Genomic DNA, 143,235 nt, shown 5'->3' on the forward strand with positions numbered 1-143,235 from the left:
GATACTTGAAACATTTACTCCCTTAACCCATTTAGGCCTTATTGAATGCTTTAACTATTGAAAAATAGCAGATATACAAGCTCACAGCGCAGCACCGAGTGCCGCGCTGCGAGCTTGTAGATCTGCTATTTTTGGAAAAAGTCGTGAAAATGTGTGCAAATCTTTGAATATTATGCATTTTCAAAGCGAACGTTTGTAACTCAAATTTTGCTTCTAGGTGGTCCCTGGAACTAAATATTTTGAGATGGGAGTCCGTGGCCAAATACATATCATTTTGGGGGTCCTTGACATGAAAAGGTTTGAGAGCCACTGACATAGTAGTCTCTCAAGAACAGACTAACTGGGCTCCAGTTAAGTGAAAAGGACCTTTTCTTTGACGATGGCTGGCCAGATTGCTGACAGAAACATGGGTTTTTCAAAAAACCATAGAAGGATTCTTATAGAATCGGGTCAAATTCTAAATTTCACATTTAAAAAAAAAATAGCAGATCTACAAGCTCGCAGCGCGGCACTCGGTGCCGCGCTGTGAGCTTGTATATCTGCTATTTTTCAATAGTTAAAGCATAAAATAATGATACACAATAATGTGAACCCGTTCTGAATGGGTTTTAATAGCCTTCAGACTCAAGGCTTTGTGTTTAGCTGCCTAGAGAGGCCCTTTCATCAGCACACAAAAACATAATCCATCACTTGCATCGTCAATAGAGGTCAATTGCAATCAATAATAGCTAGATCAATGGCAATCAATAATAGTTATACAGGTCTGTGGTGATCAAGCAGACCTAAATGATCAATAGCAGTTGAAGGTCAGTGGTAATCAATACTAGTTAGAGTATTAGACGAGTGGTTCTTGTTCTCTTTGGCTTGCAACCCTTAAAAGGGGATGCATTGCATGCTCATGACCACTAAACATAAAGGGATGCCTTGTTTTGACCCCTGGAAACTGAGAAGCATGTATTAAATAGACGATTCATTTAAATAATGGTTTTTGGCTTTTATTTTCCAGGCTGTCATGCCTAGTTAGAGGAAGCCAATATACTTCATATTTGAATTACTTCACAAGAAAATAATGAGTCATAGTTTTACACAAAAGAAAATATTTCTATTCAAAATATTTTGTATCTCAATATTCAGATATTGGAGTGGAATAGGAGTGACTGGGACTCACAGTCCCAGTTTTAGCACTACTGAATAAAGGCAATGCATAATGTTAGCATACTCTCACTGTGTTGTTACCACGACAACTACACACGTCCCTCACATGGCATTGCAAATATGACCCAAAGAATCAGAGGGCTTTGAACGGGCACTTTGTTGAATGTGATGTTGATTTGAGATGGCCAAATCTGTTTATCGAAATCCTGTGAGGCGAGGTTGTGACCACTAAGAAGTGTTCTTCTTCACACTCTGTCAAGTATACTAGAAAACAGTAAACCACCTGATTAACACACAACCACAGTGGTTTCTCTTTATCTTCAGGGTTCACACAGGAAGAAAACTGTCACCGGTGGAGACAGTCGCAACATTTAAGAGTCATCCACACCAAGCACTACAGCTTAGTTGAATGCTTGATTCTGATTGGTCAAGTGCTGTTCAGTTCTAGAGGGTTCAAGTGGTTAAGGATTGAGTACTGGGAGAAAGTGTGAAGTGATTCAATCACCTGAAAATAGCAGATCAATGCTTGGCGAAGATATTTGGTGTAGATGGAAAGAAGAAGTACGGTTCCAACTATAGTTTACTACATCTTCAGGGTTCAAGTGGTTAAGGATTACTAGGAGAAAGTGTGGTGTGATGAAGGCAGTAAATGCAGTGCAGGACAACTAGTACAGAGGAATAAGAAGGAGGGGGTGAAAAGTGAGGAGAAGGGAGAGATTGGAAGGGTTGACATGAAGTTCTAAGCCTTCTAACAGTGGTTCCCAAAAGTTTCAGCTCGAGACCCAAAAGATAAATGTGTTCCCCAGGACCCTAACCTATGTTTATTTCATGTTGTGAGTTTGTAGATCTAGAAAATAATGTTAGGGAACATGGATATAAGGATATTTACATAAAAATGGGTCCACGGACCAAAACTGGGTCCCAACCCATTGTTTGGGAACCTCAGGGGTGGAAGGGGTGACACGAAGGTCTTAACAGAGCCTTGTGCTTCTACCAGCTCCTAGATTTATGACCGTCAGGGATTAGAGAGTGGGGAAATGGGTCATAGGTCATTGCCCTCTTGTCCATTTGCCATTGGTTCGAGCTACTGCATGGGAGGCCATGGTGGACAGATTCACATACCATCAAACCAAGTCAAAATAAAACTAAATAAACCAAACCAATTCTACAAAAAATCTAAAAAAGTGTTTCTCAAACTTTCACATTTCAAGGTCTCCCCTTAACTCTGACAGTGTACAAATGGAACCAAATGAACCCGTGAGGGTTCATTTGGTTCCATTTGTACACTGTCAGAGTTACAGACTTGTATGGGTCAATTTAGACCCCCATAAAGGAACCAGAGTGTCCCTGAAATCCACTTTGAGAACCACTGTTCTAAAACATCAGTGGGTGTAACATTTGTAACCACCTTCAACCTGTCCCTACTTTAGGCATGTTATTTAGACTACTATTCACAATGTAAGCATTTAGCAGACACTCTTAATCCAGATTGGTTTACAGTGAGCAAGGTAAGCACAAGGTAATACATAAAATGCATAGAAATAGTCATCTAGGATGTTAAGTAAACCATGTACCTACTATCAGTCAGTCTAAAAAAAAAGAATAATCTGTTGCACATTGAAACTATAGTATGCCTGGTCAACAAATGAACCTGGCATCATCTGTCTACATACTGTAACATACTATCTAAATTACATTTTAATCTTTGCATAAGCCTGCAAGGTCGTCAAGGCAAGGTCAAGTGCTACAGGCTAAGGTGGAGTCTGAAGAGGTGTCTTCAGATTACAGTGGAAGATTGGGAGTGAGTTTGCACGTTCTAACTTCTGCAGTTTGTTCCACAGTTTGGGGGCCAGAAGTAAGAAGAGTCTAGGAGGTGTGGAGCATTGTCTCGGATGTTTTAGGGAAGGTTCTGACAGCTTCCCTGTGCTAGGTGATCTAAATGAGCGGGAATTAGGGCTGGATCAGGCTTTGAAGATATAGGGGTGCCATATACTTTTGGTTTCTTTGTAGGCCAACATCTACCGGTATGTTTTGTACTCTGTGTGGGCAGTAACTGGGAGCCAGTGGAGGGAGCGGAGAAGCGGGGAGACGTGAATATTTGGCTGGTTGAAGACCGAGCGTGCTGTGGCATTCTGGATCACTTGGAAGGGCTTAAGAGAGGCCAATAAGTTAGTAAAGAAATGCTGATGAGGCCAGAGCAGTTATAGTGGCATCAATAGCATATGTTCATAGCCAGGGTTAGGGTTTGCCAGCTACCCGGAAAACAATATGTAATGCTACTAGGAATCAGTATCATGACAGTAAGGTGGCCACTAGTATCATGGCTAGTATCATTCCAGTATCATGGTCAGTATTATGGTCAGTATCATGTTAGTATCATGTTGGTATCATGTTAGTATCATGTCAGTATATATCATGGTCGGCATTGTGGTCAGTATCATTTCAGTATGATTTCAGTATCCCTAACCCTAAACCCCCCAAAAATCTAGTCGTAAATATTAAAACTTGATGTAGAACTGAGCTTTATAATAAAAACCAAATATAATTTTGGGGAAGGTGGGTCTTTAATATATCATGTAAGGTTTGGGACATAAGAGGATGAGGGAGGTCAGGGAGACACGGAGGAGGGGGCGCTCGCTGAGGAGTCTATTGTCTTGAGGTTTTCCTCTTGTTAGCACCCTTGGCCCCTCATTGTGTTGGCCACACACACACACACACACACACACACACACACACACACACACACACACACACGCACACACACACACACACACACACACACACACACACACACACACACAGTCCTCCACCCCATCTTCCTCTCATTTTCGGATCACTAAACAGGACAATTACTCTATCCATCTTTTCATTGTGGTCTATTGTGTTTCTACCCTTGGTTTAGAAAGCTTCCCTTTCAAAGAGAACCCTTTTTTCTACTTTTTTTTTAAGGGGGAGTGGGGTGGGGGTGGGGGGGCCTTCTTCTTGAGAATTACTTCATTTATGCTGCCATATTTGAAACGGTTCTGAAACAGACTTTAGAATTACAGGTTTATGGTTTTCACTATTCTCAACATGGTGTGTGTGATATTATTCATCTTCCACACCAAAAGTTAAGCTACACTAAAACCAGCTTTGGGGCTATGGGGCACTAATGCGCAGTTGGGCCGCTACTGCGCAGTTGGGCTGCTACTGCGCACAAGTACTACTTGCGTGCAAGTATTGCGCGCAAGTACTACTTGCGTTCGGCTGCATATGAAGGTAGGTAGGAAGGTACTGTAGGTAGGTAGGTACGTAGGTAGCCGTGTGTGTTTAAGCCTGTAGCCCAAACAGAGACCAGCATTTCTGGCAACGTCATCATTAACAGCCAATGAGGGACCAGCATTCCTGGTAACGCCAGTGGTGATGTCACTGGCATCGCCAGTGGTGGAGCGCAACTCATGGCGTGCTCTGCTGGCGCACAAGTAGGCCATGTACAGTATGTATGGCTTACTTGTGCACATGGCACAAGTTGGCACCTCGACAGAGTGCAGTTCTAGTTATCTTTATTTTCTCAGCAAACTAATTATCGGACCACTTACCCTGTTCATTGGTTGACAAAGGTTTATGGTGCTAAATGCCTAAATTGTGCTGTGCAGTGTAGCTCGTTCCCAATATTATCTGTGCACAACTCTTGCAGTTACACAAAACAGAAATATGGAATTACAAAAGAAGAAGAATAAAATTCATCAAACTAACTAAAACAAAGGAATGTGGAGGCCTAGATGTTCCGAACTTACAGAATTACTACAATGCAACACAAATAAATACAATAATGACATGGACAAATGACAAAGCAGAAGCAAAATGGATAGAGATTGAGAAAGAATCTATACCAATATCGATAAAGACTTTAGCCTATATGGACAAAAAAGACTACTTACAAATTAAAGGTAAAAATACATGGGTAGATAATACATTAGAAATATGGGGAAAGGTATGTAAACAGCAGAAAATAAATAAGGACCTAGTTTATTTTAGAGAAATGGCATATGACCCACAATTTGAACCAAATAAAACAGACAATATATTGCAAGAACGGGCAACCAAAGGATTAAAAACATTTTTACAAATGCTGACAAACAATACAATAAACTCATTCCAATCATTAAAATCTCAATATAATGAAAGGAATTTTTACAAATACTTTCAAGTAAGGACATATCTAGCTACATTCCTAAGAACACAAGCAAGTAAAGAAATGCACCCTTTAATAACTTTCTTGATCAAAAACCATAAGACAATATCCAAAAATACTTTGTCAAAAATGTATAAAATTCTTCAGAACAACAATAATGTGGAGGACAATATACAATTGAAATGGAACATGGAAATAGGAGATCAAACGATCGAAGTTTGGAAACAAATTTGCAGAGAAATACATAAAATAACAAATTCTAAATTTTGGAGAGAATTTGCATGGAAAATATACACTAGACTTTTTATTACACCAAATGTACTCTCAAAAATTAACAAAGCAGCCTCTCCAGAATGTTGGAGAAAATGTGGTGAGAGAACAGCAAACCACTCCCACATTGTTTTCCGCTGCCCTGTTCTAATTTCATTCTGGCAGCAAATTACGAAAGATATCATGAACATTTTTAAATTAAAAGATACACTAAGTCCTATAAATATCATTCTAGGAAAATCACCATTAGAGCTAATCCACGAAACAGATAAATACTTATATAGAATTTTACGAATTGCAGCCCTAAAACAAATCACCAGGAACTGGTTAAAACCTTTAAGCCCAACACACCCAAAATGGAAGGAAACAGTACAGGAAATATTGGAAATGGAGAGAATAACCTTTAGAATTAGAAATAAGGAGCTTGACTTTAATAGAAGATGGAATAAATGGACAAATTATCAGGCAGTATGACTAAAGGAAATGATTAAAAGAAATGACTGCTGAGACCTAGCGCTGACACCAAATTGGTGTTTCGGGCTAGGTACTCAATTTAAGTAAAAAAAAAGTGGTCTGGTCGTGAGACCAGCCACAAAAAGATACAAATAATGGTACGCAACACAGAGGACACTCCCCCCCCCCCCCCCCCATGCACATTATTATTTTTATTTTTACTATTAGCAGCATTATCAATATTAGTAATATCACATTCTTCTGAATAATGAAATGATTAGATTAAGGATTTTTTTTTTTTAACAAAATGAATTTTTATTTGAAAAATGTGACTGTGTATTGTATTTCTGTTTACCACTTGGTGTAGGTATAATTTACTTTAAAAAAAAGAAAGAAAGGAAAATGAAAACAATTGCAAATATGGATAAAATGTGAAATAAGAAATGTAAAAATGTGAAACTACTGCAATAAAAAGTATATATATAAAAAAAAAAACAGAAATGCGGACATATACCCCACAATCCCCCCCTAGCTAGGGAAGGAGAGGGTGGGAGGGCAGAACTTTGGGGGTGGTATGGGGGGCAGACTGAGTGTCTCTTTGGGAAGAAGCCCCGGCCTTTTCTCTGCTTCTGTCCCAGTGTCCAGACTTGATAGCCGTGATACGAGGGCATTCAAGGACTTCAAAGACGCTGACGCACTTGAGAGCTGCTGGGAGCGTCCCCCCAGCACCCCCCACCACACACACACACAGCCAGACATAGTACATACATACACATGCATTCTAACACACACACACTAAATGATGAGAGTGTGGGACGCTATCTGCATTGTGGTATTTCTACCTCATTAGTAACCCTGGCTGTGAACATATGCTATTGCTGCTCTGGCCTCATCAGCATTTCTTTACTCAACCTTTTTTTTTCACCCTACTATTCGTTTCTCTATCTCCAAAATAGGTCACAAGCCCTACTGGATCCCGACATGGAACATGAGAAAGGATTTTAACGAGACTGTTGTCAACATCAGCAACATGAAACAGATTTTTATTGTCTTTGCCAGACTGAGGATGTCTTAATAACTGATGGTGGACTGAAAGGCCAGATAATTTGAATTGAACGAATGTATTGAAATCAACAGCGCTTAATGATCATTGTTGCTATTTTGCGTCACAGTGAACATTTGTCAAATGTAGGGTGAAAGGTGTGTGCACATCAACTGGAATGAAATGATTTAATTAGTAAAACTTCAGTTCAAGTGAATAGACACTGCTATCTGCAGGCTAATGGCCTAGCTAGTACAATTATTGTATATGTGATAATAACATTACTTAAACTTTATTTGTCACATCACACATGTACAAACGTCAGTAAGTACACGTTTTTCAAGTGTAAAGGTTAAACTAGAAAAGTTGCAATCGGAAATTGCAAGTGTGGTTGCTGACGCTTGCCGGTGCTTTTCCCACCTGCTTGCATGCCCAATGTCAGTGTGATGTGGTCTGATAAGGGTCTATGAACCTGATCACTTTGCTAGGGTGGGATGGCTCAGGGTAGATGACAGAGTGCAACATCTTTCAATGGGCCTGGGCCCCAGGGGCGTCACAAGGGGTAGGTAAGTGGGACTGAGTTACTAGGGCCCAAGTTGGAGGGGCCCTAGTAACTTTAGCTATTGAAAAATAGCAGATATACAAGCGCGGCACGAGAGATCTGCTATTTTTGAAAAGTCGTGAAAATGTGTGCAAATCTTTGAATATATGTATTTTTTAAGAGAACATTTGTAACTAAAATTTTGCTTCTGGGGTGTCCCTGGAACTAAATATTTTTAGATGGGGGTCCGTGGCTAAATACATATAATTTTGGGGGTCCTTCACATGAAAAAGTTTGAGCATCACTGACATGGAAACATAGGTTTTTTGCACACATTTTCACATTTTTTCAAAAATAGCAGATCTACAAGCTCGCAGCGCGGCACTCGGTGCCGCGCTGTGAGCTTGTATATCTGCTATTTTTCAATAGTTAACATTCATGGGGGGCCCACAGTGAATCCTTGTACCCAGGGCCCAGAATTTGGTGTGACGCCCCTGCTGGGCCCTGATCTACAAGATACGATATACCACTAATGGTGCGTTCAAACCTGCTAGTTCGAGCAGCGCGATTACATACAAAGTGAATGCAAAGATGAGACGACGAACCATCCGGACGGGGCGGCATGAACGGTCGTTTCGGTATCTTCACTTCCCCTGACTCCACCCATCACGTTCTGACAGCCAATCAGCACTGATGTTGTCCGGAGACACGGAAATGTTTAGGCGTGTTTGGTTTTGGGACTCCCTTCTTTCCAGGTGTTTCGCCTTGATTCTGACGTGACATATTTTTGAGCGGTGGTCACACCATCTCTTAAGAGTGACCGTATTTGTGTTACTATGTCTGTCCATAGCATGGCAATACCGCTGGTGACCAAGTGGTGCTGTTGCGCATACACACACACACACGCATGAGCTGCAATACCGCTGGTGACCAAGTGGCGCTACACACACACACGCACCACCGCTCACTCCAAACTTGGTTAGATTTTTTCCAACACTGACCAGCGCGACCAAAGTGAAGTGATTGAAGCGACTAGAAACAAAGAAATAGCTTCAGGTTGGAACGCAGCAAAAGATAGATACCCATGGACCTGTCAAACTACTTCATTAACGTCAAAGACGTCCACAATCACAACACCAGAGGCAGCTCCACTCATCACATTCAACCCAGATTTAGCTCAAACAAAGGGTCAAATTCACGTAAATCCCTAACCTCCTTTAAAACCGCTCTGAAAGAACAGGGGCTTTGCATACAGATGCGTTTTTTTTCGCACAGAAAAAACTGACAATTTCATTTTTTTAAAGAAAACAATGATTCTATAACCTCATGCACACCGGCTCAGAATTTGCCATGCGGCAGGTGGTTGCGGCAGTGCGTTTTTTTCACGATCGAATCCAGTTCGATTTGTGCATCTTGTCGCACACAGCCTTGCACCCCAAATCCAATGCGTTTTAATCATGCAGCAAAAGGAAAAAACGCAACAGCCGTGTGCAAAGCCCTTTACAGATGGCTGCAACTTGAAAATGTCCCCTGTAAAGCCTCTATCAGAGTCGGTACCGCGGTGGTAAGCTATCCACCGCGGTGTAGTGCGGTGTAGTCTTTTTGAGCGTTAACGTTGTAGTTTTATGACTCAAAAAGATTACACCGCACTACACCGCGGTGGATAGCTTACCACCGCGGTACCGACTCTGATAGAGGCTTAAAAAGTCAAAGCTTAGTTAGCCTACCCATACACCAGCCGCACCCCTCACCCGGCCTGTTTACTGTACATATTCTTTTTACTTCTGATTTCTGACTGTTATAGGATGTTTTGCATAGCATTGTTGTATATTTGTCTGTCATTTGATGTACAAAAGGACTCCAAAGTAAACAAGCCATAGTGATTTCTTGGGTTTACATCCTATAGACCTTGTATTTGAACTGTACTGTCCTGTGCTTTTCCTGTGCGAACTGCTAATAAATTATTCAATCAATCAATAGAGATGTCTACTTTTGTTTACAAAGATTGTTTACTCCATAAGTGACAAACCAATGATTAACCCATTAAAACCAGGAAAGCATCTCTATCATTTTAGATTTTAACTACTTTAAGCATTATTTTATACTTTGGCCATTCAAAAATAGCAGATATACAAGCTCACATCGTGTCACTTCGTGCTGCACTGTGTGGTTGTAGATCTGATATTTTTGAAAGCGAACATCTTTAACCCAAATCTTCACTTCTGGGGGGTCCCCGGAACAAAATATTTTGAGATGGGGGGGTCTTAGGCCAAATATACATAATGTTGGGGTTCCACTGTGACATGAAAATGTTGATATAGCAACATAGGTTTTTCAGAAAAAGTAGCAATGTGGGCTCAAATTGTTATAGTTCACAAATGTGGCCAGATCGTTTGTGCGAAGGAGATTGTGGAGTTGCAAAACATTGTGAGGTTTAATTGAATTGACAGTAAGTATGTTTGGCACGGTAAGGCAGATTTCCTTTGAATAAGAAGAATGTTGACAAATACAAGAGGGACTAACATAAGAGCTGCCTGCACCCTGAAACATTTTGTCAAACTTCTGTCAAACATTTTCAGTTTTATTTTTTATTGCCCATGGTTTCGCGTTTATACAGTATGAGATAGGCTACATAAAGTGGTTCCTGTGGAAATAAGCCGTAGAGCTTTCTATGATCTCCTTTTAGTTGACCCGGTACCAGTGATTTGTGCTGTCATGAAACTAGCTATAGCTACTTTTTTCTACTGCAAACTTATAATAAATTCTTCAATCAATCAATTCACTCGAATTAGTAGTCAAATGTTGGCCATAGTGTTATTTTCATACACGCCCACTTATTTTACTCCTTAAAATTTTTCATCAGGCTTAAATAATCAATGTATTTAATCATTAAAACATAAACTCCTGTCAATACATATAGAAAGTTTGATCTTCCCATGAGCAAAGTTATAACCCAGTAGTAATAGAAGCCCACAGACAGCTCTTCCACAAGACCAGTGGGTAACTCAACAGAAGGCTAGCGAAGCCGATCACCGTGTACCACTACCACTATTGTGAGAAGGATCAATCATAATGAATCAATGGAATGCAGAGGCTTCTATTGTATGTGCTGTCCAAACTATGACCCGGCCTCACCCTGCAACCCTGAGGAACAGAGGTCAGAGGTCACTCACAGGGACTGAGAGCAGACATATCCTACACCTAGTCACCTACACACCTCACTGTAGTCTCTTCTACCAGACGTCCGTTGTGAATGTGATTGAGTGTACTGTAGTAGTGCTACAACATCCTTAAGGCCTGTCGAATGAGAGTTCGGAAATTTGCAAGTCGGAAATCGCAACTCACCGAACATTTTGGGGATACTATGGACAGCAGGCCTTTGACCACTTAAACCCTACTGAACAGTGGTTCTCAAAGTGGGGTCCAGGGGAACCATCTGGGTTCCTTGATGGGGTTCCAAACTGGTCTGTAACTGTCATAGTTCCGACCTCCCATTGTTCCCACCTGGCACTTAAACCTAACCTTATCCCTAATCTCAGTAAAAACTAACGCTGGTGAAAGCTAAACTGGTGAAATGCTAACCTGCCGACGCTGGTGAAAGCTAAACTGGTGAAATGCTAACCTCCCGATACTGGTGAATGTTAACCTGGTGAATGTTAACGGAACAATGGGAGGTCGGGACAACGGGATGTCGAACCCCCTTTGAGAAGACACCCAAATGGACCTGGTTCAATTTGTAGCCTACACTCTCAGAGTTTCCTAAAAATACCCGAGTTACAAGCTCACAAACGCGTCTTAACACCACTACACATTGTTAGCTTGTACATCAGCATTTTGGGGGATAATGTTCCCTCCCAGAATATGGATGCTGCTGGCCTGGGGGTTCAAGTGGTTAACTCCCCCTGCCCAACAACTCTATAGGCCCAACAGTCGTGCAAAGTTTCATCCCAAGCTCTCTACTCTCCCTATCTGCGAGTGGCGGTATAGCAGTCTCCAGCACCAAGACACAGCATGTGTGTCAGTGTGTGCAAGGGAGAAGGGAAGGTGGGGGAGGCTCTGAGTCTGTACCGTCTTCCGTGAACGACAGCCCCCCCCCCTTTTCTACTTTGATGTACGGGACGGAACAACAGTAACGTCATCGCCCCCCCCCCCCCTCCAGACCACAGAGGAGTAGAAGAGAACAGGGGAAGTAGAGGGGTTTTATTTGGGGGAGTCGCAGCAAGAGAGCACAGCACACACACACTGCACACAGTAAAAGCTTTCTCCTGAGAGAGAGCCTGTCGGACACAGCAGCAGCAGGCTGTACCTTTGAGCTTTCTTGGAAGTCTCCTGTGTTGCACCAAGAAAAGAGGAAACTGCGGTCATACTGAGGAAAGAACAAGAAAAGAAGAAAGAATTAACATTTGTGAAACTGCGGGTGAAAATGAGGACTCAGTAGGCTACCCACGACAACGCAGGTTGCTCTAAATACTATAGCCTTGAAATTATTTATTTTATTTTATCTTATTTATATTCCCCCCAGACAAATGTTCTGAACTTTTCTGACTCATTGTGAAAGTGAAGTTGGCACAGGGGCTGTCGACTCGGAAGCAAATGGAATAGTTGTAACGGTCGAAACGAATCTTTTTTATTTTATTTACCATAATAAAAAAATAAAAAAATAGAATAGCTGAAGGCGGACTACACACTTTGTGGAGGAGACCGTGGAGAGATGATGGAGCCCCAGTTGATCTGCTGTGAGGTGGACACCATCAGGAGAGCCTACCAGGACTGCAACCTGTTGAATGACAGAGTCCTGCAGGCTCTGCTGCAGGCAGAGGACAACTACCTGCCAGCTGCAAACTACTTCAGATGCGTGCAGAGAGATGTGGCTCCGTACATGAGGAGGATAGTCTCCACCTGGATGCTGGAGGTGTGTTGTGTTGTGTAGGACACTCACTAGTTATTATACAAGACTAGTTATAGACAGTGTATCATATGAGATAGGCCTACTGTGTGTGTGTATAGGCTAATAATGATTGACTCCTGCAGGAACTGATTGATTGATTGAAGACTTTATTAGAAGTTTGCATAGAAAAAGGTACAGTTTCATGACGGTATAGTTCACTGGTACAAGGTCAACTAAAAGGAGATCCTAGAAAAGCACTTGGCTTATTTACACAGGAAACCATTGAAGTATCTCATATAACATTTAGGATGATACTATAACTAGCCTACTTTGCATGTCATGTAGGCTATGTTGTACCAGTCCAGCACAGGTTTAGGATGCACCCTGAAACATTTGTCAAACTTCTGTCAAACATTTTCAGGTGTAAACGTTTTTTAATAGTGGTTTCACTCGAATTTAGCAATATTTTCATACACGCCCTCTTATAGAGAAACACTTTTCATTTTACGGAAGAACTTAACATTTTAGAATGTTGCATCATGTGTGTGTAAAAGGCAGCCTACATTTAGGGGTTGTATTTTATTTTTCGGAAATCTGCAGCAGTTTTCGATTTTCTTTTTTTTCTGTAGACCACGCGTTTCAAGCCTTTGTGTTCTCACATGAGGAAGATGTCTGCCTGACAACTTGGTTTTTGGCCATTCCTCTGCCTTCTAAGTTCTAGCCGATACATTTCAGCTAGAATCTAGACGCACACGTGAGACCGTGAGATATAGAAGAGTAGGCCTATTATTAAAAGTGTCCCTGTGAATGATAGGTTAATAAGCCTACTTATATTAAAGCCGCGACGCCTTATATGCTAGCCTACTAAGCCTAGGCATGCTCTATTGAGCCTTAAATTATGATATCACGAATTTGAAACTATACTGAACATATGACCCATATAAGAAGGCTACGTCTAGACTGTAATCTACCAGGTTTATCATATTGCTTGTGACTTGTGGTTTGGACTTCATGTTCTTTCATTATAATCAATATATGAATCTGTATGTCTTGTCAGTGGGCTAATGTGATGTCAACCAAAAGTCACAACTAACTGAACATATTACATCTTGTTGTTTTAATTATTATTATCTATTGGTGATGTATTTAACAGTTTATTGTCTCCACCAGCCGAAGGCTGAGGGAGAGTATGTTTTCCCCTCCGTCCGTGCGTCCGTCCGTGCGTCCTCGCAGTTTGTGAGCGCCAAATCTCAGTCGCCGTTGGCCCGGTCGCTGCCAAAGTGAGCACACACATTCCCTTGATGCCAATCTAGAACCTCTGCCCTAAATTTTTCAAATGGGCCTTTTCTAGCGCCAACTAGTGGTCGATGTTTGCTAAACACATTTCTGGGCACTACTCTTACAGATTTTGTCCAAAAATCCTACAAATCGGTAGGCAATATCTCGACAGTCATGTGATCGACACGGATCGGTCCGATTTAGCATATTCCATCCTGATTGGCTAAGATTGGCTTCCAAAGTTTGTGGGATTGAGCCGTTTTGAACAAAATGCCTCAAATCACAAACGCAAAGTGCAATTATCATGAAATCGCGCACACACGTTCCCACTAGGCCGAGGAAGAAATGCCACTTAATTATTTTTTAATCAGCCTCATGGTGGCGCTATAACAGCCCGATTTGTGGTTTTACCTATAACTCCACCGGTTTCAGTTTCAAACTTTGTAAGCGCACTCCCTAGAGGCTAAGGATAAACCTTTGCCCTGCATTTTTCACATCAGCCTTTTATAGCGCCACCTTTGGGCCGACTTATGTAAAACACATTTTTGGATATTACTCCTTGAGATTTTATCCAAAAATCATGCAAATCGGTACACAGTATCTCTATAGTCATGTGATCAAGTCCGATCCGTCTGATATTTCACATTCCATCCTGATTGGCTAATATTAGCTTCCAAAGTTTGCAGGATTGCTCCGTTTTTGAACAAAATGCCTCAAATCATCAACGCAGCCTGCGATTACCGTGACATTTGCCACACATATTCCCACTAGGTCAAGGAACAAATGCTACCTTTTTAACATTGTCCTGTTATAGCGCCACCAGCAGGTAGACTTTAGCAAAACACATTTTTGGAACACAATGCTTGAAATCATGCATGCAGCGTCCGATTGCCATGAAAGATCTAAGGTGAAGAACATATGCCACCCTTTTTACATTGGCCTATTATACAGTAGCACCACCAGGACGCACGGCCTGGTGGAGACCTGTGCTCGGAAGAGCACTGCTTCTAGTTTTAGCCTACTTTCTCTGCTGCATGGTGTCTTGACTGTCTGTCTGCATCAGTGTCACTACGCCCTCTGGTGGCTGCTTTCAGCTTGTGGTTCATTCAAAGGACATGTTGTGGTCAATATAGTTATTATAGAAAGGCCAGTGATTTAATGAACATAATACATGCAACTAACTGTGCTTGTTCTGATTCTCTTTACAGGTATGTGAGGAGCAGAAGTGTGAGGAAGACGTTTTTCCTCTGGCTATGAACTATTTGGACAGGTTCCTGTCTGTGGAACTGACCAAGAAAAGCCACCTGCAGCTGCTGGGAGCTGCCTGCATGTTCCTGGCATCCAAGATGAAGGAAACAATACCGCTCACTGCTGAGAAACTGTGCATATACACAGACAACTCTGTCACACCAACCCAGCTACTGGTGAGTTATCAATTCATTTATTATGTCCTGTACTACTGATAAACAAGTTGGTTAATTGATTTGTTAAAAGAAGGAAGCGGTCAAATATCTGCATCTGGCTGAGCTTCTAGTGGACATTTTGGGATTGAGTTCAAGAAACACAGGATAAGATGTCAATTTCCTTTGTGCAGGCACTCTCTCACACGTGAGAGAGTGTGTGTGTGTGTGTGTGTGTGTGTGTGTGTGTGTGTGTGTGGGGGGGGGGGGGGGGGGGTTACGTTTTACTTTAGGACGCATCATCAGTAGTGTTCCTCCAGGTCTTAGGGTGTTTCGGCCATTATACACTATACAAACTCGCCGGAGGCGGCCAGCTCAGGTTGATCAGTCCCCGAACTTGCGTAATTTCCAATTAGTCATGAGAGTATCGTTCATCTTATGGATGGCAGACTTCTCATGGGACTGTGCAAGGCAGGGGCATCCTTTTCCCTGAGTCAAGCCTATAGGCTGACCGCATACCTCCTGGCTCCAGTTTAGGCATTTAGCAGAGACTCCCAATCCAAAGCGACCCACAACAAGCAAAGCAATACATACATCAACCCAATAAGCAAGGCAATACAACAATCAATGTGATTAGTCATGAGAGTAGCGTACATCTTATGGATGGCTGACACTTCTCATGGGACTCAATCAACATCAATACATCAACTGCATAGAGACATCAATAGGCATTTAGCAGAAGCTCCCAATCCAAAGCGAACCACGACAAGCAAAGCAATACATACATACATCAACCCAATAAGCAAGGCATTGATCTGTCTTATACAACGATGCCTTTATCCTTACCTCCCACCCTACATGCCTCACACTTGATCTCTTCTCCTTTCATCTAATGCAGGGGTTCCCAAACTTTTTGGTCTAAAATATTTTTTAAATCCGAGGCACCCCTACATTATAATTTTCACTCCCGGCCAGCACCTTATATTTATAGCATATCGTCATTGTCGGGTGGAAACATTGTATGTCCAAAACCGTTCGTTTTGTATTTATCATCTATAAAATGTACTAAACTAGTGAAAACAGCAGATCTACAAGCACACAACATCGCGAGGCGTTGTGTGCTTGTAGATCGTCTGTTTTCACTATTTTTGTGCGTATGATGAAGCAGGGCTTGCTTTACTAAAAGACGTACACATTTGAAACTTGGAGATACGAGGTTTCTGCCCGACAGTGACGATATTTTAGTGATTATGTTGCGAGGAAAACGTTGAGATAATAACCATTTTGGTTAGAACTGACTGAAAATAACGTTGTACTTCAAGTTTAAAATGATACTAAATATTTTTTCAAGTGTCCAAATAGATTCCAAATATTATCAAATGATCTCGCGGCACCCCTGGACTGCCGTCACGGCACCCCGGGGTTCCCCGTCACCCACTTTGAAAACCCCTGATCTAATGCTTTCTATCCCTCATGTTCCGTCCCTGCTCTCTCCCTCTCTTTCACTTCACAGCAAATGGAACTGATGGTTTTGAGTAAACTGAAGTGGGACTTGGCTGCAGTGACACCCCTTGACTTCATTGACCACTTCCTGTCCCAGCTGCAAATCAGGAAAGAGCACAGACCGATCCTGAGGAAGCACGCGCAGACGTTTGTGGCGTTATGTGCTACAGGTACTTTTTTGTTTGTTTGTTGTACTAATCCTTTTTTTTTACTATGTTCTTGTTTTCACTCTCTATTAAAACAGCACTTTATTAACCATATCTCTGGTTGTTCTCCTCAGATGTTAAATTCATAGCCAACCCTCCCTCCATGGTTGCAGCAGGCAGTATGGCAGCTGCGGTAGAGGGCTTACAGCTTAGAATGGTGGGCAACACCATGACATCGCAGAAACTAACAGAGCGACTGGCACAGATCATCAGGAGTGATCCGGTAGGTAGATTTATACATCCATCCATTCTTTACTCTCAGGGGCCTTTTCCACTGGCAAAGAACTGGTCTGGGTTCTTTCTCCCGCCTATGGGATGAACCAGAGGTGAGCTTTTTCACAGAGAACCGAGTTGGTTCCAAACCGTAAAAGTTGGTTCGGAACGGGAACCACAAAATCCTTGTTTTTTTCCAGTGAACCACCATCTGAACTGGGGGACAATGGCTCTGGTTCAATCTGGTGGAAACGCCGGTTTGCAAGAACGAACCAAGGTTCCAAGAAACATCGCATAGGCTGGAGAAAGAACCCTTTGGAAAAGGCCCCTCAGTGTTTGCTGAATATTCATCAAATACATGGCAGTGTTTGAGGAATTCGGATGTGTGTGCTTTTTGCAATTGAAGCTTTTTATTCCTGTATAGTACAACTGATTGATTTGATTTGATTACATTTTTTATTACTACAGCATACATCACACAATAATAATACAAATATGTGTTACATCATATGGATCAAATACATTTCCACTCACTCTTTCACACCCCCACACCCACACACACTACTAGGCCTATCGCACCCTTAGGATGCCCATAGTGGACTATGCATGGCAGGGGCGTCCTCCTCCCTGAGCCATGCCTACTAGACCTGGCCGCATACCAAAACATATTTATTTTTTTGGCCGTGTGGCCAATATATTTCCCACATGCATGAGAACCCAACTCAGCCAAACCAAAGACCACAGCCACTTGGTATCTGAATTAAAGTGCCTGTCTGTTTGTCTCTCCATGTCTTTAGGATTGTCTCAGGGCGTGTCAGGAACAAATTGAGTCGCTGTTGGAAACTAGTCTCCGGCAAGCGCAACAACAGCCACACACTGTAACCACAGAAACCAAGAGCATCGGAGATGCGGAGGGCCTTGACCTCTCGACCACACCCACCGATGTCCGGGACGTCAATATCTGAGCAGAGACCTGGACTGTGTCTCAGAGTTGCTCTCTGAGGGTAGAGTAAGGGTAGAAGAGCTTGGACTGATTACATGGATGGTATACCTCTTTAGGCACTGTATACCTACCTACAAACACAGACATACACACAATCACGTGTTTGTACATGTGCGTTTGTGTTGTGGGACGTTCAGAGAGTTAAGGTGACGCAGAGAGCAGTCCTCTGCCTGTCTTTAATCAATCAGAGAGTGGACGAACAAAACTGGAAACGAGGAAACAGATTTGTCTGCCAATTATCTTCCATTCTTTCAGATTGGAATGACATTTTGGAGCGAGATCTAGTGAGAGAGACCGTGTGAGTAAATAAAGCGGTGGAGTGGATACAAACTTCTGACGTTCAGGAAGTTCAATAATCGTGGGACCAGTGCTGGGATACATTCTCTCATAACTTGGGACAGTTTTTGAGCATTTTAACAGAATTCTGAGCTGTTTTCTGAGGAAAGAGCTGAAACTAAAAGATGAGTTTTAACTGGGTTTTACCTGCTGTTTAGATACGGTCTACCTACCCTGCCTTTGTTGTAGGTTGTACATAGCTATGAGTGTTTGAAGACATTAGAAGACAATACAACTACCTTTTGGAGCAGACATAATGCTAGTGTGGCCCAAAAGTATGAATTCACCTTTTTAAGGTATTATCCCATTTGTTTCTGACAATGTCAAAGAATATTACTGTGTCACAATGTCTCCCTCCGCCTTGCAGCCATTTCGATCCAGCCTAGATTTGAATTCACACAACAATTATGGCGGAAGAGAAGACAAATCAATTAATTGAAGAATAATTACTGTGCCACATTTGGGAGTCTGTCGTTTGACTGAAACAAAATGTCCACCCTTTCTGGAGAGCTCGGGTGTCAACAGCATTTAGTAGAACGGGTACACATTATAGTGTATTATTATTATTTTATGCTTTAACTATTGAAAAATAGCAGATATACAAGCTCACAGCGCGGCACCGAGTGCCGCGCTGTGAGCTTGTAGATCTATTTTTGAAAAATCATGAACATTAGAATTTTGACCTGATTCTATAAGTGTCTTTTGAATCCTTCTTTATGTCAGCAATCTGGCCAGCCATCGTCAAAGAAAAGGTCTTTTTCACTTAACTTTGTTTTTGAGAGACTACTATGTCAGTGGTTCTCAAACCTTTTCATGTGAAGGACCCCATAAATGATATTTATTTGGCCACAGACCCCCATCTCAAAATATTTAGTTCCAGGGACCACCCAGAAGCAACATTTGAGTTACAAACGTTCGCTTTGAAAATACATTAAAAGATTTGCACACATTTTCACAACTTTTTCAAAAATAGCAGATCTACAAGTGCGGCTGTGAGCTTGTATGTCTGCTATTTTTCACTGGTTAAAGCATTCGATAATTCTAGGCTTCGGCTTAAGTATGGTTGAGGAAGGGGGAAATACTTGTAGTTCTGTCTTCCTAAACACAATCACCAACTTGCATCTCTCAAAAGAAATCCGTCTATATCTGATAAATCACTTTGTCAGGAATGAAGAAAAACAGCCTCATTAATCGACTGACGTCTAAGCTTCTTAGCTTTATACAATGGGCTTTGGTCAGATTTTGTAGGCCCTTGAGTTATTTAGAATCTAACTGCCTAAAGGACAATGAAACGGAAAACACCAAAAAAAAATCTTTTCTACAAAATAGCAACATTGTGCCATTGAAAAACATGGGGAAATTGATACATAGGCCTAAAGAAAACATACAAATTTGTCCTGTGATGCAATAAAAGAAAGGGCTAGCAAAACCTTAAGTTGTGCTCAGTGAAGTGGTGGGAAAGGGTCAGGAGAAGAAACAGTCTTGTAGAGGAGATGTGAGACGAGCTACAGAATCAAGTCATGGATCACTTGACTGCCACAGCCTGAAATGATAAGCTGCTTGTGAGTCCTCAGCTAATTTAAACATTATTTTTCAGTGAGAAACACAGTCATACAACAATGTATAAATTAGGCTTCAGACTGACACCGTTTCATGAAGGTATACTGTGACATCTTGAATTTTATTAGCTTTTTTCTTACTTGATTTAGCATTTTTAATATTGTGTGGATGCAATTTCTAGATGATGTGACATTTACATCAAGCAAAAAGAAGCTATCACATGCAGCCTTGACCAACGCCACGTTTCAGCGATGAGTTGGGTGCAAGAGTAAAGATAATGGGATTTTTTTTCTCCAGTTAACTTACCTGTATCTATTCCCACACATTGCATGTGTGATAAAAAAAAAGGCTATACCAAGTTGCCAATCCCTTTAAGAAAAGTCTGCTTCTTTTCTCAACGTGTTTGCTGCTATATCGTGGATGAATTTGTTTTATAAAGACACTGCCAATATAATCCCATGTTCTAGGGTTTAATTTTCTCATAGAAAATGTTAATGTTTTTTTATTGGCATTGTGATATTGTTTTTATATTATATAACGTGATGCTGCAATTTCTGTTCTAAAACAAAGTGGAGAAAAAAATGTTAATAGATTTATGGGTTGATAAATACTTGTTATACCTCATTGTTCCATGCTGTGTGACTAGGCCTCATTAAAGCCTCGTTTTGGTCATTGACTTGTCATCATGAGACATTTTTTACCCAATACCCATTTATCCATTTGTAACAGTGTGCAAATGTAGCCAAATTGTCACATTTGTACTCTTGTACACTTCCAGGTACGTAAAATTGCTCACAATTGCTGTTTACGTTCCAATCCTCCATAGCCGACAGTGACAAAATAACGGTCAATGTTTTTGTGCCCCGATACAGTAGCTGTGGTGCAGTGTTGTAGGCTGGAGAGACAACAATTGTTCAGTTAACCACATGAACCGTAGCATCCTCTACTCCAGTGGTCCTCAACCTTTTCAGGCCGCGACCCCCAAAATAATCATATTTGAACTGGGGACCCCCCCACCCCACCCTAACGAGCACTAAGAGTTGAACTTGAGACATTACATTTTGTACAACACGGTTCTATTGTGAAAATAGCAGATCTACATGCTCACAACGCCTCGCGCTGCGAGGCGTTGTGAGCATGTAGATCGGCTATTTTCACAATTTCTGCCTCTAATATTGGACAATTTGGCCAATGTTTAATTTGTCATTTTAGAGGTATTACAAAGTCCTTCATTTTGTCACTTTAGAAATGTGTAGATATGCACTATACACTTACATTTTATGTTGGTTTGTTTACTGTTGAGAGAAAACAATGTTGCTCATTAAGTTAATCATCTGGGGACCCTCCAAAATAATTTGGGGACCCCCCCTAGGGGTCCCGACCCACAGGTTGAGAACCACTGCTCTACTCAACCCCAGTTCTTGACAGTGCAGAACTCCTGGTCAAATATTAGGCTACTCAACGGCCAATCTTGGAACCCATTCACTAATAACAATACAATAGAAATAGGACCCAACTGGACCCAGCTACTTTGCCAAATGTTCACCCCCAGAATAGTGACACAACAATTCATGTACTGTAGTTCATGACGTGATTATAATGAGGACAGAGGCCTATCGGGGGGAATATACTGCTCAAAGAACTTAAGGGAACAAAATGTTCCCTTAATTTATCTGAGTAGTATATTGTAGTACTGCTCAAAGAATTAAGGGAACATTTTGTTCCCTTAAATTCTTTGAGCAGTATAAAAAATAAAATACATTTTCACTAGTCTGTCAAGAACGAGCTTTCCATGATTAGATATGTCATGCAGATCTGATTTGACTGGAGACAAATATTTCTGTTCTTATTATGGAGCTACATGGAAACAAAACAAATGAAAACTATAAGAGACCAGAGCTAGTTTGTTAGAAAACAACTCAAAACAGCCTTTATTTTCCACTATGGATTACGGTATACACATAAAACTGAAGAGCAACAATGTAAACACTACTGGCATTTGAATTCAATACAAAACAGTGTCTCCCCCCCCTCTCCCATTTCCCTCAACATTCAGCTTCAGTAGTACAGCTACAGAAGCCTGACAGGGGGCATCATTAACTCCCATCTTCATCAGATAAAACAGAATTAAGCAGCTTTTTAGTAATGCAAACTTTATTTACATCAAAAATAAAAACAAGCATTTACTTCATGCCATGCTCTTGAGAACAGAATGTGGTGAATTTCCTTCGGTTGGCAACAGGGCCATACAGAGACAAGAGTTTGGTCATTTCAGATTCCAGTGGCGATCAGTACTCTTACAAATTAACTAGTGATATTCTGGGTCCTCCGTCCGTCCCCCCTCACACCTGATGAATTCAAGGAGCCAATAGTTTTGTTCTAGAGAAGAGAAGTCCACAGCACGGTCAACACAACCCGCCCAAAATGATTAATCTATGGCTCCAGTCCACACATCCTGACCAAAACTATCCAATTAAGGCTCTGCTTAGTCTGAAGTTCCTGAATGCGACCCAACAGAGGGTAGATGAGAGATGACCTAAATCCTGATTGGCTGCCTGAAACCACAAAAAAACTAAAATGGGCTGCTGTGCAATTCCTGCGCCCAATGTAATTTAATTCAACGGTGTGCTTCCTGCGAACGACATAAAACGGCCCATCTTCGATGCACTGCAATGGGGACCACGGACAACATATTCAGACTGTCGGCAAAAGGAGAGATACATTTGACAAGTCACCTGGGGAGAAGTTTAGATATGTGAGTGAGCTGATGTGTTGCGTTGGTTTAGTGCCAGTGACTAAAGGAAGCTGGGGACCCTGTAGTTAACTCAGCATGAATTTAAACATGTCTCAACCTTCATCATTGTCCATTCCAAGTGCATTAGTTGCTACAGTAATTCTTAATTAAAGTTAACACAGAGCAAATTACTTCAACCGTAGTTCCGATTTTTCTCACACCTGGTTACAACAGTCCACGTGGAATTTGAACCCTGCATTTATCCAGCCAATAGAAGCTCAGCTGTGCCGGAAAGACGCATAATGGTGTAGACCACATGGTGGACACATCCTACTGCTAATTTCTATACCCCTCTGGTGCAACAGCGACACATCTTTGTATGCTGCTAATTATCACGTAACTCCATTCAAACAAGGAAATCGGTTAGATTTCCGATATTCTTCCAACATTTGAGAACTTCTAATGCTTGGAGGAGCCAGCTCAATGACCTGTCAATACCATGACAGATAAAACGGAATACAAAAGAACAAACAAAAAACAAACGTGGATATAAAAACAAACGAAAGCAAAGCAATGAATAACAAAATGAGTCTATGACAGTGTTCAGTCACAAGGGGGAGCCATAGTTAACCTAAAACCAAGTTATCAGGCACAACCATGAGGACTGCATTTCCAAACCATCTGATTTCTAACTATAACGGGTACACACATACGTACAAACATAGGCTACATATATACATAGACAAACACCCGACTGCCTCATGGCTGCCTAAACATGGGCAAATCAGATTCCAACATGGTTCCGGAACTCTTGAGAGAACCACAAGAACATCAGATGTGGACCAAAGGGTCTGCGCTCGGCTTGACTATGGAAATGCAACCTCTAAAAAGCGTTTCTTTATGGCTAAGTGGTTAGCAACCTCGAGTATATACAAATATATTGTGCCACGTACGATAATTAACGGATAAAGAAAACAACAAGATAGTCCACTTCTCTTGTATAGCACAACGAGACACGCTTGCGTACGCTGTAGTGTAGTTTTTAGGATACAGGGCATTTCAGACCATGGGCTCCGTTCAATAAGATTAAACTGTAACAGAGCTCGTTTAAAGAGGGAAAAGTCGGTAAATAAAACTTCCAAGTATTATCCCTAGCAGATTCAGACTCATTCATGTCTTCTTTTTTTTTACCCTGCACCTTCCAAATGTGAACGTCTGCCTGAGTTAACAGTTACTTTTCACATTTCAAAAACAATACAACATGAACATGATGTGGATATACTGAACTCGACTCGGCGTCGAGCTCGAGGAACACATTTAGTTTTGTGGTTGTAATAAGAGCTGAACCCGATACAGGTGTAGTGGGTGAGGAGGTTATGCGTGTCAGGCCAGGCATTTTGCATTTCTTTTTTAGATTATAAATTGAAATGTATTATTGTTAAACACAGAGGAAGGAAGGGGTTGGTGTTGTTACGGTTCAAGTGCATTTTTTGTTCCTCTTCTTCTTCTTCCCTACTAGCAGAATATGTGCATTTCCAAACCATGCACCGCCCCCAATTTTTTTAAGTCGACTAAGCTCCTCCCCTTCATGTACATACGGTCGTCTGCTTTTTTTACGCGCTGGGAAACCTACCTTAACGCCCTCATTAGCATAATGTATGCGAGCATAATGTATGCGCACCACGCCCACACGCATTTCCAAACCACGCCCCGCCCCCAATTTGCATATGTCAACTAAGCTCCTCCCCTTCATTTACATACGGCCGCCTGCATTTTTTACGTGCTGGGAAATGCCACTTAACAGCCTCATTAGCATAATTTATGCGGACCACGCCCACACGCATTTCCAAACCATGCACCGCCCCCAATTTTTTTAAGTCGACTAAGCTCCTCCCCTTCATGTACATACGGTCGTCTGCTTTTTTTACGCGCTGGGAAACCTACCTTAACGCCCTCATTAGCATAATGTATGCGAGCATAATGTATGCGCACCACGCCCACACGCATTTCCAAACCACGCCCCGCCCCCAATTTGCATATGTCAACTAAGCTCCTCCCCTTCATTTACATACGGCCGCCTGCATTTTTTACGCGCTGGGAAATGCCACTTAACAGCCTCATTAGCATAATTTATGCAGACCACACCCACACGCATTTCCAAACCATGCACCGCCCCCAATTTTTTTAAGTCGACTAAGCTCCTCCCCTTCATGTACATACGGTCGTCTGCTTTTTTTACGCGCTGGGAAACCTACCTTAACGCCCTCATTAGCATAATGTATGCGAGCATAATGTATGCGCACCACGCCCACACGCATTTCCAAACCACGCCCCGCCCCCAATTTGCATATGTCAACTAAGCTCCTCCCCTTCATTTACATACGGCCGCCTGCATTTTTTACGCGCTGGGAAATGCCACTTAAAAGCCTCATTAGCATAATTTATGCAGACCACACGCATTTCCAAACCATGCACCGCCCCCAATTTTTTTAAGTCGACTAAGCTCCTCCCCTTCATTTACATACGGTCGTCTGCTTTTTTTACGCGCTGGGAAACCTACCTTAACGCCCTCATTTGCATAATGTATGCGCACCACGCCCACACGCATTTCCAAACCATGCCCCAAGCTCATTAAAATAATGAACGCAGACCTTTTTTTATTTTTTTTTGGTGCTCATTAACATAATTAACGCAGACCACACCCCCAACCTCATTAGCATAATTAACGCAGACCACACCCCTCATTAACATAATTAATGCAGACCACACCCCAACCTCATAGCCTCATTTACATAATAATCAGGCTCGCCGCCCCGCACGCGATGACACCCTCGGGGATCCCCGCTATTTATTTATTTATTTATTTATTTATTTATTTATTTATGAATGAATGAATGAATGAATGAATGAATTAATGAATGAATGAATGAAAGAAAGAAAGAGGAGGCAATTAATTAATTAATTAAAGAATCAGAAGCCTACGCAGTCGGGGGAAACTTAGTTGTACCAGTGAGCCCAGCCAATGCAGGGGGCGGGGCCATAATTAATTAATTAATTAATTAAGTAATTAATTAAAGAATCCGTACGCAGTCGGGGGAAAGTTAGTTGTACCAGTGTGTCCTTTCGGCCTGGTGCAGACAGGGAAATAATTAATTAAATGAATCAATTAATTAATTAATTAATTAAATAAATAATGTCAAATGTTGCAATTCCAAACATTCAAACATAACCCGCTTTACTTCAGTCTATATTAGTAGCCTAGTATAGTAGTATTAAAATGTATTCCTTTTTTGTCCAACGTATTTAAGTTCATAAAGTTAACATGAGTAACTAAATGCATTTGACATTAAATCAAAATGTTACATTTAGGATTCCAAATCAAAAGAAGCAAAAATAGCCGATCTACAAGCGTGCTGCGACTCGGCCTCATGGTGGCACTAGAAGAGGAGGGCCATGGGTGAGAATCGATGGGTGGAGGGCAAGGACAGTGTGTGCCAAATTTGGCACGGATCGTGGCAGCGGTTGCAGAGATATGAGCAGGGCAAAAGTGTGACGGACGGACAGACAGACAGCTGGTCGAGGTTTCGATAGTAACTTGTACCAGTGAACTGTACTGTCATGAAACTTGTCATAAAGTCTTCAATCAATCACTCGATAAAGGGATCAATACTGCATTAGATAAATAACCCACATTTACCCAAAACAGCTGATCCACAAGCCCACATGCAGCCTTGAAGATCGGCTGTTTTTATTGTTTTATTTTTTAAATTGTTTCCCCCTGACTTAGTCTTTTCTAGGATCACCTTTTAGTTGAGCTTGTACCAGTGAACTGTACTGTCAATGACACTGTATACCTATGACAGTCCTATATCGATAATTAGTTCATTCGTGAATGACTTCCCTGTGGAAATAAGCCAAAAACATTACTGGGATCTCCTTTTAGTTGACCTTGTACCAGTGAACTGTACTGTCAATGACACTGTACCTATATGGTCCTATATCAATAATTCGTTCATTCATGAATGACTTCCCTGTGGAAATAAGCCAAAAACATTACTGGGATCTCCTTTTAGTTGACCTTGTACCAGTGAACTGTACTGTCATGAGACTCTGGCTGTTCCTATTTTAATTCATTGGATTTATCTATCTGTCTTTCTTTCTACACATGTATGCATTCACATTGCATTGAACGCATGCATCAGCCCAGCAGCTGTTTTTTTTTTCTTTTTTTCCCTCTTTCCAACCTCCAGGCAGACACGGCGTCTACCCAGCGTCTACCCCCCGGACAGCGTGCCCAGGCTGGGCGGCGAAGCCGCCCAGCCCCCCAACCCCCTGGAAGTGCAGTAGACTGCAAGCCTACTCTGTAGGTCCCCATCAACAGGCGGCGCTGTAGCCAAGGAATTCCCCCCCGACCAGGAAGTGCCTCTCTGTCTCTGTGTTTACACCACGAGAGGAGAGGAGAGGACAGGAGAGTGGCTCTGTCGTCTGTACGTCTTCACTCACACTGGTAAATATGTGACAGTAGTCTTTGTGTTTGTTCAGTAACAGTGTTACAGTGTGATATGAAAGAATCCACATGAGGGCAGTGTTTCCATTCTCAACTCACTGAGTTGAACAGAGGGCTGAACCCAATGCCACAACAAGTCCTATTATTTAGAAGGGAGTCACATCAATGTCAGCATTTTGTTTTTTCCTCTCTTTTTTACATTAGGGGAATGCTGCTTGTGCTGTATATTCATTTAGTTTCATTTAGTAAGTTTCAATCAAATAGCTCTCTCTATATTGTGACACGGTCCCTACTCCTTGAGCTTTTGGGCCTGTGGGTCACTGACTGTGTGTGTGTGTGTGTGCGTGCGTGTGTGTGTGTGTCATCTTGGTGGTGAATGATGGATGCGTGGGCTGGGGTTAGGTTTTAATTTAGGACGCATCATCAGTAGTGTTCCTCCAGGTCTTAGGGTGTTTCGGCCATTATACACAAACTCGCCGGAGGCGGCCAGCTCAGGTTGATCAGTCCCCGAACTTGCGTCATTTCCAATTAGTCATGAGAGTATCGTTCATCTTATGGATGGCAGACTTCTCATGGGACTGTGCAAGGCAGGGGCGTCCTTTTCCCTGAGTCAAGCCTATAGGCTGACCGCATACCTCCTGGCTCCAGTTTAGGCATTTAGCAGAAGCTCCCAATCCAAAGCGACCCACAACAAGCAAAGCAATACATACATCAACCCAATAAGCAAGGCCATACAACAATCAATGTGATTAGTCATGAGAGTAGCGTACATCTTATGGATGGCTGACACTTCTCATGGGACTCAATCAACATCAATACATCAACTGCATAGAGATATCAATAGGCATTTAGCAGAAGCTCCCAATCCAAAGCGAACCACAACAAGCAAAGCAATACGTACATCAACCCAATAAGCACCTTCCACCCTACATGCCTCCCACTACTTGAGCTCTTCTCCTTTCATCTAATGCAGGGGTTCCCAAACTTATTGGTCTCAGGGCACCCCATAAATATATTTTTTAATCCGAGGCACCCCTACATTATAATTTTCACTCCTGGTCAGCACCTTATATTTATAGCATATCGTCATTGTCGGGTGGAAACCTTGTATGTCCAAAACCGTTCGTTTTGTATTTATCATCTATAAAATGTACTAAACTAGTTAAAACAGCAGATCTACAATGCGAGGCGTTGTGTGCTTGTAGATCGGCTGTTTTCACTATTTTTGTGCGACAGTCTTGTATGATGAAGCAGGGCTTGCTTTACTAAAAGACGCACACATTTGAAACTTGGAGATACGAGGTTTCTGCCCGACAGTGACGATATTTTAGTGATTATGTTGCGAGGAAAACGTTGAGATAATAACCATTTTGGTGAGAACTGACTGAAAATAACTTTGTACTTCAAGTTTAAAATGATACTAAATATTTTTTCAAGTGTCCAAATAGATTCCAAATATTATCAAATGATCTCGCGGCACCCCTGGACTGCCGTCACGGCACCCCGGGGTTCCCCGTCACCCACTTTGAAAACCCCTGATCTAATGCTTTCTATCCCTCATGTTCCGTCCCTGCTCTCTCCCTCTTCTTCACTTCACAGCAAATGGAACTGATGGTTTTGAGTAAACTGAAGTGGGACTTGGCTGCCGTGACGCCCCTTGACTTCATCGACCACTTCCTGTCCCAGCTGCAAATCAGGAAAGAGCACAGACCAATCCTGAGGAAGCACGCGCAGACGTTTGTGGCGTTATGTGCTACAGGTACTTTTTTATTTGTTTGTTGTACTAATCCTTTTTTTTTACTATGTTCTTGTTTTCACTCTCTATTAAAACAGCACTTTATTAACCATATCTCTGGTTGTTATCCTCAGATGTTAAATTCATAGCCAACCCTCCCTCCATGGTTGCAGCAGGCAGTATGGCAGCTGCGGTAGAGGGCTTACAGCTTAGAATGGTGGGCAACACCATGACATCGCAGAAACTAACAGAGCGACTGGCACAGATCATCAGGAGTGATCCGGTAGGTAGATTTATACATCCATCCATTCTTTACTCTCAGGGGCCTTTTCCACCAGCAAAGAACTGGTCTGGGTTCTTTCTCCCATCTATGGGATGAACCAGAGGTGAGCTTTTTCACAGAGAACCGAGTTGGTTCCAAACCGTAAAAGTTGGTTCGGAACGGGAACCACAAAATCCTTGTTTTTTTCCCAGTGAACCACCATCTGAACTGGGGGACAATGGCTCTGGTTCAATCTGGTGGAAACGCCGGTTTGCAAGAACGAACCAAGGTTCCAAGAAACATCGCATAGGCTGGAGAAAGAACCCTTTGGAAAGGGCCCCTCAGTGTTTGCTGAATATTCATCAAATACATGGCAGTGTTTGAGGAATTCGGATGTGTGTGCTTTTTGCAATTGAAGCTTTTTATTCCTGTATAGTACAACTGATTGATTTGATTTGATTTAAAATTTTATTACTACAGCATACATCACACAATAATAATACAAATATGTGTTACATCATATGGATCAAATACATTTCCACTCACTCTTTCACACCCCCACACCCACACACACTACTAGGCCTATCGCACCCTTAGGATGCCCATAGTGGACTATGCATGGCAGGGGCGTCCTCCTCCCTGAGCCATGCCTACTAGACCTGGCCGCATACCAAAACATATTTATTTTTTTGGCCGTGTGGCCAATATATTTCCCACATGCATGAGAACCCAACTCAGCCAAACCAAAGACCACAGCCACTTGGTATCTGAATTAAAGTGCCTGTCTGTTTGTCTCTCCATGTCTTTAGGATTGTCTCAGGGCGTGTCAGGAACAAATTGAGTCGCTGTTGGAAACTAGTCTCCGGCAAGCGCAACAACAGCCACACACTGTAACCACAGAAACCAAGAGCATCGGAGATGCGGAGGGCCTTGACCTCTCGACCACACCCACCGATGTCCGGGACGTCAATATCTGAGCAGAGACCTGGACTGTGTCTCAGAGTTGCTCTCTGAGGGTAGAGTAAGGGTAGAAGAGCTTGGACTGATTACATGGATGGTATACCTCTTTAGGCACTGTATACCTACCTACAAACACAGACATACACACAATCACGTGTTTGTACATGTGCGTTTGTGTTGTGGGACATTCATAGAGTTAAGATGACGCAGGGAGCAGTCCTCTGCCTGTCTTTAATCAATCAGAGAGTGGACGAACAAAACTGGAAACGAGGAAACAGATTTGTCTGCCAATTATCTTCCATTCTTTCAGATTGGAATGACATTTTTGAGCGAGATTTAGTGAGAGAGACCGTGTGAGTAAATAAAGCGGTGGAGTGGATACAAACTTCTGACGTTCAGGAAGTTCAATAATCGTGGGACCAGTGCTGGGAGACATTCTCTCATAACTTGGGACAGTTTTTGAGCATTTTAACAGAATTCTGAGCTGTTTTCTGAGGAAAGAGCTGAAACTAAAAGATGAGTTTAAACTGGGTTTTACCTGCTGTTTAGATACGGTCTACCTACCCTGCCTTTGTTGTAGGTTGTACATAGCTATGAGTGTTTGAAGACATTAGAAGACAATACAACTACCTTTTGGAGCAGACATAATGCTAGTGTGGCCCAAAAGTATGAATTCACCTTTTTAAGGTATTATCCCATTTGTTTCTGACAATGTCAAAGAATATTACTGTGTCACAATGTCTCCCTCCGCCTTGCAGCCATTTGGATCCAGCCTAGATTTGAATTCACACAACAATTATGGCGGAAGAGAAGACAAATCAATTAATTGAAGAATTACTGTGCCACATTTGGGAGTCTGTCGTTTGACTGAAACAAAATGTCCACCCTTTCTGGAGAGCTCGGGTGTCAACAGCATTTAGTAGAACGGGTACACATTATAGTGTATTATTATTATTTTATGCTTTAACTATTGAAAAATAGCAGATATACAAGCTCACAGCGCGGCACTCGGTGCCGCGCTGTGAGCTTGTAGATCTATTTTTGAAAAATCATGAACATTAGAATTTTGACCTGATTCTATAAGTGTCTTTTGAATCCTTCTTTATGTCAGCAATCTGGCCAGCCATCGTCAAAGAAAAGGTCTTTTTCACTTAACTTTGTTTTTGAGAGACTACTATGTCAGTGGTTCTCAAACCTTTTCATGTGAAGGACCCCATAAATGATATTTATTTGGCCACAGACCCCCATCTCAAAATATTTAGTTCCAGGGACCACCCAGAAGCAACATTTGAGTTACAAACGTTCGCTTTGAAAATACATTAAAAGATTTGCACACATTTTCACAACTTTTTCAAAAATAGCAGATCTACAAGTGCGGCTGTGAGCTTGTATTTTTCACTGGTTAAAGCATTCGATAATTCTAGGCTTCGGCTTAAGTATGGTTGAGGAAGGGGGAAATACTTGTAGTTCTGTCTTCCTAAACACAATCACCAACTTGCATCTCTCAAAAGAAATCCGTCTATATCTGATAAATCACTTTGTCAGGAATGAAGAAAAACAGCCTCATTGATCGACTGACGTCTAAGCTTCTTAGCTTTATACAATGGGCTTTGGTCAGATTTTGTAGGCCCTTGAGTTATGAAGAATCTAACTGCCTAAAGGACAATGAAACGGAAAACACCAAAAAAAATCCTTTCTACAAAATAGCAACATGTGCCATTGAAAAACATGGGGAAATTGATACATAGGCCTAAAGAAAACATACAAATTTGTCCTGTGATGCTATAAAAGAAAGGGCTAGCAAAACCTTTTTTACACACGTTTTGTTGTTTAAGTTGTGCTCAGTGGGAAAGGGTCAGGAGAAGAAACAGTCTTGTAGAGGAGATGTGAGACGAGCAACAGAATCAAGTCATGGATCACTTGACTGCCACAGCCTGAAATGATAAGCTGCTTGTGAGTCCTCAGCTAATTTAAACATTATTCTTCAGCGAGAAACACAGTCATACAACAATGTATAAATTAGGCTTCAGACTGACACCGTTTCATGAAGGTATACTGTGACATCTTGAATTTTATTTGCTTTTTTCTTACTTGATTTAGCATTTTTAATATTGTGTGGATGCAATTTCTAGATGATGTGACATTTACATCAAGCAAAAAGAAGCTATCACATGCAGCCTTGACCAACGCCACGTGTCAGTGATGAGTTAGGTCGGGGGTCAGCAACCCGTGGCTCTAGAGCCGCATGCGGCTCTTTAGCGCCACCCTAGTGGCTCCCTGGAGCTTTCTCAGAGATGTATGAAAATGGAAAAAAGATTTTTTTTATCGTCACTTTGGGGCAGAAACCTTGTTATCTCCAAGTTTCAAATTTGTATGTTTTTTTTTTTTTCGCAAAGTAAAGCCCTGCTTCATCATACAAGACTGACGCACAAAAGTAGTGAAAACAGCAGATCTACAAGCACACAACGCCTCGCGGTGCGAGGCGTTGTGTGCTTGTAGATCGGCTGTTTTCACTAGTTTAGTTCATTTTTGTAAATGATAAATACAAAACGAAGTTTTGGACAGACAAGGTTTCCACCCAACAACGACGATATTTAAGGCTTTTATAATTTTTTGCGGCTCCAGACAGATTTGTTTTGGGTGTTTTTGGTCCAATATGGCTCTTTCAACATTTTGGGTTGCCAACCCCTGAGTTAGGTGCAAGAGTAAAGATAATGGGATGTTTTTTCTCCAGTTAACTTACCTGTATCTATTCCCACACATTGCATGTGTGATAAGAAAAAAAAGGCTATACCAAGTTGCCATCCCTTTAAGAAAAGTCTGCTTCTTTTCTCAACGTGTTTGCTGCTATATCGTGGATGAATTTGTTTTATAAAGACACTGCCAATATAATCCCATGTTCTAGGGTTTAATTTTCTCATAGAAAATGTTAATGTTTTTTATTGGCATTGTGATATTGTTTTTATATTATATAACGTGATGCTGCAATTTCTGTTCTAAAACAAAGTGGAGAAAAAAATGATAATAGATTTATGGGTTGATAAATACTTGTTATACCTCATTGTTCCATGCTGTGTGACTAGGCCTCATTAAAGCCTCATTTTGGTCATTATGACTTGTCATTATCCATTTGTAACTCAGTGTACAAATGTAGCCAAATTGTCACATTTGTACTCTTGTACACTTCCAGGTACGTAAAATTGCTCACAATTGCTGTATAATTATGTTCCAATCCTCCATAGCTGACTGTGACAAAATAACTGGAAATGTATTTGTGCCCCGATGCAGTAGCTGTGGTGCAGTGTTGTGTAGGCTGGAGAGACAACAATTGAGAGTTAAACCACATGAACCCAAGCATCTCAACCCCAGACAGTTCTTGAGACAGTGCAGAACTCCTAGTCAAATATTACTCAACTACCAATCTTGGAACCCATTCACTAATAATAATACAATAGAAATAGGACCCAACTGGACCCAGTGTCTGCTACTTTGCCAAATTTTCACCCCCAGAATAGTGACACAACAATTCATGTACTGTAGTTCATGACGTGATTATAATGAGGACAGAGGCCTATCGGGGGAAATGTACTGCTCAAATAATTTAAGGGAACAAAATGTTCCCTTAATTTGAGTAGTATATTGTAGTACTGCTCAAAGAATTAATTCTTTGAGCAGTATACAAAATAAAATACATTTTCACTAGTCTGTCAAGAATGAGCTTTCCATGATTAGATATTTGTCATGCAGATCTGATTTGACTGGAGACAAATGTTTCTGTTCCTATGCAGCTACATGGAAACAAAACAAATGAAAACTATAAGAGACCAGAGCTAGTTTGTTAGAAAACAACTCAAAACAGCCTTTATTTTCCACTATGGATTACGGTATACACATAAAACTGAAGAGCAACAATGTAAACACTACTGGCATTTGAATTCAATACAAAACAGTGTATCCCCCCCCTCTCCCATTTCCCTCAACATTCAGCTTCAGTAGTACAGCTACAGAAGCCTGACAGGGGGCATCGTTAACTCCCATCTTCATCAGATAAAACAGAATTAAGCAGCTTTTTAGTAATGCAAACTTTATTTACATCAAAAATAAAAACAAGCATTTACTTCATGCCATGCTCTTGAGAACAGAATGTGGTGAATTTCCTTCGGTTGGCAACAGGGCCATACAGAGACAAGAGTTTGGTCATTTCAGATTCCAGTGGCGATCAGTACTCTTACAGATTAACTAGTGATATTCTGGGTCCTCCGTCCGTCCCCCCTCACACCTGATGAATTCAAGGAGCCAATAGTTTTGTTCTAGAGCAGAGAAGTCCACAGCACGGTCAACACAACCCGCCCAAAATGATTAATCTATGGCTCCAGTCCACACATCCTGACCAAAACTATCCAATTAAGGCTCTGCTTAGTCTGAAGTTCCTGAATGCGACCCAACAGAGGGTAGATGAGAGATGACCTAAATCCTGATTGGCTGCCTGAAACCACTAAAAAACTAAAATGGGCTGCTGTGCAATTCCTGCGCCCAATGTAATTTAATTCAACAGTGTGCTTCCCGCGAGCAACATGAAATGGCCCATCTTCGATGCACTGCAATGGGGACCACGGACAACATATTCAGACTGTCGGCAAAAGGAGAGATACATTTGACAAGTCACCTGGGGAGAAGTTTAGATTTGCGAGTGAGCTGATGTGTTGCGTTGGTTTAGCGTCAGTGACTAAAGGAAGCTGGGGACCCTGTAGTTAACTCAGCATGAATTTAAACATGTCTCAACCTTCATCATTGTCCATTCCAAGTGCATTAGTTGCTACAGTAATTCTTAATAAAAGTTAACACAGAGCAAATGACTTCAACCGTAGTTCCGATTTCTCTCACACCTGGTTACAACAGTCCATGTGGAATTTGAACCCTGCATCTATCCAGCCAATAGAAGCTCAGCTGTGCCGGAAAGACGCATAATGATGTAGACCACATGGTGGAGACATCCTACTGCTAACCTCTATACCCCTCTGGTGCAACAGCGACACATCTTTGTATACTGCTAATTATCACGTAACTCCATTCAAAAAAGGAAATCAGTTAGATTTCCGATATTCTTCCAACATTTGAGAACTTCTAATGCTTGGAGGAGCCAGCTCAATGACCTGTCAATACCATGACAGATAAAACGGAATACAAAAGAACAAACAAAAAACAAACGTGGATATAAAAACAAACCAAAGCAAAGGAATGAATAACAAAATGAGTCTATGACAGTGTTCAGTCACAAGGGGGAGCCATAGTTAACCTAAAACCAAGTTGTCAGGCACAACCATGAGGACTGCATTTCCAAACCATCTGATTTCTAACTATAACGGGGTACACACATACGTACAAACATACATATATACATAGACAAACACCCGACTGCCTCATGGCTGCCTAAACATGGGCAAATCAGATTCCAACATGGTTCCGGAACTCTTGAGAGAACCACAAGAACATCAGATGTGGACCAAAGGGTCCGCGCTCGGCTTGACTATGGAAATGCAACCTCTAAAAAGCGTTTCTTTATGGCTAAGTGGTTAGCAACCTCGAGTATATACAAATATATTGTGCCACGTACGATAATTAACGGATAAAGAAAACAACAAGATAGTCCACTTCTCTTGTATAGCACAACGAGACACGTTTGCGTACGCTGTAGTGTAGTTTGGGATACAGGGCATTTCAGACCATGGGCGGCTCAGTTCAATAAGTAATAATAACTGCACAGAGCTCGATAAAGAGGGAAAAGTCGGTAAATAAAACGTCCAAGTATTATCCCTAGCAGATTCAGACTCATTCATGTCTTCTTTTTTTTTTTACCCTGCACCTTCCAAATGTGAACGTCTGCCTGAGTTAACAGTTACTTTTTCACATTTCAAAAACAATACAACATGAACATGATGTGGATATACTGAACTCGACTCGGCGTCGAGCTCGAGGAACACATTTAGTTTTGAGGTTGTAATAAGAGCTGAACCCGATACAGGTGTAGTGGGTGAGGAGGTTATGCGTGTCAGGCCAGGCATTTTGCGTTTCTTTTTGAGATTATAAATTGAAATGTATTATTGTTAAACACAGAGGAAGGAAGGGGTTGGTGTTGTTACGGTTCAAGTGCATTTTTTGTTCCTCTTCTTCTTCTTCCCTACTAGCAGAATATGAGTGCAAACACAGGAATTCCAAAAAAACTAAAACAAATCCTGTGTTTGTTTTTCTAACACCAGGTTTTAGGAGGAATTCGTTTGAGATGTCAGGGTGCACTCGGGTTCCCCTACGCCAGTGTTTCTCAAAGTGGATTCCAGGGACTCTGTGGGTTCTCTCTTGCCCCAAAAATCTTTATTTAGCCTATAATTTCTCTGTGACAAAACCATCTCACAATTCTTTCTTTCTTTCTTTCTGTCTTTCTTTCTTTCTTTCTTTCTTTTAATATACTAAATCTATCTGCCTGCAGTGAAGAGAGCAGTGTGCTGTTCTTCCCTAAGCGCTACACCAGCCACAGCAGCCTTCACTACCACCCCAAAGACAAGCAGCTGTATGCCTGGGACGATGGATACCAGACCATATAGCCTACAAACTGGAAACACGTACCAAGGACCCAGTCACTGCTGCATCTGGTTAATTAAAACTCTCTGTGTTTTACGTTCATTGGACATTATGCAATATTCTGTAAATTACTTTGACAAAAGAAAAACACTGTTAAATAATCTATGGTCAAATTATGTGATCATTTGGTGGTATACTAGTTACAGCCTTTATGATAGAAGGATTGAATCACACCCGACCAAAGGCACAGATATATCCAAAAATGCAAAGTGCATTGAAATCTTAAATGTGTTGTGTATTGAAATGTTATGCTCCAAATGTCCACTAGACGACACCAGCACACTGGAGACATTTTCAGAAATGCTGTTGGAAATGGAAAAATTCCAGAGAATAATACGAAACCATTGTTTCCCAATAGACCATATTCACACCGCGGCCATCTTGGATCACATGACTTCCTGGGGTAGCAGCCTGCACAAGCCTGCATTACAAACCATTGTGAACAATGGAGCGATGGTCCCAAAATATGAGTTCTGTTCAACCAATTTATTTTTACAAAATTGATAAATGGGCAGATGACAACATCATCATCATCCCCAAAATGATTAAATAGAAGGGTGAACAATGTGATATTGTTAATATCACATTAACCCTCATTTGATTTTGTTGTGTAATTGTATTTGTTACTTTTATTCGTAAATAGTCTTATTTGCTCATTTAAACACCCATATACTGACATATACTGCATGGGCCAGGTGGGGACTAAGCATGCAGCTATGGCTTCTGACCGAATACAATATCTAACAAACTTTGGAGAGGCAAAGACCTTGACAGAACAAGACACAGCATTGGTAGCAGAGAAGTACAACTGCTGAGACCAACAAGGCACCTTTCTAGTGCATGTCTTGCTACCTGCTTGCAACAGCCAAGGAACCTGAGGAAAGACTAGAACCTAATGGAACATGGATGGATGCAAGGAACACTTCGACTCTCGAGGATATGGCTGCCTTGCTGATGGATAAATGGTAAATGGTAAATGGTGCATTTATATAGCGCTTTTATCCAAAGCGCTTTACAGAAATTGTGCATTACATTCACCCACACATTCATACACCAGTGGCGGAGGAAACCACAAAAATAAACCAAAAATAGCACACCTACAAGCTCACGGCGCGGCACCGAGTGCTCCGAGAGCGAGATGCACCGCATACATTTCCAAACCATGCACCGCCCCCAATTTTTTTAAGTCGACTAAGCTCCTCCCCTTCATTTACATACGGTCGTCTGCTTTTTTTACGCGCTGGGAAACCTACCTTAACGCCCTCATTAGCATAATGTATGCGAGCATAATGTATGGCACCACGCCCACACGCATTTCCAAACCACGCCCCGGCCCCAATTTGCATATGTCGACTAAGCTCCTCCCCTTCATTTACATACGGCCGCCTGCATTTTTTACGCGCTGGGAAACGCCACTTAACAGCCTCATTAGCATAATTTATGCGGACCACACCCACACGCATTTCCAAACCATGCACCGCCCTCAATTTTTTTAAGTCGACTAAGCTCCTCCCCTTCATTTACATACGGTCGTCTGCTTTTTTTACGCGCTGGGAAACCTACCTTAACGCCCTCATTAGCATAATGTATGCGAGCATAATGTATGGCACCACGCCCACACGCATTTCCAAACCACGCCCCGCCCCCAATTTGCATATGTCGACTAAGCTCCTCCCCTTCATTTACATACGGCCGCCTGCATTTTTTACGCGCTGGGGAAACGCCACTTAACAGCCTCATTAGCATAATTTATGCGGACCACACCCACACGCATTTCCAAACCATGCACCGCCCCCAATTTTTTTAAGTCGACTTAGCTCCTCCCCTTCATTTACATACGGTCGTCTGCTTTTTTTACGCGCTGGGAAACCTACCTTAACGCCCTCATTTGCATAATGTATGCGCACCACGCCCACACGCATTTCCAAACCACGCCCCGCCCCCAATTTGCATATGTCGACTAAGCTCCTCCCCTTCATTTACATACGGCCGCCTGCATTTTTTACGCGCTGGGAAACGCCACTTAACAGCCTCATTAGCATAATTTATGCGGACCACACCCACACGCATTTCCAAACCATGCACCGCCCCCAATTTTTTTAAGTCGACTTAGCTCCTCCCCTTCATTTACATACGGTCGTCTGCTTTTTTTACGCGCTGGGAAACCTACCTTAACGCCCTCATTTGCATAATGTATGCGCACCACGCCCACACGCATTTCCAAACCATGCCCCCAAGCTCATTAACATAATAAACGCAGACCTTTTTTTTTTGCTCATTAACATAATTAACGCAGACCACGCCCCTCATTAACATAATTAATGCAGACCATGCCCCCAACCTCATTAGCATAATTAACGCAGACCACACCCCTCATTGACATATTTAACGCATACCACCTTTTTTCTTTTTTTTTGCTCATTAACATAATTAACGCAGACCACGCCCCTCATTAACATAATTAATGCAGACCACGCCCCCAACCTCATTAGCATAATTAACGCAGACCACACCCCTCATTAACATAATTAACGCAGACCCCTCATTAACGTAATTAACGCAGACCACTACTTTTTTCTAGCCTCATTTACATAATAATCAGGCTCGCCCCCCCGCACGCGATGACACCCTCGGGGATCCCCGCTATTTAATTATTTATTTATTTATTTATGAATGAATGAATGAATGAATGAATGAATGAAAGAAAGAAAGAGGAGACAATTAATTAATTAATTAAAGAATCAGTAGCCTACGCCGTCGGGGGAAAGTTAGTTGTACCAGTGAGCCCAGCCAATGCCGGGGCCAATGTGTCCTTTCGGCCTGGTGCAGACAGGGAAATAATTAATTAAATGAATCAATTAATTAATTAATTAATTAATTAATTAAATAAATAATGTCAAATGTTGCAATTCCAAACATTCAAACATAACCCGCTTTACTTCAGTCTATATTAGTAGCCTAGTATGTAGTATTAAAATGTATTCCTTTTTTGTCCAACGTATTTAAGTTCATAAAGTTAACATGAGTAACTAAATGCATTTGACATTAAATCAAAATGTTACATTTAGGATTCCAAATCAAAAGAAGCAAAAATAGCCGATCTACAAGCGTGCTGCGACTCTGCCTCATGGTGGCACTAGAAGAGGAGGGCCATGGGTGAGAATCGATGGGTGGAGGGCAAGGACAGTGTGTGCCAAATTTGGCACGGATCGTGGCAGCGGTTGCAGAGATATGAGCAGGGCAAAAGTGTGACGGACAGACAGACAGCTGGTCGAGGTTTCGATAGTAACTTGTACCAGTGAACTGTACTGTCATGAAACTTGTCATAAAGTCTTCAATCAATCACTCGATAAAGGGATCAATACTGCATTAGATAAATAACCACCATTTACCCAAAACAGCTGATCCACAAGCCCACATGCAGCCTTGTAGATCGGCTGTTTTTATTGTTTTATTTTTTAAATTGTTTCCCCCTGACTTAGTCTTTTCTAGGATCACCTTTTAGTTGAGCTTGTACCAGTGAACTGTACTGTCAATGACACTGTATACCTATGACAGTCCTATATCGATAATTAGTTCATTCGTGAATGACTTCCCTGTGGAAATAAGCCAAAAACATTACTGGGATCTCCTTTTAGTTGACCTTGTACCAGTGAACTGTACTGTCAATGACACTGTACCTATATGGTCCTATATCAATAATTCGTTCATTCATGAATGACTTCCCTGTGGAAATAAGCCAAAAACATTACTGGGATCTCCTTTTAGTTGACCTTGTACCAGTGAACTGTACTGTCATGAGACTCTGGCTGTTCCTATTTTAATTCATTGGATTTATCTATCTGTCTTTCTTTCTACACATGTATGCATTCACATTGCATTGAACGCATGCATCAGCCCAGCAGCTGTTTTTTTTTTTTTTTCCTCTTTCCAACCTCCAGGCAGACACGGCGTCTACCCAGCGTCTACACCCGGAGACAGCGTGCCCAGGCTGGGCGGCGAAGCCGCCCAGCCCCCCCAACCCCCTGGAAGTGCAGTAGACTGCAAGCCGACAGAACCTATCTGTAGGTCCCCATCAACAGACGGCGCTGTAGCCAAGGAATTCCCCCCCGACCAGGAAGTGCCTCTCTGTCTCTGTGTTTACACCACGAGAGGAGAGGACAGGAGAGTGGCTCTGTCGTCTGTACGTCTTCACTCACACTGGTAAATATGTGACAGTAGTCTTTGCTATCTAGAGTGTTTGTTCAGTAACAGTGTTAAACGGCTCTATATTGTGACAGGAATCATTCCCACCGAGTGTTTGTTCAGTAACAGTGTTACAGTGTGATATGAAAGAATCCACATGAGGGCAGTGTTTCCATTCTCAACTCACTGAGTTGAACAGAGGGCTGAACCCAATGCGACAACAAGTCCTATAATTTAGAAGGGAGTCACATCAATGTCAGCATTTAGTTTTTTCCTCTCTTTTTTACATTAGGGGAATGCTGCTTGTGCTGTATATTCATTTAGTTTCATTTAGTAAGTTTCAATCAAATAGCTCTCTCTATATTGTGACACGGTCCCTACTCCTTGAGCTTTTGGGCCTGTGGGTCACTGACTGTGTGTGTGTGTGTGCGTGCGTGTGTGTGTGTGTCATCTTGGTGGTGAATGATGGATGCGGGGGCTGGGGTTAGGTTTTAATTTAGGACGCATCATCAGTAGTGTTCCTCCAGGTCTTAGGGTGTTTCGGCCATTATACACTATACAAACTCGCCGGAGGCGGCCAGCTCAGGTTGATCAGTCCCCGAACTTGCGTCATTTCCAATTAGTCATGAGAGTATCGTTCATCTTATGGATGGCAGACTTCTCATGGGACTGTGCAAGGCAGGGGCGTCCTTGTCCCCGAGTCAAGCCTATAGGCTGACCGCATACCTCCTGGCTCCAGTTTAGGCATTTAGCAGAAGCTCCCAATCTAAAGCGACCCACAACAAGCAAAGCAATACATACATCAACCCAATAAGCAAGGCCATACAACAATCAATGTGATTAGTCATGAGAGTAGCGTACATCTTATGGATGGCTGACACTTCTCATGGGACTCAATCAACATCAATACATCAACTGCATAGAGATATCAATAGGCATTTAGCAGAAGCTCACAATCCAAAGCGAACCACAACAAGCAAAGCAATACATACATCAACCCAATAAGCACCTTCCACCCTACATGCCTCCCACTACTTGAGCTCTTCTCCTTTCATCTAATGCAGGGGTTCCCAAACTTATTGGTCTCAGGGCACCCCATAAATATATTTTTTAATCCGAGGCACCCCTACATTATAATTTTCACTCCCGGTCAGCACCTTATATTTATAGCATATCGTCATTGTCGGGTGGAAACCTTGTATGTCCAAAACCGTTCGTTTTGTATTTATCATCTATAAAATGTACTAAATTAGTGAAAACAGCAGATCTACAATGCGAGGCGTTGTGTGCTTGTAGATCGGCTGTTTTCACTATTTTTGTGCGACAGTCTTGTATGATGAAGCAGGGCTTGCTTTACTAAAAGACGCACACATTTGAAACTTGGAGATACGAGGTTTCTGCCCGACAGTGACGATATTTTAGTGATTATGTTGCGAGGAAAACGTTGAGATAATAACCATTTTGGTTAGAACTGACTGAAAATAACGTTGTACTTCAAGTTTAAAATGATACTAAATATTTTTTCAAGTGTCCAAATAGATTCCAAATATTATCAAATGATCTCGCGGCACCCCTGGACTGCCGTCACGGCACCCCGGGGTTCCCCGTCACCCACTTTGAAAACCCCTGATCTAATGCTTTCTATCCCTCATGTTCCGTCCCTGCTCTCTCCCTCTTCTTCACTTCACAGCAAATGGAACTGATGGTTTTGAGTAAACTGAAGTGGGACTTGGCTGCCGTGACGCCCCTTGACTTCATCGACCACTTCCTGTCCCAGCTGCAAATCAGGAAAGAGCACAGACCAATCCTGAGGAAGCACGCGCAGACGTTTGTGGCGTTATGTGCTACAGGTACTTTTTTATTTGTTTGTTGTACTAATCCTTTTTTTTTACTATGTTCTTGTTTTCACTCTCTATTAAAACAGCACTTTATTAACCATATCTCTGGTTGTTCTCCTCAGATGTTAAATTCATAGCCAACCCTCCCTCCATGGTTGCAGCAGGCAGTATGGCAGCTGCGGTAGAGGGCTTACAGCTTAGAATGGTGGGCAACACCATGACATCGCAGAAACTAACAGAGCGACTGGCACAGATCATCAGGAGTGATCCGGTAGGTAGATTTATACATCCATCCATTCTTTTACTCTCAGGGGCCTTTTCCACCGGCAAATAACTGGTCTGGGTTCTTTCTCCCATCTATGAGATGAACCAGAGGTGAGCTTTTTCACAGAGAACCGAGTTGGTTCCAAACCGTAAAAGTTGGTTCGGAACGGGAACCACAAAATCCTTGTTTTTTTCCAGTGAACCACCATCTGAACTGGGGGACAATGCCTCTGGTTCAATCTGGTGGAAACGCCGGTTTGCAAGAACGAACCAAGGTACCAAGAAACATCGCATAGGCTGGAGAAAGAACCCGGTGGAAAAGGCCCCTCAGTGTTTGCTGAATATTCATCAAATACATGGCAGTGTTTGAGGAATTCGGATGTGTGTGCTTTTTGCAATTGAAGCTTTTTATTCCTGTATAGTACAACTGATTGATTTGATTTGATTTACATTTTTATTACTACAGCATACATCACACAATAATAATACAAATATGTGTTACATCATATGGATCAAATACATTTCCACTCACTCTTTCACACCCCCACACCCACACACACTACTAGGCCTATCGCACCCTTAGGATGCCCATAGTGGACTATGCATGGCAGGGGCGTCCTCCTCCCTGAGCCATGCCTACTAGACCTGGCCGCATACCAAAACATATTTATTTTTTTGGCCGTGTGGCCAATATATTTCCCACATGCATGAGAACCCAACTCAGCCAAACCAAAGACCACAGCCACTTGGTATCTGAATTAAGTGCCTGTCTGTTTGTCTCCCCATGTCTTCAGGATTGTCTCAGGGCGTGTCAGGAACAAATTGAGTCGCTGTTGGAAACTAGTCTCCGGCAAGCGCAACAACAGCCACACACTGTGACCACAGAAACCAAGAGCATCGGAGACGCGGAGGGCCTTGACCTCTCGACCACACCCACCGATGTCCGGGACGTCAATATCTGAGCAGAGACCTGGACTGTGTCTCAGAGTTGCTCTCTGAGGGTAGAGTAAGGGTAGAAGAGCTTGGACTGATTACATGGATGGTATACCTCTTTAGGCACTGTATACCTACCTACAAACACAGACATACACACAATCACGTGTTTGTACATGTGCGTTTGTGTTGTGGGACATTCATAGAGTTAAGATGACGCAGGGAGCAGTCCTCTGCCTGTCTTTAATCAATCAGAGAGTGGACGAACAAAACTGGAAACGAGGAAACAGATTTGTCTGCCAATTATCTTCCATTCTTTCAGATTGGAATGACATTTTGGAGCGAGATTTAGTGAGAGAGACCGTGTGAGTAAATAAAGCGGTGGAGTGGATACAAACTTCTGACGTTCAGGAAGTTCAATAATCGTGGGACCAGTGCTGGGAGACATTCTCTCATAACTTGGGACAGTTTTTGAGCATTTTAACAGAATTCTGAGCTGTTTTCTGAGGAAAGAGCTGAAACTAAAAGATGAGTTTAAACTGGGTTTTACCTGCTGTTTAGATACGGTCTACCTACCCTGCCTTTGTTGTAGGTTGTACATAGCTATGAGTGTTTGAAGACATTAGAAGACAATACAACTACCTTTTGGAGCAGACATAATGCTAGTGTGGCCCAAAAGTATGAATTCACCTTTTTAAGGTATTATCCCATTTGTTTCTGACAATGTCAAAGAATATTACTGTGTCACAATGTCTCCCTCCGCCTTGCAGCCATTTCGATCCAGCCTAGATTTGAATTCACACAACAATTATGGCGGAAGAGAAGACAAATCAATTGAAGAATTACTGTGCCACATTTGGGAGTCTGTCATTTGACTGAAATAAAGTGACCACCCTCTCTGGAGAGCTCATGTGTCAACAGCATTTAGTAGAACGGGTACACATTATTGTGTATCATTATTCTATGCTTTAACTATTGAAAAATAGCAGATATACAAGCTCACAGCGCGGCACCGAGTGCCGCGCTGCGAGCTTGTAGATCTGCTATTTTTTTTAAATCATGAAAATTTGAATTTTGACCTGATTCTATAAGTGTCTTTTGAGTCCTTCTAAGATTCTTTTGAAAAAATCAATGTTTCTACGTCAGCAATCTGGCCAGCCATCGTCAAAGAAAAGGTCATTTTCACTTTAACTGGAGCTCAGTTAGTCTGTTCTTGAGAGACAGTGGTTCTCAAACCTTTTCATGCGAAGGACCCCCAAAATGATATTTATTTGGCCACGGACCCGCATCTCAAAATATTTAGTTCCAGGCAGGGACCACCCAGAAGCTAAATTTGAGTTACAAACGTTCGCTTTGAAAATACATATATTCAAAGATTTGCACACATTTTCATGACTTTTTCAAAAATTGCAGATCTAGAAGCTCGCAGCGCGGCACTCGGTGCCGCGCTGTGAGCTTGTATATCTGCTATTTTTCACTGGTTAAAGCATTCAATAATTCTAGGCCTAAATGGGTTAATGGAATGCAGAGTTGTGATTCTGGTCTGCAACAGAACTGATAGACTTCTGTATGGTTTCAAATGCAGAAAGGAGCCCATAGAATTGTTCATTTAATGGTGGTCATGATTCTGTGGTTTTAAGTATGGTTGAGGAAGGGGGAAATACTTGTAGTTCTGTCTTCCTAAACACCATCAACAACTTGCATCTCTCAAAAGAAATCTGTCTATATCTGATAAATCACTTTGTCAGGAATGAAGAAAAACAGCCTCATTAATCGACTGACGTCTAAGCTTCTTAGCTTTATACAATGGGCTTTGGTCAGATTTTGTAGGCCCTTGAGTTATGAAGAATCTAACTGCCTAAAGGACAATGAAACGGAAAACACCAAAAAAAATCCTTTCTACAAAATAGCAACATGTGCCATTGAAAAACATGGGGAAATTGATACATAGGCCTAAAGAAAACATACAAATTTGTCCTGTGATGCTATAAAAGAAAGGGCTAGCAAAACCTTTTTTACACACGTTTTGTTGTTTAAGTTGTGCTCAGTGGGAAAGGGTCAGGAGAAGAAACAGTCTTGTAGAGGAGATGTGAGACGAGCAACAGAATCAAGTCATGGATCACTTGACTGCCACAGCCTGAAATGATAAGCTGCTTGTGAGAGTCCTCAGCTAATTTAAACATTATTTTTCAGCGAGAAACACAGTCATACAACAATGTATAAATTAGGCTTCAGACTGACACCGTTTCATGAAGGTATACTGTGACATCTTGAATTTTATTTGCTTTTTTCTTACTTGATTTAGCATTTTTTAATATTGTGTGGATGCAATTTCTAGATGATGTGACATTTACATCAAGCAAAAAGAAGCTATCACATGCAGCCTTGACCAACGCCACGTGTCAGCGATGAGTTAGGTCGGGGGTCAGCAACCCGTGGCTCTAGAGCCGCATGCGGCTCTTTAGCGCCACCCTAGTGGCTCCCTGGAGCTTTCTCAGAGATGTATGAAAATGGAAAAAATATTTTTTTTATCGTCACTTTGGGGCAGAAACCTTGTTATCTCCAAGTTTCAAATTTGTATGTTTTTTTTTTTCGCAAAGTAAAGCCCTGCTTCATCATACAAGACTGACGCACAAAAGTAGTGAAAACAGCAGATCTACAAGCACACAACGCCTCGCGGTGCGAGGCGTTGTGTGCTTGTAGATCGGCTGTTTTCACTAGTTTAGTTCATTTTTGTAAATGATAAATACAAAACGAAGTTTTGGACAGACAAGGTTTCCACCCAACAACGACGATATTTAAGGCTTTTATAATTTTTTGCGGCTCCAGACAGATTTGTTTTTGGTGTTTTTGGTCCAATATGGCTCTTTCAACATTTTGGGTTGCCAACCCCTGAGTTAGGTGCAAGAGTAAAGATAATGGGATGTTTTTTCTCCAGTTAACTTACCTGTATCTATTCCCACACATTGCATGTGTGATAAGAAAAAAAAGGCTATACCAAGTTGCCATCCCTTTAAGAAAAGTCTGCTTCTTTTCTCAACGTGTTTGCTGCTATATCGTGGATGAATTTGTTTTATAAAGACACTGCCAATATAATCCCATGTTCTAGGGTTTAATTTTCTCATAGAAAATGTTAATGTTTTTTATTGGCATTGTGATATTGTTTTTATATTATATAACGTGATGCTGCAATTTCTGTTCTAAAACAAAGTGGAGAAAAAAATGTTAATAGATTTATGGGTTGATAAATACTTCATTGTACCATGCTGTGTGACTAGGCCTCATTAAAGCCTCGTTTTGGTCATTGACTTGTCATCATGAGACATCTTTTACCCAATACCCACCCATTTATCCATTTGTAACAGTGTACAAATGTAGCCAAATTGTCACATTTGTACTCTTGTACACTTCCAGGTACGTAAAATTGCTCACAATTGCTGTTTACGTTCCAATCCTCCATAGCCGACTGTGACAAAATAACGGTCAATGTTTTTGTGCCCCGATACAGTAGCTGTGGTGCAGTGTTGTGTAGGCTGGAGAGACAACAATTGTTCAGTTAACCACATGAACCGTAGCATCCTCTACTCCAGTGGTCCTCAACCTTTTCAGGCCGCGACCCCCAAAATAATCATATTTGAACTGGGGACCCCCCCACCCCACCCTAACGAGCACTAAGAGTTGAACTTGAGACATTACATTTTGTACAACACGGTTCTATTGTGAAAATAGCAGATCTACATGCTCACAACGCCTCGCGCTGCGAGGTGTTGTGAGCATGTAGATCGGCTATTTTCACAATTTCTGCCTCTAATATTGGACAATTTGGCCAATGTTTAATTTGTCATTTTAGAGGTATTACAAAGTCCTTCATTTGTCACTTTAGAAATGTGTAGATATGCACTATACACTTACATTTTATGTTGGTTTGTTTACTGTTGAGAGAGAAAACAATGTTGCTCATTAAGTTAATCATCTGGGGACCCTCCAAAATAATTTGGGGACCCCCCCTAGGGGTCCCGACCCACAGGTTGAGAACCACTGCTCTACTCAACCCCAGTTCTTGAGACAGTGCAGAACTCCTGGTCAAATATTAGGCTACTCAACGGCCAATCTTGGAACCCATTCACTAATAACAATACAATAGAAATAGGACCCAACTGGACCCAGCTACTTTGCCAAATGTTCACCCCCAGAATAGTGACACAACAATTCATGTACTGTAGTTCATGACGTGATTATAATGAGGACAGAGGCCTATCGGGGGAAATATACTGCTCAAAGAACTTAAGGGAACAAAATGTTCCCTTAATTTATCTGAGTAGTATATTGTAGTACTGCTCAAAGAATTAAGGGAACATTTTGTTCCCTTAATGTTCCCTTAAATTCTTTGAGCAGTATACAAAATAAAATACATTTTCACTAGTCTGTCAAGAACGAGCTTTCCATGATTAGATATGTCATGCAGATCTGATTTGACTGGAGACAAATATTTCTGTTCTTATTATGGAGCTACATGGAAACAAAACAAATGAAAACTATAAGAGACCAGAGCTAGTTTGTTAGAAAACAACTCAAAACAGCCTTTATTTTCCACTATGGATTACGGTATACACATAAAACTGAAGAGCAACAATGTAAACACTACTGGCATTTGAATTCAATACAAAACAGTGTCTCCCCCCCCTCTCCCATTTCCCTCAACATTCAGCTTCAGTAGTACAGCTACAGAAGCCTGACAGGGGGCATCGTTAACTCCCATCTTCATCAGATAAAACAGAATTAAGCAGCTTTTTAGTAATGCAAACTTTATTTACATCAAAAATAAAAACAAGCATTTACTTCATGCCATGCTCTTGAGAACAGAATGTGGTGAATTTCCTTCGGTTGGCAACAGGGCCATACAGAGACAAGAGTTTGGTCATTTCAGATTCCAGTGGCGATCAGTACTCTTACAAATTAACTAGTGATATTCTGGGTCCTCCGTCCGTCCCCCCACACACCTGATGAATTCAAGGAGCCAATAGTTTTGTTCTAGAGAAGAGAAGTCCACAGCACGGTCAACACAACCCGCCCAAAATGATTAATCTATGGCTCCAGTCCACACATCCTGACCAAAACTATCCAATTAAGGCTCTGCTTAGTCTGAAGTTCCTGAATGCGACCCAACAGAGGGTAGATGAGAGATGACCTAAATCCTGATTGGCTGCCTGAAACCACAAAAAAACTAAAATGGGCTGCTGTGCAATTCCTGCGCCCAATGTAATTTAATTCAACGGTGTGCTTCCCGCGAGCGACATGAAATGTCCCATCTTCGATGCACTGCAATGGGGACCACGGACAACATATTCAGACTGTCGGCAAAAGGAGAGATAAATTTGACAAGTCACCTGGGGAGAAGTTTAGATATGCGAGTGAGCTGATGTGTTGCATTGGTTTAGCGTCAGTGCCAGTGTGACTGAGGGAAGCTGGGGACCCTGTACGGTAGTTAACTCAGCATGAATTTAAACATGTCTCAACCTTCATCATTGTCCATTCCAAGTGCATTAGTTGCTACAGTAATTCTTAATAAAAGTTAACACAGAGCAAATGACTTCAACCATAGTTCCGATTTCTCTCACACCTGGTTTACAACAGTCCACGTGGAATTTGAACCCTGCATTTATCCAGCCAATAGAAGCTCAGCTGTGCCGGAAAGACGCATAATGATGTAGACCACATGGTGGACACATCCTACTGCTAACCTCTATTCCCCTCTGGTGCAACAGCAACACATCTTTGTATGCTGCTAATTATCACGTAACTCCATTCAAAAAAGGAAATCAGTTAGATTTCCGATATTCTTCCAACATTTGAGAACTTCTAATGCTTGGAGGAGCCAGCTCAATGACCTGTCAATACCATGACAGATAAAACGGAATACAAAAGAACAAACAAAAAACAAACGTGGATATAAAAACAAACGAAAGCAAAGGAATGAATAACAAAATGAGTCTATGACAGTGTTCAGTCACAAGGGGGAGCCATAGTTAACCTAAAACCAAGTTGTCAGGCACAACCATGAGGACTGCATTTCCAAACCATCTGATTTCTAACTATAACGGGTACACACATACTGTACGTACGTACAAACATACATATATACATAGACAAACACCCGACTGCCTCATGGCTGCCTAAACATGGGCAAATCAGATTCCAACATGGTTCCGGAACTCTTGAGAGAACCACAAGAACATCAGATGTGGACCAAAGGGTCCGCGCTCGGCTTGACTATGGAAATGCAACCTCTAAAAAGCGTTTCTTTATGGCTAAGTGGTTAGCAACCTCGAGTATATACAAATATATTGTGCCACGTACGATAATTAACGGATAAAGAAAACAACAAGATAGTCCACTTCTCTTGTATAGCACAACGAGACACGCTTGCGTACGCTGTAGTGTAGTTTTTAGGATACAGGGCATTTCAGACCATGGGCTCCGTTCAATAAGATTAAACTGTAACAGAGCTCGTTTAAAGAGGGAAAAGTCGGTAAATAAAACTTCCAAGTATTATCCCTAGCAGATTCAGACTCATTCATGTCTTCTTTTTTTTTACCCTGCACCTTCCAAAATGTGACCGTCTGCCTGAGTTAACAGTTACTTTTCACATTTCAAAAACAATACAACATGAACATGATGTGGATATACTGAACTCGACTCGGCGTCGAGCTCGAGGAACACATTTAGTTTTGTGGTTGTAATAAGAGCTGAACCCGATACAGGTGTAGTGGGTGAGGAGGTTATGCGTGTCAGGCCAGGCATTTTGCGTTTCTTTTTGAGATTATAAATTGAAATGTATTATTGTTAAACACAGAGGAAGGAAGGGGTTGGTGTTGTTACGGTTCAAGTGCATTTTTTGTTCCTCTTCTTCTTCTTCCCTACTAGCAGAATATGAGTGCAAACACAGGAATTCCCAAAAAACTAAAACAAATCCTGTGTTTGGTTTTTCTAACACCAGGTTTTAGGAGGAATTCGTTTGAGATGTCAGGGTGCACTCGAGTTCCCCTACGCCAGTGTTTCTCAAAGTGGATTCCAGGGACTCTGTGGGTTCTCTCTTGCCCCAAAAATCTTTATTTAGCCTATAATTTCTCTGTGACAAAACCATCTCACAATTCTTTCTTTCTTTCTTTCTGTCTTTCTTTCTTTCTTTCTTTCTTTCTTTCTTTCTTTCTTTCTTTTAATATACTAAATCTATCTGCCTGCAGTGAAGAGAGCAGTGTGCTGTTCTTCCCTAAGCGCTACACCAGCCACAGCAGCCTTCACTACCACCCCAAAGACAAGCAGCTGTATGCCTGGGACGATGGATACCAGACCATATACAAACTGGAAACACGTACCAAGGACCCAGTCACTGCTGCATCTGGTTAATTAAAACTCTCTGTGTTTTACGTTCATTGGACATTATGCAATATTCTGTCAATTACTTTGACAAAAGAAAAACACTGTTAAATAATCTATGGTCAAATTATGTGATCATTTGGTGGTATACTAGTTACAGCCTTTATGATAGAAGGATTGAATCACACCCGACCAAAGGCACAGATATATCCAAAAATGCAATGTAAACAACACCACAATAAAGTGCATTGAAATCTTAAATGTGTTGTGTATTGAAATGTTATGCTCCAAATGTCCACTAGACGACACCAGCACACTGGAGACATTTTCAGAAATGCTGTTGGAAATGGAAAAATTCCAGAGAATAATACGAAACCATTGTTTCCCAATAGACCATATTCACACCGCGGCCATCTTGGATCACATGACTTCCTGGGGTAGCAGCCTGCACAAGCCTGCATTACAAACCATTGTGAACAATGGAGCGATGGTCCCAAAATATGAGTTCTGTTCAACCAATTTATTTTTACAAAATTGATAAATGGGCAGATGACAACATCATCATCATCCCCAAAATGATTAAATAGAAGGGTGAACAATGTGATATTGTTAATATCACATTAACCCTCATTTGATTTTGTTGTGTAATTGTATTTGTTACTTTTATTCGTAAATAGTCTTATTTGCTCATTTAAACACCCATATACTGACATATACTGCATGGGCCAGGTGGGGACTAAGCATGCAGCTATGGCTTCTGACCGAATACAATATCTAACAAACTTTGGAGAGGCAAAGACCTTGACAGAACAAGACACAGCATTGGTAGCAGAGAAGTACAACTGCTGAGACCAACAAGGCACCTTTCTAGTGCATGTCTTGCTACCTGCTTGCAACAGCCAAGGAACCTGAGGAAAGACTAGAACCAATGGAACATGGATGGATGCAAGGAACACTTCGACTCTCGAGGATATGGCTGCCTTGCTGATGGATAAATGGTAAATGGTAAATGGTGCATTTATATAGCGCTTTTATCCAAAGCGCTTTACAGAAATTGTGCATTACATTCACCCACACATTCATACACCAGTGGCGGAGGAAACCACAAAAATAAACCAAAAATAGCACACCTACAAGCTCACGGCGCGGCACCGAGTGCTCCGAGAGCGAGATGCACCGCATACATTTCCAAACCATGCACCGCCCCCAATTTTTTTAAGTCGACTAAGCTCCTCCCCTTCATTTACATACGGTCATCTGCTTTTTTTACGTGCTGGGAAACCTACCTTAACGCCCTCATTAGCATAATGTATGCGAGCATAATGTATGGCACCACGCCCACACGCATTTCCAAACCACGCCCCGCCCCCAATTTGCATATGTCGACTAAGCTCCTCCCCTTCATTTACATACGGCCGCCTGCATTTTTTACGCGCTGGGAAACGCCACTTAACAGCCTCATTAGCATAATTTATGCGGACCACACCCACACGCATTTCCAAACCATGCACCGCCCCCAATTTTTTTAAGTCGACTAAGCTCCTCCCCTTCATTTACATACGGTCGTCTGCTTTTTTTACGCGCTGGGAAACCTACCTTAACGCCCTCATTAGCATAATGTATGCGAGCATAATGTATGGCACCACGCCCACACGCATTTCCAAACCACGCCCCGCCCCCAATTTGCATATGTCGACTAAGCTCCTCCCCTTCATTTACATACGGCCGCCTGCATTTTTTACGCGCTGGGAAACGCCACTTAACAGCCTCATTAGCATAATTTGTGCGGACCACACCCACACGCATTTCCAAACCATGCACCGCCCCCAATTTTTTAAGTCGACTAAGCTCCTCCCCTTCATTTACATACGGTCGTCTGCTTTTTTTACGCGCTGGGAAACCTACCTTAACGCCCTCATTAGCATAATGTATGCGAGCATAATGTATGGCACCACGCCCACACGCATTTCCAAACCACGCCCCGCCCCCAATTTGCATATGTCGACTAAGCTCCTCCCCTTCATTTACATACGGCCGCCTGCATTTTTTACGCGCTGGGAAACGCCACTTAACAGCCTCATTAGCATAATTTGTGCGGACCACACCCACACGCATTTCCAAACCATGCACCGCCCCCAATTTTTTAAGTCGACTAAGCTCCTCTCCTTCATTTACATACGGTCGTCTGCTTTTTTTACGCGCTGGGAAACCTACCTTAACGCCCTCATTAGCATAATGTATGCGAGCATAATGTATGGCACCACGCCCACACGCATTTCCAAACCACGCCCCGCCCCCAATTTGCATATGTCGACTAAGCTCCTCCCCTTCATTTACATACGGCCGCCTGCATTTTTTACGCGCTGGGAAACGCCACTTAACAGCCTCATTAGCATAATTTATGCGGACCACACCCACACGCATTTCCAAACCATGCACCGCCCCCAATTTTTTTAAGTCGACTAAGCTCCTCCCCTTCATTTACATACGGTCGTCTGCTTTTTTTACGCGCTGGGAAACCTACCTTAACGCCCTCATTTGCATAATGTATGCGCACCACGCCCACACGCATTTCCAAACCATGCCCCCAAGCTCATTAACATAATAAACGCAGACCTTTTTTTTTTTTGTGCTCATTAACATAATTAACGCAGACCACGCCCCTCATTAACATAATTAATGCAGACCATGCCCCCAACCTCATTAGCATAATTAACGCAGACCACACCCCTCATTGATATATTTAACGCATACCACCTTTTTTCTTTTTTTTTGCTCATTAACATAATTAACGCAGACCACGCCCCTCATTAACATAATTAATGCAGACCACGCCCCCAACCTCATTAGCATAATTAACGCAGACCACACCCCTCATTAACATAATTAACGCAGACCCCTCATTAACATAATTAACGCAGACCACTACTTTTTTCTAGCCTCATTTACATAATAATCAGGCTCGCCCCCCCGCACGCGATGACACCCTCGGGGATCCCCGCTATTTATTTATTTATTTATTTATGAATGAATGAATGAATGAATGAATGAAAGAAAGAAAGAGGAGACAATTAATTAATTAATTAAAGAATCAGTAGCCTACGCCGTCGGGGGAAAGTTAGTTGTACCAGTGAGCCCAGCCAATGCAGGGGGCGGGGCCATAATTAATTAATTAATTAATTAAGTAATTAATTAAAGAATCCGTACGCAGTCGGGGGAAAGTGAGTTGTACCAGTGAGCCCAGCCAATGCCGGGGCCAATGTGTCCTTTCGGCCTGGTGCAGACAGGGAAATAATTAATTAAATGAATCAATTAATTAATTAATTAATTAATTAATTAAATAAATAATGTCAAATGTTGCAATTCCAAACATTCAAACATAACCCGCTTTACTTCAGTCTATATTAGTAGCCTAGTATAGTAGTATTAAAATGTATTCCTTTTTTGTCCAACGTATTTAAGTTCATAAAGTTAACATGAGTAACTAAATGCATTTGACATTAAATCAAAATGTTACATTTAGGATTCCAAATCAAAAGAAGCAAAAATAGCCGATCTACAAGCGTGCTGCGACTCGGCCTCATGGTGGCACTAGAAGAGGAGGGCCATGGGTGAGAATCGATGGGTGGAGGGCAAGGACAGTGTGTGCCAAATTTGGCACGGATCGTGGCAGCGGTTGCAGAGATATGAGCAGGGCAAAAGTGTGACGGACAGACAGACAGCTGGTCGAGGTTTCGATAGTAACTTGTACCAGTGAACTGTACTGTCATGAAACTTGTCATAAAGTCTTCAATCAATCACTCGATAAAGGGATCAATACTGCATTAGATAAATAACCACCATTTACCCAAAACAGCTGATCCACAAGCCCACATGCAGCCTTGTAGATCGGCTGTTTTTATTGTTTTATTTTTTAAATTGTTTCCCCCTGACTTAGTCTTTTCTAGGATCACCTTTTAGTTGAGCTTGTACCAGTGAACTGTACTGTCAATGACACTGTATACCTATGACAGTCCTATATCGATAATTAGTTCATTCGTGAATGACTTCCCTGTGGAAATAAGCCAAAAACATTACTGGGATCTCCTTTTAGTTGACCTTGTACCAGTGAACTGTACTGTCAATGACACTGTACCTATATGGTCCTATATCAATAATTCGTTCATTCATGAATGACTTCCCTGTGGAAATAAGCCAAAAACATTACTGGGATCTCCTTTTAGTTGACCTTGTACCAGTGAACTGTACTGTCATGAGACTCTGGCTGTTCCTATTTTAATTCATTGGATTTATCTATCTGTCTTTCTTTCTACACATATGCATTCACATTGCATTGAACGCATGCATCAGCCCAGCAGCTGTTTTTTTTTTTTTTTTTCCCTCTTTCCAACCTCCAGGCAGACACGGCGTCTACCCAGCGTCTACCCCCCGGACAGCGTGCCAAGGCTGGGCGGCGAAGCCGCCCAGCCCCCCCAACCCCCTGGAAGTGCAGTAGACTGCAAGCCGACAGAACCTATCTGTAGGTCCCCATCAACAGGCGGCGCTGTAGCCAAGGAATTCCCCCCCGACCAGGAAGTGCCTCTCTGTCTCTGTGTTTACACCAAGCCCCCAGAACGGCTTGTAAATATTGAAGCAGCCGCCCTACTGGCCAAAGCTGGAATTTCAGGCGGGGTGAAACAACATGCACGAGCATAAGAGCGCGGCGCTGGGGTCTACAATAGGGTTCAATGGACGTCGACGTCGTTCGTGACGTCATTCGTGACGTTTGGCTCCACTGCGTAGTGGAGCCATTCCCCAGAATGCACCTGGATTAGCTACATGCTAGCACGTAGCCGTTGCTTCAAAACGCCACTGAGCACTTGCATTGAAATGATAGTGGGGGCGGGGCTCGTCCGCTCTCTATTTTATATATACTCTATGGTTTACACCACGAGAGGAGAGGAGAGGGCAGGACAGGAGAGTGGCTCTGTCGTCTGTACGTCTTCACTCACACTGGTAAATATGTGACAGTAATCTTTGCTATAGAGTGTTTGTTCAGTAACAGTGTTAAACGGCTCTATATTGTGACAGGAATCATTCCCACCGAGTGTTTGTTCAGTAACAGTGTTACAGTGTGATATGAAAGAATCCACATGAGGGCAGTGTTTCCATTCTCAACTCACTGAGTTGAACAGAGGGCTGAACCCAATGCGACAACAAGTCCTATAATTTAGAAGGGAGTCACATCAATGTCAGCATTTAGTTTTTTCCTCTCTTTTTTACATTAGGGGAATGCTGCTTGTGCTGTATATTCATTTAGTTTCATTTAGTAAGTTTCAATCAAATAGCTCTCTCTATATTGTGACACGGTCCCTACTCCTTGAGCTTTTGGGCCTGTGGGTCACTGACTGTGTGTGTGTGTGCGTGCGTGTGTGTGTGTGTGTGTGTCATCTTGGTGGTGAATGATGGATGCGGGGGCTGGGGTTAGGCTTTAATTTAGGACGCATCATCAGTAGTGTTCCTCCAGGTCTTAGGGTGTTTCGGCCATTATACACTATACAAACTCGCCGGAGGCGGCCAGCTCAGGTTGATCAGTCCCCGAACTTGCGTCATTTCCAATTAGTCATGAGAGTATCGTTCATCTTATGGATGGCAGACTTCTCATGGGACTGTGCAAGGCAGGGGCGTCCTTAGTCAAGCCTATAGGCTGACCACATACCTCCTGGCTCCAGTTTAGGCATTTAGCAGAAGCTCCCAATCCAAAGCGACCCACAACAAGCAAAGCAATTACATACATCAACCCAATAAGCAAGGCCATACAACAATCAATGTGATTAGTCATGAGAGTAGCGTACATCTTATGGATGGCTGACACTTCTCATGGGACTCAATCAACATCAATACATCAACTGCATAGAGATATCAATAGGCATTTAGCAGAAGCTCCCAATCCAAAGCAAACCACAACAAGCAAAGCAATACATACATCAACCCAATAAGCACCTTCCACCCTACATGCCTCCCACTACTTGAGCTCTTCTCCTTTCATCTAATGCAGGGGTTCCCAAACTTATTGGTCTCAGGGCACCCCATAAATATATTTTTTAATCCGAGGCACCCCTACATTATAATTTTCACTCCCGGTCAGCACCTTATATTTATAGCATATCGTCATTGTCGGGTGGAAACCTTGTATGTCCAAAACCGTTCGTTTTGTATTTATCATCTATAAAATGTACTAAACTAGTGAAAACAGCAGATCTACAATGCGAGGCGTTGTGTGCTTGTAGATCGGCTGTTTTCACTATTTTTGTGCGACAGTCTTGTATGATGAAGCAGGGCTTGCTTTACTAAAAGACGTACACATTTGAAACTTGGAGATACGAGGTTTCTGCCCGACAGTGACGATATTTTAGTGATTATGTTGCGAGGAAAACGTTGAGATAATAACCATTTTGGTGAGAACTGACTGAAAATAACTTTGTACTTCAAGTTTAAAATGATACTAAATATTTTTTCAAGTGTCCAAATAGATTCCAAATATTATCAAATGATCTCGCGGCACCCCTGGACTGCCGTCACGGCACCCCGGGGTTCCCCGTCACCCACTTTGAAAACCCCTGATCTAATGCTTTCTATCCCTCATGTTCCGTCCCTGCTCTCTCACTTCATTTCATTTCACAGCAAATGGAACTGATGGTTTTGAGTAAACTGAAGTGGGACTTGGCTGCAGTGACACCCCTTGACTTCATTGACCACTTCCTGTCCCAGCTGCAAATCAGGAAAGAGCACAGACCGATCCTGAGGAAGCACGCGCAGACGTTTGTGGCGTTATGTGCTACAGGTACTTTTTTGTTTGTTTGTTGTACTAATCCTTTTTTTTTACTATGTTCTTGTTTTCACTCTCTATTAAAACAGCACTTTATTAACCATATCTCTGGTTGTTATCCTCAGATGTTAAATTCATAGCCAACCCTCCCTCCATGGTTGCAGCAGGCAGTATGGCAGCTGCGGTAGAGGGCTTACAGCTTAGAATGGTGGGCAACACCATGACATCGCAGAAACTAACAGAGCGACTGGCACAGATCATCAGGAGTGATCCGGTAGGTAGATTTATACATCCATCCATTCTTTTACTCTCAGGGGCCTTTTCCGCCGGCAAAGAACCGGTTCTGGTTCTTTCTCCCATCTATGGGATGAACCAGAGGTGAGCTTTTTCACAGAGAACCGAGTTGGTTCCAAACCGTAAAAGTTGGTTCGGAACGGGAACCACAAAATCCTTGTTTTTTTCCAGTGAACCACCATCTGAACTGGGGGACAATGGCTCTGGTTCAATCTGGTGGAAACGCCGGTTTGCAAGAACGAACCAAGGTACCAAGAAACATCGCATAGGCTGGAGAAAGAACCCTTTGGAAAAGGCCCCTCAGTGTTTGCTGAATATTCATCAAATACATGGCAGTGTTTGAGGAATTCGGATGTGTGTGATTTTTGCAATTGAAGCTTTTTATTCCTGTATAGTACAACTGATTGATATGATTTGATTTCAATTTTTATTACTACAGCATACATCACACAATAATAATACAAATATGTGTTACATCATATGGATCAAATACATTTCCACTCACTCTTTCACACCCCACACCCACACACACTACTAGGCCTATCGCACCCTTAGGATGCCCATAGTGGACTATGCATGGCAGGGGCGTCCTCCTCCCTGAGCCATGCCTACTAGACCTGGCCGCATACCAAAACATATTTATTTTTTTGGCCGTGTGGCCAATATATTTCCCACATGCATGAGAACCCAACTCAGCCAAACCAAAGACCACAGCCACTTGGTATCTGAATTAAAGTGCCTGTCTGTTTGTCTCTCCATGTCTTTAGGATTGTCTCAGGGCGTGCCAGGAACAAATTGAGTCGCTGTTGGAAACTAGTCTCCGGCAAGCGCAGCAACAGCCACACACTGTAACCACAGAGACCAAGAGCATCGGAGATGCGGAGGGCCTTGACCTCTCGACCACACCCACTGATGTCCGGGACGTCAATATCTGAGCAGAGACCTGGACTGTGTCTCAGAGTTGCTCTCTGAGGGTAGAGTAAGGGTAGAAGAGCTTGGACTGATTACATGGATGGTATACCTCTTTAGGCACTGTATACCTACCTACAAACACAGACATACACACAATCACGTGTTTGTACATGTGCGTTTGTGTTATGGGACATTCATAGAGTTAAGATGACGCAGGGAGCAGTCCTCTGCCTGTCTTTAATCAATCAGAGAGTGGACGAACAAAACTGGAAACGAGGAAACAGATTTGTCTGCCAATTATCTTCCATTCTTTCAGATTGGAATGACATTTTTGAGCGAGATTTAGTGAGAGAGACCGTGTGAGTAAATAAAGCGGTGGAGTGGATACAAACTTCTGACGTTCAGGAAGTTCAATAATCGTGGGACCAGTGCTGGGAGACATTCTCTCATAACTTGGGACTGTTTTTGAGCATTTTAACAGAATTCAAGAACTGTTTTCTGAAGAAAGAGCTGAAACTAAAAGATGAGTTTAAACTGGGTTTTACCTGCTGTTTAGATACGGTCTACCTACCCTGCCTTTGTTGTAGGTTGTACATAGCTATGAGTGTTTGAAGACATTAGAAGACAATACAACTACCTTTTGGAGCAGACATAATGCTAGTGTGGCCCAAAAGTATGAATTCACCTTTTTAAGGTATTATCCCATTTGTTTCTGACAATGTCAAAGAATATTACTGTGTCACAATGTCTCCCTCCGCCTCGCAGCCATTTTGATCCATACTAGATTTGAATTCACTCAACAATTATGGCGGAAGAGAAGACAAATCAATTAATTGAAGAATTACTGTGCCACATTTGGGAGTCTGTCGTTTGACTGAAACAAAGTGACCACCCTCTCTGGAGAGCTCAGGTGTCAACAGCATTTAGTAGAACGGGTACACATTATTGTGTATCATTATTCTATGCTTTAACTATTGAAAAATAGCAGATATACAAGCTCACAGCGCGGCACCGAGTGCCGCGCTGCGAGCTTGTAGATCTGCTATTTTTTTTAAATCATGAAAATTTGAATTTTGACCTGATTCTATAAGTGTCTTTTGAATCCTTCTAAGATTCTTTTGAAAAAATCAATGTTTCTACGTCAGCAATCTGGCCAGCCATCGTCAAAGAAAAGGTCATTTTCACTTTAACTGGAGCTCAGTTAGTCTGTTCTTGAGAGACAGTGGTTCTCAAACCTTTTCATGCGAAGGACCCCCAAAATGATATTTATTTGGCCACGGACCCGCATCTCAAAATATTTAGTTCCAGGCAGGGACCACCCAGAAGCTAAATTTGAGTTACAAACGTTCGCTTTGAAAATACATATATTCAAAGATTTGCACACATTTTCATGACTTTTTCAAAAATTGCAGATCTAGAAGCTCGCAGCGCGGCACTCGGTGCCGCGCTGTGAGCTTGTATATCTGCTATTTTTCACTGGTTAAAGCATTCAATAATTCTAGGCCTAAATGGGTTAATGGAATGCAGAGTTGTGATTCTGGTCTGCAACAGAACTGATAGACTTCTGTATGGTTTCAAATGCAGAAAGGAGCCCATAGAATTGTTCATTTAATGGTGGTCATGATTCTGTGGTTTTAAGTATGGTTGAGGAAGGGGGAAATACTTGTAGTTCTGTCTTCCTAAACACCATAAACAACTTGCCTCTTTCAAAAGAAATCTGTCTATATCTGATAAATCACTTTGTCAGGAATGAAGAAAAACAGCCTCATTAATCGACTGACGTCTAAGCTTCTTAGCTTTATACAATGGGCTTTGGTCAGATTTTGTAGGCCCTTGAGTTATGAAGAATCTAACTGCCTAAAGGACAATGAAACGGAAAACACCAAAAAAAATCCTTTCTACAAAATAGCAACATGTGCCATTGAAAAACATGGGGAAATTGATACATAGGCCTAAAAAAAATTGTCCTGTGATGCAATAAAAGAAAGGGCTAGCAAAACCTTAAGTTGTGCTCAGTGAAGTGGTGGGAAAGGGTCAGGAGAAGAAACAGTCTTGTAGAGATGTGAGACGAGCTACAGAATCAAGTCATGGATCACTTGACTGCCACAGTCTGAAATGATAAGCTGCTTGTGAGTCCTCAGCTAATTTAAACATTATTCTTCAGCGAGAAACACAGTCATACAACAATGTATAAATTAGGCTTCAGACTGACACCGTTTCATGAAGGTATACTGTGACATCTTGAATTTTATTTGCTTTTTTCTTACTTGATTTAGCATTTTTAATATTGTGTGGATGCAATTTCTAGATGATGTGACATTTACATCAAGCAAAAAGAAGCTATCACATGCAGCCTTGACCAACGCCACGTGTCAGCGATGAGTTAGGTCGGGGGTCAGCAACCCGTGGCTCTAGAGCCGCATGCGGCTCTTTAGCGCCACCCTAGTGGCTCCCTGGAGCTTTCTCAGAGATGTATGAAAATGGAAAAAAGATTTTTTTTATCATCACTTTGGGGCAGAAACCTTGTTATCTCCAAGTTTCAAATTTGTATGTTTTTTTTTTTTCGCAAAGTAAAGCCCTGCTTCATCATACAAGACTGACGCACAAAAGTAGTGAAAACAGCAGATCTACAAGCACACAACGCCTCGCGGTGCGAGGCGTTGTGTGCTTGTAGATCGGCTGTTTTCACTAGTTTAGTTCATTTTTGTAAATGATAAATACAAAACGAAGTTTTGGACAGACAAGGTTTCCACCCAACAACGACGATATTTAAGGCTTTTATAATTTTTTGCGGCTCCAGACAGATTTGTTTTGGGTGTTTTTGGTCCAATATGGCTCTTTCAACATTTTGGGTTGCCAACCCCTGAGTTAGGTGCAAGAGTAAAGATAATGGGATGTTTTTTCTCCAGTTAACTTACCTGTATCTATTCCCACACATTGCATGTGTGATAAAAAAAAAAAGGCTATACCAAGTTGCCAATCCCTTTAAGAAAAGTCTGCTTCTTTTCTCAACGTGTTTGCTGCTATATCGTGGATTAATTTGTTTTATAAAGATACTGCCAATATAATCCCATGTTCTAGGGTTTAATTTTCTCATAGAAAATGTTAATGTTTTTTATTGGCATTGTGATATTGTTTTTATATTATATAACGTGATGCTGCAATTTCTGTTCTAAAACAAAGTGGAGAAAAAAATGTTAATAGATTTATGGGTTGATAAATACTTGTTATACCTCATTGTTCCATGCTGTGTGACTAGGCCTCATTAAAGCCTCGTTTTGGTCATTATGACTTGTCATCATGAGACATTTTTTACCCAATACCCACCCATTTATCCATTTGTAACAGTGTACAAATGTAGCCAAATTGTCACATGTGTACTCTTGTACACTTCCAGGTACGTAAAATTGCTCACAATTGCCGTTTACGTTCCAATCCTCCATAGCCGACTGTGACAAAATAACGGTCAATGTTTTTGTGCCCCGATACAGTAGCTGTGGTGCAGTGTTGTAGGCTGGAGAGACAACAATTGTTCAGTTAACCACATGAACCGTAGCATCCTCTACTCCAGTGGTCCTCAACCTTTTCAGGCCGCGACCCCCAAAATAATCATGTTTGAACTGGGGACCCCCCCACCCCACCCTAACGAGCACTAAGAGTTGAACTTGAGACATTACATTTTGTACAACACGGTTCTATTGTGAAAATAGCAGATCTACATGCTCACAACGCCTCGCGCTGCGAGGTGTTGTGAGCATGTAGATCGGCTATTTTCACAATTTCTGCCTCTAATATTGGACAATTTGGCCAATGTTTAATTTGTCATTTTAGCGGTATTACAAAGTCCTTCATTTGTCACTTTAGAAATGTGTAGATATGCACTATACACTTACATTTTATGTTGGTTTGTTTACTGTTGAGAGAGAAAACAATGTTGCTCATTAAGTTAATCATCTGGGGACCCTCCAAAATAATTTGGGGACCCCCCCTAGGGGTCCCGACCCACAGGTTGAGAACCACTGCTCTACTCAACCCCAGTTCTTGAGACAGTGCAGAACTCCTGGTCAAATATTAGGCTACTCAACGGCCAATCTTGGAACCCATTCACTAATAATAATACAATAGAAATAGGACCCAACTGGACCCAGCTACTTTGCCAAATGTTCACCCCCAGAATAGTGACACAACAATTCATGTACTGTAGTTCATGACGTGATTATAATGAGGACAGAGGCCTATCGGGGGGAATATACTGCTCAAAGAACTTAAGGGAACAAAATGTTCCCTTAATTTATCTGAGTAGTATATTGTAGTACTGCTCAAAGAATTAAGGGAACATTTTGTTCCCTTAAATTCTTTGAGCAGTATACAAAATAAAATACATTTTCACTAGTCTGTCAAGAACGAGCTTTCCATGATTAGATATGTCATGCAGATCTGATTTGACTGGAGACAAATATTTCTGTTCTTATTATGGAGCTACATGGAAACAAAACAAATGAAAACTCTAAGAGACCAGAGCTAGTTTGTTAGAAAACAACTCAAAACAGCCTTTATTTTCCACTATGGATTACGGTATACACATAAAACTGAAGAGCAACAATGTAAACACTACTGGCATTTGAATTCAATACAAAACAGTGTCTCCCCCCCCTCTCCCATTTCCCTCAACATTCAGCTTCAGTAGTACAGCTACAGAAGCCTGACAGGGGGCATCATTAACTCCCATCTTCATCAGATAAAACAGAATTAAGCAGCTTTTTAGTAATGCAAACTTTATTTACATCAAAAATAAAAACAAGCATTTACTTCATGCCATGCTCTTGAGAACAGAATGTGGTGAATTTCCTTCGGTTGGCAACAGGGCCATACAGAGACAAGAGTTTGGTCATTTCAGATTCCAGTGGCGATCAGTACTCTTACAGATTAACTAGTGATATTCTGGGTCCTCCGTCCGTCCCCCCTCACACCTGATGAATTCAAGGAGCCAATAGTTTTGTTCTAGAGCAGAGAAGTCCACAGCACGGTCAACACAACCCGCCCAAAATGATTAATCTATGGCTCCAGTCCACACATCCTGACCAAAACTATCCAATTAAGGCTCTGCTTAGTCTGAAGTTCCTGAATGCGACCCAACAGAGGGTAGATGAGAGATGACCTAAATCCTGATTGGCTGCCTGAAACCACTAAAAAACTAAAATGGGCTGCTGTGCAATTCCTGCGCCCAATGTAATTTAATTCAACAGTGTGCTTCCCGCGAGCAACATAAAATGGCCCATCTTCGATGCACTGCAATGGGGACCACGGACAACATATTCAGACTGTCGGCAAAAGGAGAGATAAATTTGTCACCTGGGGAGAAGTTTAGATATGCGAGTGAGCTGATGTGTTGCGTTGGTTTAGCGTCAGTGCCAGTGTGACTGAGGGAAGCTGGGGACCCTGTACGGTAGTTAACTCAGCATGAATTTAAACATGTCTCAACCTTCATCATTGTCCATTCCAAGTGCATTAGTTGCTACAGTAATTCTTAATAAAAGTTAACACAGAGCAAATGACTTCAACCGTAGTTCCGATTTCTCTCACACCTGGTTTACAACAGTCCACGTGGAATTTGAACCCTGCATTAATCCAGCCAATAGAAGCTCAGCTGTGCCGGAAAGACGCATAATGGTGTAGACCACATGGTGGACACATCCTACTGCTAATTTCTATACCCCTCTGGTGCAACAGCGACACATCTTTGTATGCTGCTAATTATCACGTAACTCCATTCAAACAAGGAAATCGGTTAGAATTCCGATATTCTTCCAACATTTGAGAACTTCTAATGCTTGGAGGAGCCAGCTCAATGACCTGTCAATACCATGACAGATAAAACGGAATACAAAAGAACAAACAAAAAACAAACGTGGATATAAAAACAAACCAAAGCAAAGGAATGAATAACAAAATGAGTCTATGACAGTGTTCAGTCACAAGGGGGAGCCATAGTTAACCTAAAACCAAGTTGTCAGGCACAACCATGAGGACTGCATTTCCAAACCATCTGATTTCTAACTATTAACGGGTACACACATACGTACAAACATACATATATACATAGACAAACACCCGACTGCCTCATGGCTGCCTAAACATGGGCAAATCAGATTCCAACATGGTTCCGGAACTCTTGAGAGAACCACAAGAACATCAGATGTGGACCAAAGGGTCCGCGCTCGGCTTGACTATGGAAATGCAACCTCTAAAAAGCGTTTCTTTATGGCTAAGTGGTTAGCAACCTCGAGTATATACAAATATATTGTGCCACGTACGATAATTAACGGATAAAGAAAACAACAAGATAGTCCACTTCTCTTGTATAGCACAACGAGACACGCTTGCGTACGCTGTAGTGTAGTTTTTAGGATACAGGGCATTTCAGACCATGGGCTCCGTTCAATAAGATTAAACTGTAACAGAGCTCGGTAAAGAGGGAAAAAGTCGGTAAATAAAACTTCCAAGTATTATCCCTAGCAGATTCAGACTCATTCATGTCTTCTTTTTTTTTACCCTGCACCTTCCAAAATGTGAACGTCTGCCTGAGTTAACAGTTACTTTTCACATTTCAAAAACAATACAACATGAACATGATGTGGATATACTGAACTCGACTCGGCGTCGAGCTCGAGGAACACATTTAGTTTTGTGGTTGTAATAAGAGCTGAACCCGATACAGGCGTAGTGGGTGAGGAGGTTATGCGTGTCAGGCCAGGCATTTTGCGTTTCTTTTTGAGATTATAAATTGAAATGTATTATTGTTAAACACAGAGGAAGGAAGGGGTTGGTGTTGTTACGGTTCAAGTGCATTTTTTGTTCCTCTTCTTCTTCTTCCTACTAGCAGAATATGAGTGCAAACACAGGAATTCCAAAAAAACTAAAACAAATCCTGTGTTTGGTTTTTCTAACACCAGGTTTTAGGAGGAATTCGTTTGAGATGTCAGGGTGCACTCGAGTTCCCCTACGCCAGTGTTTCTCAAAGTGGATTCCAGGGACTCTGTGGGTTCTCTCTTGCCCCAAAAATCTTTATTTAGCCTATAATTTCTCTGTGACAAAACCATCTCACAATTCTTTCTTTCTTTCTTTCTGTCTTTCTTTCTTTCTTTCTTTTAATATACTAAATCTATCTGCCTGCAGTGAAGAGAGCAGTGTGCTGTTCTTCCCTAAGCGCTACACCAGCCACAGCAGCCTTCACTACCACCCCAAAGACAAGCAGCTGTATGCCTGGGACGATGGATACCAGACCATATACAAACTGGAAACACGTACCAAGGACCCAGTCACTGCTGCATCTGGTTAATTAAAACTCTCTGTGTTTTACGTTCATTGGACATTATGCAATATTCTGTAAATTACTTTGACAAAAGAAAAACACTGTTAAATAATCTATGGTCAAATTATGTGATCATTTGGTGGTATACTAGTTACAGCCTTTATGATAGAAGGATTGAATCACACCCGACCAAAGGCACAGATATATCCAAAAATGCAATGTAAACAACACCACAATAAAGTGCATTGAAATCTTAAATGTGTTGCGTATTGAAATGTTATGCTCCAAATGTCCACTAGACGACACCAGCACACTGGAGACATTTTCAGAAATGGAAAAATTCCAGAGAATAATACGAAACCATTGTTTCCCAATAGACCATATTCACACCGCGGCCATCTTGGATCACATGACTTCCTGGGGTAGCAGCCTGCACAAGCCTGCATTACAAACCATTGTGAACAATGGAGCGATGGTCCCAAAATATGAGTTCTGTTCAACCAATTTATTTTTACAAAATTGATAAATGGGCAGATGACAACATCATCATCATCCCCAAAATGATTAAATAGAAGGGTGAACAATGTGATATTGTTAATATCACATTAACCCTCATTTGATTTTGTTGTGTAATTGTATTTGTTACTTTTATTCGTAAATAGTCTTATTTGCTCATTTAAACACCCATATACTGACATATACTGCATGGGCCAGGTGGGGACTAAGCATGCAGCTATGGCTTCTGACCGAATACAATATCTAACAAACTTTGGAGAGGCAAAGACCTTGACAGAACAAGACACAGCATTGGTAGCAGAGAAGTACAACTGCTGAGACCAACAAGGCACCTTTCTAGTGCATGTCTTGCTACCTGCTTGCAACAGCCAAGGAACCTGAGGAAAGACTAGAACCAATGGAACATGGATGGATGCAAGGAACACTTCGACTCTCGAGGATATGGCTGCCTTGCTGATGGATAAATGGTAAATGGTAAATGGTGCATTTATATAGCGCTTTTATCCAAAGCGCTTTACAGAAATTGTGCATTACATTCACCCACACATTCATACACCAGTGGCGGAGGAAACCACAAAAATAAACCAAAAATAGCACACCTACAAGCTCACGGCGCGGCACCGAGTGCTCCGAGAGCGAGATGCACCGCATACATTTCCAAACCATGCACCGCCCCCAATTTTTTTAAGTCCACTAAGCTCCTCCCCTTCATTTACATACGGTCGTCTGCTTTTCTTACGCGCTGGGAAACCTACCTTAACGCCCTCATTAGCATAATGTATGCGAGCATAATGTATGCGCACCACGCCCACACGCATTTCCAAACCACGCCCCGCCCCCAATTTGCATATGTCGACTAAGCTCCTCCCCTTCATTTACATACGGCCGCCTGCATTTTTTACGCGCTGGGAAATGCCACTTAACAGCCTCATTAGCATAATTTATGCGGACCACGCCCACACGCATTTCCAAACCATGCACCGCCCCCAATTTTTTTAAGTCCACTAAGCTCCTCCCCTTCATTTACATACGGTCGTCTGCTTTTCTTACGCGCTGGGAAACCTACCTTAACGCCCTCATTAGCATAATGTATGCGAGCATAATGTATGCGCACCACGCCCACACGCATTTCCAAACCACGCCCCGCCCCCAATTTGCATATGTCGACTAAGCTCCTCCCCTTCATTTACATACGGCCGCCTGCATTTTTTACGCGCTGGGAAATGCCACTTAACAGCCTCATTAGCATAATTTATGCGGACCACGCCCACACGCATTTCCAAACCATGCACCGCCCCCAATTTTTTTAAGTCCACTAAGCTCCTCCCCTTCATTTACATACGGTCGTCTGCTTTTCTTACGCGCTGGGAAACCTACCTTAACGCCCTCATTAGCATAATGTATGCGAGCATAATGTATGCGCACCACGCCCACACGCATTTCCAAACCACGCCCCGCCCCCAATTTGCATATGTCGACTAAGCTCCTCCCCTTCATTTACATACGGCCGCCTGCATTTTTTACGCGCTGGGAAATGCCACTTAACAGCCTCATTAGCATAATTTATGCGGACCACACCCACACGCATTTCCAAACCATGCACCGCCCCCAATTTTTTTAAGTCCACTAAGCTCCTCCCCTTCATTTACATACGGTCGTCTGCTTTTCTTACGCGCTGGGAAACCTACCTTAACGCCCTCATTAGCATAATGTATGCGAGCATAATGTATGCGCACCACGCCCACACGCATTTCCAAACCACGCCCCGCCCCCAATTTGCATATGTCGACTAAGCTCCTCCCCTTCATTTACATACGGCCGCCTGCATTTTTTACGCGCTGGGAAATGCCACTTAACAGCCTCATTAGCATAATTTATGCGGACCACGCCCACACGCATTTCCAAACCATGCACCGCCCCCAATTTTTTTAAGTCCACTAAGCTCCTCCCCTTCATTTACATACGGTCGTCTGCTTTTCTTACGCGCTGGGAAACCTACCTTAACGCCCTCATTAGCATAATGTATGCGAGCATAATGTATGCGCACCACGCCCACACGCATTTCCAAACCACGCCCCGCCCCCAATTTGCATATGTCGACTAAGCTCCTCCCCTTCATTTACATACGGCCGCCTGCATTTTTTACGCGCTGGGAAATGCCACTTAACAGCCTCATTAGCATAATTTATGCGGACCACGCCCACACGCATTTCCAAACCATGCACCGCCCCCAATTTTTTTAAGTCCACTAAGCTCCTCCCCTTCATTTACATACGGTCGTCTGCTTTTCTTACGCGCTGGGAAACCTACCTTAACGCCCTCATTTGCATAATGTATGCGCACCACGCCCACACGCATTTCCAAACCATGCCCCCGAGCTCATTAACATAATAAACGCAGACCTTTTTTTTTTGTGCTCATTAACATAATTAACGCAGACCACGCCCCTCATTAACATAATTAATGCAGACCATGCCCCCAACCTCATTAGCATAATTAACGCAGACCACACCCCTCATTGACATATTTAACGCATACCACCTTTTTTCTTTTTTTTTGCTCATCTATCTATAAATGCGAGAAGTCTCTGCGTGTGTGTCTGTCTGTCTGTCTGTCTGTCTGTCTGTCTGTCTGTGTGTGTGTGTGTCTGTAATCCGTGTATCTCGAGAACCGTTCGTCCCACCGGCTTCAGATTCGGCACGCGCGTTCCCCGCCGCGGCACGGAGTGCAGTGCCGGGTCTCGACCCGACCCGACGCGCGGTTTTCCCGAACCGGCGCGAAACGTTCGGAATATCCTTATGCGGGGTTGATTGTTGACATCAGGCTGTTCCGGAGGAAATCGGCGAAAGCTCTGACTCATTGTGACATCACTTCATAAAAGGCTCTGACATCACGTACGCCACATGAGTCAACAAAAAATCTCTGTGAGTGTGTATGTATGTATGTAATCCGCGTATCTCGAGAACCGTTCGTCCCACGGGCACGCGCGTTCTCCATATATGGGCATAAAATGAATGCCCCCATATATGGGCATAAAATGGATTGCAGACAGACAGATACACGCGCGTTCTCCATATATGGGCATAAAATGAATGCCCCCATATATGGGCATAAAATGGATTGCAGACAGACAGATACAGATATCTCCATATATGGACATAAATGGACAGAGGCAAACAGATGGTCAAAGATCTCCATATATGGGCATAAAATGGACGCAGACAGACAGATACAGATATCTCCATATATGGGCATAAATGGACACAGGCAAACAGATGTTCAAAACGGGTCCTATGACAACAGGTATAATGAGGTTTGCATTAAAGGGGGAACCGGCACTGTGTCTGCAACACAGTTGGAGGCACAGACAGATACTCCATATATGGGCATAAAATGGACGCAGATAGACAGATATCTCCATATATGGGCATAAAATGGACCCAGAACTATAACTGCAGTGATCTCCATATATGGACATAAAATGGACGCCGACAGACAGACAGACAGATACAGATATCTCCATATATGGGCATAAATGGACACAGGCAGACAGATGGTCAAAACGGGTCCTATGAAAACAGGTATAATGGGGTTTGCATTAAAGGGCGGGGCATTCATTCCCTATTTACATTGTTCCGAGTTGGCCAGGTCGCCGACTAGACGCTGGGCCGCCCGAAGACAGCTTCTAGTTAACATAATTAACGCAGACCACGCCCCTCATTAACATAATTAATGCAGACCACGCCCCCAACCTCATTAGCATAATTAACGCAGACCACACCCCTCATTAACATAATTAACGCAGACCCCTCATTAACATAATTAACGCAGACCACTACTTTTTTCTAGCCTCATTTACATAATAATCAGGCTCGCCCCCCCGCACGCGATGACACCCTCGGGGATCCCCGCTATTTAATTATTTATTTATTTATTTATTTATTCATTTATTTATTTATGAATGAATGAATGAATGAATGAATGAAAGAAAGAAAGAGGAGACAATTAATTAATTAATTAAAGAATCAGTAGCCTACGCCGTCGGGGGAAAGTTAGTTGTACCAGTGAGCCCAGCCAATGCAGGGGGCGGGGCCATAATTAATTAATTAATTAATTAAGTAATTAATTAAAGAATCCGTACGCAGTCGGGGGAAAGTTAGTTGTACCAGTGAGCCCAGCCAATGCCGGGGCCAATGTGTCCTTTCGGCCTGGTGCAGACAGGGAAATAATTAATTAAATGAATCAATTAATTAATTAATTAATTAAATAAATAATGTCAAATGTTGCAATTCCAAACATTCAAACATAACCCGCTTTACTTCAGTCTATATTAGTAGCCTAGTATAGTAGTATTAAAATGTATTCCTTTTTTGTCCAACGTATTTAAGTTCATAAAGTTAACATGAGTAACTAAATGCATTTGACATTAAATCAAAATGTTACATTTAGGATTCCAAATCAAAAGAAGCAAAAATAGCCGATCTACAAGCGTGCTGCGACTCGGCCTCATGGTGGCACTAGAAGAGGAGGGCCATGGGTGAGAATCGATGGGTGGAGGGCAAGGACAGTGTGTGCCAAATTTGGCACGGATCGTGGCAGCGGTTGCAGAGATATGAGCAGGGCAAAAGTGTGACGGACAGACAGACAGCTGGTCGAGGTTTCGATAGTAACTTGTACCAGTGAACTGTACTGTCATGAAACTTGTCATAAAGTCTTCAATCAATCACTCGATAAAGGGATCAATACTGCATTAGATAAATAACCACCATTTACCCAAAACAGCTGATCCACAAGCCCACATGCAGCCTTGTAGATCGGCTGTTTTTATTGTTTTATTTTTTAAATTGTTTCCCCCTGACTTAGTCTTTTCTAGGATCACCTTTTAGTTGAGCTTGTACCAGTGAACTGTACTGTCAATGACACTGTATACCTATGACAGTCCTATATCGATAATTAGTTCATTCGTGAATGACTTCCCTGTGGAAATAAGCCAAAAACATTACTGGGATCTCCTTTTAGTTGACCTTGTACCAGTGAACTGTACTGTCAATGACACTGTACCTATATGGTCCTATATCAATAATTCGTTCATTCATGAATGACTTCCCTGTGGAAATAAGCCAAAAACATTACTGGGATCTCCTTTTAGTTGACCTTGTACCAGTGAACTGTACTGTCATGAGACTCTGGCTGTTCCTATTTTAATTCATTGGATTTATCTATCTGTCTTTCTTTCTACACATGTATGCATTCACATTGCATTGAACGCATGCATCAGCCCAGCAGCTGTTTTTTTTTTTTTTCCCCCTCTTTCCAACCTCCAGGCAGACACGGCGTCTACCCAGCGTCTACCCCCCCCCCGGACAGCGTGCCCAGGCTGGGCGGCTTCGCCGCCCAGCCCCCCTCAACCCCCTGGAAGTGCGGTAGACTGCAAGCCTCTAGAACCTATCTGTAGGTCCCCATCAACAGACGGCGCTGTAGCCAAGGAATTCCCCCCCGACCAGGAAGTGCCTCTCTGTCTCTGTGTTTACACCACGAGAGGAGAGGAGAGGACAGGAGAGTGGCTCTGTCGTCTGTACGTCTTCACTCACACTGGTAAATATGTGACAGTAATCTTTGCTATAGAGTGTTTGTTCAGTAACAGTGTTAAACGGCTCTATATTGTGACAGGAATCATTCCCACCGAGTGTTTGTTCAGTAACAGTGTTACAGTGTGATATGAAAGAATCCACATGAGGGCAGTGTTTCCATTCTCAACTCACTGAGTTGAACAGAGGGCTGAACCCAATGCGACAACAAGTCCTATAATTTAGAAGGGAGTCACATCAATGTCAGCATTTAGTTTTTTCCTCTCTTTTTTACATTAGGGGAATGCTGCTTGTGCTGTATATTCATTTAGTTTCATTTAGTAAGTTTCAATCAAATAGCTCTCTCTATATTGTGACACGGTCCCTACTCCTTGAGCTTTTGGGCCTGTGGGTCACTGACTGTGTGTGTGTGTGCGTGCGCGTGTGTGTGTGTGTGTCATCTTGGTGGTGAATGATGGATGCGGGGGCTGGGGTTAGGTTTTAATTTAGGACGCATCATCAGTAGTGTTCCTCCAGGTCTTAGGGTGTTTCGGCCATTATACACTATACAAACTCGCCGGAGGCGGCCAGCTCAGGTTGATCAGTCCCCGAACTTGCGTCATTTCCAATTAGTCATGAGAGTATCGTTCATCTTATGGATGGCAGACTTCTCATGGGACTGTGCAAGGCAGGGGCGTCCTTGTCCCTGAGTCAAGCCTATAGGCTGACCGCATACCTCCTGGCTCCAGTTTAGGCATTTAGCAGAAGCTCCCAATCCAAAGCGACCCACAACAAGCAAAGCAATACATACATCAACCCAATAAGCAAGGCCATACAACAATCAATGTGATTAGTCATGAGAGTAGCGTACATCTTATGGATGGCTGACACTTCTCATGGGACTCAATCAACATCAATACATCAACTGCATAGAGATATCAATAGGCATTTAGCAGAAGCTCCCAATCCAAAGCGAACCACAACAAGCAAAGCAATACGTACATCAACCCAATAAGCACCTTCCACCCTACATGCCTCCCACTACTTGAGCTCTTCTCCTTTCATCTAATGCAGGGGTTCCCAAACTTATTGGTCTCAGGGCACCCCATAAATATATTTTTTAATCCGAGGCACCCCTACATTATAATTTTCACTCCTGGTCAGCACCTTATATTTATAGCATATCGTCATTGTCGGGTGGAAACCTTGTATGTCCAAAACCGTTCGTTTTGTATTTATCATCTATAAAATGTACTAAACTAGTTAAAACAGCAGATCTACAATGCGAGGCGTTGTGTGCTTGTAGATCGGCTGTTTTCACTATTTTTGTGCGACAGTCTTGTATGATGAAGCAGGGCTTGCTTTACTAAAAGACGCACACATTTGAAACTTGGAGATACGAGGTTTCTGCCCGACAGTGACGATATTTTAGTGATTATGTTGCGAGGAAAACGTTGAGATAATAACCATTTTGGTTAGAACTGACTGAAAATAACGTTGTACTTCAAGTTTAAAATGATACTAAATATTTTTTCAAGTGTCCAAATAGATTCCAAATATTATCAAATGATCTCGCGGCACCCCTGGACTGCCGTCACGGCACCCCGGGGTTCCCCGTCACCCACTTTGAAAACCCCTGATCTAATGCTTTCTATCCCTCATGTTCCGTCCCTGCTCTCTCCCTTCATTTCATTTCACAGCAAATGGAACTGATGGTTTTGAGTAAACTGAAGTGGGACTTGGCTTCCGTGACGCCCCTTGACTTCATTGACCACTTCCTGTCCCAGCTGCAAATCAGGAAAGAGCACAGACCAATCCTGAGGAAGCACGCGCAGACGTTTGTGGCGTTATGTGCTACAGGTACTTTTTTGTTTGTTTGTTGTACTAATCCTTTTTTTTTTACTATGTTCTTGTTTTCACTCTCTATTAAACAGCACTTTATTAACCATATCTCTGGTTGTTCTCCTCAGATGTTAAATTCATAGCCAACCCTCCCTCCATGGTTGCAGCAGGCAGTATGGCAGCTGCGGTAGAGGGCTTACAGCTTAGAATGGTGGGCAACACCATGACATCGCAGAAACTAACAGAGCGACTGGCACAGATCATCAGGAGTGATCCGGTAGGTAGATTTATACATCCATCCATTCTTTTACTCTCAGGGGCCTTTTCCGCCGGCAAAGAACCGGTTCTGGTTCTTTCTCCCATCTATGTGATGAACCAGAGGTGAGCTTTTTCACAGAGAACCGAGTTGGTTCCAAACCGTAAAAGTTGGTTCGGAACGGGAACCACAAAATCCTTGTTTTTTTCCAGTGAACCACCATCTGAACTGGGGGACAATGGCTCTGGTTCAATCTGGTGGAAACGCCGGTTTGCAAGAACGAACCAAGGTACCAAGAAACATCGCATAGGCTGGAGAAAGAACCCGGTGGAAAAGGCCCCTCAGTGTTTGCTGAATATTCATCAAATACATGGCAGTGTTTGAGGAATTCGGATGTGTGTGATTTTTGCAATTGAAGCTTTTTATTCCTGTATAGTACAACTGATTGATATGATTTGATTTCATTTTTTATTACTACAGCATACATCACACAATAATAATACAAATATGTGTTACATCATATGGATCAAATACATTTCCACTCACTCTTTCACACCCCCACACCCACACACACTACTAGGCCTATCGCACCCTTAGGATGCCCATAGTGGACTATGCATGGCAGGGGCGTCCTCCTCCCTGAGCCATGCCTACTAGACCTGGCCGCATACCAAAACATATTTATTTTTTTGGCCGTGTGGCCAATATATTTCCCACATGCATGAGAACCCAACTCAGCCAAACCAAAGACCACAGCCACTTGGTATCTGAATTAAAGTGCCTGTCTGTTTGTCTCTCCATGTCTTCAGGATTGTCTCAGGGCGTGTCAGGAACAAATTGAGTCGCTGTTGGAAACTAGTCTCCGGCAAGCGCAACAACAGCCACACACTGTGACCACAGAAACCAAGAGCATCGGAGATGCGGACGGGCTTGACCTGTCGACCACACCCACTGATGTCCGGGACGTCAATATCTGAGCAGAGACCTGGACTGTGTCTCAGAGTTGCTCTCTGAGGGTAGAGTAAGGGTAGAAGAGCTTGGACTGATTACATGGATGGTATACCTCTTTAGGCACTGTATACCTACCTACAAACACAGACATACACACAATCACGTGTTTGTACATGTGCGTTTGTGTTGTGGGACATTCATAGAGTTAAGATGACGCAGGGAGCAGTCCTCTGCCTGTCTTTAATCAATCAGAGAATGGACGAACAAAACTGGAAACGAGGAAACAGATTTGTCTGCCAATTATCTTCCATTCTTTCAGATTGGAATGACATTTTTGAGCGAGATTTAGTGAGAGAGACCGTGTGAGTAAATAAAGCGGTGGAGTGGATACAAACTTCTGACGTTCAGGAAGTTCAATAATCGTGGGACCAGTGCTGGGATACATTCTCTCATAACTTGGGACAGTTTTGGAGCATTTTAACAGAATTCTGAGCTGTTTTCTGAGGAAAGAGCTGAAACTAAAAGATGAGTTTAAACTGGGTTTTACCTGCTGTTTAGATACGGTCTACCTACCCTGCCTTTGTTGTAGGTTGTACATAGCTATGTATGAGTGTTTGAAGACATTAGAAGACAATACAACTACCTTTTGGAGCAGACATAATGCTATTGTGGCCCAAAAGTATGAATTCACCTTTTTAAGGTATTATCCCATTTGTTTCTGACAATGTCAAAGAATATTACTGTGTCACAATGTCTCCCTCCGCCTCGCAGCCATTTTGATCCATACTAGATTTGAATTCACTCAACAATTATGGTGGAAGAGAAGACAAATCAATTAATTGAAGAATTACTGTGCCACATTTGGGAGTCTGTCATTTGACTGAAACAAAATGACCACCCTCTCTGGAGAGCTCAGGTGTCAACAGCATTTAATAGAACGGGTACACATTATTGTGTATCATTATTCTATGCTTTAACTATTGAAAAATAGCAGATATACAAGCTCACAGCGCGGCACCGAGTGCCGCGCTGCGAGCTTGTAGATCTGCTATTTTTTTTAAATCATGAAAATTTGAATTTTGACCTGATTCTATAAGTGTCTTTTGAGTCCTTCTAAGATTCTTTTGAAAAAAATCAATGTTTCTACGTCAGCAATCTGGCCAGCCATCGTCAAAGAAAAGGTCATTTTCACTTTAACTGGAGCTCAGTTAGTCTGTTCTTGAGAGACAGTGGTTCTCAAACCTTTTCATGTGAAGGACCCCCAAAATGATATTTATTTGGCCACGGACCAGCATCTCAAAATATTTAGTTCCAGGCAGGGACCACCCAGAAGCTAAATTTGAGTTACAAACGTTCGCTTTGAAAATACATATATTCAAAGATTTGCACACATTTTCATGACTTTTTCAAAAATTGCAGATCTAGAAGCTCGCAGCGCGGCACTCGGTGCCGCGCTGTGAGCTTGTATATCTGCTATTTTTCACTGGTTAAAGCATTCAATAATTCTAGGCCTAAATGGGTTAATGGAATGCAGAGTTGTGATTCTGGTCTGCAACAGAACTGATAGACTTCTGTATGGTTTCAAATGCAGAAAGGAGCCCATAGAATTGTTCATTTAATGGTGGTCATGATTCTGTGGTTTTAAGTATGGTTGAGGAAGGGGGAAATACTTGTAGTTCTGTCTTCCTAAACACCATCAACAACTTGCCTCTTTCAAAAGAAATCCGTCTATATCTGATAAATCACTTTGTCAGGAATGAAGAAAAACAGCCTCATTGATCGACTGACGTCTAAGCTTCTTAGCTTTATACAATGGGCTTTGGTCAGATTTTGTAGGCCCTTGAGTTATTTAGAATCTAACTGCCTAAAGGACAATGAAACGGAAAACACCAAAAAAAATCCTTTCTACAAAATAGCAACATGTGCCATTGAAAAACATGGGGAAATTGATACATAGGCCTAAAAAAAATTGTCCTGTGATGCAATAAAAGAAAGGGCTAGCAAAACCTTAAGTTGTGCTCAGTGAAGTGGTGGGAAAGGGTCAGGAGAAGAAACAGTCTTGTAGAGATGTGAGACGAGCTACAGAATCAAGTCATGGATCACTTGACTGCCACAGTCTGAAATGATAAGCTGCTTGTGAGTCCTCAGCTAATTTAAACATTATTCTTCAGCGAGAAACACAGTCATACAACAATGTATAAATTAGGCTTCAGACTGACACCGTTTCATGAAGGTATACTGTGACATCTTGAATTTTATTTGCTTTTTTCTTACTTGATTTAGCATTTTTAATATTGTGTGGATGCAATTTCTAGATGATGTGACATTTACATCAAGCAAAAAGAAGCTATCACATGCAGCCTTGACCAACGCCACGTGTCAGCGATGAGTTAGGTCGGGGGTCAGCAACCCGTGGCTCTAGAGCCGCATGCGGCTCTTTAGCGCCACCCTAGTGGCTCCCTGGAGCTTTCTCAGAGATGTATGAAAATGGAAAAAAGATTTTTTTTATCATCACTTTGGGGCAGAAACCTTGTTATCTCCAAGTTTCAAATTTGTATGTTTTTTTTTTTTCGCAAAGTAAAGCCCTGCTTCATCATACAAGACTGACGCACAAAAGTAGTGAAAACAGCAGATCTACAAGCACACAACGCCTCGCGGTGCGAGGCGTTGTGTGCTTGTAGATCGGCTGTTTTCACTAGTTTAGTTCATTTTTGTAAATGATAAATACAAAACGAAGTTTTGGACAGACAAGGTTTCCACCCAACAACGACGATATTTAAGGCTTTTATAATTTTTTGCGGCTCCAGACAGATTTGTTTTGGGTGTTTTTGGTCCAATATGGCTCTTTCAACATTTTGGGTTGCCAACCCCTGAGTTAGGTGCAAGAGTAAAGATAATGGGATGTTTTTTCTCCAGTTAACTTACCTGTATCTATTCCCACACATTGCATGTGTGATAAAAAAAAAAGGCTATACCAAGTTGCCAATCCCTTTAAGAAAAGTCTGCTTCTTTTCTCAACGTGTTTGCTGCTATATCGTGGATTAATTTGTTTTATAAAGATACTGCCAATATAATCCCATGTTCTAGGGTTTAATTTTCTCATAGAAAATGTTAATGTTTTTTATTGGCATTGTGATATTGTTTTTATATTATATAACGTGATGCTGCAATTTCTGTTCTAAAACAAAGTGGAGAAAAAAATGTTAATAGATTTATGGGTTGATAAATACTTGTTATACCTCATTGTTCCATGCTGTGTGACTAGGCCTCATTAAAGCCTCGTTTTGGTCATTATGACTTGTCATCATGAGACATTTTTTACCCAATACCCACCCATTTATCCATTTGTAACAGTGTACAAATGTAGCCAAATTGTCACATGTGTACTCTTGTACACTTCCAGGTACGTAAAATTGCTCACAATTGCCGTTTACGTTCCAATCCTCCATAGCCGACTGTGACAAAATAACGGTCAATGTTTTTGTGCCCCGATACAGTAGCTGTGGTGCAGTGTTGTAGGCTGGAGAGACAACAATTGTTCAGTTAACCACATGAACCGTAGCATCCTCTACTCCAGTGGTCCTCAACCTTTTCAGGCCGCGACCCCCAAAATAATCATGTTTGAACTGGGGACCCCCCCACCCCACCCTAACGAGCACTAAGAGTTGAACTTGAGACATTACATTTTGTACAACACGGTTCTATTGTGAAAATAGCAGATCTACATGCTCACAACGCCTCGCGCTGCGAGGTGTTGTGAGCATGTAGATCGGCTATTTTCACAATTTCTGCCTCTAATATTGGACAATTTGGCCAATGTTTAATTTGTCATTTTAGCGGTATTACAAAGTCCTTCATTTGTCACTTTAGAAATGTGTAGATATGCACTATACACTTACATTTTATGTTGGTTTGTTTACTGTTGAGAGAGAAAACAATGTTGCTCATTAAGTTAATCATCTGGGGACCCTCCAAAATAATTTGGGGACCCCCCCTAGGGGTCCCGACCCACAGGTTGAGAACCACTGCTCTACTCAACCCCAGTTCTTGAGACAGTGCAGAACTCCTGGTCAAATATTAGGCTACTCAACGGCCAATCTTGGAACCCATTCACTAATAATAATACAATAGAAATAGGACCCAACTGGACCCAGCTACTTTGCCAAATGTTCACCCCCAGAATAGTGACACAACAATTCATGTACTGTAGTTCATGACGTGATTATAATGAGGACAGAGGCCTATCGGGGGGAATATACTGCTCAAAGAACTTAAGGGAACAAAATGTTCCCTTAATTTATCTGAGTAGTATATTGTAGTACTGCTCAAAGAATTAAGGGAACATTTTGTTCCCTTAAATTCTTTGAGCAGTATACAAAATAAAATACATTTTCACTAGTCTGTCAAGAACGAGCTTTCCATGATTAGATATGTCATGCAGATCTGATTTGACTGGAGACAAATATTTCTGTTCTTATTATGGAGCTACATGGAAACAAAACAAATGAAAACTCTAAGAGACCAGAGCTAGTTTGTTAGAAAACAACTCAAAACAGCCTTTATTTTCCACTATGGATTACGGTATACACATAAAACTGAAGAGCAACAATGTAAACACTACTGGCATTTGAATTCAATACAAAACAGTGTCTCCCCCCCCTCTCCCATTTCCCTCAACATTCAGCTTCAGTAGTACAGCTACAGAAGCCTGACAGGGGGCATCATTAACTCCCATCTTCATCAGATAAAACAGAATTAAGCAGCTTTTTAGTAATGCAAACTTTATTTACATCAAAAATAAAAACAAGCATTTACTTCATGCCATGCTCTTGAGAACAGAATGTGGTGAATTTCCTTCGGTTGGCAACAGGGCCATACAGAGACAAGAGTTTGGTCATTTCAGATTCCAGTGGCGATCAGTACTCTTACAGATTAACTAGTGATATTCTGGGTCCTCCGTCCGTCCCCCCTCACACCTGATGAATTCAAGGAGCCAATAGTTTTGTTCTAGAGCAGAGAAGTCCACAGCACGGTCAACACAACCCGCCCAAAATGATTAATCTATGGCTCCAGTCCACACATCCTGACCAAAACTATCCAATTAAGGCTCTGCTTAGTCTGAAGTTCCTGAATGCGACCCAACAGAGGGTAGATGAGAGATGACCTAAATCCTGATTGGCTGCCTGAAACCACTAAAAAACTAAAATGGGCTGCTGTGCAATTCCTGCGCCCAATGTAATTTAATTCAACAGTGTGCTTCCCGCGAGCAACATAAAATGGCCCATCTTCGATGCACTGCAATGGGGACCACGGACAACATATTCAGACTGTCGGCAAAAGGAGAGATAAATTTGTCACCTGGGGAGAAGTTTAGATATGCGAGTGAGCTGATGTGTTGCGTTGGTTTAGCGTCAGTGCCAGTGTGACTGAGGGAAGCTGGGGACCCTGTACGGTAGTTAACTCAGCATGAATTTAAACATGTCTCAACCTTCATCATTGTCCATTCCAAGTGCATTAGTTGCTACAGTAATTCTTAATAAAAGTTAACACAGAGCAAATGACTTCAACCGTAGTTCCGATTTCTCTCACACCTGGTTTACAACAGTCCACGTGGAATTTGAACCCTGCATTAATCCAGCCAATAGAAGCTCAGCTGTGCCGGAAAGACGCATAATGGTGTAGACCACATGGTGGACACATCCTACTGCTAATTTCTATACCCCTCTGGTGCAACAGCGACACATCTTTGTATGCTGCTAATTATCACGTAACTCCATTCAAACAAGGAAATCGGTTAGAATTCCGATATTCTTCCAACATTTGAGAACTTCTAATGCTTGGAGGAGCCAGCTCAATGACCTGTCAATACCATGACAGATAAAACGGAATACAAAAGAACAAACAAAAAACAAACGTGGATATAAAAACAAACCAAAGCAAAGGAATGAATAACAAAATGAGTCTATGACAGTGTTCAGTCACAAGGGGGAGCCATAGTTAACCTAAAACCAAGTTGTCAGGCACAACCATGAGGACTGCATTTCCAAACCATCTGATTTCTAACTATTAACGGGTACACACATACGTACAAACATACATATATACATAGACAAACACCCGACTGCCTCATGGCTGCCTAAACATGGGCAAATCAGATTCCAACATGGTTCCGGAACTCTTGAGAGAACCACAAGAACATCAGATGTGGACCAAAGGGTCCGCGCTCGGCTTGACTATGGAAATGCAACCTCTAAAAAGCGTTTCTTTATGGCTAAGTGGTTAGCAACCTCGAGTATATACAAATATATTGTGCCACGTACGATAATTAACGGATAAAGAAAACAACAAGATAGTCCACTTCTCTTGTATAGCACAACGAGACACGCTTGCGTACGCTGTAGTGTAGTTTTTAGGATACAGGGCATTTCAGACCATGGGCTCCGTTCAATAAGATTAAACTGTAACAGAGCTCGGTAAAGAGGGAAAAAGTCGGTAAATAAAACTTCCAAGTATTATCCCTAGCAGATTCAGACTCATTCATGTCTTCTTTTTTTTTACCCTGCACCTTCCAAAATGTGAACGTCTGCCTGAGTTAACAGTTACTTTTCACATTTCAAAAACAATACAACATGAACATGATGTGGATATACTGAACTCGACTCGGCGTCGAGCTCGAGGAACACATTTAGTTTTGTGGTTGTAATAAGAGCTGAACCCGATACAGGCGTAGTGGGTGAGGAGGTTATGCGTGTCAGGCCAGGCATTTTGCGTTTCTTTTTGAGATTATAAATTGAAATGTATTATTGTTAAACACAGAGGAAGGAAGGGGTTGGTGTTGTTACGGTTCAAGTGCATTTTTTGTTCCTCTTCTTCTTCTTCCTACTAGCAGAATATGAGTGCAAACACAGGAATTCCAAAAAAACTAAAACAAATCCTGTGTTTGGTTTTTCTAACACCAGGTTTTAGGAGGAATTCGTTTGAGATGTCAGGGTGCACTCGAGTTCCCCTACGCCAGTGTTTCTCAAAGTGGATTCCAGGGACTCTGTGGGTTCTCTCTTGCCCCAAAAATCTTTATTTAGCCTATAATTTCTCTGTGACAAAACCATCTCACAATTCTTTCTTTCTTTCTTTCTGTCTTTCTTTCTTTCTTTCTTTTAATATACTAAATCTATCTGCCTGCAGTGAAGAGAGCAGTGTGCTGTTCTTCCCTAAGCGCTACACCAGCCACAGCAGCCTTCACTACCACCCCAAAGACAAGCAGCTGTATGCCTGGGACGATGGATACCAGACCATATACAAACTGGAAACACGTACCAAGGACCCAGTCACTGCTGCATCTGGTTAATTAAAACTCTCTGTGTTTTACGTTCATTGGACATTATGCAATATTCTGTAAATTACTTTGACAAAAGAAAAACACTGTTAAATAATCTATGGTCAAATTATGTGATCATTTGGTGGTATACTAGTTACAGCCTTTATGATAGAAGGATTGAATCACACCCGACCAAAGGCACAGATATATCCAAAAATGCAATGTAAACAACACCACAATAAAGTGCATTGAAATCTTAAATGTGTTGCGTATTGAAATGTTATGCTCCAAATGTCCACTAGACGACACCAGCACACTGGAGACATTTTCAGAAATGGAAAAATTCCAGAGAATAATACGAAACCATTGTTTCCCAATAGACCATATTCACACCGCGGCCATCTTGGATCACATGACTTCCTGGGGTAGCAGCCTGCACAAGCCTGCATTACAAACCATTGTGAACAATGGAGCGATGGTCCCAAAATATGAGTTCTGTTCAACCAATTTATTTTTACAAAATTGATAAATGGGCAGATGACAACATCATCATCATCCCCAAAATGATTAAATAGAAGGGTGAACAATGTGATATTGTTAATATCACATTAACCCTCATTTGATTTTGTTGTGTAATTGTATTTGTTACTTTTATTCGTAAATAGTCTTATTTGCTCATTTAAACACCCATATACTGACATATACTGCATGGGCCAGGTGGGGACTAAGCATGCAGCTATGGCTTCTGACCGAATACAATATCTAACAAACTTTGGAGAGGCAAAGACCTTGACAGAACAAGACACAGCATTGGTAGCAGAGAAGTACAACTGCTGAGACCAACAAGGCACCTTTCTAGTGCATGTCTTGCTACCTGCTTGCAACAGCCAAGGAACCTGAGGAAAGACTAGAACCAATGGAACATGGATGGATGCAAGGAACACTTCGACTCTCGAGGATATGGCTGCCTTGCTGATGGATAAATGGTAAATGGTAAATGGTGCATTTATATAGCGCTTTTATCCAAAGCGCTTTACAGAAATTGTGCATTACATTCACCCACACATTCATACACCAGTGGCGGAGGAAACCACAAAAATAAACCAAAAATAGCACACCTACAAGCTCACGGCGCGGCACCGAGTGCTCCGAGAGCGAGATGCACCGCATACATTTCCAAACCATGCACCGCCCCCAATTTTTTTAAGTCCACTAAGCTCCTCCCCTTCATTTACATACGGTCGTCTGCTTTTCTTACGCGCTGGGAAACCTACCTTAACGCCCTCATTAGCATAATGTATGCGAGCATAATGTATGCGCACCACGCCCACACGCATTTCCAAACCACGCCCCGCCCCCAATTTGCATATGTCGACTAAGCTCCTCCCCTTCATTTACATACGGCCGCCTGCATTTTTTACGCGCTGGGAAATGCCACTTAACAGCCTCATTAGCATAATTTATGCGGACCACGCCCACACGCATTTCCAAACCATGCACCGCCCCCAATTTTTTTAAGTCCACTAAGCTCCTCCCCTTCATTTACATACGGTCGTCTGCTTTTCTTACGCGCTGGGAAACCTACCTTAACGCCCTCATTAGCATAATGTATGCGAGCATAATGTATGCGCACCACGCCCACACGCATTTCCAAACCACGCCCCGCCCCCAATTTGCATATGTCGACTAAGCTCCTCCCCTTCATTTACATACGGCCGCCTGCATTTTTTACGCGCTGGGAAATGCCACTTAACAGCCTCATTAGCATAATTTATGCGGACCACGCCCACACGCATTTCCAAACCATGCACCGCCCCCAATTTTTTTAAGTCCACTAAGCTCCTCCCCTTCATTTACATACGGTCGTCTGCTTTTCTTACGCGCTGGGAAACCTACCTTAACGCCCTCATTAGCATAATGTATGCGAGCATAATGTATGCGCACCACGCCCACACGCATTTCCAAACCACGGCCCGCCCCCAATTTGCATATGTCGACTAAGCTCCTCCCCTTCATTTACATACGGCCGCCTGCATTTTTTACGCGCTGGGAAATGCCACTTAACAGCCTCATTAGCATAATTTATGCGGACCACGCCCACACGCATTTCCAAACCATGCACCGCCCCCAATTTTTTTAAGTCCACTAAGCTCCTCCCCTTCATTTACATACGGTCGTCTGCTTTTCTTACGCGCTGGGAAACCTACCTTAACGCCCTCATTAGCATAATGTATGCGAGCATAATGTATGCGCACCACGCCCACACGCATTTCCAAACCACGCCCCGCCCCCAATTTGCATATGTCGACTAAGCTCCTCCCCTTCATTTACATACGGCCGCCTGCATTTTTTACGCGCTGGGAAATGCCACTTAACAGCCTCATTAGCATAATTTATGCGGACCACGCCCACACGCATTTCCAAACCATGCACCGCCCCCAATTTTTTTAAGTCCACTAAGCTCCTCCCCTTCATTTACATACGGTCGTCTGCTTTTCTTACGCGCTGGGAAACCTACCTTAACGCCCTCATTTGCATAATGTATGCGCACCACGCCCACACGCATTTCCAAACCATGCCCCCGAGCTCATTAACATAATAAACGCAGACCTTTTTTTTTTGTGCTCATTAACATAATTAACGCAGACCACGCCCCTCATTAACATAATTAATGCAGACCATGCCCCCAACCTCATTAGCATAATTAACGCAGACCACACCCCTCATTGACATATTTAACGCATACCACCTTTTTTCTTTTTTTTTGCTCATCTATCTATAAATGCGAGAAGTCTCTGCGTGTGTGTCTGTCTGTCTGTCTGTCTGTCTGTCTGTCTGTCTGTGTGTGTGTGTGTCTGTAATCCGTGTATCTCGAGAACCGTTCGTCCCACCGGCTTCAGATTCGGCACGCGCGTTCCCCGCCGCGGCACGGAGTGCAGTGCCGGGTCTCGACCCGACCCGACGCGCGGTTTTCCCGAACCGGCGCGAAACGTTCGGAATATCCTTATGCGGGGTTGATTGTTGACATCAGGCTGTTCCGGAGGAAATCGGCGAAAGCTCTGACTCATTGTGACATCACTTCATAAAAGGCTCTGACATCACGTACGCCACATGAGTCAACAAAAAATCTCTGTGAGTGTGTATGTATGTATGTAATCCGCGTATCTCGAGAACCGTTCGTCCCACGGGCACGCGCGTTCTCCATATATGGGCATAAAATGAATGCCCCCATATATGGGCATAAAATGGATTGCAGACAGACAGATACACGCGCGTTCTCCATATATGGGCATAAAATGAATGCCCCCATATATGGGCATAAAATGGATTGCAGACAGACAGATACAGATATCTCCATATATGGACATAAATGGACAGAGGCAAACAGATGGTCAAAGATCTCCATATATGGGCATAAAATGGACGCAGACAGACAGATACAGATATCTCCATATATGGGCATAAATGGACACAGGCAAACAGATGTTCAAAACGGGTCCTATGACAACAGGTATAATGAGGTTTGCATTAAAGGGGGAACCGGCACTGTGTCTGCAACACAGTTGGAGGCACAGACAGATACTCCATATATGGGCATAAAATGGACGCAGATAGACAGATATCTCCATATATGGGCATAAAATGGACCCAGAACTATAACTGCAGTGATCTCCATATATGGACATAAAATGGACGCCGACAGACAGACAGACAGATACAGATATCTCCATATATGGGCATAAATGGACACAGGCAGACAGATGGTCAAAACGGGTCCTATGAAAACAGGTATAATGGGGTTTGCATTAAAGGGCGGGGCATTCATTCCCTATTTACATTGTTCCGAGTTGGCCAGGTCGCCGACTAGACGCTGGGCCGCCCGAAGACAGCTTCTAGTTAACATAATTAACGCAGACCACGCCCCTCATTAACATAATTAATGCAGACCACGCCCCCAACCTCATTAGCATAATTAACGCAGACCACACCCCTCATTAACATAATTAACGCAGACCCCTCATTAACATAATTAACGCAGACCACTACTTTTTTCTAGCCTCATTTACATAATAATCAGGCTCGCCCCCCCGCACGCGATGACACCCTCGGGGATCCCCGCTATTTAATTATTTATTTATTTATTCATTTATTTATTTATGAATGAATGAATGAATGAATGAATGAAAGAAAGAAAGAGGAGACAATTAATTAATTAATTAAAGAATCAGTAGCCTACGCCGTCGGGGGAAAGTTAGTTGTACCAGTGAGCCCAGCCAATGCAGGGGGCGGGGCCATAATTAATTAATTAATTAATTAAGTAATTAATTAAAGAATCCGTACGCAGTCGGGGGAAAGTTAGTTGTACCAGTGAGCCCAGCCAATGCCGGGGCCAATGTGTCCTTTCGGCCTGGTGCAGACAGGGAAATAATTAATTAAATGAATCAATTAATTAATTAATTAATTAAATAAATAATGTCAAATGTTGCAATTCCAAACATTCAAACATAACCCGCTTTACTTCAGTCTATATTAGTAGCCTAGTATAGTAGTATTAAAATGTATTCCTTTTTTGTCCAACGTATTTAAGTTCATAAAGTTAACATGAGTAACTAAATGCATTTGACATTAAATCAAAATGTTACATTTAGGATTCCAAATCAAAAGAAGCAAAAATAGCCGATCTACAAGCGTGCTGCGACTCGGCCTCATGGTGGCACTAGAAGAGGAGGGCCATGGGTGAGAATCGATGGGTGGAGGGCAAGGACAGTGTGTGCCAAATTTGGCACGGATCGTGGCAGCGGTTGCAGAGATATGAGCAGGGCAAAAGTGTGACGGACAGACAGACAGCTGGTCGAGGTTTCGATAGTAACTTGTACCAGTGAACTGTACTGTCATGAAACTTGTCATAAAGTCTTCAATCAATCACTCGATAAAGGGATCAATACTGCATTAGATAAATAACCACCATTTACCCAAAACAGCTGATCCACAAGCCCACATGCAGCCTTGTAGATCGGCTGTTTTTATTGTTTTATTTTTTAAATTGTTTCCCCCTGACTTAGTCTTTTCTAGGATCACCTTTTAGTTGAGCTTGTACCAGTGAACTGTACTGTCAATGACACTGTATACCTATGACAGTCCTATATCGATAATTAGTTCATTCGTGAATGACTTCCCTGTGGAAATAAGCCAAAAACATTACTGGGATCTCCTTTTAGTTGACCTTGTACCAGTGAACTGTACTGTCAATGACACTGTACCTATATGGTCCTATATCAATAATTCGTTCATTCATGAATGACTTCCCTGTGGAAATAAGCCAAAAACATTACTGGGATCTCCTTTTAGTTGACCTTGTACCAGTGAACTGTACTGTCATGAGACTCTGGCTGTTCCTATTTTAATTCATTGGATTTATCTATCTGTCTTTCTTTCTACACATGTATGCATTCACATTGCATTGAACGCATGCATCAGCCCAGCAGCTGTTTTTTTTTTTTTTCCCCCTCTTTCCAACCTCCAGGCAGACACGGCGTCTACCCAGCGTCTACCCCCCCCCCGGACAGCGTGCCCAGGCTGGGCGGCTTCGCCGCCCAGCCCCCCTCAACCCCCTGGAAGTGCGGTAGACTGCAAGCCTCTAGAACCTATCTGTAGGTCCCCATCAACAGACGGCGCTGTAGCCAAGGAATTCCCCCCCGACCAGGAAGTGCCTCTCTGTCTCTGTGTTTACACCACGAGAGGAGAGGAGAGGACAGGAGAGTGGCTCTGTCGTCTGTACGTCTTCACTCACACTGGTAAATATGTGACAGTAATCTTTGCTATAGAGTGTTTGTTCAGTAACAGTGTTAAACGGCTCTATATTGTGACAGGAATCATTCCCACCGAGTGTTTGTTCAGTAACAGTGTTACAGTGTGATATGAAAGAATCCACATGAGGGCAGTGTTTCCATTCTCAACTCACTGAGTTGAACAGAGGGCTGAACCCAATGCGACAACAAGTCCTATAATTTAGAAGGGAGTCACATCAATGTCAGCATTTAGTTTTTTCCTCTCTTTTTTACATTAGGGGAATGCTGCTTGTGCTGTATATTCATTTAGTTTCATTTAGTAAGTTTCAATCAAATAGCTCTCTCTATATTGTGACACGGTCCCTACTCCTTGAGCTTTTGGGCCTGTGGGTCACTGACTGTGTGTGTGTGTGCGTGCGCGTGTGTGTGTGTGTGTCATCTTGGTGGTGAATGATGGATGCGGGGGCTGGGGTTAGGTTTTAATTTAGGACGCATCATCAGTAGTGTTCCTCCAGGTCTTAGGGTGTTTCGGCCATTATACACTATACAAACTCGCCGGAGGCGGCCAGCTCAGGTTGATCAGTCCCCGAACTTGCGTCATTTCCAATTAGTCATGAGAGTATCGTTCATCTTATGGATGGCAGACTTCTCATGGGACTGTGCAAGGCAGGGGCGTCCTTGTCCCTGAGTCAAGCCTATAGGCTGACCGCATACCTCCTGGCTCCAGTTTAGGCATTTAGCAGAAGCTCCCAATCCAAAGCGACCCACAACAAGCAAAGCAATACATACATCAACCCAATAAGCAAGGCCATACAACAATCAATGTGATTAGTCATGAGAGTAGCGTACATCTTATGGATGGCTGACACTTCTCATGGGACTCAATCAACATCAATACATCAACTGCATAGAGATATCAATAGGCATTTAGCAGAAGCTCCCAATCCAAAGCGAACCACAACAAGCAAAGCAATACGTACATCAACCCAATAAGCACCTTCCACCCTACATGCCTCCCACTACTTGAGCTCTTCTCCTTTCATCTAATGCAGGGGTTCCCAAACTTATTGGTCTCAGGGCACCCCATAAATATATTTTTTAATCCGAGGCACCCCTACATTATAATTTTCACTCCTGGTCAGCACCTTATATTTATAGCATATCGTCATTGTCGGGTGGAAACCTTGTATGTCCAAAACCGTTCGTTTTGTATTTATCATCTATAAAATGTACTAAACTAGTTAAAACAGCAGATCTACAATGCGAGGCGTTGTGTGCTTGTAGATCGGCTGTTTTCACTATTTTTGTGCGACAGTCTTGTATGATGAAGCAGGGCTTGCTTTACTAAAAGACGCACACATTTGAAACTTGGAGATACGAGGTTTCTGCCCGACAGTGACGATATTTTAGTGATTATGTTGCGAGGAAAACGTTGAGATAATAACCATTTTGGTTAGAACTGACTGAAAATAACGTTGTACTTCAAGTTTAAAATGATACTAAATATTTTTTCAAGTGTCCAAATAGATTCCAAATATTATCAAATGATCTCGCGGCACCCCTGGACTGCCGTCACGGCACCCCGGGGTTCCCCGTCACCCACTTTGAAAACCCCTGATCTAATGCTTTCTATCCCTCATGTTCCGTCCCTGCTCTCTCCCTTCATTTCATTTCACAGCAAATGGAACTGATGGTTTTGAGTAAACTGAAGTGGGACTTGGCTTCCGTGACGCCCCTTGACTTCATTGACCACTTCCTGTCCCAGCTGCAAATCAGGAAAGAGCACAGACCAATCCTGAGGAAGCACGCGCAGACGTTTGTGGCGTTATGTGCTACAGGTACTTTTTTGTTTGTTTGTTGTACTAATCCTTTTTTTTTTACTATGTTCTTGTTTTCACTCTCTATTAAACAGCACTTTATTAACCATATCTCTGGTTGTTCTCCTCAGATGTTAAATTCATAGCCAACCCTCCCTCCATGGTTGCAGCAGGCAGTATGGCAGCTGCGGTAGAGGGCTTACAGCTTAGAATGGTGGGCAACACCATGACATCGCAGAAACTAACAGAGCGACTGGCACAGATCATCAGGAGTGATCCGGTAGGTAGATTTATACATCCATCCATTCTTTTACTCTCAGGGGCCTTTTCCGCCGGCAAAGAACCGGTTCTGGTTCTTTCTCCCATCTATGTGATGAACCAGAGGTGAGCTTTTTCACAGAGAACCGAGTTGGTTCCAAACCGTAAAAGTTGGTTCGGAACGGGAACCACAAAATCCTTGTTTTTTTCCAGTGAACCACCATCTGAACTGGGGGACAATGGCTCTGGTTCAATCTGGTGGAAACGCCGGTTTGCAAGAACGAACCAAGGTACCAAGAAACATCGCTTAGGCTGGAGAAAGAACCCGGTGGAAAAGGCCCCTCAGTGTTTGCTGAATATTCATCAAATACATGGCAGTGTTTGAGGAATTCGGATGTGTGTGATTTTTGCAATTGAAGCTTTTTATTCCTGTATAGTACAACTGATTGATATGATTTGATTTCATTTTTTATTACTACAGCATACATCACACAATAATAATACAAATATGTGTTACATCATATGGATCAAATACATTTCCACTCACTCTTTCACACCCCCACACCCACACACACTACTAGGCCTATCGCACCCTTAGGATGCCCATAGTGGACTATGCATGGCAGGGGCGTCCTCCTCCCTGAGCCATGCCTACTAGACCTGGCCGCATACCAAAACATATTTATTTTTTTGGCCGTGTGGCCAATATATTTCCCACATGCATGAGAACCCAACTCAGCCAAACCAAAGACCACAGCCACTTGGTATCTGAATTAAAGTGCCTGTCTGTTTGTCTCTCCATGTCTTCAGGATTGTCTCAGGGCGTGTCAGGAACAAATTGAGTCGCTGTTGGAAACTAGTCTCCGGCAAGCGCAACAACAGCCACACACTGTGACCACAGAAACCAAGAGCATCGGAGATGCGGACGGGCTTGACCTGTCGACCACACCCACTGATGTCCGGGACGTCAATATCTGAGCAGAGACCTGGACTGTGTCTCAGAGTTGCTCTCTGAGGGTAGAGTAAGGGTAGAAGAGCTTGGACTGATTACATGGATGGTATACCTCTTTAGGCACTGTATACCTACCTACAAACACAGACATACACACAATCACGTGTTTGTACATGTGCGTTTGTGTTGTGGGACATTCATAGAGTTAAGATGACGCAGGGAGCAGTCCTCTGCCTGTCTTTAATCAATCAGAGAATGGACGAACAAAACTGGAAACGAGGAAACAGATTTGTCTGCCAATTATCTTCCATTCTTTCAGATTGGAATGACATTTTTGAGCGAGATTTAGTGAGAGAGACCGTGTGAGTAAATAAAGCGGTGGAGTGGATACAAACTTCTGACGTTCAGGAAGTTCAATAATCGTGGGACCAGTGCTGGGATACATTCTCTCATAACTTGGGACAGTTTTGGAGCATTTTAACAGAATTCTGAGCTGTTTTCTGAGGAAAGAGCTGAAACTAAAAGATGAGTTTAAACTGGGTTTTACCTGCTGTTTAGATACGGTCTACCTACCCTGCCTTTGTTGTAGGTTGTACATAGCTATGTATGAGTGTTTGAAGACATTAGAAGACAATACAACTACCTTTTGGAGCAGACATAATGCTATTGTGGCCCAAAAGTATGAATTCACCTTTTTAAGGTATTATCCCATTTGTTTCTGACAATGTCAAAGAATATTACTGTGTCACAATGTCTCCCTCCGCCTCGCAGCCATTTTGATCCATACTAGATTTGAATTCACTCAACAATTATGGTGGAAGAGAAGACAAATCAATTAATTGAAGAATTACTGTGCCACATTTGGGAGTCTGTCATTTGACTGAAACAAAATGACCACCCTCTCTGGAGAGCTCAGGTGTCAACAGCATTTAATAGAACGGGTACACATTATTGTGTATCATTATTCTATGCTTTAACTATTGAAAAATAGCAGATATACAAGCTCACAGCGCGGCACCGAGTGCCGCGCTGCGAGCTTGTAGATCTGCTATTTTTTTTAAATCATGAAAATTTGAATTTTGACCTGATTCTATAAGTGTCTTTTGAGTCCTTCTAAGATTCTTTTGAAAAAAATCAATGTTTCTACGTCAGCAATCTGGCCAGCCATCGTCAAAGAAAAGGTCATTTTCACTTTAACTGGAGCTCAGTTAGTCTGTTCTTGAGAGACAGTGGTTCTCAAACCTTTTCATGTGAAGGACCCCCAAAATGATATTTATTTGGCCACGGACCAGCATCTCAAAATATTTAGTTCCAGGCAGGGACCACCCAGAAGCTAAATTTGAGTTACAAACGTTCGCTTTGAAAATACATATATTCAAAGATTTGCACACATTTTCATGACTTTTTCAAAAATTGCAGATCTAGAAGCTCGCAGCGCGGCACTCGGTGCCGCGCTGTGAGCTTGTATATCTGCTATTTTTCACTGGTTAAAGCATTCAATAATTCTAGGCCTAAATGGGTTAATGGAATGCAGAGTTGTGATTCTGGTCTGCAACAGAACTGATAGACTTCTGTATGGTTTCAAATGCAGAAAGGAGCCCATAGAATTGTTCATTTAATGGTGGTCATGATTCTGTGGTTTTAAGTATGGTTGAGGAAGGGGGAAATACTTGTAGTTCTGTCTTCCTAAACACCATCAACAACTTGCCTCTTTCAAAAGAAATCCGTCTATATCTGATAAATCACTTTGTCAGGAATGAAGAAAAACAGCCTCATTAATCGACTGACGTCTAAGCTTCTTAGCTTTATACAATGGGCTTTGGTCAGATTTTGTAGGCCCTTGAGTTATTTAGAATCTAACTGCCTAAAGGACAATGAAACGGAAAACACCAAAAAAAATCCTTTCTACAAAATAGCAACATGTGCCATTGAAAAACATGGGGAAATTGATACATAGGCCTAAAAAAAATTGTCCTGTGATGCAATAAAAGAAAGGGCTAGCAAAACCTTAAGTTGTGCTCAGTGAAGTGGTGGGAAAGGGTCAGGAGAAGAAACAGTCTTGTAGAGATGTGAGACGAGCTACAGAATCAAGTCATGGATCACTTGACTGCCACAGTCTGAAATGATAAGCTGCTTGTGAGTCCTCAGCTAATTTAAACATTATTCTTCAGCGAGAAACACAGTCATACAACAATGTATAAATTAGGCTTCAGACTGACACCGTTTCATGAAGGTATACTGTGACATCTTGAATTTTATTTGCTTTTTTCTTACTTGATTTAGCATTTTTAATATTGTGTGGATGCAATTTCTAGATGATGTGACATTTACATCAAGCAAAAAGAAGCTATCACATGCAGCCTTGACCAACGCCACGTGTCAGCGATGAGTTAGGTCGGGGGTCAGCAACCCGTGGCTCTAGAGCCGCATGCGGCTCTTTAGCGCCACCCTAGTGGCTCCCTGGAGCTTTCTCAGAGATGTATGAAAATGGAAAAAAGATTTTTTTTATCATCACTTTGGGGCAGAAACCTTGTTATCTCCAAGTTTCAAATTTGTATGTTTTTTTTTTTTCGCAAAGTAAAGCCCTGCTTCATCATACAAGACTGACGCACAAAAGTAGTGAAAACAGCAGATCTACAAGCACACAACGCCTCGCGGTGCGAGGCGTTGTGTGCTTGTAGATCGGCTGTTTTCACTAGTTTAGTTCATTTTTGTAAATGATAAATACAAAACGAAGTTTTGGACAGACAAGGTTTCCACCCAACAACGACGATATTTAAGGCTTTTATAATTTTTTGCGGCTCCAGACAGATTTGTTTTGGGTGTTTTTGGTCCAATATGGCTCTTTCAACATTTTGGGTTGCCAACCCCTGAGTTAGGTGCAAGAGTAAAGATAATGGGATGTTTTTTCTCCAGTTAACTTACCTGTATCTATTCCCACACATTGCATGTGTGATAAAAAAAAAAAGGCTATACCAAGTTGCCAATCCCTTTAAGAAAAGTCTGCTTCTTTTCTCAACGTGTTTGCTGCTATATCGTGGATTAATTTGTTTTATAAAGATACTGCCAATATAATCCCATGTTCTAGGGTTTAATTTTCTCATAGAAAATGTTAATGTTTTTTATTGGCATTGTGATATTGTTTTTATATTATATAACGTGATGCTGCAATTTCTGTTCTAAAACAAAGTGGAGAAAAAAATGTTAATAGATTTATGGGTTGATAAATACTTGTTATACCTCATTGTTCCATGCTGTGTGACTAGGCCTCATTAAAGCCTCGTTTTGGTCATTGACTTGTCATCATGAGACATTTTTTACCCAATACCCACCCATTTATCCATTTGTAACAGTGTACAAATGTAGCCAAATTGTCACATGTGTACTCTTGTACACTTCCAGGTACGTAAAATTGCTCACAATTGCCGTTTACGTTCCAATCCTCCATAGCCGACTGTGACAAAATAACGGTCAATGTTTTTGTGCCCCGATACAGTAGCTGTGGTGCAGTGTTGTAGGCTGGAGAGACAACAATTGTTCAGTTAACCACATGAACCGTAGCATCCTCTACTCCAGTGGTCCTCAACCTTTTCAGGCCGCGACCCCCAAAATAATCATGTTTGAACTGGGGACCCCCCCACCCCACCCTAACGAGCACTAAGAGTTGAACTTGAGACATTACATTTTGTACAACACGGTTCTATTGTGAAAATAGCAGATCTACATGCTCACAACGCCTCGCGCTGCGAGGTGTTGTGAGCATGTAGATCGGCTATTTTCACAATTTCTGCCTCTAATATTGGACAATTTGGCCAATGTTTAATTTGTCATTTTAGCGGTATTACAAAGTCCTTCATTTGTCACTTTAGAAATGTGTAGATATGCACTATACACTTACATTTTATGTTGGTTTGTTTACTGTTGAGAGAGAAAACAATGTTGCTCATTAAGTTAATCATCTGGGGACCCTCCAAAATAATTTGGGGACCCCCCCTAGGGGTCCCGACCCACAGGTTGAGAACCACTGCTCTACTCAACCCCAGTTCTTGAGACAGTGCAGAACTCCTGGTCAAATATTAGGCTACTCAACGGCCAATCTTGGAACCCATTCACTAATAATAATACAATAGAAATAGGACCCAACTGGACCCAGCTACTTTGCCAAATGTTCACCCCCAGAATAGTGACACAACAATTCATGTACTGTAGTTCATGACGTGATTATAATGAGGACAGAGGCCTATCGGGGGGAATATACTGCTCAAAGAACTTAAGGGAACAAAATGTTCCCTTAATTTATCTGAGTAGTATATTGTAGTACTGCTCAAAGAATTAAGGGAACATTTTGTTCCCTTAAATTCTTTGAGCAGTATACAAAATAAAATACATTTTCACTAGTCTGTCAAGAACGAGCTTTCCATGATTAGATATGTCATGCAGATCTGATTTGACTGGAGACAAATATTTCTGTTCTTATTATGGAGCTACATGGAAACAAAACAAATGAAAACTCTAAGAGACCAGAGCTAGTTTGTTAGAAAACAACTCAAAACAGCCTTTATTTTCCACTATGGATTACGGTATACACATAAAACTGAAGAGCAACAATGTAAACACTACTGGCATTTGAATTCAATACAAAACAGTGTCTCCCCCCCCTCTCCCATTTCCCTCAACATTCAGCTTCAGTAGTACAGCTACAGAAGCCTGACAGGGGGCATCATTAACTCCCATCTTCATCAGATAAAACAGAATTAAGCAGCTTTTTAGTAATGCAAACTTTATTTACATCAAAAATAAAAACAAGCATTTACTTCATGCCATGCTCTTGAGAACAGAATGTGGTGAATTTCCTTCGGTTGGCAACAGGGCCATACAGAGACAAGAGTTTGGTCATTTCAGATTCCAGTGGCGATCAGTACTCTTACAGATTAACTAGTGATATTCTGGGTCCTCCGTCCGTCCCCCCTCACACCTGATGAATTCAAGGAGCCAATAGTTTTGTTCTAGAGCAGAGAAGTCCACAGCACGGTCAACACAACCCGCCCAAAATGATTAATCTATGGCTCCAGTCCACACATCCTGACCAAAACTATCCAATTAAGGCTCTGCTTAGTCTGAAGTTCCTGAATGCGACCCAACAGAGGGTAGATGAGAGATGACCTAAATCCTGATTGGCTGCCTGAAACCACTAAAAAACTAAAATGGGCTGCTGTGCAATTCCTGCGCCCAATGTAATTTAATTCAACAGTGTGCTTCCCGCGAGCAACATAAAATGGCCCATCTTCGATGCACTGCAATGGGGACCACGGACAACATATTCAGACTGTCGGCAAAAGGAGAGATAAATTTGTCACCTGGGGAGAAGTTTAGATATGCGAGTGAGCTGATGTGTTGCGTTGGTTTAGCGTCAGTGCCAGTGTGACTGAGGGAAGCTGGGGACCCTGTACGGTAGTTAACTCAGCATGAATTTAAACATGTCTCAACCTTCATCATTGTCCATTCCAAGTGCATTAGTTGCTACAGTAATTCTTAATAAAAGTTAACACAGAGCAAATGACTTCAACCGTAGTTCCGATTTCTCTCACACCTGGTTTACAACAGTCCACGTGGAATTTGAACCCTGCATTAATCCAGCCAATAGAAGCTCAGCTGTGCCGGAAAGACGCATAATGGTGTAGACCACATGGTGGACACATCCTACTGCTAATTTCTATACCCCTCTGGTGCAACAGCGACACATCTTTGTATGCTGCTAATTATCACGTAACTCCATTCAAACAAGGAAATCGGTTAGAATTCCGATATTCTTCCAACATTTGAGAACTTCTAATGCTTGGAGGAGCCAGCTCAATGACCTGTCAATACCATGACAGATAAAACGGAATACAAAAGAACAAACAAAAAACAAACGTGGATATAAAAACAAACCAAAGCAAAGGAATGAATAACAAAATGAGTCTATGACAGTGTTCAGTCACAAGGGGGAGCCATAGTTAACCTAAAACCAAGTTGTCAGGCACAACCATGAGGACTGCATTTCCAAACCATCTGATTTCTAACTATTAACGGGTACACACATACGTACAAACATACATATATACATAGACAAACACCCGACTGCCTCATGGCTGCCTAAACATGGGCAAATCAGATTCCAACATGGTTCCGGAACTCTTGAGAGAACCACAAGAACATCAGATGTGGACCAAAGGGTCCGCGCTCGGCTTGACTATGGAAATGCAACCTCTAAAAAGCGTTTCTTTATGGCTAAGTGGTTAGCAACCTCGAGTATATACAAATATATTGTGCCACGTACGATAATTAACGGATAAAGAAAACAACAAGATAGTCCACTTCTCTTGTATAGCACAACGAGACACGCTTGCGTACGCTGTAGTGTAGTTTTTAGGATACAGGGCATTTCAGACCATGGGCTCCGTTCAATAAGATTAAACTGTAACAGAGCTCGGTAAAGAGGGAAAAAGTCGGTAAATAAAACTTCCAAGTATTATCCCTAGCAGATTCAGACTCATTCATGTCTTCTTTTTTTTTACCCTGCACCTTCCAAAATGTGAACGTCTGCCTGAGTTAACAGTTACTTTTCACATTTCAAAAACAATACAACATGAACATGATGTGGATATACTGAACTCGACTCGGCGTCGAGCTCGAGGAACACATTTAGTTTTGTGGTTGTAATAAGAGCTGAACCCGATACAGGCGTAGTGGGTGAGGAGGTTATGCGTGTCAGGCCAGGCATTTTGCGTTTCTTTTTGAGATTATAAATTGAAATGTATTATTGTTAAACACAGAGGAAGGAAGGGGTTGGTGTTGTTACGGTTCAAGTGCATTTTTTGTTCCTCTTCTTCTTCTTCCTACTAGCAGAATATGAGTGCAAACACAGGAATTCCAAAAAAACTAAAACAAATCCTGTGTTTGGTTTTTCTAACACCAGGTTTTAGGAGGAATTCGTTTGAGATGTCAGGGTGCACTCGAGTTCCCCTACGCCAGTGTTTCTCAAAGTGGATTCCAGGGACTCTGTGGGTTCTCTCTTGCCCCAAAAATCTTTATTTAGCCTATAATTTCTCTGTGACAAAACCATCTCACAATTCTTTCTTTCTTTCTTTCTGTCTTTCTTTCTTTCTTTCTTTTAATATACTAAATCTATCTGCCTGCAGTGAAGAGAGCAGTGTGCTGTTCTTCCCTAAGCGCTACACCAGCCACAGCAGCCTTCACTACCACCCCAAAGACAAGCAGCTGTATGCCTGGGACGATGGATACCAGACCATATACAAACTGGAAACACGTACCAAGGACCCAGTCACTGCTGCATCTGGTTAATTAAAACTCTCTGTGTTTTACGTTCATTGGACATTATGCAATATTCTGTCAATTACTTTGACAAAAGAAAAACACTGTTAAATAATCTATGGTCAAATTATGTGATCATTTGGTGGTATACTAGTTACAGCCTTTATGATAGAAGGATTGAATCACACCCGACCAAAGGCACAGATATATCCAAAAATGCAATGTAAACAACACCACAATAAAGTGCATTGAAATCTTAAATGTGTTGTGTATTGAAATGTTATGCTCCAAATGTCCACTAGACGACACCAGCACACTGGAGACATTTTCAGAAATGCTGTTGGAAATGGAAAAATTCCAGAGAATAATACGAAACCATTGTTTCCCAATAGACCATATTCACACCGCGGCCATCTTGGATCACATGACTTCCTGGGGTAGCAGCCTGCACAAGCCTGCATTACAAACCATTGTGAACAATGGAGCGATGGTCCCAAAATATGAGTTCTGTTCAACCAATTTATTTTTACAAAATTGATAAATGGGCAGATGACAACATCATCATCATCCCCAAAATGATTAAATAGAAGGGTGAACAATGTGATATTGTTAATATCACATTAACCCTCATTTGATTTTGTTGTGTAATTGTATTTGTTACTTTTATTCGTAAATAGTCTTATTTGCTCATTTAAACACCCATATACTGACATATACTGCATGGGCCAGGTGGGGACTAAGCATGCAGCTATGGCTTCTGACCGAATACAATATCTAACAAACTTTGGAGAGGCAAAGACCTTGACAGAACAAGACACAGCATTGGTAGCAGAGAAGTACAACTGCTGAGACCAACAAGGCACCTTTCTAGTGCATGTCTTGCTACCTGCTTGCAACAGCCAAGGAACCTGAGGAAAGACTAGAACCAATGGAACATGGATGGATGCAAGGAACACTTCGACTCTCGAGGATATGGCTGCCTTGCTGATGGATAAATGGTAAATGGTAAATGGTGCATTTATATAGCGCTTTTATCCAAAGCGCTTTACAGAAATTGTGCATTACATTCACCCACACATTCATACACCAGTGGCGGAGGAAACCACAAAAATAAACCAAAAATAGCACACCTACAAGCTCACGGCGCGGCACCGAGTGCTCCGAGAGCGAGATGCACCGCATACATTTCCAAACCATGCACCGCCCCCAATTTTTTTAAGTCGACTAAGCTCCTCCCCTTCATTTACATACGGTCGTCTGCTTTTTTTACGCGCTGGGAAACCTACCTTAACGCCCTCATTAGCATAATGTATGCGAGCATAATGTATGGCACCACGCCCACATGCATTTCCAAACCACGCCCCGCCCCCAATTTGCATATGTCGACTAAGCTCCTCCCCTTCATTTACATACGGCCGCCTGCATTTTTTACGCGCTGGGAAACGCCACTTAACAGCCTCATTAGCATAATTTATGCGGACCACACCCACACGCATTTCCAAACCATGCACCGCCCCCAATTTTTTTAAGTCGACTAAGCTCCTCCCCTTCATTTACATACGGTCGTCTGCTTTTTTTACGCGCTGGGAAACCTACCTTAACGCCCTCATTAGCATAATGTATGCGAGCATAATGTATGGCACCACGCCCACACGCATTTCCAAACCACGCCCCGCCCCCAATTTGCATATGTCGACTAAGCTCCTCCCCTTCATTTACATACGGCCGCCTGCATTTTTTACGCGCTGGGAAACGCCACTTAACAGCCTCATTAGCATAATTTATGCGGACCACACCCACACGCATTTCCAAACCATGCACCGCCCCCAATTTTTTTAAGTCGACTAAGCTCCTCCCCTTCATTTACATACGGTCGTCTGCTTTTTTTACGCGCTGGGAAACCTACCTTAACGCCCTCATTAGCATAATGTATGCGAGCATAATGTATGGCACCACGCCCACACGCATTTCCAAACCACGCCCCACCCCCAATTTGCATATGTCGACTAAGCTCCTCCCCTTCATTTACATACGGCCACCTGCATTTTTTACGCGCTGGGAAACGCCACTTAACAGCCTCATTAGCATAATTTATGCGGACCACACCCACACGCATTTCCAAACCATGCACCGCCCCCAATTTTTTTAAGTCGACTAAGCTCCTCCCCTTCATTTACATACGGTCGTCTGCTTTTTTTACGCGCTGGGAAACCTACCTTAACGCCCTCATTAGCATAATGTATGCGAGCATAATGTATGGCACCACGCCCACACGCATTTCCAAACCACGCCCCGCCCCCAATTTGCATATGTCGACTAAGCTCCTCCCCTTCATTTACATACGGCCGCCTGCATTTTTTACGCGCTGGGAAACGCCACTTAACAGCCTCATTAGCATAATTTATGCGGACCACACCCACACGCATTTCCAAACCATGCACCGCCCCCAATTTTTTTAAGTCGACTAAGCTCCTCCCCTTCATTTACATACGGTCGTCTGCTTTTTTTACGCGCTGGGAAACCTACCTTAACGCCCTCATTTGCATAATGTATGCGCACCACGCCCACACGCATTTCCAAACCATGCCCCCAAGCTCATTAACATAATAAACGCAGACCTTTTTTTTGTGCTCATTAACATAATTAACGCAGACCACGCCCCTCATTAACATAATTAATGCAGACCATGCCCCCAACCTCATTAGCATAATTAACGCAGACCACACCCCTCATTGACATATTTAACGCATACCACCTTTTTTCTTTTTTTTTGCTCATTAACATAATTAACGCAGACCACGCCCCTCATTAACATAATTAATGCAGACCACGCCCCCAACCTCATTAGCATAATTAACGCAGACCACACCCCTCATTAACATAATTAACGCAGACCCCTCATTAACATAATTAACGCAGACCACTACTTTTTTCTAGCCTCATTTACATAATAATCAGGCTCGCCCCCCCGCACGCGATGACACCCTAGGGGATCCCCGCTATTTATTTATTTATTTATTTATTTATTTATTTATTTATGAATGAATGAATGAATGAATGAATGAATGAATGAAAGAAAGAAAGAGGAGACAATTAATTAATTAATTAAAGAATCAGTAGCCTACGCCGTCGGGGGAAAGTTAGTTGTACCAGTGAGCCCAGCCAATGCAGGGGGCGGGGCCATAATTAATTAATTAATTAATTAAGTAATTAATTAAAGAATCCGTACGCAGTCGGGGGAAAGTTCAGTGAGCCCAGCCAATGCCGGGGCCAATGTGTCCTTTCGGCCTGGTGCAGACAGGGAAATAATTAATTAAATGAATCAATGAATTAATTAATTAATTAATTAATTAATTAAATAAATAATGTCAAATGTTGCAATTCCAAACATTCAAACATAACCCGCTTTACTTCAGTCTATATTAGTAGCCTAGTATAGTAGTATTAAAATGTATTCCTTTTTTGTCCAACGTATTTAAGTTCATAAAGTTAACATGAGTAACTAAATGCATTTAACATTAAATCAAAATGTTACATTTAGGATTCCAAATCAAAAGAAGCAAAAATAGCCGATCTACAAGCGTGCTGCGACTCGGCCTCATGGTGGCACTAGAAGAGGAGGGCCATGGGTGAGAATCGATGGGTGGAGGGCAAGGACAGTGTGTGCCAAATCTGGCACGGATCGTGGCAGCGGTTGCAGAGATATGAGCAGGGCAAAAGTGTGACGGACAGACAGACAGCTGGTCGAGGTTTCGATAGTAACTTGTACCAGTGAACTGTACTGTCATGAAACTTGTCATAAAGTCTTCAATCAATCACTCGATAAAGGGATCAATACTGCATTAGATAAATAACCACCATTTACCCAAAACAGCTGATCCACAAGCCCACATGCAGCCTTGTAGATCGGCTGTTTTTATTGTTTTATTTTTTAAATTGTTTCCCCCTGACTTAGTCTTTTCTAGGATCACCTTTTAGTTGAGCTTGTACCAGTGAACTGTACTGTCAATGACACTGTATACCTATGACAGTCCTATATCGATAATTAGTTCATTCGTGAATGACTTCCCTGTGGAAATAAGCCAAAAACATTACTGGGATCTCCTTTTAGTTGACCTTGTACCAGTGAACTGTACTGTCAATGACACTGTACCTATATGGTCCTATATCAATAATTCGTTCATTCATGAATGACTTCCCTGTGGAAATAAGCCAAAAACATTACTGGGATCTCCTTTTAGTTGACCTTGTACCAGTGAACTGTACTGTCATGAGACTCTGGCTGTTCCTATTTTAATTCATTGGATTTATCTATCTGTCTTTCTTTCTACACATGTATGCATTCACATTGCATTGAACGCATGCATCAGCCCAGCAGCTGTTTTTTTTTTTTTTTTTTCCCTCTTTCCAACCTCCAGGCAGACACGGCGTCTACCCAGCGTCTACCCCCCGGACAGCGTGCCCAGGCTGGGCGGCGAAGCCGCCCAGCCACCCTCAACCCCCTGGAAGTGCGGTAGACTGCAAGCCGACAGAACCTATCTGTAGGTCCCCATCAACAGGCGGCGCTGTAGCCAAGGACAGGAGAGTGGCTCTGTCGTCTGTACGTCTTCACTCACACTGGTAAATATGTGACAGTAATCTTTGCTATAGAGTGTTTGTTCAGTAACAGTGTTAAACGGCTCTATATTGTGACAGGAATCATTCCCACCGAGTGTTTGTTCAGTAACAGTGTTACAGTGTGATATGAAAGAATCCACATGAGGGCAGTGTTTCCATTCTCAACTCACTGAGTTGAACAGAGGGCTGAACCCAATGCGACAACAAGTCCTATAATTTAGAAGGGAGTCACATCAATGTCAGCATTTAGTTTTTTCCTCTCTTTTTTACATTAGGGGAATGCTGCTTGTGCTGTATATTCATTTAGTTTCATTTAGTAAGTTTCAATCAAATAGCTCTCTCTATATTGTGACACGGTCCCTACTCCTTGAGCTTTTGGGCCTGTGGGTCACTGACTGTGTGTGTGTGTGTGTGTGTGTGTGCGTGCGTGCGTGTGTGTGTGTGTGTGTGTGTCATCTTGGTGGTGAATGATGGATGCGGGGGCTGGGGTTAGGTTTTAATTTAGGACGCATCATCAGTAGTGTTCCTCCAGGTCTTAGGGTGTTTCGGCCATTATACACTATACAAACTCGCCGGAGGCGGCCAGCTCAGGTTGATCAGTCCCCGAACTTGCGTAATTTCCAATTAGTCATGAGAGTATCGTTCATCTTATGGATGGCAGACTTCTCATGGGACTGTGCAAGGCAGGGGCGTTCTTTTCCCTGAGTCAAGCCTATAGGCTGACCACATACCTCCTGGCTCCAGTTTAGGCATTTAGCAGAAGCTCCCAATCCAAAGCGACCCACAACAAGCAAAGCAATTACATACATCAACCCAATAAGCAAGGCCATACAACAATCAATGTGATTAGTCATGAGAGTAGCGTACATCTTATGGATGGCTGACACTTCTCATGGGACTCAATCAACATCAATACATCAACTGCATAGAGATATCAATAGGCATTTAGCAGAAGCTCCCAATCCAAAGCAAACCACAACAAGCAAAGCAATACATACATCAACCCAATAAGCACCTTCCACCCTACATGCCTCCCACTACTTGAGCTCTTCTCCTTTCATCTAATGCAGGGGTTCCCAAACTTATTGGTCTCAGGGCACCCCATAAATATATTTTTTAATCCGAGGCACCCCTACATTATAATTTTCACTCCCGGTCAGCACCTTATATTTATAGCATATCGTCATTGTCGGGTGGAAACCTTGTATGTCCAAAACCGTTCGTTTTGTATTTATCATCTATAAAATGTACTAAACTAGTGAAAACAGCAGATCTACAATGCGAGGCGTTGTGTGCTTGTAGATCGGCTGTTTTCACTATTTTTGTGCGACAGTCTTGTATGATGAAGCAGGGCTTGCTTTACTAAAAGACGTACACATTTGAAACTTGGAGATACGAGGTTTCTGCCCGACAGTGACGATATTTTAGTGATTATGTTGCGAGGAAAACGTTGAGATAATAACCATTTTGGTGAGAACTGACTGAAAATAACTTTGTACTTCAAGTTTAAAATGATACTAAATATTTTTTCAAGTGTCCAAATAGATTCCAAATATTATCAAATGATCTCGCGGCACCCCTGGACTGCCGTCACGGCACCCCGGGGTTCCCCGTCACCCACTTTGAAAACCCCTGATCTAATGCTTTCTATCCCTCATGTTCCGTCCCTGCTCTCTCCCTCTCTTTCATTTCACAGCAAATGGAACTGATGGTTTTGAGTAAACTGAAGTGGGACTTGGCTGCCGTGACGCCCCTTGACTTCATCGACCACTTCCTGTCCCAGCTGCAAATCAGGAAAGAGCACAGACCAATCCTGAGGAAGCACGCGCAGACGTTTGTGGCGTTATGTGCTACAGGTACTTTTTTATTTGTTTGTTGTACTAATCCTTTTTTTTTTACTATGTTCTTGTTTTCACTCTCTATTAAAACAGCACTTTATTAACCATATCTCTGGTTGTTATCCTCAGATGTTAAATTCATAGCCAACCCTCCCTCCATGGTTGCAGCAGGCAGTATGGCAGCTGCGGTAGAGGGCTTACAGCTTAGAATGGTGGGCAACACCATGACATCGCAGAAACTAACAGAGCGACTGGCACAGATCATCAGGAGTGATCCGGTAGGTAGATTTATACATCCATCCATTCTTTTACTCTCAGGGGCCTTTTCCACCGGCAAAGAACTGGTCCGGGACTCCGGGTTCTTTCTCCCATCTATGGGATGAACCAGAGGTGAGCTTTTTCACAGAGAACCGAGTTGGTTCCAAACCGTAAAAGTTGGTTCGGAACGGGAACCACAAAATCCTTGTTTTTTTCCAGTGAACCACCATCTGAACTGGGGGACAATGGCTCTGGTTCAATCTGGTGGAAACGCCGGTTTGCAAGAACGAACCAAGGTTCCAAGAAACATCGCATAGGCTGGAGAAAGAACCCTTTGGAAAAGGCCCCTCAGTGTTTGCTGAATATTCATCAAATACATGGCAGTGTTTGAGGAATTCGGATGTGTGTGATTTTTGCAATTGAAGCTTTTTATTCCTGTATAGTACAACTGATTGATTTGATTTGATTTACATTTTTATTACTACAGCATACATCACACAATAATAATACAAATATGTGTTACATCATATGGATCAAATACATTTCCACTCACTCTTTCACACCCCCACACCCACACACACTACTAGGCCTATCGCACCCTTAGGATGCCCATAGTGGACTATGCATGGCAGGGGCGTCCTCCTCCCTGAGCCATGCCTACTAGACCTGGCCGCATACCAAAACATATTTATTTTTTTGGCCGTGTGGCCAATATATTTCCCACATGCATGAGAACCCAACTCAGCCAAACCAAAGACCACAGCCACTTGGTATCTGAATTAAGTGCCTGTCTGTTTGTCTCTCCATGTCTTTAGGATTGTCTCAGGGCGTGTCAGGAACAAATTGAGTCGCTGTTGGAAACTAGTCTTCGGCAAGCGCAGCAACAGCCACACACTGTAACCACAGAGACCAAGAGCATCGGAGACGCGGAGGGTCTTGACCTCTCGACCACACCCACTGATGTCCGGGACGTCAATATCTGAGCAGAGACCTGGACTGTGTCTCAGAGTTGCTCTCTGAGGGTAGAGTAAGGGTAGAAGAGCTTGGACTGATTACATGGATGGTATACCTCTTTAGGCACTGTATACCTACAGTACAAACACAGACATAGACACAATCACATGTGTTTGTACATGTGCGTTTGTGTTCTGGGACGTTCATAGAGTTAAGGTGACGCAGAGAGAGAACAGTCCTCTGCCTGTCTTTAATCAATCAGAGAGTGGACGAACAAAACTGGAAACGAGGAAACAGATTTGTCTGCCAATTATCTTCCATTCTTTCAGTACAGATTGGAATGACATTTTGGAGCGAGATTTAGTGAGAGAGACCATGTGAGTAAATAAAGCGGTGGAGTGGATACAAACTTCTGACGTTCAGGAAGTTCAATAATCGTGGGACCAGTGCTGGGAGACATTCTCTCATAACTTGGGACTGTTTTTGAGCATTTTAACTGAATTCAAGAACTGTTTTCTGAAGAAAGAGCTGAAACTAAAAGATGAGTTTAAACTGGGTTTTACCTGCTGTTTAGATACGGTCTACCTACCCTGCCTTTGTTGTAGGTTGTACATAGCTATGTATGAGTGTTTGAAGACATTAGAAGACAATACAACTACCTTTTGGAGCAGACATAATGCTATTGTGGCCCAAAAGTATGAATTCACCTTTTTAAGGTATTATCCCATTTGTTTCTGACAATGTCAAAGAATATTACTGTGTCACACAATGTCTCCCTCCGCCTTGCAGCCATTTTGATCCATACTAGATTTGAATTCACTCAACAATTATGGCGGAAGAGAAGACAAATCAATTAATTGAAGAATTACTGTGCCACATTTGGGAGTCTGTCATTTGACTGAAACAAAGTGACCACCCTCTCTGGAGAGCTCAGGTGTCAACAGCATTTAATAGAACGGGTACACATTATTGTGTATCATTATTCTATGCTTTAACTATTGAAAAATAGCAGATATACAAGCTCACAGCGCGGCACCGAGTGCCGGGCTGCGAGCTTGTAGATCTGCTATTTTTTTTAAATCATGAAAATTTGAATTTTGACCTGATTCTATAAGTGTCTTTTGAATCCTTCTAAGATTCTTTTGAAAAAATCAATGTTTCTACGTCAGCAATCTGGCCAGCCATCGTCAAAGAAAAGGTCATTTTCACTTTAACTGGAGCTCAGTTAGTCTGTTCTTGAGAGACAGTGGTTCTCAAACCTTTTCATGTGAAGGACCCCCAAAATGATATTTATTTGGCCACGGACCCGCATCTCAAAATATTTAGTTCCAGGCAGGGACCACCCAGAAGCTAAATTTGAGTTACAAACGTTCGCTTTGAAAATACATATATTCAAAGATTTGCACACATTTTCATGACTTTTTCAAAAATTGCAGATCTAGAAGCTCGCAGCGCGGCACTCGGTGCCGCGCTGTGAGCTTGTATATCTGCTATTTTTCACTGGTTAAAGCATTCAATAATTCTAGGCCTAAATGGGTTAATGGAATGCAGAGTTGTGATTCTGGTCTGCAACAGAACTGATAGACTTCTGTATGGTTTCAAATGCAGAAAGGAGCCCATAGAATTGTTCATTTAATGGTGGTCATGATTCTGTGGTTTTAAGTATGGTTGAGGAAGGGGGAAATACTTGTAGTTCTGTCTTCCTAAACACAATCACCAACTTGCATCTCTCAAAAGAAATCCGTCTATATCTGATAAATCACTTTGTCAGGAATGAAGAAAAACAGCCTCATTAATCGACTGACGTCTAAGCTTCTTAGCTTTATACAATGGGCTTTGGTCAGATTTTGTAGGCCCTTGAGTTATTTAGAATCTAACTGCCTAAAGGACAATGAAACGGAAAACACCAAAAAAAAAATCTTTTCTACAAAATAGCAACATGTGCCATTGAAAAACATGGGGAAATTGATACATAGGCCTAAAAAAAATTGTCCTGTGATGCAATAAAAGAAAGGGCTAGCAAAACCTTAAGTTGTGCTCAGTGAAGTGGTGGGAAAGGGTCAGGAGAAGAAACAGTCTTGTAGAGGAGATGTGAGACGAGCTACAGAATCAAGTCATGGATCACTTGACTGCCACAGCCTGAAATGATAAGCTGCTTGTGAGAGTCCTCAGCTAATTTAAACATTATTCTTCAGCGAGAAACACAGTCATACAACAATGTATAAATTAGGCTTCAGACTGACACCGTTTCATGAAGGTATACTGTGACATCTTGAATTTTATTTGCTTTTTTCTTACTTGATTTAGCATTTTTAATATTGTGTGGATGCAATTTCTAGATGATGTGACATTTACATCAAGCAAAAAGAAGCTATCACATGCAGCCTTGACCAACGCCACGTGTCAGCGATGAGTTAGGTCGGGGGTCAGCAACCCGTGGCTCTAGAGCCGCATGCGGCTCTTTAGCGCCACCCTAGTGGCTCCCTGGAGCTTTCTCAGAGATGTATGAAAATGGAAAAAAGATTTTTTTATCGTCACTTTGGGGCAGAAACCTTGTTATCTCCAAGTTTCAAATTTGTATGTTTTTTTTTTTTCGCAAAGTAAAGCCCTGCTTCATCATACAAGACTGACGCACAAAAGTAGTGAAAACAGCAGATCTACAAGCACACAACGCCTCGCGGTGCGAGGCGTTGTGTGCTTGTAGATCGGCTGTTTTCACTAGTTTAGTTCATTTTTGTAAATGATAAATACAAAACGAAGTTTTGGACAGACAAGGTTTCCACCCAACAACGACGATATTTAAGGCTTTTATAATTTTTTGCGGCTCCAGACAGATTTGTTTTGGGTGTTTTTGGTCCAATATGGCTCTTTCAACATTTTGGGTTGCCAACCCCTGAGTTAGGTGCAAGAGTAAAGATAATGGGATGTTTTTTCTCCAGTTAACTTACCTGTATCTATTCCCACACATTGCATGTGTGATAAGAAAAAAAGGCTATACCAAGTTGCCATCCCTTTAAGAAAAGTCTGCTTCTTTTCTCAACGTGTTTGCTGCTATATCGTGGATGAATTTGTTTTATAAAGACACTGCCAATATAATCCCATGTTCTAGGGTTTAATTTTCTCATAGAAAATGTTAATGTTTTTTATTGGCATTGTGATATTGTTTTTATATTATATAACGTGATGCTGCAATTTCTGTTCTAAAACAAAGTGGAGAAAAAAATGATAATAGATTTATGGGTTGATAAATACTTGTTATACCTCATTGTTCCATGCTGTGTGACTAGGCCTCATTAAAGCCTCGTTTTGGTCATTATGACTTTTATAATTATCCATTTGTAACTCAGTGTACAAATGTAGCCAAATTGTCACATTTGTACTCTTGTACACTTCCAGGTACGTAAAATTGCTCACAATTGCTGTATAATTATGTTCCAATCCTCCATAGCTGACTGTGACAAAATAACTGGAAATGTATTTGTGCCCCGATGCAGTAGCTGTGGTGCAGTGTTGTAGGCTGGAGAGACAACAATTGTTCAGTTAACCACATGAACCGTAGCAACGTAGCATCCTCTACTCCAGTGGTCCTCAACCTTTTCAGGCCGCGACCCCCAAAATAATCATATTTGAACTGGGGACCCCCCCACCCCACCCTAACGAGCACTAATAGTTGAACTTGAGACATTACATTTTGTACAACACGGTTCTATTGTGAAAATAGCAGATCTACATGCTCACAACGCCTCGCGCTGCGAGGTGTTGTGAGCATGTAGATCGGCTATTTTCACAATTTCTGCCTCTAATATTGGATGTTGTTTAATTTGTCATTTTAGAGGTATTACAAAGTCCTTCATTTGTCACTTTAGAAATGTGGAGAGAGAAAACAATGTTCCTCATTAAGTTAATCATCTGGGGACCCTCCAAAATAATTTGGGGACCCCCCCTAGGGGTCCCGACCCACAGGTTGAGAACCACTGCTCTACTCAACCCCAGTTCTTGAGACAGTGCAGAACTCCTGGTCAAATATTAGGCTACTCAACAGCTAATCTTGGAACCCATTCACTAATAATAATACAATAGAAATAGGACCCAACTGGACCCAGCAACTTTGCCAAATGTTCACCCCCAGAATAGTGACACAACAATTCATGTACTGTAGTTCATGACGTGATTATAATGAGGACAGAGGCCTATCGGGGGAAATATACTGCTCAAAGAACTTAAGGGAACAAAATGTTCCCTTAATTTATCTGAGTAGTATATTGTAGAATTAAGGGAACATTTTGTTCCCTTAAATTCTTTGAGCAGTATACAAAATAAAATACATTTTCACTAGTCTGTCAATAACGAGCTTTCCATGATTAGATATGTCATGCAGATCTGATTTGACTGGAGACAAATATTTCTGTTCTTATTATGGAGCTACATGGAAACAAAACAAATGAAAACTATAAGAGACCAGAGCTAGTTTGTTAGAAAACAACTCAAAACAGCCTTTATTTTCCACTATGGATTACGGTATACACATAAAACTGAAGAGCAACAATGTAAACACTACTGGCATTTGAATTCAATACAAAACAGTGTCTCCCCCCCTCTCCCATTTCCCTCAACATTCAGCTTCAGTAGTACAGCTACAGAAGCCTGACAGGGGGCATCATTAACTCCCATCTTCATCAGATAAAACAGAATTAAGCAGCTTTTTAGTAATGCAAACTTTATTTACATCAAAAATAAAAACAAGCATTTACTTCATGCCATGCTCTTGAGAACAGAATGTGGTGAATTTCCTTCGGTTGGCAACAGGGCCATACAGAGACAAGAGTTTGGTCATTTCAGATTCCAGTGGCGATCAGTACTCTTACAAATTAACTAGTGATATTCTGGGTCCTCCGTCCGTCCCCCCACACACCTGATGAATTCAAGGATTGATTGATTGATTGAAGACTTTATTAGAAGTTTGCATAGGAAAAGGTACAGTTTCATGACGGTACAGTTCACTGGTACAAGGTCTACTAAAAGGAGATCCATGAAAAGACTAAGCTTATTTCCACTGGAAACCATTTAAGTATCTCATATAACATTGAATGACAGACAGATAGAACACAGTACTATGCAGTAGATATGTAAAGAAAAACAAAACAAAGACAGTAATTCTTAAACAAACAGTATATACAAAGAAGGGGCAGGGGAGGGTAGGGTTGGGGCTAGGTTCATTATTACCAGTTGCGAACGGCTGCTGCCTGTAAGTGGCTTTTCAGGGCAATTTTAAAGGATGCAAGTGATCCACACTCCTTTATGGCCTTCGGTAAGGCTTTCCACATTTTGGTGGTATAGCAGAAAAAAGAGTTTGACCCTTTGTTGGTTTTGACTCTGGGTTGAAAGTGATCTGTGGCGCTGCCTCTGGTGTTGTAATTATGGACATCCTTAATGTTTATAAAGTATTTTGACAGGTACTTGGGTATCATAGTGGTGTAGTGTATCTTGTACACCAGGCCCATTGCAAGCTGCTGTACTCTGTCATCTACTCTGAGCCACCCCACTCTTAATTGGTGAGTAGCGGTGAGGTGAGTCTGATAGGGAAGGCTAAGCAGGACCCTAATTAGTTTATTTTGGGCTGTTTGGAGTTTAGTTTTCAGGGCTTGTGGGGCGTCACGATACCATACGTGGACTCCGTAGTCAAAGAGGGGCTGGATTATTGCACCAGCTATGGTCTTCAGTGTGTTAAAATTGACCATCGGGGCTATCCTCTGTAGGAAACGAGTTCGTTGGTTGATTTTATTTATTACTTTAGAAGTCATCTTTTCACTGGAAAGATTAGCTTCCAGGATACATCCTAAGTAAGAGATTTCGTTTTTTCGTGTTATGACCTTGTCACCCACTTTGATTGTGAAGTTATCGACCTTTTTGAGGTTATGATTTGTTCCAAAGAGGATGGACTCCGTTTTTCCCAGGTGAATTGATAATTTGTTGTCGTTAAGCCATGTGCAGATCTTACTTAGTTCAGAGTTAAGTGTCTTCTCAACCTGCAAGTGGTCCTTGCCCGAGACTAGGAGAGCCGAGTCATCCGCGAACAGGAACAGGTTGCAGTCACAAGCAGATGCCATGTCGTTCACGTATATTAGGAACAACAGAGGCCCCAGTATGCTACCTTGAGGAACACCACAGTTTACTGGGAGGGGGGGGGACATGGTACCGTTAATCTCCACCACCTGTTCCCTCCCCACCAGGTAAGATTGCATCCAACTCACTGCTGCGCTGTCAAGACCGATGGCTTTTAGTTTCTCAATCAGAATAGAATGATTTACGGTATCAAATGCCTTCTGGAGGTCCATCATGACCATGCCGCTATATTTGCCGTCATCCGCTTCGCGTTTGATTTGGTCAGTCAAATAGAGAAGGCATGTGTCGGTGGAATGAGATTTTCTGAATCCAGATTGGAACTCGTAAATCAGATTATTCTCATCGAGATATCTTGCAATCTGTTCGTAGACTATTTTCTCCATGACTTTGGATATGGAGCTGAGAATGGAAACGGGACGGTAGTTTCCAGGGTCTAGTTTGCTACCTTTTTTATGCAGGGGGGTTACTTTTGCTAGTTTGAAGTCCTGTGGGACATGACCCTGTTCGATGGAAAGGTTAATTATGTGGGTAATGATTGGAGCAATGGTGGCGGCTGAATCTCTGAGAAATCTAGCTGGAATTTTATCAAGGCCAGTGGCCTTGTGCTGAGGTAGGGCGCTCAGTTTTTTAAACACTTCATCAGTTGTCACTGTGGCAAGTTTAAAACTGTCTTTTATGACACCCAGTTTATTGTAGTATTTCTTAACAAAATTTATACCATACCGCCCAGATGGGGCGACCAGTCTTTCAACCAGTGAATGGGCCATGGTGGTAAAGGTTTTGTTAAGATGGGTAGCTACTTCACATTTGTCAGAAATGAGAGCGGCGTCCGTTTTGATGTTTATGCTGTGGCATATGTTTTTAGATTTTAAGCCTAATTGGTTGTTAAGCAACTTCCATAGGTCTCGTGGTTTATTTTTGTATTCGTCGATTTTGGTGTCGATGTAGTCTTTTTGGGCGGATCTACATAGTGCGATCGTCTGGTTTCTGAGTTTCTTGCACTGAGCAGTAAGATGTTTGATTTGGATCTTGAGGTCAGGGTTGAATTTTTTCCTAAGCTTTTTGCAACACTTACGTTTTTCATCGTACTTTTTGTCTCTGAGTTTAGCTGATTCGGCTATATCTGAGTTATACCATGGCTCTTGGCGGGCTTTAACCCTGGTGGTTTGCAAGGGGGCCACGTCGTCTAGAGCATTGGTCAATTTGGTTTTAAAACCACACCATGCTCCTTCGACATTTGTACAATTCAGTTCAGAAGAAAAGTCAGTATTCGCTAGTGTGTGATTTAATGCCTCACTGGAGTAGTTTTTGAGGCTTCTAGCTACCACTGTTTTGTGACCACTAGCCTTGGGTTTGTGTATTTTACGCGTACAGTAGATCATGTAATGATCACTAAGACCGCATACAATAGCCCCGCTAGCGGTGACTTTGGATTTGTCTGTGGTTACGATGAGATCTATGAGGGTTTGGGAGTGCTCCGTCACCCTGGTAGGTACGGTAACGAGCTGAGTGAGACCATATTGATTACATAACCCATTAAAGGACTTGAACAGGGGTGCTTCTTTACGCAAAGCACAAACATTCCAGTCGCCCAAAGCATAATACTCAATACCGTCCACCTTTGCTAAGCTCTCCTCAAACAGCTCAAAGAAGTCATTCTGGTCAGGGGGTCTATAGACTGCGCATATTAGTATATTTTTAGCATGTTCAAAAATTATCTCGACCCATACAGTTTCAAGAGAGCTGTGGTGTAGGTCAGGGCGAATGATAAAATTTAAATCATTGTGAATATACATGCAAACACCGCCTCCCTTCCTGTTCCTATCAAGGTTCAAGGTTCAGTTTTATTTGTCTCCCAGGGGAGAAATTTGTCTTGGAGACAGAGTCACAGCTGCATACATATAAACACTTAACAGAAAAAAACAAAAACAAAAAAGAAACTAAAAAAAAAAAGACAGCCAGAAAAATACACATACAACCCATAGAGCCTGTCCTCAATTAGTTATGTGTTTATCATTTAGCATTTTGATTGACAGAGGAACAAACGAGTGCTTATATCTATTATAGTAGCATGTTGGGGTCCTAAATCTCCTGCCCGATGGCATTAGATCGTACTCTGGTTTCAGAACATGCAAGGGGTCGGACAAAATGTTCCGAGCTTGTCTTACTACTGCTTGCTCAAAGATGGCTTGAGGGGTGATCGGGGGGGTGGCCATACCCATGATCTTCCCTGCCATATTTGCCAGTCTAGCTATTTGAGACTTGTATGCAACAGTCAAGTTACCAAACCAGCTAGACATACCATATCTCAGGATGGATTCAATACTAGCCCTATAGAAGGTCAACATAATTTTTACACTGACTCCAAAAAGCCTTAGTCTTCGAAGAAAGTGTAGACGCTGGTGTATCTTAGAGCATAAGGTTGTAACATGCAAGTGCCAACTCAGATCCTGATCAATCTGCACTCCTAGGTACTTATAGGAGGCGACCTGCTTGATGTTATGGTCATGAACACTAATCATGCTGTGGTCTCCTATGGACCTGGGGTCTACTATGACCTCCTCTGTCTTATTTACATTTATTTTCAGATGATGTTGATCACACCACTCTATGAATCTGTCTACTCCAGATGTATGGCTGAGGATGTTAGAGTCACTATTGAGCAGGCTGAGTATCACAGTGTCATCTGAAAATTTAATAAAGAATTGATCAGGATGAGAACTGACACAATCATCTGTGTACAAAGTAAAAAGAAAGGAGGAACTAACTGTTCCTTGGGGCACCCCTGTACTCCCATATGTCTCCTCGGAGAGCACAGAGTTAAATCTCACCCTCTGTGGTCTCCTGGAGAGGAAGGAGAAATACCATTTTATAATAAAGGGGTTATCATTCCTAATGACAGTGTAATTGGCTATTTCAATGCTAGTATCTGAGAATGAGTCATCGAGTTTAGTCTCTGAGAAGGTTAAAATGTGTACCTTACCATCAAGAAACATAGCTTTGATTTGTTCCAGTTTGGGTTTCAAACTGTTGATGTTGAGATGAATCATTTTCAGTCCTCTTTTCACAAAAGTACCTTTCATGTCTGAGGTGTTCAAATAGCCATTATCAGGGCTGGGGGAGGGGGTTTCCCCTGTGTGTGAGTCCACATCCGTGTGTATTGGGGGTAGGGGGGCGCTGGGGGTGGGGGGGAGGTCATGTCCCGTTGATGTCTGAGAACCTAGACAATGGGATATCCAGCTTCTTTCATCGGCGCGAGGTGTCGAGGTGGCGGCGCCGGCGCAGATTGTATCAAAGCCGAGGTACGCCAACAGCCATGATTGGTTTCGATCCCTGGGGGGTGGCGGGGCCAGCGGGGGGACATCCTGCTCGGTGGTACTGGTAATCTCCGGGGATCCGACTGCCGCGAACTGGGCACCAACAGCCACGATGTCGGGTGGTGGAGCCGGCGCGGGGGTGGACACACCGACGTCCGAGGTGCTCCGTGGGTCGGGTGGTCCCTCGTGGATCCGTGGTTCCTCCGAGTTGGCCGTGTTGGTAACCTCACTGGTCGACAATGGCGATGAGTCGACCGTGGAAAGACCATCCGCGGCTGCGAGAACGGCGGCGAGTCTGCGAGTCATCTGTCGGGTTGCAACCGGGCCAGGGTGGGTCTCTATATCTCCACAGAGTAGCAGCAAAAAGTAAATACAGGACCTTCTGTCCATACTACTGCCAACTGGGGGTTTGTTCTTTGTTGAGATCAGCGCACCAAAGACAGTCATTCTCCCGTAGCCAAGGTGTTTGGATTCCGACCCACCGTGGAGATAAAAATCACTGTGTGATTCCTCTCTGTCCTGCACATAATCCATCGTATCCAAGTTATGTGGGATCCACGGTGAACTCAAGCATGAGTCGGTAAACCATACGAGAAACGTTAGAAAAGATAAAAATATCCATCCCTTTGTCCCTGGTGAGTAGTTTACTGGCGCGCGGCGGCGGCTCCGGCGAGAAGTTGAGGAGCGAGAAAAAACGCGTCCGACCTGCATGGCTGCTGCTGCTGCCAATAGGAGCCAATAGTTTTGTTCTAGAGAAGAGAAGTCCACAGCACGGTCAACACAACCCACCCAAAATGATTAATCTATGGCTCCAGTCCACACATCCTGACCAAAACTATCCAATTAAGGCTCTGCTTAGTCTGAAGTTCCTGAATGCGACCCAACAGAGGGTAGATGAGAGATGACCTAAATCCTGATTGGCTGCCTGAAACCACAAAAAAACTAAAATGGGCTGCTGTGCAATTCCTGCGCCCAATGTAATTTAATTCAACAGTGTGCTTCCCGCGAGCAACTTAAAATGGCCCATCTTCGATGCACTGCAATGGGGACCACGGACAACATATTCAGACTGTCGGCAAAAGGAGAGATAAATTTGACAAGTCACCTGGGGAGAAGTTTAGATATGCGAGTGAGCTGATGTGTTGCGTTGGTTTAGCGTCAGTGACTAAAGGAAGCTGGGGACCCTGTAGTTAACTCAGCATGAATTTAAACATGTCTCAACCTTCATCATTGTCCATTCCAAGTGCATTAGTTGCTACAGTAATTCTTAATAAAAGTTAACACAGAGCAAATGACTTCAACCGTAGTTCCGATTTCTCTCACACCTGGTTACAACAGTCCATGTGGAATTTGAACCCTGCATCTATCCAGCCAATAGAAGCTCAGCTGTGCCGGAAAGACGCATAAAGATGTAGACCACATGGTGGAGACATCCTACTGCTAACCTCTATACCCCTCTGGTGCAACAGCGACACATCTTTGTATACTGCTAATTATCACGTAACTCCATTCAAAAAAGGAAATCAGTTAGATTTCCGATATTCTTCCAACATTTGAGAACTTCTAATGCTTGGAGGAGCCAGCTCAATGACCTGTCAATACCATGACAGATAAAACGGAATACAAAAGAACAAACAAAAAACAAACGTGGATATAAAAACAAACCAAAGCAGAGGAATGAATAACAAAATGAGTCTATGACAGTGTTCAGTCACAAGGGGGAGCCATAGTTAACCTAAAACCAAGTTGTCAGGCACAACCATGAGGACTGCATTTCCAAACCATCTGATTTCTAACTATAACGGGGTACACACATACGTACAAACATACATATATACATAGACAAACACCCGACTGCCTCATGGCTGCCTAAACATGGGCAAATCAGATTCCAACATGGTTCCGGAACTCTTGAGAGAACCACAAGAACATCAGATGTGGACCAAAGGGTCTGCGCTCGGCTTGACTATGGAAATGCAACCTCTAAAAAGCGTTTCTTTATGGCTAAGTGGTTAGCAACCTCGAGTATATACAAATATATTGTGCCACGTACGATAATTAACGGATAAAGAAAACAACAAGATAGTCCACTTCTCTTGTATAGCACAACGAGACACGCTTGCGTACGCTGTAGTGTGTTTTTAGGATACAGGGCATTTCAGACCATGGGCTCCGTTCAATAAGATTAAACTGTAACAGAGCTCGGTAAAGAGGGAAAAAGTCGGTAAATAAAACTTCCAAGTATTATCCCTAGCAGATTCAGACTCATTCATGTCTTCTTTTTTTTTACCCTGCACCTTACAAAATGTGAACGTCTGCCTGAGTTAACAGTTACTTTTCACATTTCAAAAACAATACAACATGAACATGATGTGGATATACTGAACTCGACTCGGCGTCGAGCTCGAGGAACACATTTAGTTTTGTGGTTGTAATAAGAGCTGAACCCGATACAGGTGTAGTGGGTGAGGAGGTTATGCGTGTCAGGCCAGGCATTTTGCGTTTCTTTTTGAGATTATAAATTGAAATGTATTATTGTTAAACACAGAGGAAGGAAGGGGTTGGTGTTGTTGCGGTTCAAGTGCATTTTTTTGTTCCTCTTCTTCTTCTTCCCTACTAGCAGAATATGAGTGCAAACACAGGAATTCAAAAAAACTAAAACAATCCTGTGTTTGGTTTTTCTAACACCAGGTTTTAGGAGGAATTCGTTTGAGATGTCAGGGTGCACTCGAGTTCCCCTACGCCAGTGTTTCTCAAAGTGGATTCCAGGGACTCTGTGGGTTCCCTTCGGGGAGTCTAAATTGACCCATACAAGTATGTAACTCTGACAGTGTACAAATGGAGCCAAATGAACCCTTACAGGTTCATTTGGTTCCATTTGTACACTGTCAGAGTTAAAGGGAGACCTTGAAATGTGAAGGTTTGAGAAACACTGCCCTTCGCCTACTGCCTGTTGCTCTTTATCCTCTCCAGGCGTTTCTTCAGGTCGTCCAGGTTGGCAGAGGGTGAGGCGGAGCGCGCGTGGTGCGTGGGCGGCGGGCTGTGCGCGTTGTGCTCCTGTTGGAAGAGCTCTCTGGACTCTTTGAGCTGCGACAGCTTGCTGTGGAGCATGTCTGTGGAGGAGGCCACAGACGGCTTGGAGAGCAAGGAGGAGATGGGGCCGCGCTGCTGCTGCTGCTCCTCCTCACCTCCTCCCAGGCCTTGTTGCTGCAACTGGAGAGAGAGAGAGAGAGAGAGAGAGAGGAAGAGGGTTATTGTTGATACGCTGTACACCCAAGAAACCGTCTATTGAAAGTGAATCAATATAATGCAGGGGTCTTCAATGTTTTCAGGCCAAGGACCCCTTAGTTGAGAGAGAGAGATGAAGCAGGGACCCCCACAACCTTTTCATAGATTCCATATACTGTAGTTTCAATGTTTGACAGCACAATTATCGTGTATCGTGTTGGATTCATGTCAATTTGTGTTTTCAGATACGGTATTTCACCAGTTGAACCGTCAATACTTAACTTGACCTTCCACTCTGTACTTGATCTGCTCTTTTCCCCCTCTACACCAAACCTTTGCCAAGTTGAGAGATGAAACAGGGACCCCCAGACAACCTTTTCATAGATTCCATATAGTGTCATTGTTAGACAGTACAATCATCAGTGTATTTTGGATTAATGTCAATTTTTGTTTTCAGATATTTAACCACTTGAAATCGTCAATACATAACTTGACATTTCACTCTGTACTTAGTCTGCTCCTTTTCCCTTCTACACCTAAACTTGTTGCCAAAAATAGACGATCTACAAGCTCACATGCGTGAGGCGTTGTGAGCTTGTAGATTGCTATTTTTGGCAAAAGTTCTCAGAATATGGATGCTAGTTCTCAGAATATAGATGCTAGGATTCAAGTGGTTAATATAAAAAAGGAGAAAAAAGTTTCTATCACACAAAGAAGCCATTCAACAGGAGAAAGGCTTTAGGCTATTCTATGAACTCCAGGTAAGTAGCTACGCTAGGATATCATTCAAACGGCACTGACAGAATGACTGTTACTGGGAGGCTGCTGTTCTTGTAGTAAGCTGTCTGCTATTTTTAAGGGTTGAGAACCACTGGCTTAGTTCATTTAGAATATTATAACTAAATACAATCTTTGTGACAAAGCATTACAGCATTATTTTCATTCCTCTCACCCTCAGTGCCGTCTGGTTCTGCCTGTTCCTCGCGCTGCTTCTGTTTGAAGTTCATGACACCATGGTGCATCCTCTCCTCTCCTCCTCTCCTCACGAGGCACGTTGACCCACGTCTTGTGTCCAAATGTACACAGCGTCGTCTCATGTTGTCCCAAGTTGTTTAAAGAGCAATTGAACAGAGCAATGTGACATCTATATACATCCCTTGACATCGTTTGAAGCAACACTCAACTCATGCGTCTGCTCCCTATGGTCTGCTCCTAGGTAAACAGAGAAGGAGAGAGAACACTTCCTTGTCAGGTGATTGGGGAGAGCCAACCGGCTGCCGTCCTATGAGCCAGGAGAATGTATCCCATGGGCTGGGGGGCCATGGCTGGCTTGATTGGTTACGTGGTTTGGGTTTTCTAGCGTAGCTGCCATGGCAGCTAGTGTCAATTAAGGGAGATAGGTTCTATGTGTCAGAGAAAGCAAAGATGAGCCGCCGGCCGCATGATGATGATGATGATGAAGATGATCATCATCATCATCATCATCATCATCACCAACCCCGGATTGAATGCACCGACCCCGGATTGGAAGTTAGGAGGATAAAAGGAGGAAACGGCTTGTCTTTTGTGTGGTGAAATGGACTTGTAAATAAACCATTTGAATTACATGTAGCTGCAAATAAATGTAAAAAATAGAGGAAAAAAAGAGTGAAAAAAAAACAAAAAACGATTCTGTCCCTTTAGCATATTAAAAAACATAGCATATTAGTATAGCATATTAAACATAGCATATTAATCTGTATAGGCTATTCTATTCCAACAGATTAATATGCTATATGTTTCTACACATGAAACAACATTTCCCCCAAGAAGACCCCTGTAATCTATGCAATACTTGTAATAAATACCTCAATCAATCAATCAGTCAGTCAGATCGATCTACACTGTGAGCCAGCTTGTAGATCTGCTATTTCCACTAAATCTATGTTGCAGTATTGATGCTTTTACTCACGCCAATGAATGAATTACATATAATGGATTAAACCGTCAGGTCGCAGTTACTATCGAAACCTCGACCGGCTGTCTGTCTGTCCGTCACACTTTTGCCCTGCTCATATCTCTGCAACCGCTGCCCCGATCCGTGCCAAATTTTGCACAGACAGTCCTTGCCCTCCACCCATCGATTCCCTCCTCTTCTAGCGCCACTTTCAGGCAGATTTTTTTAAACACATTTTTGGACACTACTCCTACAGATTTTGCCCTAAAATCAATACGCAGTATATATTAGGGAGTCATTTATTTATTTAATTAATTAATTAATTAATTAATTAATTAATTATTTCCCTGTCTGCACCAGGCCGAAAGGACACATTGGCCCCGGCATTGGCTGGGCTCACTGGTACAACTAACTTTCCCCCGACTGCGTACTGATTCTTTAATTAATTAATTAATTAATTATGGCCCGCCCCCTGCATTGGCTGGGCTCACTGGTACAAGGTCAACTAAAAGGAGCTTTATTTATTTCATTAATTATTATTATATAAGGCCCCTATCGAGACTGACTATTTATTTATTTATTTATTTCCCTCCCCGACTATGTTTCCTTCCATCCATCCATCCATCTTCAACCGCTTATCCGGAATCGGGTCTCCCCCCCCCCCCCCGGGCGTCTGCCTATCGGCTAAATAAATAAATAGATAACGTGCTTCCTTCCTTCCTTCCTTCCTTCCTTCCTTCCTTCCTTCCTTCCTTCCTTAAATAAATAATTAATTAAATAGCGTGCTTGCTTCCTTGCTTCCTTTCTTCCTTCCTTCCTTCAATAAATAAATAAATAAATAAATATATAAATAAATATATAAATAGCGTACATCTTTCTTTCTTTCTTTCTTTCTTTCTTTTCTTTCTTTCTTTCTTTCTTTCTTTCTGAGGCTGCATTAATTATGCAAATGAGGTTGGGGCGTGGTCTGCATTAATTATGTAAATGAGACTGCACAACATGCATTTGACGCGCGCGTCTTGTTGCTAATTATACGCGAATGCAGGGGGCGGGGCTAATTAGCCTAATTATTCAAATTGGGGGCGCGGTCTGCATTAATTATGTAAATGAGGTTGGGGGCGTGGTCTGCATCAATTATGTAAATGAGGGGTGTGGTCTGCGTTAATTATGCTAATGAGCAAAAAAAAAGTTAACGATTAATTATGTGTTGAGAATAGGCCAACCAACTGACCCCCCGAGAGGCACACGCCCCAGCTCACAGCACACCAGCACCTCACGCGGTCGGGTTTACAATACTGTTACGCTGCTGAGCGGTGGCTTCAGGGGTTCACAGGTGGCTCACCCCACCCGCAGACCACGACTGTGCGCTACTACAGTCGGCTGCGGGGATTTTCTACAAAATTACAACTATGGGGACACACACACCACAGTTCACTTATATCTGTGTTTCGGCTGAATTCGTCTGATGTAATTAGATGGATATTCTAGCGTTGTAAAATAAACCACATAAAAACACCACTACATCAACGTCTTATAATCTACTCCTGGCGCACTCTTTATAGACTGAGCTATCTCCGAGCAAAGTGACTTTACAACATGGATGAGAACAGAGCTGTTTCTGACACTCAATGAATGAAGGATTTTTTCATGCACCTGCGAGAGAGTGTATCCTGACACACTTTCTTCTCCGTGTCTCCCTTCTCAATATCACCGCACTAAAGATTACCACCTGTGATAAGCAGAGTGCAGGCTTTGTTTCAGCCACGCTGGTCTCGCAATCCAAATCCCTCTGTTTGTATTTAGAGCTCCCACCGGTGATCACCAGGCCGGGTAAACCTCGCTCTCCTGAGAGCAAAGCCCCCTCCGAACGCCTGCTGACCAGCAGCGGTCCCGAGCTCCCAGAGGGGCAGGACGATGCAAGACCGTTAAAATGACAACAGACTAAACCGTTTGGCTATGAAATTCTAGATAATACAGTATATCTGAACTCACCCAAACTCAGGAATAATCCTACAAAGAGATGGAAATGGCAGATGACCTTTTACCGAGGATGGAGCAGAGGCGCAACACACTATTTGGTTCCCAAGTAAAAAGGGCTTTTATTATTTTATTAGAGAGAAAATACAGAAAGTAAAAAAATAGAACAAGCACAGCAAAAGTATCGATTCCTTGTCTGTCCGATCCAAAAAGAAGAGAGAGCGTATTTTAGGCGCTTTCCTTTTTTATACCCCAGAGATGCATGGGGGGGCGGCACAGCCCCCCCACCCATCCGTTCAGAGTGTACGTGACAGTTAGCCATCCTGCAAGATCTGCAGGACGAAGACAAAGATACATTTTCCACCATGATGCAACATTCGGTGACAAACTCTTTGGTCAAAGTTCATACACTACAGTAATGCCTGTCTTCTATCTGCCCCCACTATAACCCCAGGTGGCTTGTGGTTAAACGCTTCTCTAGCACTCACTTGCGTCACGGGCTGTGTGGAACATTCTTCAAAGGAGACAGACAGTACATACAGGAAGTTACAAGATGTGCAAAAGCCCCCCAATATCACATACTACTCCGTTGTCTGTTCATGCACAAAGTCAATTAGTTATTTCCAACCTAACAGTGTACCTGCATGCAATGCTCTGATAACTAAGTTACAACAGTGAACCTTATTATCATTGTGTTTCTCAGATGTGTACTGTTAAGCAACACCTATCACTACCTATTTAATCAGATATATTACTAAATCATAACCCTCATTTCCCCCTGTCCTAAACCCTCCACCTGGCGAGCGGCCATTCCTCTGACCCCGGGCATGGACATGTGCGGGTTCCCAACACCCCCTCATGGCCGGTTGCCTCTCCACGGCGGATCCTCCTCGTACACCCCCAGGCCTGAGCTAAGACAACACATACTCATTCTATAGAATTCAGCACAAGTATTGGATGGGAACATCAGGTCATGTTTCATTCTAAATCTAAGCATACAGCACATCTCCATTATACATGTCATAGCCTATATAAGAAAACATCACAATATCAATGGTATTATGTCATAGCCTATATAAGAAAACATCACAATATAAATGGTATGATTATCATTATTATCATCATTTTTCCATTTTTTTTTCTTTCTTTTTATACTTCCACACCTCACATGTGATTCGGGCTTCGACCCTCACACCCCGCACCATTCTGGTACGAAGTCCCGTATGAAGGCCATCCCTGACCCCCATAAGGGTCATAGTAGATCGGCTGGGCCGCCCCGCTGGCTGCAGGTGGGCCATATGCCGGTGTGCCGTAGACCTGCGTTGAAGGTGGTGGCGGATTGACCTGCTGCTGAGCTGGTGGCAGGTTGGCCAACTGCTGAGCTGGTTGCGGGTTGACCTGCTGGACGGGTGGTTGTGGGTTGACCTGCTGGGGAGGTGGTTGTGGGATGACCTGCTGGTGAGCCGGAGGATGAGAGTGGGTCCAACCGCTCCGGTCCTGTCTGGAGGCCCGGTAGTCACCATGGTCACCGCTCCACTCCTGGCGTGACGGACGGTAGCCTCCCTGGTCTCCACCCCATTCCGGGCGGTAAGGACGGTAGCCTCCTTGGTCTCCACCCCACTCCTGCCGGGGAGCCCGGTAGCTTCCTTGGTCTCCGTGCCACTCCTGGCGGGTCGGCCAGGGCCCCCGGCCGCTACTGTCCGCTCGGTTCGGCGACTCGAGGTAATCGCCCTGGCGCTTCTTTTTCTTCTTCTTGCGCCTGCCCGAGCCACCTGGTGCAGACTGCTCTGAGGTCCCAACATTGTAGCCATCTCCTGACTCCCGTGGGGGTCCATCTCCAGCCGGGCGAGCCACCACTGCTTTCGGTACGGGCTTAGGGACGGCTGGAACTTCTACCTCCTTCTCTTTCGGACCTCTACCAGGCATGTAACTGCAGCCGGTAACAAACTCGAAACCCAAGGGCTGTGGACATGGTCCCAAGATGGCGACTGTCTCAAACAAGCCACCCTCTTTAGGTAGCAACGCTTCCACGCTCGCCCAAATCTGGCCTTTCTTAATGTCACCTTCGAGTACCATGTAGGTGGTCACTCTGGCCGGGGTGATGTCACCCCAGCCCTCCCCCTCAAGGAACGCGAACATGACACCTTTCCTCTCGGACTGTGTGTCCAGGGTGGCTAACGCCCGTGGCCCCATCTCGTTGAAAGGGCTCCGGATCGGCCTTCGTCCGGGTATGACTCCAGCAATGGTTTCCCAGACTCTCGGATTTTCCAGCGCACTGTCCTGCAATCTTACACCTTGCAGGGTGCAGAGCTGCACCCGCTGCTGCTTCCCCATGGTCCCCGTCTGCACCTTCCTATGGAGCCAAGCCCCCTTGGGCACTCTATTTCCTCCTCTGGAGGGTGGGGGGTCCACCACGACAACTTCGGACGCTGAGGACGGCGCCGGAATGGGTCCACTCACAATCTGCAGTGGACTCCCCGGGCCTGTCCGCGTCTCACTCAGTTCGGAGCTTTCGGGCTCCTGTCGTTCGGAACTCAGAAGGCCGCTCTCCTCCTCAGCGTGGAGGTTGATGACCTCAGCATCCCCATCATTCGACACTTGTAGCATTGTCTTCCCCGAGCTACTGTCACCTACTTTCAGCAAGCACTGCGGTTCTGTGCTCACTCACTCTATTCTGGCATCTGTGGTGACCTACTTATAGGCTGTCTCCACTCACTCCTCCCCCTTAAAGGGAGGATGTGACTTCTCGGGCCCCTGCCTGGGGTCCAGGCAGCTCGCTGAGGCGTCCCTAGCGGACCATTACTCTCCGTTGACGAGACCGTCGGGTCCTGCAGCCCCGGGTCCGGAGGTCGCGGAGAGGATCGCCTCAGGCTCCTCTGGATAACTCCTATCACCCGCTCCCTCTGAGCTTCCGGGAGGCTGGACATAAGAAGCTCCAACTCCCGACCAAACTCGTCGAAATTCGCACGAGGGGAAAGCGGTCTCTCGGCCCCTTCGACAGACGCCATTTACTGTTCTCCGGCAGTGGCTGCAATGTTTCACAGCTCTCCTCCTGCCTCTGTGACAATCTGCTCTTATTGCCACACCACTCTTCAGAGTAAAATGAAAGAGAGAAATGCTCAGTGAGATCAGTGAGATCCATGACACGTGCTCACTCTGCACCTGCCATAGGTCATGACCTACTTAAAGCTTATCTCTACCTCCTCTCCCCCCCTCACCTCTCCGGCGAGGAGAGAAATTCCATTCTCGCACATGCAACAGTGTATGTGCTAACCTTTTCATTGTCTCAACGACCATCGGCAACCTCCCCCCCCCATGCAAGTACTAAGCAGTAAGCACGGGTGGGGTGTAGTGCCATTGCATTCGCGTTTGGGGATTAACCATCGCTTTAGACAGCCCAAAGGCTATCACCAGAGCAATAGCGATCCCCGCTACTTTACATGACAATTTCAATATCTGTACTGTGACACTTTTCTCTCTTTCTTTCTTTCTATCTGCTTCCGGTGATATCCCTGGAGGAGACGCAGGTTCTGGCTGGGGAGAGTCAGGTTCTAGTAGCCTAAACTCCATTTCGGGCTGACCCTGTGTCCTCCGCCCCCTCTTCCGTCCTCCTGCAGGGAGGATGGAATACGGGGAAACAGGATCAGTCCCTACCCTGACATCCACTTCCCTTTAGACCGAATCCTCCTCCAGCAACCGCCCCTACCGCCGGGTTGCATCATCCTAACCTTCCTCTTCTCCAGCTTCTTCTGCGTCTTCGCATTGGTGTCGTTCTCGGGCACCTCCGGCGAAAAGCTGATGGACATCGACACTACGCTTCCATCACTTGTGGTGTCGAGCACGATCACACATTTCGCCCAGACAAAACCCTTGTGGTTATCCAGGCTGACACCTCCGTTGGTCATAAGTTCACTTGCGGTGCCCTTCTTCCCAAACGTGGCCTCCTTCACCTTAAGGTGCCATACCAAACATTCCCTCAGCAACCTCCGGTGCTTGTATCGGGAGTGTTCGGTCAGCCAATCCCATTCTCTGCCCGCCCCACTACGTCCGGTAGTGAACTCGTTGGGATCACACTTTATCTTTAACTGGTGCCGAGCAGCTAACATGCTCTTGATCAGAACAGGGACCGACATACAAACGGCTTTTCCCCTAATGGCCTCGTTCTCTAGACCATCAGGAGTCCTGCCCAGCACCAATGCACGAGAAGGTGTGTCTGCAATTAACAGCATTTCTGACCCCTTCACCGTGTTAACCTGACTCTTCCGGGATGGATTCCACGGGGGAAAATGCCCGTTCACCATCCTCTCGATTTCTGAGAGCAGGAGGAAGTCAATGTCCTCCGTGCTCCCGTGGAACCATATTTTGTCTTTTCCTAGCAAAGTTTCCCGTGCCCGGGCTTTTCCAGGGTGCAGGAAGCCTTCACCCCGATTTATATGTATTCCAGAGAAAACTCTGACCCCCTCATGGAGAGGGCAAGTGAACAGATGTGTCCCATCCCAGCAACACTTACAGTCTTTGACTTGGCTGCTGGGCATGGGAGGATAACTGGAGATGGCCGTCCGGCCACCCCACGCAAGATAACAATCCCTGCACAGCAGCACGCGGCACCCTCTAGGGCCTTCACGTGCCCCGATGAGCTCTAAACCACCGGCCCCCAGCATGGTCACCCCGCCTGGGGGGACCTCCCTCGGTTTGGCCATCTGTGGTCCACTCCACCGGGTCACGCCCACTGGCAGGGAACACAAAACACAATGACCTAACATCATCAACGCCCACCTCAGTGGGCGTTTGCGATACTCCTCTCTGGGGAGATACCCCCATTTTGTTGATTTCCCCACTCCATCCTCAATCGCAAGCCAAACGTTTTTACCATCTATACCAGGAGACAGTGCAATAAAAACCTTCATCCCTGCGCACCTCAGAGCGAAAGGCAGACCATCCCCGCCCGACAGGAGACCAAGGCACTGACCCGGCATAGCACTGCTACACCCCGACAGGTCAGCGTCAGGGCCTCGGGCTAGGCCGCACTTAAGATCCTCGGCAGCAGCCATGCTACTCACTCAGTCTTCCCAACCTGATCTACGTGGACTTATACCAAAATCTTCCACTGTTGTCGGTTAGGGCCAAGGACTGCTCTATTCAAGAATAGGGCTATGATCCATGATCTCGTCCTTGGCTTCGTACCTCGGCGCCGGATTCCTGGCGCGCAATTCCCTGTGCACCCCCAAGACTTCACCTGGGGATCAGGGAAAGAGAAAGACCCATTAACCGGTGGATTTCTCTTTCTCTCCCTTTCTAGGTTACCTGCATCTTGAGAGGGCCCGGTAGGTCCCGTGAGCCCTCCTGCAGCTTCATCAATTTTCATGAAGCGGACCGGTGCCTTCGCCGGCCTATTTGAACTTATGTTCTGCGGTATATTAATACCGGGTAGCTCCCCTTCGCCGGCGCTGCGAAGGGATACCGAGACCACTGGATCTGGGCTGGACTGTTCCAAAGTGGTCTATGCACTATGCTTCTCCCGCCCCCTGAGGGGCCTTTATGGTGAACATTTCGCCAGCCCATTTCAAATTCCAGTGGGAAATCATGACCTAATATTAACATCGATTTACATTATTTTACATTATACATTATTTATTACTATCATTATCACTATTTATTAGGTATTTATTTATTTTAACTATGATTATTATAATTATTACCATTTATAACAACACAACTACAACCACCCAAAAATCACCAGTTTTGTGAACTTGAACTAAGCAACAACAATAACGGCCAAAAACGCAATAACTAATTGAAAACACGCCCTTGGGTCTATACCAGAAAACTAAACTAATCTAACTGGCCCACTATAAAAAAATAATATAAACAGAGAATCAAAACAAAAACGAACTAATCTACTGCATAAAGGAAAACATCCAACAACATATAGCCCGGCCTCTACGGCTATTTTACCCGGCTCTATAAGTGTTGGTTTGCTGCACCTCACTTTAGCCTATGCCACACAGTCTCGAATAACTGATATGGCGGTACTCGGCGGCGCAGCCTCCAACAGTCCAACTCCCATGTCCACCATCCTACACTCCCCCACCACATGCCACACTGCACTGCCTGCCCACATCCCCAACGTGCGGGTTCCCTGCCACACCAGAATGTGCACCTTCTGCGTGACAGAGAATCCACACGCCGCAAATGCAAACACACAACCCAGCCCGACAAACAGTGACAGAACGCACGACCATGAACACCAGAATCGGCCCGACGAGAGCCTGCTCCGCCCCACGGCTGCTCACATTAGTTGGGATCTGATCCCCACATTTCTGAGGTATTTCGGCAGCTACAGCCCAAGCTGTAATGTCGTTTTAGTGCCCTAGATCTGGCATGCTCGGTGAACAGGGCCCACTCACCCCCTCAGCAGTACTTCTCTCCAGAGCCGGCAATGGTCTCCTTTGATACTGCATGAAATGTCGGGCGAGTAGGACGTTCACACAGGCCCCACAGATGTTGCGATAAGGGGGCAGGTCAGGCGTCGCGGTATGCTGAATTTTACGAATAACCTCTGCCAGCGTGGCATGAGGCACCAGTAGCTCAATCCGGAGGTTACCTACATCTCTTTCCAGGGCATTTAAGAATGCCCAGATGGACGCTCCCTGGTCATATCCGTAGGCGTCGCATCCAAATAGAGTCATCACCAACCGTGCAACAAAGCGCGCATTAGCAAATCTAAACAGTTTAGCATAGTACCTGTCTAACTTTAGCTGCTGCTCGCGTACTGTCATTCCATGCTTGCATTTAGTCAACGCCACATGTATAATTTGTGTATAACCCATGTCTCTCATCGCATGGGCGTCCGTGAGCACTATGTGCTCGTCAGCCAGCGGTGGACCAGTCACCGGGTGTACATACCTCCGGCATTCCTGTTTGAGGGTCGACCCTGCCAGGTTCTCAACTGACTGGGCCATTCCCCCTCCACCGCTTAATCGCTCATTTGTGGGATTCACTACCCACGCGGGCCTTGTAATAGGCCGAATCTCCTCTATTCTCTCTCCCCGGACAATCAGCCTTGACATGGCTCTGTTCGTGGCTGGGTAGTCACGGGGAGGTATTTGTAATACTCGCGGAACCAATTCCGCACTTTGACCATTCGATGGCTGGGGGCGTTCAAGCAGAAGGGGTGTTTCTAGTGAAAACTCCTCTCTCCGTTGCTCCCACTCCCCGGGGACCCATATCTGGTCCCCTGCCCAACTCTCAAGGCCTCTTGGGCCTTGACATTCTTGTTTCGTTTCCTCCCCTGCGGGAAGCCACTTCGCATGGCCGTGTCCGCCTTGTTCGGCAAACAGCTCTTCTCCCCGGTCGGGGAAACCTAGTAACCGTCCTAGTTCTAGGTACTCATTGTGACCGTCTAGGCATGCACCAGAGACGGTCGACACCACCAAAGGTGGCCTTGAATCAGGCATACACTCGCCTGGATTCAAGTGGGTGGTAGCCATTGTAAATTGGCGAGTCCTGACTTCTCTCTATTCTATGAGTCCCTGACAGAGATACTTGTGTCTCCCACCGGAGCCTGCTCGGCGCGCTTTCCGAGCCCCTGTTTTCACTCTGGTCGTGTGGATACTCGCCCGGATACAGCACACTGTTAGAACTAGAGTATTATATGTACCACTACCCGTACATATAATAAGAAGTCCCCGTCAATAACAATCCTACCACCATGCGGAGTAGATTATATGTTGTGGCCGGTGGCTACTAAATACCCCCTCTGAATGATTGCTAAAATAATCAACCTGTCAATTATTCACACCATTAAAGAGAGGGTCAAGACCAGGGACGCCATGTTGAGAATAGGCCAACCAACTGACCCCCCGAGAGGCACACGCCCCAGCTCACAGCACACCAGCACCTCACGCGGTCGGGTTTACAATACTGTTACGCTGCTGAGCGGTGGCTTCAGGGGTTCACAGGTGGCTCACCCCACCCGCAGACCACGACTGTGCGCTACTACAGTCGGCTGCGGGGATTTTCTACAAAATTACAACTATGGGGACACACACACCACAGTTCACTTATATCTGTGTTTCGGCTGAATTCGTCTGATGTAATTAGATGGATATTCTAGCGTTGTAAAATAAACCACATAAAAACACCACTACATCAACGTCTTATAATCTACTCCTGGCGCACTCTTTATAGACTGAGCTATCTCCGAGCAAAGTGACTTTACAACATGGATGAGAACAGAGCTGTTTCTGACACTCAATGAATGAAGGATTTTTTCATGCACCTGCGAGAGAGTGTATCCTGACACACTTTCTTCTCCGTGTCTCCCTTCTCAATATCACCGCACTAAAGATTACCACCTGTGATAAGCAGAGTGCAGGCTTTGTTTCAGCCACGCTGGTCTCGCAATCCAAATCCCTCTGTTTGTATTTAGAGCTCCCACCGGTGATCACCAGGCCGGGTAAACCTCGCTCTCCTGAGAGCAAAGCCCCCTCCGAACGCCTGCTGACCAGCAGCGGTCCCGAGCTCCCAGAGGGGCAGGACGATGCAAGACCGTTAAAATGACAACAGACTAAACCGTTTGGCTATGAAATTCTAGATAATACAGTATATCTGAACTCACCCAAACTCAGGAATAATCCTACAAAGAGATGGAAATGGCAGATGACCTTTTACCGAGGATGGAGCAGAGGCGCAACACACTATTTGGTTCCCAAGTAAAAAGGGCTTTTATTATTTTATTAGAGAGAAAATACAGAAAGTAAAAAAATAGAACAAGCACAGCAAAAGTATCGATTCCTTGTCTGTCCGATCCAAAAAGAAGAGAGAGCGTATTTTAGGCGCTTTCCTTTTTTATACCCCAGAGATGCATGGGGGGGCGGCACAGCCCCCCCACCCATCCGTTCAGAGTGTACGTGACAGTTAGCCATCCTGCAAGATCTGCAGGACGAAGACAAAGATACATTTTCCACCATGATGCAACATTCGGTGACAAACTCTTTGGTCAAAGTTCATACACTACAGTAATGCCTGTCTTCTATCTGCCCCCACTATAACCCCAGGTGGCTTGTGGTTAAACGCTTCTCTAGCACTCACTTGCGTCACGGGCTGTGTGGAACATTCTTCAAAGGAGACAGACAGTACATACAGGAAGTTACAAGATGTGCAAAAGCCCCCCAATATCACATACTACTCCGTTGTCTGTTCATGCACAAAGTCAATTAGTTATTTCCAACCTAACAGTGTACCTGCATGCAATGCTCTGATAACTAAGTTACAACAGTGAACCTTATTATCATTGTGTTTCTCAGATGTGTACTGTTAAGCAACACCTATCACTACCTATTTAATCAGATATATTACTAAATCATAACCCTCATTTCCCCCTGTCCTAAACCCTCCACCTGGCGAGCGGCCATTCCTCTGACCCCGGGCATGGACATGTGCGGGTTCCCAACATTATGTTAATTAGGTTGGGGGCGTGTGTTGATTATGTTAATGAGCAAAAAAAAGGAAATGAGGGGCGTGGTCTGCACCGGTCTGCGCAAAATTATGTTAATTATGTAAATGAGGCTGCATTAATTATGCAAATGAGGTTGGGGCGTGGTCTGCATTAATTATGTATATGAAGCCGACTTATGCAAATGAGGGGGGGGCGGGGCGTGCGTGCTTGCGTGCGTGCGTGCGTGCGTGCGTGCGTGCGCTGTGTGTGTGTGTGTGTGTGCGCCTCAATTAATTAATTAATTAATTAATTAATTAATTAATTAATTAGCTGCCTCCTCGTTAAGAACCTCGCAAAATGAACTGGGAGGAGCTTAGTTCAATTATAAAAAAATAAAAACAGCGCGTAAAAAAAGCAGACGACCGTATGTAAATGAAGGGGAGGAGCTTAGTCGACTTAAAAAAATTGGGGCGGTGCATGGTTTGGAAATGTGTGTGGGCGTGGTCCGCATAAATTATGCTAATGAGGCTGTTAAGTGGCATTTCCCAGCGCGTAAAAAATGCAGGCGGCCGTATGTAAATGAAGGGGAGGAGCTTAGTCGACATATGCAAATTGGGGGCGGGGCGTGGTTTGGAAATGCGTGTGGGCGTGGTGCGCATAAATTATGCTCGCATACATTATGCTAATGAGGGCGTTAAGGTAGGTTTCCCAGCGCGTAAAAAAAGCAGACTACCGTATGTAAATGAAGGGGAGGAGCTTAGTCGACTTAAAAAAATTGGGGCGGTGCATGGTTTGGAAATGTGTGTGGGCGTGGTCCGCATAAATTATGCTAATGAGGCTGTTAAGTGGCATTTCCCAGCGCGTAAAAAATGCAGGCGGCCGTATGTAAATGAAGGGGAGGAGCTTAGTCGACATATGCAAATTGGGGGCGGGGCGTGGTTTGGAAATGCGTGTGGGCGTGGTGCGCATAAATTATGCTCGCATACATTATGCTAATGAGGGCGTTAAGGTAGGTTTCCCAGCGCGTAAAAAAAGCAGACGACCGTATGTAAATGAAGGGGAGGAGCTTAGTCGACATATGCAAATTGGGGGCGGGCGTGGTTTGGAAATGCGTGTGGGCGTGGTGCGCATAAATTATGCTCGCATACATTATGCTAATGAGGGCGTTAAGGTAGGTTTCCCAGCGTGTAAAAAAAGCAGACGACCGTATGTAAATGAAGGGGAGGAGCTTAGTCGACTTAAAAAAATTGGGGGCGGTGCATGGTTTGGAAATGCGTGTGGGTGTGGTCCGCATAAATTATGCTAATGAGGCTGTTAAGTGGCATTTCCCAGCGCGTAAAAAATGCAGGCGGCCGTATGTAAATGAAGGGGAGGAGCTTAGTCGACATATGCAAATTGGGGGCGGGGCGTGGTTTGGAAATGCGTGTGGGCGTGGTGCGCATAAATTATGCTCGCATACATTATGCTAATGAGGGCGTTAAGGTAGGTTTCCCAGCGCGTAAAAAAAGCAGACGACCGTATGTAAATGAAGGGGAGGAGCTTAGTCGACTTAAAAAAATTGGGGGCGGTGCATGGTTTGGAAATGCGTGTGGGTGTGGTCCGCATAAATTATGCTAATGAGGCTGTTAAGTGGCATTTCCCAGCGCGTAAAAAATGCAGGCGGCCGTATGTAAATGAAGGGGAGGAGCTTAGTCGACATATGCAAATTGGGGGCGGGGCGTGGTTTGGAAATGCGTGTGGGCGTGGTGCGCATACATTATGCTCGCATACATTATGCTAATGAGGGCGTTAAGGTAGGTTTCCCAGCGCGTAAAAAAAGCAGACGACCGTATGTAAATGAAGGGGAGGAGCTTAGTCGACTTAAAAAAATTGGGGGCGGTGCATGGTTTGGAAATGCGTGTGGGTGTGGTCCGCATAAATTATGCTAATGAGGCTGTTAAGTGACATTTCCCAGCGCGTAAAAAATGCAGGCGGCCGTATGTAAATGAAGGGGAGGAGCTTAGTCGACATATGCAAATTGGGGGCGTGGCGTGGTTTGGAAATGCGTGTGGGCGTGGTGCGCATACATTATGCTCGCATACATTATGCTAATGAGGGCGTTAAGGTAGGTTTCCCAGCGCGTAAAAAAAGCAGACGACCGTATGTAAATGAAGGGGAGGAGCTTAGTCGACATATGCAAATTGGGGGCGTGGCGTGGTTTGGAAATGCGTGTGGGCGTGGTGCGCATACATTATGCTCGCATACATTATGCTAATGAGGGCGTTAAGGTAGGTTTCCCAGCGCGTAAAAAAAGCAGACGACCGTATGTAAATGAAGGGGAGGAGCTTAGTCGACATATGCAAATTGGGGGCGGGGCGTGGTTTGGAAATGCGTGTGGGCGTGGTGCGCATAAATTATGCTCGCATACATTATGCTAATGAGGGTGTTAAGGTAGGTTTCCCAGCGCGTAAAAAAAGCAGACGACCGTATGTAAATGAAGGGGAGGAGCTTAGTCGACTTAAAAAAATTGGGGGCGGCGCATGGTTTGGAAATGCGTGTGGGCGTGGTCCGCATAAATTATGCTAATGAGGCTGTTAAGTGGCATTTCCCAGCGCGTAAAAAATGCAGGCGGCCGTATGTAAATGAAGGGGAGGAGCTTAGTCAACATATGCAAATTGGGGGCGGGGCGTGGTTTGGAAATGCGTGTGGGCGTGGTGCGCATACATTATGCTCGCATACATTATGCTAATGAGGGCGTTACGGTGCGTGGCTGTGCGTGTGTCTGTAGCCTTTTTCCTCAGCGTTTTTGCCATAGCAAAATGTGTGTACGTAGCATCATGTTTGTCTAGTGATGTCATATGTTGTGTGTCTGTAGCCTTTTTCCTCAGCGTTTTGCCATAGCAAAACGTGTGTGTAGCATAGCCTGTACATCCTAGACTCAAATCCTAGTCTGAAGACGTTACGCAAGCACTACCACCGCTCACTTCACATTGGGTGTGATTTCTTTGAGAGATATGGCTGTGTTTTACAAAAAGATTGCGGTTGGAAATAATGAATAGATATTTTTTTCTATAAAATCGCAAAGGTAAGCTACTTTGATGGCAGTAAAAGACATCATTGAATCATTGATTAGGCAGTAAACGCAGTAAATTTATGTTACCTTGGCAGTAAAAGACATCATTGAATCATTGATTAGGCAGTAAACGCAGTAAATTTATGTTACCTGGGGTGTCTTTATTGACAGATCCCAAAAGGGTCTCCCTTTGTATCTGTTTTGTCTCATTTCTTGCCGTGTGTATAACCGATGCCTTGTATCCACTCTGAACCTGTCTCTCATGTCACCTGCCTTCTTTTCAAAATCTGCAGGATCAATAAAGATGTGTTTAAGACGCAGGTATTGTATTGTCCGTATTTATGGGATCTTCTTCACCATACAGTACGTCTGGGGTGATGACTCTGTGCATGTAGAATAGCGTTACGGTCTGTTGGTTTACGAAAAATTGTAGTGTGTGCAGGTTTCCCTCATTGTCTGTTGATATCCGTAAATCTAAGAAATCCATGTGTTCTCTACTGCAGGGGATCCCAAACTTTTTTGTCTCAGGGCACCCCATGAATATTTTCTTAATCCGAGGCACCTCTACATTATAATTTTCACTCCCAGCAACTTATATTTATAGCATATCGTCGTTGTCGGGTGGAAAACTTGTGTCCAAAACCGTTCGTTTTGTATTTATCATCTATAAAATGTACTAAACTAGTGAAAACAGCAGATCTACAAGCACACAACATCGCGAGGCGTTGTGTGCTTGTAGATCGTCTGTTTTCACTATTTTTGTGCGTATGATGAAGCAGGGCTTGCTTTACTAAAAGACGTACACATTTGAAACTTGGAGATACGAGGTTTCTGCCCGACAGTGACGATATTTTAGTGATTATGTTGCGAGGAAAACGTTGAGATAATAACCATTTTGGTGAGAACTGACTGAAAATAACTTTGTACTTCAAGTTTAAAATGATACTAAATATTTGTTCAAGTGTCCAAATAGATTCCAAATATTATCAAATGATCTCGCGGCACCCCTGGACTGCCGTCACGGCACCCCGGGGTTCCCCGTCACCCACTTTGAAAACCCCTGATCTAATGCTTTCTATCCCTCATGTTCCGTCCCTGCTCTCTCCCTTCATTTCATTTCACAGCAAATGGAACTGATGGTTTTGAGTAAACTGAAGTGGGACTTGGCTGCCGTGACGCCCCTTGACTTCATCGACCACTTCCTGTCCCAGCTGCAAATCAGGAAAGAGCACAGACCAATCCTGAGGAAGCACGCGCAGACGTTTGTGGCGTTATGTGCTACAGGTACTTTTTGTTTGTTTGTTGTACTAATCCTTGTTTTACTATGTTCTTGTTTTCACTCTATATTAAAACAGCACTTTATTAACCATATCTCTGGTTGTTATCCTCAGATGTTAAATTCATAGCCAACCCTCCCTCCATGGTTGCAGCAGGCAGTATGGCAGCTGCGGTAGAGGGCTTACAGCTTAGAATGGTGGGCAACACCATGACATCGCAGAAACTAACAGAGCGACTGGCACAGATCATCAGGAGTGATCCGGTAGGTAGATTTGTACATCCATCCATTCTTTTACACTCAGGGGCCTTTTCCGCCGGCAAAGAACCGGTTCTGGTTCTTTCTCCCATCTATGAGATGAACCAGAGGTGAGCTTTTTCACAGAGAACCGGAGTTGGTTCTGAACCGTAAAAGTTGGTTCCGAACGGGAACCACAAAATCCTTGTTTTTTTCCAGTGAACCACCATCTGAACTGGGGGACAATGGCTCTGGTTCAATCTGGTGGAAACGCCGGTTTGCAAGAACGAACCAAGGTACCAAGAAACATCGCATAGGCTGGAGAAAGAACCCTTTGGAAAAGGCCCCTCAGTGTTTGCTGAATATTCATCAAATACATGGCAGTGTTTGAGGAATTCGGATGTGTGTGATTTTTGCAATTGAAGCTTTTTATTCCTGTATAGTACAACTGATTGATATGATTTGATTTCAATTTTTATTACTACAGCATACATCACACAATAATAATACAAATATGTGTTACATCCTATGGATCAAATACATTTCCACTCACTCTTTCACACCCCCACACCCACACACACTACTAGGCCTATCGCACCCTTAGGATGCCCATAGTGGACTATGCATGGCAGGGGCGTCCTCCTCCCTGAGCCATGCCTACTAGACCTGGCCGCATACCAAAACATATTTATTTTTTTGGCCGTGTGGCCAATATATTTCCCACATGCATGAGAACCCAACTCAGCCAAACCAAAGACCACAGCCACTTGGTATCTGAATTAAAGTGCCTGTCTGTTTGTCTCTCCATGTCTTTAGGATTGTCTCAGGGCGTGTCAGGAACAAATTGAGTCGCTGTTGGAAACTAGTCTTCGGCAAGCGCAGCAACAGCCACACACTGTGACCACAGAAACCAAGAGCATCGGAGACGCGGAGGGTCTTGACCTCTCGACCACACCCACTGATGTCCGGGACATCAATATCTGAGCAGAGACCTGGACTGTGTCTCAGAGTTGCTCTCTGAGGGTAGAGTAAGGGTAGAAGAGCTTGGACTGATTACATGGATGGTATACCTCTTTAGGCACTGTATACCTACCTACAAACACAGACATACACACAATCACGTGTTTGTACATGTGCGTTTGTGTTGTGGGACATTCATAGAGTTAAGATGACGCAGGGAGCAGTCCTCTGCCTGTCTTTAATCAATCAGAGAGTGGACGAACAAAACTGGAAACGAGGAAACAGATTTGTCTGCCAATTATCTTCCATTCTTTCAGATTGGAATGACATTTTTGAGCGAGATTTAGTGAGAGAGACCGTGTGAGTAAATAAAGCGGTGGAGTGGATACAAACTTCTGACGTTCAGGAAGTTCAATAATCGTGGGACCAGTGCTGGGAGACATTCTCTCATAACTTGGGACTGTTTTTGAGCATTTTAACAGAATTCTGAGCTGTTTTCTGAGGAAAGAGCTGAAACTAAAAGATGAGTTTAAACTGGGTTTTACCTGCTGTTTAGATACGGTCTACCTACCCTGCCTTTGTTGTAGGTTGTACATAGCTATGAGTGTTTGAAGACATTAGAAGACAATACAACTACCTTTTGGAGCAGACATAATGCTAGTGTGGCCCAAAAGTATGAATTCACCTTTTTAAGGTATTATCCCATTTGTTTCTGACAATGTCAAAGAATATTACTGTGTCACAATGTCTCCCTCCGCCTCGCAGCCATTTTGATCCATACTAGATTTGAATTCACTCAACAATTATGGCGGAAGAGAAGACAAATCAATTAATTGAAGAATAATTACTGTGCCACATTTGGGAGTCTGTCGTTTGACTGAAACAAAATGTCCACCCTTTCTGGAGAGCTCGGGTGTCAACAGCATTTAGTAGAACGGGTACACATTATAGTGTATTATTATTATTTTATGCTTTAACTATTGAAAAATAGCAGATATACAAGCTCACAGCGAGCTTGTAGATCTATTTTTGAAAAATCATGAACATTAGAATTTTGACCTGATTCTATAAGTGTCTTTTGAATCCTTCTTTATGTCAGCAATCTGGCCAGCCATCGTCAAAGAAAAGGTCTTTTTCACTTAACTTTGTTTTTGAGAGACTACTATGTCAGTGGTTCTCAAACCTTTTCATGTGAAGGACCCCATAAATGATATTTATTTGGCCACAGACCCCCATCTCAAAATATTTAGTTCCAGGGACCACCCAGAAGCAACATTTGAGTTACAAACGTTCGCTTTGAAAATACATTAAAAGATTTGCACACATTTTCACAACTTTTTCAAAAATAGCAGATCTACAAGTGCGGCTGTGAGCTTGTATGTCTGCTATTTTTCACTGGTTAAAGCATTCGATAATTCTAGGCTTCGGCTTAAGTATGGTTGAGGAAGGGGGAAATACTTGTAGTTCTGTCTTGCAATCACCAACTTGCATCTCTCAAAAGAAATCTGTCTATATCTGATAAATCACTTTGTCAGGAATGAAGAAAAACAGCCTCATTAATCGACTGACGTCTAAGCTTCTTAGCTTTATACAATGGGCTTTGGTCAGATTTTGTAGGCCCTTGAGTTATGAAGAATCTAACTGCCTAAAGGACAATGAAACGGAAAACACCAAAAAAAAAAATCTTTTCTACAAAATAGCAACATTGTGCCATTGAAAAACATGGGGAAATTGATACATAGGCCTAAAGAAAACATACAAATTTGTCCTGTGATGCTATAAAAGAAAGGGCTAGCAAAACCTTTTTTACACACGTTTTGTTGTTTAAGTTGTGCTCAGTGGGAAAGGGTCAGGAGAAGAAACAATCTTGTAGAGGAGATGTGAGACGAGCTACAGAATCAAGTCATGGATCACTTGACTGCCACAGCCTGAAATGATAAGCTGCTTGTGAGTCCTCAGCTAATTTAAACATTATTCTTCAGTGAGAAACACAGTCATACAACAATGTATAAATTAGGCTTCAGACTGACACCGTTTCATGAAGGTATACTGTGACATCTTGAATTTTATTTGCTTTTTTCTTACTTGATTTAGCATTTTTAATATTGTGTGGATGCAATTTCTAGATGATGTGACATTTACATCAAGCAAAAAGAAGTTATCACATGCAGCCTTGACCAACGCCACGTTTCAGCGATGAGTTGGGTGCAAGAGTAAAGAGAATGGGATTTTTTTTCTCCAGTTAACTTGTATCTATTCCCACACATTGCATGTGTGATAAAAAAAAAAGGCTATACCAAGTTGCCAATCCCTTTAAGAAAAGTCTGCTTCTTTTCTCAACGTGTTTGCTGCTATATCGTGGATGAATTTGTTTTATAAAGATACTGCCAATATAATCCCATGTTCTAGGGTTTAATTTTCTCATAGAAAATGTTAATGTTTTTTATTGGCATTGTGATATTGTTTTTATATTATATAACGTGATGCTGCAATTTCTGTTCTAAAACAAAGTGGAGAAAAAAATGTTAATAGATTTATGGGTTGATAAATACTTGTTATACCTCATTGTTCCATGCTGTGTGACTAGGCCTCATTAAAGCCTCGTTTTGGTCATTGACTTGTCATCATGAGACATTTTTTACCCAATACCCACCCATTTATCCATTTGTAACAGTGTACAAATGTAGCCAAATTGTCACATTTGTACTCTTGTACACTTCCAGGTACGTAAAATTGCTCACAATTGCTGTTTACGTTCCAATCCTCCATAGCCGACTGTGACAAAATAACGGTCAATGTTTTTGTGCCCCGATACAGTAGCTGTGGTGCAGTGTTGTAGGCTGGAGAGACAACAATTGTTCAGTTAACCACATGAACCGTAGCATCCTCTACTCCAGTGGTCCTCAACCTTTTCAGGCCGCGACCCCCAAAATAATCATATTTGAACTGGGGACCCCACCACCCCACCCTAACGAGCACTAAGAGTTGAACTTGAGACATTACATTTTGTACAACACGGTTCTATTGTGAAAATAGCAGATCTACATGCTCACAACGCCTCGCGCTGCGAGGTGTTGTGAGCATGTAGATCGGCTATTTTCACAATTTCTGCCTCTAATATTGGACAATTTGGCCAATGTTTAATTTGTCATTTTAGAGGTATTACAAAGTCCTTCATTTGTCACTTTAGAAATGTGTAGATATGCACTATACACTTACATTTTATGTTGGTTTGTTTACTGTTGAGAGAGAAAACAATGTTGCTCATTAAGTTAATCATCTGGGGACCCTCCAAAATAATTTGGGGACCCCCCCTAGGGGTCCCGACCCACAGGTTGAGAACCACTGCTCTACTCAACCCCAGTTCTTGAGACAGTGCAGAACTCCTGGTCAAATATTAGGCTACTCAACGGCCAATCTTGGAACCCATTCACTAATAATAATACAATAGAAATAGGACCCAACTGGACCCAGCTACTTTGCCAAATGTTCACCCCCAGAATAGTGACACAACAATTCATGTACTGTAGTTCATGACGTGATTATAATGAGGACAGAGGCCTATCGGGGGAAATATACTGCTCAAAGAACTTAAGGGAACAAAATGTTCCCTTAATTTATCTGAGTAGTATATTGTAGTACTGCTCAAAGAATTAAGGGAACATTTTGTTCCCTTAAATTCTTTGAGCAGTATACAAAATAAAATAAATTTTCACTAGTCTGTCAAGAACGAGCTGTCCATGATTAGATATGTCATGCAGATCTGATTTGACTGGAGACAAATATTTCTGTTCTTATTATGGAGCTACATGGAAACAAAACAAATGAAAACTATAAGAGACCAGAGCTAGTTTGTTAGAAAACAACTCAAAACAGCCTTTATTTTCCACTATGGATTACGGTATACACATAAAACACTACTGGCATTTGAATTCAATACAAAACAGTGTCTCCCCCCCCTCTCCCATTTCCCTCAACATTCAGCTTCAGTAGTACAGCTACAGAAGCCCGACAGGGGGCATCATTAACTCCCATCTTCATCAGATAAAACAGAATTAAGCAGCTTTTTAGTAATGCAAACTTTATTTACATCAAAAATAAAAACAAGCATTTACTTCATGCCATGCTCTTGAGAACAGAATGTGGTGAATTTCCTTCGGTTGGCAACAGGGCCATACAGAGACAAGAGTTTGGTCGTTTCAGATTCCAGTGGCGATCAGTACTCTTACAAATTAACTAGTGATATTCTGGGTCCTCCGTCCGTCCCCCCCCCCCCCCCACACACACCTGATGAATTCAAGGAGCCAATAGTTTTGTTCTAGAGAAGAGAAGTCCACAGCACGGTCAACACAACCCGCCCAAAATTATTAATCTATGGCTCCAGTCCACACATCCTGACCAAAACTATCCAATTAAGGCTCTGCTTAGTCTGAAGTTCCTGAATGCGACCCAACAGAGGGTAGATGAGAGATGACCTAAATCCTGATTGGCTGCCTGAAACCACTAAAAAACTAAAATGGGCTGCTGTGCAATTCCTGCGCCCAATGTAATTTTAATTCAACAGTGTGCTTCCCGCGAGCAACATAAAATGGCCCATCTTCTTCAATGCACTGCAATGGGGACCACGGACAACATATTCAGACTGTCGGCAAAAGGAGAGATACATT

General features: G+C 42.9%; 6 protein-coding genes across 6 annotated transcripts; all 6 read left to right on the forward strand.

The window, feature by feature from the left end:
• Positions 1-12,349: 12,349 nt before the first annotated feature.
• LOC308293782 (G1/S-specific cyclin-D1-like) lies at positions 12,350-75,937 on the forward strand (the record flags this gene model as incomplete). The annotated part of the gene is made up of 5 exons (XM_080736410.1): positions 12,350-12,547; positions 15,010-15,225; positions 74,563-74,722; positions 74,833-74,981; positions 75,770-75,937. 5 exons carry the CDS (start codon positions 12,350-12,352, stop codon positions 75,935-75,937), a joined length of 891 nt encoding a protein of 296 aa, XP_080592536.1.
• LOC308293615 (G1/S-specific cyclin-D1-like) lies at positions 23,553-30,237 on the forward strand (the record flags this gene model as incomplete). Its single annotated transcript, XM_080736210.1, has 5 exons — positions 23,553-23,605; positions 27,007-27,094; positions 28,863-29,022; positions 29,133-29,281; positions 30,070-30,237. The coding sequence occupies 5 exons, from the start codon at positions 23,553-23,555 to the stop codon at positions 30,235-30,237; spliced, it is 618 nt and encodes a 205-aa protein (XP_080592336.1).
• On the forward strand, positions 42,735-44,105 carry LOC308294657 (G1/S-specific cyclin-D1-like; the record flags this gene model as incomplete). The annotated part of the gene is made up of 3 exons (XM_080737429.1): positions 42,735-42,891; positions 43,002-43,150; positions 43,938-44,105. The coding sequence occupies 3 exons, from the start codon at positions 42,735-42,737 to the stop codon at positions 44,103-44,105; spliced, it is 474 nt and encodes a 157-aa protein (XP_080593555.1).
• Positions 58,120-59,490, forward strand: LOC308294610 (G1/S-specific cyclin-D1-like; the record flags this gene model as incomplete). The annotated part of the gene is made up of 3 exons (XM_080737350.1): positions 58,120-58,276; positions 58,387-58,535; positions 59,323-59,490. 3 exons carry the CDS (start codon positions 58,120-58,122, stop codon positions 59,488-59,490), a joined length of 474 nt encoding a protein of 157 aa, XP_080593476.1.
• Positions 75,938-98,204: 22,267 nt separating the features above from the next.
• On the forward strand, positions 98,205-107,052 carry LOC308294518 (G1/S-specific cyclin-D1-like; the record flags this gene model as incomplete). Its single annotated transcript, XM_080737251.1, has 6 exons — positions 98,205-98,257; positions 99,224-99,351; positions 103,775-103,956; positions 105,670-105,829; positions 105,941-106,089; positions 106,885-107,052. The coding sequence occupies 6 exons, from the start codon at positions 98,205-98,207 to the stop codon at positions 107,050-107,052; spliced, it is 840 nt and encodes a 279-aa protein (XP_080593377.1).
• Positions 107,053-130,914: 23,862 nt separating this feature from the next.
• LOC308294519 (G1/S-specific cyclin-D1-like) lies at positions 130,915-138,592 on the forward strand (the record flags this gene model as incomplete). Its single annotated transcript, XM_080737252.1, has 5 exons — positions 130,915-130,956; positions 131,954-132,148; positions 137,220-137,379; positions 137,487-137,635; positions 138,425-138,592. The coding sequence occupies 5 exons, from the start codon at positions 130,915-130,917 to the stop codon at positions 138,590-138,592; spliced, it is 714 nt and encodes a 237-aa protein (XP_080593378.1).
• Positions 138,593-143,235: the final 4,643 nt, after the last annotated feature.

Source organism: Nannobrachium achirus (assembly GCF_963921795.1).
Source record: "Nannobrachium achirus genome assembly, chromosome: 11".
Classification (NCBI taxonomy): Eukaryota; Metazoa; Chordata; class Actinopteri; order Myctophiformes; family Myctophidae; genus Nannobrachium; species Nannobrachium achirus.